Source organism: Malaclemys terrapin, chromosome 2 (assembly GCF_027887155.1).
Source record: "Malaclemys terrapin pileata isolate rMalTer1 chromosome 2, rMalTer1.hap1, whole genome shotgun sequence".
Classification (NCBI taxonomy): Eukaryota; Metazoa; Chordata; order Testudines; family Emydidae; genus Malaclemys; species Malaclemys terrapin.
The window spans coordinates 225,498,876-225,642,603 of record NC_071506.1 but is presented as its reverse complement, the minus strand read 5'-3'; the positions used below and the strand labels follow the sequence as shown (position 1 = coordinate 225,642,603).

The 143,728-nt window shown below is 43.6% G+C and overlaps 4 protein-coding genes and 1 long non-coding RNA gene across 12 annotated transcripts; 3 read left to right on the top strand and 2 right to left on the bottom strand.

Moving 5' to 3' along the window:
* Positions 1-57,422: 57,422 nt before the first annotated feature.
* Positions 57,423-64,438, bottom strand: LOC128831099 (uncharacterized). The gene is made up of 3 exons (XR_008443746.1): positions 64,420-64,438; positions 60,637-60,729; positions 57,423-57,532 (listed from the first exon to the last, which is right to left on the bottom strand). It is a non-coding gene; the product is annotated as an uncharacterized LOC128831099 (long non-coding RNA).
* Positions 64,439-66,219: 1,781 nt separating this feature from the next.
* NFE2L3 (NFE2 like bZIP transcription factor 3) lies at positions 66,220-88,757 on the top strand. Its single transcript, XM_054020980.1, has 5 exons — positions 66,220-67,712; positions 80,464-80,640; positions 81,970-82,053; positions 82,504-82,611; positions 85,478-88,757. The coding sequence occupies exons 1-5, from the start codon at positions 67,233-67,235 to the stop codon at positions 86,720-86,722; spliced, it is 2,094 nt and encodes a 697-aa protein (XP_053876955.1). The 5' UTR covers positions 66,220-67,232; the 3' UTR covers positions 86,723-88,757.
* Positions 88,758-95,025: 6,268 nt separating this feature from the next.
* Positions 95,026-112,559, bottom strand: HNRNPA2B1 (heterogeneous nuclear ribonucleoprotein A2/B1). 4 transcript variants are annotated; one of them, XR_008444016.1, is made up of 12 exons: positions 110,744-110,952; positions 104,614-104,724; positions 103,294-103,440; positions 102,090-102,300; positions 101,625-101,726; positions 101,466-101,546; positions 100,414-100,476; positions 99,301-99,420; positions 98,881-99,003; positions 97,607-97,689; positions 96,159-96,289; positions 95,026-95,389 (listed from the first exon to the last, which is right to left on the bottom strand). XR_008444016.1 is itself a non-coding variant. In XM_054020118.1 (11 exons), the coding sequence occupies exons 1-10, from the start codon at positions 112,494-112,496 to the stop codon at positions 97,628-97,630; spliced, it is 1,050 nt and encodes a 349-aa protein (XP_053876093.1). In that variant the 5' UTR covers positions 112,497-112,559; the 3' UTR covers positions 96,970-97,453; positions 97,607-97,627. The 4 variants fall into 4 exon arrangements, 3 of the variants coding, with proteins under 3 accessions (XP_053876093.1, XP_053876092.1, XP_053876094.1); XM_054020118.1 differs by lacking the exons at positions 95,026-95,389; positions 96,159-96,289; positions 110,744-110,952 and adding exons at positions 96,970-97,453; positions 112,467-112,559; XM_054020117.1 differs by lacking the exons at positions 95,026-95,389; positions 96,159-96,289 and adding an exon at positions 96,970-97,453 and having other exon boundaries at positions 110,744-110,951.
* CBX3 (chromobox 3) lies at positions 111,718-126,173 on the top strand. Of its 5 annotated transcripts, none has more exons than XM_054020121.1 (6): positions 111,718-112,015; positions 114,498-114,548; positions 118,440-118,582; positions 121,388-121,553; positions 124,171-124,265; positions 125,510-126,173. In XM_054020121.1, the coding sequence occupies exons 2-6, from the start codon at positions 114,525-114,527 to the stop codon at positions 125,634-125,636; spliced, it is 555 nt and encodes a 184-aa protein (XP_053876096.1). In that variant the 5' UTR covers positions 111,718-112,015; positions 114,498-114,524; the 3' UTR covers positions 125,637-126,173. The 5 variants fall into 5 exon arrangements, with proteins under 5 accessions (XP_053876096.1, XP_053876100.1, XP_053876095.1 ...); XM_054020120.1 differs by lacking the exon at positions 111,718-112,015 and adding an exon at positions 112,719-112,806; XM_054020126.1 differs by lacking the exons at positions 111,718-112,015; positions 114,498-114,548 and adding exons at positions 112,735-112,806; positions 116,966-117,037.
* Positions 126,174-126,299: 126 nt separating this feature from the next.
* Positions 126,300-131,801, top strand: LOC128832672 (uncharacterized). Its single transcript, XM_054020224.1, has 3 exons — positions 126,300-126,496; positions 129,992-130,526; positions 131,196-131,801. The coding sequence occupies exons 1-3, from the start codon at positions 126,461-126,463 to the stop codon at positions 131,231-131,233; spliced, it is 609 nt and encodes a 202-aa protein (XP_053876199.1). The 5' UTR covers positions 126,300-126,460; the 3' UTR covers positions 131,234-131,801.
* Positions 131,802-143,728: the final 11,927 nt, after the last annotated feature.

Genomic DNA, 143,728 nt, shown 5'->3' with positions numbered 1-143,728 from the left:
TGTCTACACCATGCAGCTTTTAGCGACAAGGCTGTGTCGACACAACCTTATCGCTAAAAGTCAGTGTGTGTAAATGCTCTTTTTTGGTACTTTGTCGGCACTTTTGCCGACAAAATGCTTCCAGCCCCGTAAGCAGCATTAGCTTTGTCGGCTGGAGAGCGCTCCTGCTGACAAAGCCGCGTTCACATTGCCACTTGAGTCGGCAAAACTTTTGTCTTTCGCGGGGGTGCTTTTTTAAGTACCCATGAAAGACAAAAGTTTTGTCGACAACTTTGCAGTGTAGACAAGCCCGCACTCAGCACATGCTTATATGCTGGCTGGGAGCGTCCAGACAGGAAGCTAGAGCAGCAGAGCATTTTAAGGCACTCAGGGCTACAGGACATTGAGGACAAGCAGTGACACAACCTCTCACTGGTCTGAATTGCACCCCAAACCGTGACAGTTTTTCACTCATCTGATCAAATGTGTATACTGAGCAATGTCCTTGAAATTAAGTGGCAGATTTTATGCATCATTAAAATAATGGTAATAATAATAATGGCCAACATTTAATAAAACCATACTAAAGCAACTAAGTGGGTGGCATGATTTTCAACGGTTTTCAGTACCCAAAGCTCTCACTGATGAGCAGATAAACTGCAGGTGCTCAGCACCTCTGAATATCTGGATTTAGGTGCCTATCCTTAGCCCCGGGTGGATTCTACAGATTAGTCCTCCATGATTAGTCCATGGAGATTAGTCCTCCATGGTAGCTGTCTCTGTGACTTTTGGGGTGAGACAGAAGGGGGAGGAATGAGATCATGACCAGTGAGTCTGCAACAACATAGAACTACTAGCTAAGCCCCCTCTCACCCCAAGAAGGCAAGTGCAGGGCCATGAACCCCGCTGTTGCCCTGACATTTCAGTAGCAGCTGTGGAGTAACTCCACAGGGGGGGGGTTACATAGACAAAATACGGACAAAGGGCGCAATATGAAAAACAAGGTGACTGAATGGTCACTTTTCCTTCCTTTTTAGCAATTTTGTTTCCTTCGTCTTACATTTTTACTCTATTTTTTATTTATTTATAATGTAAACTACAGACACTGCCATTTCCTGACTTAGTTTTAGAAAAAAAAAAAAAGTAATACATCCTCTAACACGTCTGACTAGTTTGCTTTTCCAACTGCTCTGCTCAGGCTCATTTAAATCCGTGTATGTTATCTTATACCCCCATAAAATTAGTTCAGTTTTTGCTTTCACCTATTGGGGGTGAAACTCAATACTAAAAAGTCAAAACATCCACAACACTGCTTTTCTTATCTCTATGGGCAATTAGTAGACACCTCCAGAGAAGGGTAGGTTTTATTATAGCTATCAGTGCAAACCACACAATTCAGGGGCACTTTGCTATAGAGTTTATATTCCCAAGGGACAACTATGTTGCCATAGAAAGCAAGATCCTTTGCAGTCAAGCATGCTTGACATTGTTTAAGTTAATTTTAGCCATTTGCTCTCTTCATAAATCTGTAGTTCAGATTCTAAATCAAGCAATCTGGATTAAATCGATAACTGCTTTATTTCTCAAGTTGAAATAAGACTCACCACAGTAGCAATCTCTATTGTAACTTCATAGCTGATTATCATCATTCATATTCACACTGAAGTTAGATATTCCCAGTTTGCATTTATGACCAAGCACGCTTCAGAGTAATGTATATAAATTGAGTTTTATTGATCATAGAACATCTGCTGGCACTTAAATATGTGGACATATAAGCATGAACATAAGCTTTGCAAGTTTGCATTTTCTGATGCTCATAAAATTATAATTTATAATCTAGTACACTGTTTTATGTTTTCTTTATCACCTTCATAAAGATAAAGTAATGTAAGCAGAGGTTTTGGATTACAAAACCATTACAAGATTGCAGTCTTAAGGTTTTTATGATTTATGGAAGAAAAACTTCATTATTTTTCCCTTACATCTGACACCATTTAATTGCATTTTGCCTGCTGTGGTAGAAGAGATCTGCCAAACCGTAACTATTGAAATCAGATCTGGAAATGTTATGAAAAACTATTTTCTTACAGTACATTTATTGTTAAAGTTAGTGAGCAAACCAATTTTTGAAGATTTCAGAATCTGGTCAAATAGTTTTGGCCCCAGATTTCAAACAGATTGATTAGTTGATTTTGACTACAAGCACCTAGCCAGGATTCTAGACGGAGGTGTGGACCCAGGTATAGTCACATGCACTTTGGCACTCATCTGACATGGGCAACTAACCCCTTCAGTGAAGGCGTGCAGCTCAGGGAGTTGCTCACACCTACAGCATGAGCAAAAATAGTTACCCTGACTTGCACATGCACATCAAAGGAGGCAACTTGCATAAGATGAATGCTCATAATAAGGCCTGAGCAATTATGCACCTGCTTGAAAATTTGGGTGTAAGTAACAAAAAAATGTACCTGGAGATGAAAGGCCTTGTATCTAATTACCATTCTCCAGAGCTATCAAGTTCCCTCTCATCCACCTCCAAAATTATAAAATTATCTCCCTTTCATTGCACAGTCAACACTGAGCTAAGACAATTACCCTGGCTGAATGTCAAGTTCTCTAAGGCAGTGATTTGAGCACCTCCGGGTTTAGGGGCCAGACCTTTAGCTGGTGTAAATGAGCATATCTCCATTGATTTCCACAAGTCTACTAGTGTAAACATAATAATACCTAGTTCTTTTAATCAATAGATCTCAAAGCACATTACAAAGGAGGTTGATATCATTGTTCCTGCTTTACAGATGGAGAAACTGAGGCACAGAGCTGTGAAATGACTTGCCCCGGGTCACCCAGCAGACAGAGCCAAGAATTGAACCCAGGACTCCTGAATACCAGTCTAGTGCTGGACCCACTACTTTGATTAAGCATGTGCTTAAGTGGCATGTTAAATCAGGACCACAAAGACTGCTGAAAGACAGTGACAACTTTGCAGTAAGGCCCTGAAAAACACACCAGTTGTGTGCAGCCGTGGGGGACTGGAAGTAAAGAAGGCAGAGGAGGTGTAGGGAAGGAGGCTCAGTAAATAAATGTAGGAAGCTGGAGGAGGACAGTTCACTGAAATGAAAATTAAACCTAAACACTGGGGGGAGGGCGACACACCTGATCTCCAATAGTGAGCACAATCTATCCTTGATTTGCAGACGTACAATAATTATGAAAATCTAGCCTATGCTGATGCCCCAAAGTATTAAAGAACTGAGTTTTTACTTTCAGTCAGTATCATGACTATGCTGACAAATCCCTTCCCTTGCCCTCCTCCCTTTCATCCAGAGCCTAGCTACTATTTATTGGGAATTAAAGTCTGCACCTTTATTTACAATAAAACAAGCTAGACAAGTTAAAAAGCGTACAAGTGTGGACTCATGCACCAAGGTTACAGAGTGCATCACTAAATGATCAGAGGGCAGCCTTATTGACTTCTGGGAATAATATTTCCCAAAGGAGATTGCCTCATTCCTCAATGGGGAGTGGTGGTGAGACATAGGGTATAGCCTTCTGAAATTGCTCTCAATATTTCCCCAATCCCCATTAATAATATTACCACCTAGCTTTACAAGGGAGGTCAGTATCATCATCCTCATTTTACAGCTGGGGAAACTGAGGCACAGAGCAGGGAAGTAACACTTGCCCAAGGTCAACTGGCAGCGGAGCTAGTAATTGAACCGACGTCTCCTGAGTCTTAGTCCAGTGACCTATTCACTAGGTGCTCTTGGATTACCAGGGCTTGGCTCCAAGCAAAAACTGAAGTAGTGACTGAAGCCTTTGGATCAGCTGACACTGCACATGTGTAGACCCTGAACCTATGGTGGAGTTCGAGAAATCTCAGTCTCCTCCGGAAAATGCACATGATCCTAAACAGGAGTCAGAATCAAAACTTCGCTTCCTTTGTTTCTCTTTCTGACCATATCAGAAAACATCCCAGCAATTTACAATATTTATTTCATGTACATATTTTGTTGTATTCTGAGTTATTAGCCATAAAATAACTTTTTAAATAGTTATAAGCACTCAGATGTTCCACAAATCCTTCCTTTTTTTCCCTGCAGCTCCTAAAATAAATAATAATCTCACGTGTCTTCAGGTTCTATCATCCCCAGGTTCATAAATGCCTTGCATATCCTGTTAAGCCAAAAATGTGCTAAATTTCTTACAGGGAAACAAGAGAGCAAGATCCCAAGAACTTCCAATTGAAATAAATTCCTTAAATTCCATATGCTCATCATGTAATTTTTTGTAAGGCCAAAAATATTCTTTCACCGTTTTGTAGGGCTGTGAGTTGAGATACAGTTTCTATCCACATATAAATGTCCTATTTACATGGCAGTTTATTGCACTGGCATACAAACAGGGTTTAGGCACACATTTTGAACAGACAAGTCCTATTTTTCATGTCTATCAAAACTAGTGCTTGAAAACATAAACAGGGTCAGAACCAAATACCACTTGGATGTTTGTAAAGTACATTCCTCTGACTGTGGCTGCTAAACCTTTTGGGTGATGTAAGCATTCACATGTTAAATAGTGCTGACTTTACAAGGCAACTGTATTAAGTCTGGTGTAATATCCCATGCCCAAAGCTGTATTTATGCTCTCAAAATTCCCATTGTCTTCAAAGGGAATGATGGCTATAGAAAGAATGTAGGGCTGAGCCCCTGACAGGTCAGTGTTCAGCTGAAAATCTTATTGATGAAACAGAACTATCTGTAGATGTTAATGGTGCTATTCAGTAACAGCTAATAGAATCGAGTGGGAATAATTCATCATCAATTTATTCAATGCATCAGGAGTTTTTTTATGCTTGCATAATGTCTGCATGCAGATTGTGATTTCACCAGATATATTCATTACCTATATTTACTCACTGAATGTTTGTTTTTGAGGGTTTTGTTCCTTTTTTAACTGATTTGGAAAAGTTCACTGCAAGCATGTAAGAGTATATATATTTGAAATTCAAACTGTGCTGATCACTTGTGATTGGGCAGAAAAGTAACATGGTATTATTTCTGTTCCCTGATTGTAGGAACATAACTTGTAGGCAAGAGGATGGCCTGAAGAAGCCATTAAGGCTTTGAATCTCTGAGCAAGAGGCAGGGCCGGCTCCAGCTTTTCTGCTGCCCCAAGCGGAAAAAAAAAAAAAAAAAAAAAAAAAAAATGAGCGGCGGCACTTCGGCGGCAGCTCAATCGCGCCGCTTCTTCTGCAGCAGTTTGGCGGTGGATCATCCCTCTCTTCCTCTTCGGTGGCAATTCAGCGGCAGCTCAAAGAGGAAGACAGGTAATGAGGGACCCGCTGCTGAATTTCCGCCGAAGACCCGGACATGCCACCCCTTTGAATTGGCCACCCCAAGCACCTGCTTGCTACGCTGGTGCCTGGAGCCAGCCCTGGCAAGAGGGAGCAGTTTATAGAGCAGTAACAATAAAACATGATCAGGGAGCTTTAGAAAACTATATGCTTCCCCCACACACCTTTTCTGGGTCCATAGGCCTTCTTCAAAGCATCATCCTTAGTGAAATCAGGCAACCCCAAGTTTTGTTGGCTGGAAAAAAAGACAAATTCCATTTTTACTCCTTTTTTGCAGTCACATAAAATAATTGAGAGTCTGATTCTGAGGGGTAGATTCAGACCCTTATCTGGTTCATTCAGCAATGGGTTTTGAAAACCTTGTACCTGTGCTTATGTCAAGCAGTGTTCCATCCCCAGGCCAGGTGGAGTCACAGGGGAAGGGTTAAGATTATGGAATGTACAATGTGATATTTTGCATGTGTGTATTTATGAGATTATAAAATTGAGGGCATCTGAATACTGTAATAATTAATTTTCATATTTTAAATGCTTAGGTTCTTGCTAACTGTAACATTCCTTTGGTAATACATCTATTTCAGACTTAAATTTAAATTAAATTAATGGAGGTATCCCATCTCCTAGAACTGGAAGGGACCTTGAAAAGTCATTGAGTCTAGCCCCCTGCCTTCACTAGCAGGACTAAGTACTGATTTTGCCCCAGATCCCCTCTCAAGGATTGAACTCACAACCCTGGGTTTAGCAGGCCAATGCTCAAACCACTAGAGCTATCCCTGTCCCCCCTCTTTCCCCCCTCTTTCCCCCCTCCCCTGAATGTTAACTAGAAACTGTAACTTAAAGGAAATGGAGATTTTTGTTTAATTTCCTTGGCTTTTAAGAAGATGGGGCAAACATGGAATTTAGGGCTTAGCAACGTCTCTACTCCATCTACTACCTGTAGCAGGTGTAATAGCCCATGGGGCATAAAACACACAGATTTAGGAAATCGGTAGACTCTGTATCCCCCTTCCCAGCTGCTCAACAATGTGAAGTTTAGAACTTTCATGTGGACTCTGGTAGAACTAGCTGAACTGAGTAATGGGCTTACAGATTTGGGGATTTTTTTTTTTTCAAATAATTATTTTTGTCTATATTGTTTTCATTATTTGACCAGCTTTAGTCTAACCCTAGCTCATGTTATTTTATGAGGGTTTGGATTTCTAGAGAGAATGTCAAAGATTTCTCCATGCCAAGGGAATCCCCACCTGACTGTTTACGGCATCTTCAGAGCCTCTTTATATCACTAGAGCAATGCAAAGCGGCCATTGCATGGATCAGGATAATTTTAGATTCCAGTCGAATTTCCCAAATATGTCATTTTTCAACACCCTAATTTAGAAATGATTTGCTTTTGATCTTTCAAAATAAGTATTCCAATGTACCTGGAACCTGTTCACTTTTTAACTGAAAATACTTTTCAAAGTTACAAGGGACATGAAAATAGACTTTTGTTGGAATTCTGGCTGTAAGCGCTATTCTAGGCCTGCTGATTAATTGCTTCATAATCAGGGTAATTTATTGACCTGTAACTCAAAAGCAGTTCGACCTGTTTTCTTAAAGAAGTATACATATGAGAAAAATGAAATATGGGACACAATTTTCAAAAGCACCTAAAAGACTTATGCTCCTAAATCACTTTAGTGCCAGATTATTAAGGATATTTAAGCATCTACAATCAATTACTTAGGCACCTAAATACCTTTACAAATCTGGCCTTTAGCACTAGGGCTCAATGAAGCTCAATGGAACTTAGGCTTCTAAGTCACTTTAGTGCTTTTGAAAATTTGCCCCATATGCATGTGCCCGAAGCAAGTCAGTGAAAATGAGAAACAACTCAGGAGTCTTGACCACTCCTGAGGAAAATGTTTAAGCACATTAGTGCTTTCCAGGAAAGCACTAATGTGCTTAAACATTTTCCTGAATAGGGACCTTAGCCCCATGCTTGAAGCACTAGGCAACACTACCTCCCATTCTTACTAAGAGAAAAGGAATTGTTATTATCTAAGTGTATTGCATTAGCTGAGAACAAAAGGTGGAGTTTATCTAAATCATATGGGCACATTTTATTGCATTTTATACAACTGAGGCCACTACAAATGCTTGCCATGCTTCTTTGCATATTTTAGTTTCCCGAAGCAATTTCCTCTGCGGGTGCGGGGTCTGGGCTGGGGCAGGCAGTTGGGGTGCAGAAGGGGGTGTGGCGTGCAGTGCTTACCTTGGGCCGCTCCCGAAAGTGACCTGCACCCCCCTCAGGCAGTAGCACCTAGTGGGGGCCCGGAGGGGTCTCTGTACTCCGCTGCCTGCAGGCACCACCCCCACAGCTCCCATTGGGCGCAGTTGGCAGAGTCAGCGCTGGGGGCGGGAGCAGCACGCGGAGACACTGCCCACCAGGAGCCGCAGGGACATGCCGGCCGCTTCCAGAAGCGGAACAGGCTGGCAGAAAGCCACCTTAGCCCCGCTACGCTGCCAGTGATGGCGGTGGGGGCCCTGGGCCCTTTTAAATAACCTGGGGGTGGCAGGCGGGGCCAGGGGGACGCTCCAGGGGAGGCGCGTGGGGGCAGCAGGTGGGGCCGGGGGAGAGATCTGGCCCCGAACTTTGGTGGAGCCGAGCCTCCGTGCTCTCATATTGGTGGAGCACGGACACCACGGGCCCATAAAACTCACCGCCCCTGTCTGTCACGTCAGTTCCCATTTAGGGGGCTAGATTAGAGCTGGCTGGAGATAACCTGGCCTTAAGTGGGGAAGCTGAGACAGCTGCCACCTAATTAGCCTGGGGCTGTATAAAAGCCTCAGGGGAAGGAAACCAAAGGGGGAGCAGAAAGAAAGGGAAAAGGCTGGGACTGGAAGCAGGGAGGTAGCGCTCCCGTCCCACTGACAGTGAAGGGCCAATTGTACACGCTGAAACGGTGATTGGAACAAACCTATGAATAAACTGCACCAGTGGTTACTAACCCCAGGGTCTCAGAGTGACTTTGTGGATTTAGCAGAGGCAGGAGCCAAGGAGGCCCTGCCGTGCTCTATTGCAGTACTGTATCAAGCTCAAAAGCCAAATCTTCATGCCATTGAAATCAACAGTAAATCTCCCAAGCATTAGGACCTAATCAATCTCCATGTCTATTTGCAACCAGCGCTGATTGTGGTGGGTTTTGTAATTTGGACACTCATCCATTAGGAACTGAATAGAGACTCCCAAACTAATTTCACAGAGAACACTGAACCACCATCCCATGGTAATCGTTTTAAATCAACTGCCTGCCGGAATTGGATTTGAACAGGTAACATAGAAATGAAAGGGTATACAATCTATTACCAATTCCCTGATTAGTACAATCCCCCAAACCTTATTTTGAGATGTTGAATTGTGTTGCTGCTTATATGTCTATGCTATCCTCCAGTGAGAAATTAGCTGCATGCAGTGGTACAGGTAGGAAAGTGTGAGATCATGAATAGAAGACCAGTAGTCAAATCCAGAGCCAGGAGGTGCAATGGCTTGAATCCACTGATCCCAGGTCCAGCCCCTGGGACCAGATGCACATGAAACTTTTTCTCACTCTTATAAAATATTTACCAACTCCCTTCCTTTGCTGAACAGTCATTTATCCATAAATATCAGCTTAAAAGTAAAACTAGGAAAAGAGCCTGTGATTAATGAGATAGGCTGCAATTCCTCGGTATCTCACTCAGGGCAAGCTGAAGGGAAACTCAACTGGGGAAAGCTCTAATTAGAGGATTGCAGTCCAGATTCTCCTTTACCCTGCACTGTATGGGGTCATTTACACCAGTGCACTAGAGTTCTCATCTAGCTGAGTTTTGCACTGGCACAAAAGATTACACAAAAGCCTGGGGCCAGAGAATCTGGCCCAAGAGACTTTTGAAACCTGTTTTAAAAAAAAAAAACACATGAGAATTACTCCACGACATGACTTTATTTTTCTAGCCCACTTCATTATACACCTGGCTAGAATAGAGCCACTGTCAGACGTATTTGTTACCAAATAAAAGTTAATAGCTGCCATATATTTGAAATCAATCCCCTATTATTATTATAGATTATTTATATAATGCTATAAGCATACGTGTTGCTATATTAGGGTTGCCAACCCTCCAGGATTGTCCTGGAGTCTCCAGGAATTAAAGATTAATCTTTAATTAAAGATTATGTCATGTGATGAAATCTCCAGGAATTTGTCCAACCAAAGTTAGCCTACTATATATATATATAGGGTTGCTAACAATGTCGAACAAAGTGCCAGTCCTAAAGAGCTTACAGTCTAAAAGCACAAATGGGTACACTACAACAAAGGACAAATACAAAGAGGGTGTGGTCATTATTGCTAGAATCCAGACCTGACTGGCAGATAAAGAGGCCCAGGCAACATATTTTGATGAGCCTACACAGAATCGTCCCAATCACGTTTTCTGATCACTCTTTGTCTGAACTACGAATCCAGAGCTGCCTCCTGAGTCTTAATCATCCTTTCCTCTGCCCCCAGCCCAACCTCCCTTCTTTTCAGGCACTATCTTTTGTGCCATTCGCAAAATTCTACCCAGAATCCCCTACATCTAGCAGAACATTGGGGTATAATATACAAGGGCAAAAAAAAAAAAAAGGGAAAAGTAACCCTGAAAGTGAGACATTTCAGAGACTCCATGAAGTCCATAGGGATTTCACTGTTGCTATCATGGAAGGCACTCAGGTGATGGGCAGCAGTATACACTTTAAGACAGACAATTCTACACCAATGGCAGTGGTAAACTAAGGGGAGTTATGGCAGAATGTTGTGGGCCACTCAGAAGCTTGATGTACACACGTACAAACATTTGCTATGTGCAAACGTACAAACATTTGCTTTTTTTGCAACATTTTGGCATCTGACTTTACTAAATGAGAATATCAAATCATTTTCCCCAGTATCCCTTGTTTTTCTTCCTCCTCCTTTCTCTTTTCTGTTCCTTTCCACCAGTCTTCCTTCCTTCCTACTATAAGTGGTGTTGCTTTTCCTTCACTAGTTTCCATGTTCACTCCCCTCCTGCCTCTTCATTATCCCCAGTCTCTTTCCCTGTCTCCTCCTGTACTTCTCCTTCCTGCTCAAACTCTAGCACTGTCTCACCAGTCACCCCAACCCCCACATACCGGCACGGTGAGTTCGCATTCTCAGAATCACACCCTCTGTTACCCACACACTGGTAACTCCCAAACTTCTCGCCCATACTTATGCTAGTGCCCACATACTCCACCCATCACTCACAGGCCTAGGGACCTTCTCATCCCTGGATGGTCATTTCCTCCCCCCTCAGGCCACCATATGTCAGGAAGGAGCTCTGACCTGGGCTCCACTTGTTCTGCTTGATCTGAGATCGGAGCAATCAGGGCTCAGATCAAAGCTCCCACACACTGTACCAGTGCAACTGGCCCTGTAGATCATGAATGAGTCTGGCCCATTAGGCGAATACCTGATTGCCCAGCAACCCAGGCCAGGTCTGCTGGGATGCTTCAGGAAACAAGAGTGCTTACAGACGGTTTTAGGGAGAGGATTGGCAGCTGGCACCTGTTAGCCAGGAGGTCATGGGTGGCCACCATCCGCCCGGGGGGCAGGTTGGCAGGCAGAAAGTTTTTGCTTTATTATGCTCCATGCAGGTTCCAGGGTGACTGAGGAGGCAGTATGTGCTATTCAGCTTCCTGGGTTTATCAGTAATCTCCCTGGACTCTAGAGAGATTACTGATGAACCCAGGAAGCTGAGTAACACATACCACCTCCTCAGCCACCCCAGAACATGCATAGGGCATATCAGAGGCTCAGGTTCTTTTTTGGGAAGAGACACTGTCAGACTGTGGCTTTTCCCAGGTGGCTTGGGGTCTGGGGAGGTGCAGTTCAGCTGTGGGTGGCCCAGGGCTCCTCCAGGCAGGTGCAGGGGGGTTCCTCCGGCTGAAGGGGGGCACTCGGGGCTCTGGCCTGGGGGGACACAGGCAGAAGGGGCAGAGCCAGAAGCTAGCCTCCCCGAAGGGGGGCTTCACCTGCCATCCATGCAGGAGGTGATTTCAAGCAGAAGGGTTGGTGTGAAAGAAGGCATGAAGCCAGGAGTGGGCAAAGGAAACAAAGGACACAGTCCTGGAAGATTTGGGACAGAGCACAGGGAGTGGAACGGATGAAGGCAGAGAGAGGGCAGAAACGTAGGCAGGTGATGAGGTAGAGAGAACTTGGAAAGTGACACATGCCACTTCTCTTGTTTTTCATTATAGTCTTTGTTTTGTACATTACCAACGCAGCGTGTTGAGAATGTAATTGTTACATTTCCTAAGAGGCGAGCAGAAATGTCAAACTCTGATTGCCAGTGTTGAAACACTACAAATTGCATGCATCTGGAGGCATGTCAAACCAGATTTGTTTTGTATCCACCAACTTCCCAACTCACTTCTCTCTCCTGCACTTAGTCCAGAGAGTTGTTACCAACATATCTAGTCGAGATTTTCAAAGCAGCATAGGAAGACATGTATCTATATCCCCGAGACCGCTTTGAAAAGTGTCAACCTTCTATAGATCATCTCAGGCATTTTAATGTGCCCATCACAGTATTTAGGTGCCAGCCCAGTAAAAAAGCACTAGAAGATCATGACTGGAATGAGGAAATCTGGGGTAGGAGGACACTGATTTAGCATCCCATCCCAACCCCATGACAGTCTGTACTCTGGGGGAGTTAACGCTCAGAGATGGAAGAGCCTTGTGGGTTGCAGGTATTAAATGACCAGGCCAAGCATTACACTTTCCTTATGGAATTCCTCTGTCCGTGAAGCATTCCAACAGACCTGGACTGGAGACTACTACAAAGAGCTTTTAAACCTGTAGTAGAGTTAATTTGGGCCAGAGGCCATAATCAGCTCTTATTTACATCATGGTAAATCTGGATTAATTCCAGTAAACTCAAATGAATTATTCCTTATGTACAACATGGTAACTGAGAGCAGAATTCAGGACTCAGGGGTGCAGCCATGAACAGCTGTTTCTCCCTGCTAAGGCTTATCTCCATAATAAAGCAAATTTAGTCTGAAGCACTAGAGTAGATGCATCCAGAGCTGGTACTGAGCCCAGCCAACATGTGCATTGCCTTGTCCTCTTCATGACTCCCCTTAAAGAAATTGCTCACTACTTTGCCAACAAACTGGTGACCTTTAGGCACTTTTCACAAATCCTCAGAAAAGTTGACAAACTAGCTTTGGTTGAAACTAGGTATGCAGCATAATCCCTACTCACTGCAGCACAGAGGGGGGAGGGATAGCTCAGTGGTTTGAGCATTGGCCTGCTAAACCCAGGGTTGTGAGTTCAATCCTTGAGGGGGCCACTTGGGAATCTGGGGCAAAATCAGTACTTGGTCCTGCTAGTGAAGGCAGGGGGCTGGACTCAATGACCTTTCAAGGTCCCTTCCAGTTCTAGGAGATGGGATATCTCCATTATTTATTTATTTTATTTATTTAAGTAAAAGGCTTGTGTATTTTTGGCTCACAAAGGAAACAGGAAAAAACTTTGTGTACCTGCAAACATGCCCAAACCTTGTTCCCAGAGCTCAATCACTACACTTGCTAGGATGTAGCTCTCAAGTGAAAACATGTAAATGTTTCTCAGAGCTTGAATGAAAACGGCAACATGGCTAAAACACTACATTCTGCTCATACAGACAATTGGGTACTCTTACTACCACTGAAACACCACTCCTGGAACACACAAGTGACTACAGGAAGCTGCTACTCAATGGCATCTTTTTTGTAGTTGTCGGTGCTGAGTAGGCAGGTTATTTGTCTTTCATTAGAGAATATAAACTAGATCTAATCTGTCTGATCAGTCATGATCAGCATTGGGTTCATTAACTCATCAATTTCATGTTCTGACATGATACAATGTTGTAGTGATGACAAGTTCTAAGGCTCAGAGCCTGAAAGGGATTTAGCTGCCTAATTCCCACTGATTTCAATGGACAGGAGGTACCTAAATCCTTTGAGGATTTGGGCCTAAATCACTTGCCCAAGATCACAGAATGATTCATTTGGAGACCAGGGATTAGAACTCAGAATTAGCCCCTGGGACCAGAAATTCCTGTGCACAGAGAAGCCTCATAGTCAGACGTCAAGTAATCAATATTTCCATCAGAGTCTTTATTCTGTGATTCATTCTGTGTTTATGTGACCCAAGAACCTCTTAATGCCGTCTGAAAAGGGAGTGCAGAGGGATACAGGTATTTCCTGATTCTGGTATATACGCTCTGGTTCTCCAAGGAATGTCATGTGAGGTCTCAAATGAAAGCTGGTGTCACACTGATCATCAGTATCATTGTGAAATGTATGTACATGTATTATGCAAGGAGTTACATATCTGTACCAGAAAATTATGTTCTTAAGTATGTAAGGAAAAAGCAAGTCACCAAAAGGTGACACGCCTTAGACCCATTCCTCCAAACAGGAGGTGAGAATCATATCGCTCTGTCAGGATGTAAATTAAGCATTGTACGTTAACACAATGTTAACAAACAGATGTGATGTCAACAGGGAAGGAGCACACAGGAAAAAACAAGCCACAGGGGGTTATCCTGTCTGGGAGTAAAGACAATGAATTGTGTGTGGGGGGGATATTTCTAGAAGGCAAAGACAACACCCTGTCACCTGCACTTAGGTAGTAAACAGACAGTATGACAATTCATGAAAATGGAATCTCAGGCAACCTTGGTTGAAAATGCTGAAGAGGACTTCGGGTGAGATAAAATCTTTATCCTGTTAGTTAAGCTTAGCCTCTAGAAAGCACATTATGATTTTATTTTATATGTAACCATTTGTTTCCAATATTCTTACTCACTATCTCCTGAATCTCTAGTCTTAGATAATAAACTTATTCTCGTTTTCACCATAAATATACCTCAGTGCTGTGGGATTGAGCAAAATGATAATCCTGGCTTGAGTTTTACAAGCTGCTGTGTACTGTGCCTTTGGGAACAGCAGGCCTGGCAATTCTATGAGTGTTCAGTGACTAAGGAGCTGGACACTGCAGGGAACACTCCAAGGATTCGGGGTTGGTGTGTAGCTATCCCTATCTGAACAGAGAAAGGGAGGCCTGTGCAGGCCCCGAAGGCAGCGCTTGTGCTGCCAGAGGCCTGTAGTTTCAGGGAGCTGATCACAGCAGGTACAGAGAAGACAGATTCACACTAAGGACAGGTAGTGGTGAAGTGCCTCACAACTCTGGGTACTGTCCCAGGTTAATATTTTTATTCTACTTGTCAGTATTTATTTATGTTATTTTGGAGAGATTTTCAACTAAGAACCAATTTAAACCGAAAAAATATTTTGGGTGCCTCCATTTTTCAGCATCTAAATCAATACGCTGTAAAGGGGCCTGATTTTCAAAAAGATCTGAGCACCCACCTTCTGAAAATCAGGCCCTTTAAAAACCTGAGTCACCCAAAATCACAAGTCCCTTTTGAAAATCTTGGCCTGAATTCTTAATGTAAAAAACCACCTTCTAAAAAAGCCCTTCAGGCTGTCTTTCTGATAAAAAGCCAAAAAGGGAACAAATACTTTTTTTTTCCCCTTTGGAGATCACCTGCCTGAGGGTTTTCCCCTCCTTAGCATGGTGTGCAGCAGCAGAGCTGCTAGTTTCCGAGATGTTTATTTTTGGAGCAGCAGCAGTTTCTCTGAGTTTTATTCTGCACATTTTAGTTTCATTGGCTATATAATCTGAATGAAGTAATCAACCAAAAAAAACAAAAAACAGTCAATGTTTAAAAAAAGAAAACCATAATAATGTAGAAGGTTCCTATTTTCTGGTACATTTTTACTATTAAAAGTTATTAATTTTTCACCAGCATTTTCTTCTTGCAGTCTGTTGAAAACAGTAGTGAGCTATGAACAGATTCATATACTGCTGCTCCCATGTGCAATGTTCACTGATTCCACTGCTTCAGAGGCAATCTGAGGTTGTGGAAGAGAAGCTCAAATTTATACACACATACAAACACCCCTCCTTACTAAATCACTTAGGAACAACATCTGTTCTAGTATCACCACTGTTTGTTACAAGCCATAAATAATATGTGTAAATAAAGCTAAAATCTGCTTCTTTCACCCCATTTTTACTATCTTAGCCCACCTGTTTCCTTGCACCTGTTTTTGTTTTGAATAGTTTGCACACCAGTCATCCATTACTTGAAGAAACCTCTCCCCTTTGAAGAAAAAAAAATTTAAACATTTTGATGACCTGTGTTCACAGGCTGATATCTTACATTCAATAGTGTTTTATTGGTATCTCCAGCAAAAGTTACAGAGAACATGGCAGGTACTTAAATAAGAAACAAGATGTAGTCTTTTCTCAAATGTCCCTTCACTTTAGAGGGCACAGGAGTGTTCTCTGACCTGTTGATTACTTTAACTAAACTAAAATGTCATAGTATGTCCAATGACTACAAAGTGTTTTCACACATTTTGCTTTTCTGTTAGGGATTAATATATCCCATTCCTCTCAGTGTACATATGATTGTGTTTGCAACTTGTGGCACTCTGCCAAGGCATTGGTCTGAACCTGTAATTACAGGGTTTGTTCCAGGCTAGAAGAGAAAAACAAAACTTCAAAGTATAGAGCCTACCCCAGAGTCATTCAGACTCTGTGATCCAGGCAGGTTGGGCAGGTCTGTTGCTGCCTGATAAAACAGTCCAGATCCAAGTCCAACATACAGTGCCAAGACTGAAACTGGATCTGGAGATTTGCATAAACCAGTGAAAGATCTGTCACAATTGGGAGCACAGATTCTGAACAGATCCCAGAATAGTAAAATAGGCTGGGAAGCTATTAACTATTAACAGAATCTCAACTCCAGTCGTACAATTTGGCATTACACAGATGAGAATCATTAATACATCTGCAAACAATACTAATGAAAGAATTGTACCACTGCTGAGTTTTCAGTGATAATCCTTTTCATGCAGAAACATGGCCTAACATCAGGGATAGATTGTGTTAAGAAGACTCAGGACTAGAAAAAAGGAGTAAAATTCAGGGGGAAAATGAAACAAAAATATGGGTGAGCACAAGAAACTGAATGAGACAGAATAAAAGAAAAAGGAGCGAAATGCAAAGGCTTGGATTCTCCATTACTTTACACCACGTGGACTCATTTGCAGCCATGCAAACTGAGTACCAAGTGGGCGCAAAACATTCCCATTCTGATTTAGTGGCATCTTACTCTCACTTTGAGTAGGTCTAAATGCCTACCCATGGGGAAAGGCAGAGGAGAATAGGACACAACATGTGGCACAAGAACCTAATGAAACACAGCATATGCAAAAAGCTAGGTGATACAGACAGTATGTGTGGAGAGAGTCTGGAGAACAACAAAGGGAAGAAAAAGAATGACAAACACAGGGGAAAGGGAAACTGAAGGGGAGACCAGTGAAAAACTGCAAATAACTAAGACAGGAAATCGTTGACATCAATGGAAGTTAGGAGCCTAAATATCTTTGAGGATCTGGGCCCCACTCACTGCAGAAAAATGTGTGGATGCAATTTTGTCCAGTCATAACTATAAAGGGAAGGGCAACAGCCCTCCTGTATACAATACTATAAAATCCCTCCTGGCCAGAGACTCCAAAATCCTTTTACCTGTAAAGGGTTAAGAAGCTCAGGTAACCTGGCTGACACCTGACCCAAAGGACCAATAAGGGGACAAGATACTTTCAAATCTTGGTGGGGGGAAGGCTTTTGTTTGTGCTCTTTGTTTTGATGGGAGTTTGCTCTTGGGACTAAGAGGGACCAGACATCAATCCAGGCTCTCCAAATCTTTCTGAACAAGTCTCTCATATTTCAAACTTGTAAGTACAGCCAGGCAAGGCGTGTTAGTTTTATCTTTGTTTTCTCAACTTGTAAATGTACCTTTTGCTAGGGTGTTTACCTCTGTTTGCTGTACTTTGAACCTAAGGCTAAAGGGGGGGTCCTCTGGGCTCTTTAAGTTTGATTACCCTGTAAAGTTATTTTGCATCCTGATTTTACAGAAATAATTTTTACCTTTTTCTTTAATTAAAAGCCTTCTTTTTAAGAACCTGATTGATTTTCCTTTTTTTTTTTTTAGATCCAAGGGGGTTGCATCTTGATCCACCAGGAGTTGGATGGGAGAGAGGAGGGGGGAATGGTTAATTTCTCCTATTTTTAAGATCCAAGGGGTTTGGATCTGTATTCACCAGGGAATTGGTGAAGAGTCTCTCAAGGCTACCCAGGGAAGGGAACTGGCACATTGGGAGTGGTGGCAGCGGACCAGATCTAAGCTGGTAGTTAAGCTTAGAAGTTTTCATGCAGGCCCCCACATCTGTACCGTAAAGTTCAGAGTGGGGAAGGAGCCTTGACATGCCCCGTAACAATGGAAAATTATGTCTCTTTCACTGGGTTTTAATATGTTAATTAATTGCTAATTAGAGATTATAAATTACCCAATGATCCAGTTACTGGGTCATAACAATTGTCTGCCTGTACCTCAAAAAAAAAAATCATGCAAGTTAGCTGACACCTATTTAGACATGCCCTATGTCCTAGACTAGACATATCTTAAGGTTATAGGAGAGGAGACACAGGGCCATCAGCAAAGGGAATCTGAATAACATAGCTACAAACCTGAGGTAAGGGACCAGGTGCCCAGTGGATAGTGTAGCCACAGCCATGCAGCTGCCCTGCCCCAACTCCTGGCCTACACACACATTTCATACCTACTAGTGTAATCAGTTCAGTTCCAGGTGTGTATTTTTTATCATAATAGTTATAAAGCTACAATCTCTAGCGTGGACACAGTTAATGCTGCTATAAAGGGTTGCCACAGGGTGGCTGGTCCCTGTAAATGAGGCAGCACTGGTGCCCTTGTGCCAGAACAGGAGGTCCCTATTTGGCCAGTTTAGAGGGTGAGACAACACCTGGGACTATAAAGGATTGGATAGGTGGGGGAGGGGGAGAAACTACAGAGAGAATAAAAAGAACAGGAGCACTTGTGGCACCTTAGAGACTAACAAATTTATTTGAGCATTTGTTAGTCTCTAAGGTGCCACAAGTACTCCTGTTCTTTTTGCGGATACAGACTAACACGGCTGCTACTCTGAAACCTGTCATTATACAGAGAGAGTGAGTGCAATTGATCTGAGTTAGGGCTGAGCCGGTCTCTGGGGAAAGCTGCAAAGAGCTCTCTGCAGGCTTTGCCTGGAAGGAGGGAGGAATGATGAGGAAGCCAGCGGAGGGGCTAGCCTGCTGCCTTTCCTGAGTAAAGCCAGGGAAGCTTCAAAGGGCTGAGGGAGGGCTGCAAAGCCAGGGAAAGGGCTGGTCAGCTGTCCTTTCTGAGACAGAGCTCCACAGCTGGAGAGGGCTGAAGGCTAAGAGCTGCAGAGGGAGATACTTGCTAGTTCTTGGAGCTGGAGCATGATGACCAGCACCACTGAGCTGCTCTGGAGAGCTGGGATGGGGTGAGGGAGGCTGGGGTTTTACCTGCCGTACTGTCTAGACTATGGTTGTGGGACTTCGTTGGAACTCATTCTTATGGTTTATGTGTATGAGACTTTTATAATACATAAATGAACCCCACAAGGGCTATATTTATACTCAGGGAGACTGTTTGGGCTATTTCTGGGGATTCTGAAAGGGGAACCTGGGGCAGGTGCACCTGATATGCCGTGGCCTGCTGCAGGAGGGTGCTCCAGGTGGAACTGCCTCATCACAGGTGCCTCATGCTGGTGTAGCTTATTCCCCTTCCCATATGGGAACAAGCTACACTGGTATAGCTGAGTTGGTACCACTTAACTATACTTGAATTGATAAAACAGTACAACTTGGGAGAGAGTTCTGTTCTGCCCTAATCCCAGTTATGTGTACTCAAGCTTTGCTATGGAGATGAGAATTCACCCCAAAGGCTCTGATTCAGGAAGATACTTATCCAACATGCTTTACTTTAAGCACATGAGTATGCCTATGGAGTTAACGGGAGTGCTTATGTGTGTACCTTCTTGAACATGGCCTTAATTATTATGTCTTGTAAGTGAGCTGTAGCGGAAAAGGCTAGAAGTCACTGGAAAAACTATAGTATTTCATTTTTCTTTGCACAGTTATACAATCTATTTATACAGCTCCTATATTTTCAATTGATAGATGTACTAACTTTAGAGGTGATAATAAAATAAAATTGGGATTGTGCTGAGTTTTGCTCCTTTAGAATATAGGCAGAAGGCCTGAAAGGTTTGATTTTACATTTTTCAGGAGGGGGGTTTTACGGCTTGTCTTTTACATTGAAAAATTCGAACTCGTTGAGTGCATCATAGTAAAAGGGAAGGGAAGTTTTTCTTCCCTTGGAGCATCATATATTGATTACTGCAGGAGGCAGGACACAAAATGTAGGTGTACCAAGTAGTTCGATTCCAGGTGAGGGCTGTTGGGTTTTTAATACTTAGGCTGATCTTCTAAATAAGTGAGTTCCCCCATAAGGTGAACAGTGACCACACAAGGAGAACACTCACTGGAAGAAAACAATGTTTTATTGTTATATGTGAAGGAAGCTACGAAGCTGCCTATAAAGAAATGCCTACCACATGGATATAAGATTTTTAAAAGGATGCATAATTAAAGGATTACAGTTCTTGACATGCATCTTTTTCTTAGATTTCTTGTAAATTGCATTTAGTGGCTTTAGCTGTTAAGTGAGTGTGAATTAACTATTCATTTCTGCATCTAGATAAATCTTTCTTTGCATATCACAACACATTTATGGCAGGCAATCTTCTCCCATTTACTGAATGTTTCTCTGTTTATACAGATTACATGGGTGGATTTCAAATGGTGTTATCAGTGTGTTTAGGCTAGAACTGAACTGAATCGAATCTGAAATTTGAGAAGGAACCTATTGCAGAGCTCGGGTGTGGATTATTTTCCTCCACTTCTCTTCCATTTTATATAGCACATTGCTGCAGGCAGCTATATGCTGTCCAAATTTTATATGCTAGTGTTGTTAATTATTTATATAGCACTAGAGGGGAATAAATCCCTTTCCAAAGATGTGACAAGCGAGATCCCTGCCTCAGGGAGACTATAATTTAATACAGACAAAACTGATGAAAACAAAAGGCTCAGGCACAAGGAGGAATGAAGACAGGGCCAGAGGGTAGATTAAACTATGCCGGCTACATGGAAGAAATACGTTTTTCAGGAAGGATTTGAAGACTGAGAAGGAATTAGTTCGGTGAAAAGGCAGAGGATGGCTGTTCCTACCTTTTCTCAGGGTACCGTTTGCTCTTGGAATTCAGACAGGATGCAAAACATAAGAATTGTTAATCAGATGGTACCAAGAGTGGAAGAAGGAGACAAAGAGAGCACTAAGGTGAGAGAACTGGGTGGAGTGGAAGGCCTAGTATATGCTAAGAAAGGGTTGCAGTTATGGCTTTACTGGTATGCCAGCTATATTAGATACAGCTTATACGGGCCCCCCAAAAAGTGCTTTTTCTGGCATCGTTTATACCAATTCAACAAGTGAAAAACTATATCAGCAAAGTCATTTTTATGTTAGTATAACTACAGCTACACTCGGGCTTTTGCCGGTATAGAAATGTTGCTCACGCTGTTCCAATAACACACACCACCCCATGGCTCTAACTGACCTTGCTGTACCAGAAAAATCTTCTAGTGTAGACCTGGCCTAAGTCAAGCCAGGAAAAAGATCCTCAGTTGCTGTAAACTGTCATAGCTCCACTGAAGTTAATGGAGGTATTCTACCTTACACCAGCTACGGATCTGCCCCACAGGGTAGAGATATAGGCAGGAGGAGAGCAGGGCAGAAAGGATCAGTTGTTTGAATTTAATATTGAAGAAGAGAGGAAACCAGTAAACGAGAGAATGATGTTATCAGAAGGACAATTGAAGAAGGATGGGTATGTTGTAAAGTTCATGCTCCATACTGTTTTTGTTACACTCCAGCCAGCATTAGACACACGTTTCATGATTTAACCTACTCAGAAAGGTACTTAATTCCTATAGTTCAGCACAACTTCAGGTAAGAAAGGAATGTCTGGGTGAGAGGGCAGCTTTAGGTCTCGCACTCAGTCTGATAGCCTATTAATATCCCTTTTGTTTACAAAACTAAATTACAAATTGCCATTTTTATACATTCCTTTTTGTAACACTCCTAGATAGAGTCTGCAGCTTTGTTACTATTCTCAAAAGACGTTAACTCACATTTATGTCCACACCTCAGTGATAGGGTGATAACTCTGGGTACCCTTGGGGAACATCAGGTACCGCATCACTACCTGCCCTTTGTGTGAAGCAGTCTTGTTTGCACCTGTGTGGATCAGCTCCCTGAAACACCAATCTCTGGCAGCACAACCACTGCCTTCTGGGCCTGCTGGCCTCACTCTCTCTGTATAGGTAGCAATAGGTATATACCAATCCTCAGAGTGCTCCCTGCAGTTTCCAGCTCCTTATCCTCTGAACGCTCACAGAATTACCAGGCCAGCTGTTCCCAAAGGAACAGTACACACCAGCTTGCAAGATTCAATACGGGACCATCACTTTGCTTAATCCCACAGCACTGAGATATTTATAGTGAAAACAAGAATAAGTTGATTATCAAAAAACAGAGATTCAAGTGACTGTGAGTAGGAAACAAATGATTACATATAAAACAAAATTATAACACGCTTTCTAGAAGAGACTAGACTAACCTCACAGCTTAACCTATCTAAAGTTTTCTCACCCAAAGTTTTCTTCAGCATTTTCAACCAAGCTGTGCTGAGACCCCTTTTTCCCTTTCTCAATGAGGGGGTCCCAGGTGTGTTCCCTGCCTCCCAAATATAGTCAAACAAATCTTTGAACTGCACCCACCAGATAGGGTTTCCTCCCCCTGCTGCTTCTCTTGTTCTGTTAGCTTCTTTCTGAAGCACCCACTGTCCTTCAATTGCATTCAGTTCAGAGTGGTGATGGAGACCTATTATGAACAAGACAATAATACTCAATGGACATGTAAACAAATAGATGGATATGCATTTCTCATCTGATAGAAATCTGTTTTTTCACCTTCGCTGGTGACCAAACTCCCAGACCGACTTTAATAACATTTTCAGCACGTATACACATAACTCCTTACATAGTGTCTGTACATATATTGATGCCAAGTGCATCACCAGCTTTCATTCAACAGCTCGCATAACATTCTTTGGTAACCTGGAATGTATGTATCAGACCCAAGAGATCCCAGTAGCCCCTCTGCACTCCCTTGCCAGTTGACATTAAGAGGTTTTTGGATCACCGACACTACATGTTCAGCCCTCCCCTCTGCCCATCTCCCTGTCAATAAAAACTCTTTGTGACTTTATCCAACCTTAGCAAAAAATTCAAAAATATCCAGCCCCTCGCCTCAGCTTCCTTTCCTGAGTCCCCAAATAAACTCCACTTTTTTAGGGGGGGGAGTTTCCAGTCAATCACAACAGCCCTCGTTAGGGTCCAACTCATTAACTTAAAGTTCAAAACTAAAAGTCTTTCCTCTAGTCTTCAGCTGGGCACAGCCCAGATTCCCCTAGTTTGGTCAGAGTCCTTCATGGTTTAGCAGGCTACTCCCAGCCCTTCCTAACTGAAGCAATTCCCCTGGTCTCAGGGTCTTCCCTGCAGGAACCTCACTCACTCACTGCTGTTTTACTACAACTTCCTGCACACCACCACACCTTACTGCAGCTGCCTTCTGTTCTTTGTAGGAAACTACCTGATTCCCCTCAGTGGGGCTCATTCTTTAACCAGGGTTGGCTTATCCCCAGGCTCTCTAGCCCAAGGGCAAGCCACCCTGTTACATACCCTCTTACTTTAGCAAAGGAAGCATCTGATTTGGAAACATATCTAGAAAATAAGTCAACAGCAGTGCTTTTCATACCATAAAGTTTTCAGACCATCTGGTGCATTTATGATATGCCTGTATTTTAATCTGCTGGATCTAAGGATTTAATATAATAATCTCATAATATTTATTAATTATTAGTAGTGTTTGTATTGCTTTACCCCCCTAGGGACATCAATCAAGATACTACACAGTTTAGAATCTGAATAGAATAAAATCAAGGGTCAGGGCCACACTGCGTGAGGCACCACACACAGACGTTCAGTCAAAAGATAGTCCTTGTCTCAAACAGCTCATAATCTAGATTGTGCATTTAATAGTAGTCATGTATTGTAGATTATGATGGATGTGCAGGAAACCACTTCACAAGTGAGTCTTCCTGCAAGCTATCATCAGATATCAGCATTATCATTTATTTATACAGGTCTCAAAAGTATGTTAGGCATTTGAGTGCACAATGTGCAGAAACAGACAGGATACAAAAGAGATTTAAAATCTGACATTACCAGGAGCCATCCGTTAATTCTATCATGAGCCACAATTCCTCTTTGTCTCTTGGCTGTGAAAACTGCAAGATCTTGCCAGATACTACTTTGAAGGTAGTGAGTAAGAAAAAATAAGTCAATTCAAAAGCATTCGCCACCTCTTCTATAGGGGCTTTCCCAGTTTTTCAACTGAGACAAACATGAATGAGTCCAAAAGATTCCATTTGCTGTAGAAAAATTAGAAATGGTTGCGTTCATAGATCATCGTTCTGCAAACCCATCCACCAAGGCTGCATTTTTCTGCCACAACATTAAGATATTTTATCAAGGTTTTTGGTTGGTTGTAAAACAAGCGAGGGCAACAGAAGTCTTTCATCTTTAAGCCAAGGCATCCCGCTGATACTGTAACTGATTGTATTTGTTCACTCACCTATATCATTTGTTTTTATTCATATAGCAGCACACCACAGCTTACAGAAAGTTTATTACTGACACTAAGACATATCAGCTGGTTTAAAAGATTTTATTTGTTACAGTGTGTCACTTCACTACTTTTGCTGAATTTGAATTACTGTGTTATAAAAAACTTGACTGACCCACCAATAACCGCCCACACACAAACATACCCCGGGATAAATTAAAACTTAATTGGCTAAAATATTTTGTGATGTGATTCAGCTGCCATCAGTAGAGTTAAACCAGAGATGATTTATTTCAATTTTATACAGGTGTATCATGATCAGTGAAATCAAAGTCAGAGGGCCAATGTTTCCTGGTGGGGGGGGGGGGACAGCAGTGGAACGGGGAGCTAGGCTGGAAGTAGCTCAGTAGCTTGGACAGAGCAGTCCACAGGGCCAGGCAGGGTTGCCAGGTGTCCGGTTTTCAACCAGAGTGCCCAGTCAAAAAGGGACCCTGGCAGCTCTCATCAGCACCACTGACTGGGCCATTAAAAGTACAGTCGGCAGCGCAGCAGGGCTTAAGCAGGCTCCCTGCCTGCCTTGGCTCTGTGCGGCACCCGGAAGCGGCCGGCATGTCCCTGCAGCCCCTAGGGATTGTCTGGAGCCCCTAGGGTTCTGGAGAAATTAAACAGAATTCTATATGCTTGACTTTAAAAGGGCTATACAACTTAATACAGAATTGTCTCCATGCTATAAAATATTATAGTCTGGTTTAAATATTCTATAGGAAGCTTCATTCTTTATTACATTCTATAGGGCTTTTCCATAAAGGATAACCCACCAAACCATAATCATTTAAGAATTCTGAGATTACAAGTAACAGGAGCAAGAGGCTGTGTGGCAAGTCAAACAGACAAAGGGCTAGACCCTTGGAATTTTGGAAGATGGAGAAAAAAAAGCTACGTTTTTATCTCAGCCACATTGACAGTGTTGGCCATATACTGTTCTTTGAGGTGAAGAAAAACACTTCTCCATGGATCAGCCAGCAAAGAGCTCTTGTGTAGCGAGAAGCAATCTGATTGGCTCAGTCCCTTGCCAAAAGGGTTTGCCTCAAAGTAAATACAAAAAAAAAAAAGTGAGCTGTTTACTCAAACTCTGGAGACACCCCTTAACACAACTGGCTCCTTCCAAGTCTCTCCCCAGTCTTTTGGGAAGGCTCCATATACATCCACCCCAATTTTCTCGCAGACCTTGCCAGAAACCCATGCTATCGGCCCAGCTACCATGGGAACTGCAATTCCCAGTAGCCTCTGAGATAATTTTCATCCTCACTGCTAAGGGGTAGGGCCCTACCAAATTCACAGCCCTGAAAAACACATCATGGACCGTGAAATCTGGTCTCCCCCTATGAAATTTGGTCTTTTGTGTGCATTTATCCTATACTACACAGATTTCATGGGGGAGACCAGTGTTTCTCAAATTGGGAGTCCTGACCTAAAAGGGAGTTGCAGGGAGGTTGCAAGGTTGTTTTAGGGGATCACAGTATTGCCACCCTTACTTCTGTGCTGCCTTCAGAGCTGGGCAGCTGGAGAGTGGCAGCTGTTGGCCAGGTGCCCAGGTCTACAGGCAGCACCCAGCCAGCAGCAACACAGAAGGGTGGCAATATCATACCATGCCTTACTTTTGTGCTGCTGCCTTCAGAGCTGGGCAGCCAGAGAGTGGTGGCTGCTGACTGAGGGCCCAGCTCCGCAGGCAGCAGCGCAGAAGTAAGGGTCGCAATACTGTACCGTGCCATCCTTACTTCTGCGCTGCTGCTGGCGGCAGCTCTGCCTTCAGAGCTGGGCTCCCAGCCAGCAACCACCACTCTCCAGCTGCTCACCTCTGAAGGCAGGGCCTCTGCCAGCACCAGCGCAGAAGTAAGGGTAGCAGTACTGCAACCCCCCCTACAATAACCTTGTGACCCCCCACAACTCCTTTTTGGGTCAGGACCCCTATAATTACAAAACCTGTGAAATTTCAGATTTAAATAGCTGAAATTGTGAAATTAACAATTTTTAAAATCCTATGACCAGGAAATTGACCAAAATGGACCATGAATTTGGTAGGGCCCTATTGAGGGGAAAGGGAAGTTCAGCCACCCTGCTCATGCAGTTCCAGTTTCAGGGCCTTAAAGTAGTTAGGAACATGGGGCTTTCCCAGATTGCCTTCCCAACATCACTTCCTCTCCCTGGAGACCTCATCCTCTATTTTAGAGGTATTATTCCTGTAAGTGGGTGGCACTGGTCCAGGAGAGTTCTCCTAATCTTCAAAGGGTCAGAACCCCTTGCTACAGAGGCCAATTTTTTTTATTTGACTCTTTGAAAAATTGCCCTATAGAAAGTGGGTCTGTCCTATAACAAGTAGCAGTCATGGACTCATGACATCCCAGTACGGTGATCAGGCAAATACGCAGAGGGCATAATGGGGGTGAGGAAGATTTCTTGGGCTCCATTCCCTCCTTTGAGCACCAGGCCCACTGTTGGTAAGTCACCTCCAGATCTGTTGGGATGAAAGGCACTAAATAACATGTTGGTTATTTATTTTCTCTCTGTGTTGGCATTTTCAAAGACCTAGAGAATGCCAGTGTCGCAGAAGAAATAATGAAAACAGAAAAGCAAGTAAGATTTTTCTCAGGGTCAACATGACCTGCTTACAAAACAAGCATCATCCCATCCAGTGTAGATTAGCAAGGTATTTATACCCATATCTCATTTGGCTATACTGCTAGCATGCTTGTGTGATAAATGGAAGATATAAGAAGTACTTCATGCTCTCCAGAAGGGCCCAGGGTTTCCCCACAGTGACTTCATGCAAAGTGTCTTCATGTCCTTGTTTTATGTTGTGCAGGAGAAGTTTTCTTAACGTTTGACAGACTGTAGTTCTAACAATCTGGCCAAAATGAACTGAAGGAAGGCAGAGCTTGGTGCTTTGCTATAGTGTAGGGTTATCAGAACATCTTCATTTACATAACAGAAATGTAGCTATTCTTATGCATATTTTTCCACCTATTGTGGAATGTTATGCTCTTATCTAACTAATAAAACAGAGCAGAACTTCATTAATCCATACTCCAATGAACTGCATATTTTGTAACCTGCACAAAAATGTGGTGGTTCCTCCCTCTCTCTCTAGAAAGATTTAATAGCAGACACTATTCTAAAGTTTCATCACTAAAATTTAATTATTTTACAAAATATATTATGTGATACCATATTTACCAGTATATAGTGGTCACCACTAAAATGTTGACACTCATCGTCTGAAAGTAATGAGAACTCCTGCAGTGTTACAGGAATTCCCTATACCAGTGTGCAAAGGCTACTTACTTTACATTTGCAACCACAGTGTACTATATAGTTTTATGACTAATTAAATCCAAAGTACAGCTGGCAAAATAAATGGACAAATAATGTTTTGTGATGCATTATCCTTATGGGTTTTTTGTGTTTCTTTTTTAAAATCCTGTTTGTTCATTTCTGGCTAATTCACAAAATTCAGTAATTTGTAATAGGTTGTCATTAGTGTAAATTAGTAAAATTGTGCCAGAGTCATTAATCTGAGAAAAAGATGCATAAATGCAAGCTAAACTGACTCTTTTTGATTTGGCTCTTACAAACTGCACTGAATTGGGGAACTATATGTTCAAAGTTCTTGGAAGTCTGAAGACACTTAGGGTAGGTCTACACTTACCTCCAGGTCCGGCGATAAGCAATCGATCTTCTGGGATCGATTTATCGCGTCTTGTCTAGACGCGATAAATCGATCCCGGAAGTGCTCGCTGTCGATGCTGGTACTCCAGCTCGGCAAGAGGAGTACGCAGCATCGACGGGGGAGCCTGCCTGCCGCATGTGGACCCGCGGTAAGTTCGAACTAAGGTGCTTCGAATTCAGCTACGTTATTAACGTAGCTGAATTTCCGTAACTTAGTTCAAAATGGGGGGTTAGTGTGGACCAGGCCTTAGATACCATGGAGGTGGATGCTGTGTAATAGTCAAGATTGGGGGACCTGCAGTGTTAAGTGCAATTGCTGACCCAGTTTACAATCTAATCTAAAACAAGGCTCAACAAGTGGCTGTAACAGAAAAAAAGGGGAACAGTGATACTAACTAGATAGATACGCAACAAAGGAATATAGAACCTCACATCTAAATTGTAGCTTCAAATCCATCTCAGATCAGTAAAGTCCAAAAGCTCTGATCAACCGATTATCATTAACTAGCCTATCTGATGTGACTCACATGCTCCCACTGCTGCTGTAGTTTTAGTTCTTTCCTCCTGATCCACAGGATATAGGTTGACAACATTCAGTTTGCTAAACACAAGAGTCCAAATTGTGCTCTATTACGCTGATACAATCCACTGAAATAGAAGGGGTTACAGCAAAAGAATTTGGCCATGGTATTGCCAAACAATCCTCAGAAATGTTTATCTATCATAGTGTGTTTTATCATAGCGTTATTTCAGAGGCACACTAGTTTGGGCTCCAAAATGTTTGCAAGTGTTATTTATCCCATCGCAGAATGTTGAGTGTACAAACTGCTTGAGTGGCACCAAAAATTTAATGCAAATTGAGGAGCTGGGGTGAGCAAATCAGGGAGACCTGCTCACAGTTCATTAGAAATGAAGGTTAGGATAGTCACGGTTCAGATGGCTAGGATTCTACTGTATTTTGGGCTATGGAATTACTCAATTCTCCATTTCTGCAACAAAAACTTCTGTGCTTTCTCCCAAGCTGCCCTTCATGTTCACAAGTTGGAAAAGCTCTGTCAAAATCTGTAAGTCACCATCCTATCTTCCTTCAAGTCTTTCTTCAAAACTCACCTCTTCTGGAATGCATGGAATGGAGTACAACCTGATAGTGGTCATTACTACTGGACAGTTGAGACTTGTGTACATCCAATTATTTGTCACCTCATCTCTCCCACCCCCGCTTCTTGTGTCTTCTGTTATGTTTTGTCTCTTAGACTGTACTTTGTTTGGGGAAAGGACTGTCATTATTATATGTTTGTACAGTGCCTAGCATAATGGGTCCAAATGTGGTTGAGGCCTTAAGGCGCTATTCCAACACAAATGTTAATAATAAATAATAATACTAATTATTAATAATATATCATTAATTATTAATAGGTGAATGCCCATCTTGAAAGAGTGCACATTTAAAATAGCAGAAAGTAAGTGAATTAAAGTGGACATGACTCATTTTGTCAGGGATCTAGATTGTCTTTTTTGGGAGAACCTACTTCAACAAATTTTCATCCACGTATTACAGATGTGGTGTCAAGGCTAGAACGGGGCAGAAGTTTTTGAACAAAAAATTTTTTCACTGAAAAATGCACAGTTGGGTCAACTGAAACATTTTGCTAATTCCTGTAGAATCCGCTCAATTCTTTTAGCTGAAAAAAAAATTCAGAACATGGCAAGCATTTCATTTTGACACTGTTGAAATTAAATGTTTAGTTTTCCGTTCAAAATGACTTTTCATTTCAAATTGTGCTTCACTTTTATTTTTTTTAAAGGTTAAAAAAAAAAAAACCCACCTTAAATGAAACCAAATATTTTGTTTTGGGTCAAATGAAACATTGTTTTTAGACCAAAACAAATTTTCTTTGACTTTTTCGTTTTGCTGAAATATTTTGAAAAAAAAAATGTAATTTGAACCAGAAAATTGGCTATTAAACACAGCTCTTCTCGAAGAACTTGCCAGCTATTTTCAGGATGCATGCAATCAGTCATTGATTGTTGTTCGTATTATTATACTGCCTAGGAGCCCCAAACAGAGACCAGGACCCCTTTGTGGTAGGCAGCATACCAACACAGAACAGAAAGATCAATCCTGTCCCAAAGAGTTTACAATCTAAGTATAAGACTAGAGACAATGGATGGGTATAGGCAGACCAGGGAGAAAAAGAAAACAATGAGATAATATTGGTCAGCATGATGAGAGGCAGTGATCTCGACACTCCAGCAGCCTAACCATTGTCAAGTTTTTTGTAGGCATCATGTCAATGGAAAGTTTTGAGGCCGGGATTTGATAGTGGCTAATGGGTAAATTAGTGGATGTTTTTAGGGAGTAACTCCCAAGCATTAGGAGCAGTATGGGAGAATGCAAAAAGGTGTTTGTTTGAAAATGTAACAAGTAGGCAATGGAGGCTGACTTCATGGACCAAACAGAGGTCAGTGTCAATAGCAAATGAAAGTGGGGATCAACCGTGAAGGACCTTGGAAGTAAAGACAAGCAAATTATATTTGATGTAATAAAGGGGGAGTCAGTGACGGGATGCAAATAGGGTGACCAGATCACCACACTAAAAAAAAAAAAAAAATCGGGACACATTGGGGTGCCATAAGCCCCGCCCACAATCCACCAGGGGAGGTGGAGCGGGGATGCAGCGTGCTGGGGGGGGGGGGGGGGAAGAGAAGGCGGCGAGGAGGGGGGAGCTTGGCTTCAATTTTTCCCGTGGGTGCTCCAACCCTGGAGCACCCATGGAGTCGGCACCTCCCTCCCAATCGCCTCCTTACCTGAATATTGGGACAAATGGCATCCTGATCATACCTTGATCGGGATGTGGGACAAAGGGTTAAATATCGGGACATCTGGTCACCCTAGATGCAAAGAAAGGACTGACATGGTCAAAACAACAGGCTAGGAAAGTGACCTTGGCAGAGCATTCTGAAGGGATATGAGTGGGACAAGACTGCATTTGTCAAGTCCAGCAAAAAGGATGTTGCAGTAAGTGAGACATAAAATGATGACAGTTTGGGTCACTGAAGAAAATAAAGACTTTCTTAAAGTCTCTAAAGCAGGGATCAGCAACCTTTGGTACGTGGCCTGCCAGGGTAAGCCCCCTGGCGGGCAGGCTGGTTTGTTTACATGCCGCGTCCACAGGTTCGGCCAGTTGCAGCTCCCACTGGCCACGGTTCACCACTCCAGGCCAATGGGGGCTGCTCAAAAGCAACGTGTAATTTTTTTTCTAGCGAAGAGATCTCTTGACGTTCTTTTTATATCTGAATATTTTAGATAAATAACCTGTTGCTCATAAGATAGCTCTTGATCACTTTTAAATAAAGTGTAAAAAGGATAACTTATCGTTATATTTTGCATTTCAATGGGACTTGCCACTTTAGGGGGCCAGTTCTGCCAGTGAGACTATTTATAGAGTAAAATACTACTTAATGCACCAGTTTTAACGGGACCATGTGATGGGGTTTACAGACCCCAGGCTCAGATAAAAGGAGTGATGGAACAGTATTGGGCCAAGAAGGCTCCAATCTTCAGCAGCTGCCGGGCATGCTCTCTATGGAGGACCTGCTTAAAAGGGAGTTCTGGCAGTCCAGCATGGGGGAGCATGAAGGAGAGACTGGCTTCAAGAAAGCAGACAGGCTGTAGCCACTGAGGCAAAGCAATTTACAGGGGAAGGACTGGGACTGTGAGTAAGAGTAGGCTGGGATCCCCTTCCCCCTGACTAAGTGGGGGTCAACTGGACTTGGAGAGTGAGCGAAGAAGCATCCCCACCATCCCCTTCAGCTGAAGCCCTGAACTACTGAGACAGTAAGCAGAAGGCTGGACCATGCCCCAAACTGAAGGGAAACAGGGAAGGTAGGAAGCGGCTTAGGGGAGGCTTAGAGAGGCAGCCAGAAGGAACTGAGCCACCCCTCACCTCTCTTCCCTTGGGCCCTGGACAGTAGCGTAGGTAGCGGGGTGCAGGGGAAGTAGCCGCTTCCCCCGCCTTTCCAAAAGCAGCTGGGGGGAGGAGGGGACACAGCATGCGGCCCGCAGCGTGGCCCGGCAGCCGCGGCCGGAGAAGCGAGGGGGAGCGCAGGCTGGCGGCCCGCAGCGCAGCCGGCAGCCATGGGAGGGGCGGCGGGCACAGCCGGAGGAGCAGGGGGGCACGGCCAGAGGAGCAGGGGGGCACGGCCAGCTTTAGCCCCGCGCCAAGAGGGCCCCGCAGCAGCTGTCCTCCCCGCCCCCAGCTCACTTCCCCCTCCTCCCCTCCCCTGAATGCTCCCCCCCCCGTTCCTCCGCCTCCTCCCCTGCCTGAAACAGGCAGGCAGGCAGCAGGTAAGCTGGGGGGGGGGGGGAGAGGCGGCGGCGGGGGGAGAGGAGGCACGGTCCAGTCCGGCCCCCCCGGCCGAGCGGCTCCCTCCGGCGGCCGGCCCCGGCCAAGAGGCTCTGGCCCTGGTGGCCTGGCTCGGCTCAGGCCCTGGGGTGCCGGCCCCGGTTCCGGCCGAGCACGCCAGCCCCGGCCAAGCACCCCCTGGCCCCGGCAGCTCTGGCTCCGGCCCGGACCCAAGCCCCACGACCCCGGCCAGAGCTCCGGCCGGAGCACAGCCCAATTCCTGGGGGCGGGGCTTCCCGGAATCAGGCCCCGCTCTTGCTAAAGCTGGCCCTGCGAGGGGGGGCGCAGGCTGGCGGCCCGCAGTGCGGCCGGCAGCCATGGGGGGCGCAGCATGGCAGCCAGCAGCTGCGGCCAGAGGAGCGAGGGGGGGGGGGGGCCCACGGGGGTGGCATGGCAGGGCCGGAGGAGCCATGCGGGGGGAGTGGCGGTGCAGCCGGAGGAGGAGCCAAGGGGGCGTGACCAGAGGAGGAGCCAAGGGGGGGCGCCTTTTTTATGTTTGCTCCCCCTCCTCTTAGAAGCTGGCTACGCCACTGGCCCTGGGCCAGGCCCGGTTGAGAGGGAGGGCCTGGGTCCCCCTACCCTTCCCTCTTCCCCCTACTTTCTGAGAGATCCTGGACCAGGAGGACTCTGGGGAGGTGGGAGTGATGAACTGTGGGGTGGCTGCCAGGCCACCAGACTGCCTGGAAGAGCCACCTCAAGGCTCAGAGAGACTGTTTGGCTGCAGCCTGACCAGCAGGCCTGCTGGCCCATAAGCAAAGCCTGCTACAAAGTGGTGATGAATGTGGGCACTGTATAAAAGATGAGTAAAAGATGGATTTGGATAAGCCATTGAAATGGGTTATGGAACAGCAGCAGCAGCAGATCCAGTTACAGTTGCCGTGCAACGCCAGCAGCAACAACTCATCAAGGAATTAACAGCCCAGCAAAGAGACCAACAGCAAGGTCTTGTGCAGCAGATGGCCACACTGTTTCACTTGCAGGGTGTGCTGGGGAGTTCGGCAGCAGGCAGCTCTGGCCCAGGCCTGGAGCTGAGTCCTCCACTGAAGCTAACAAAAATGGCACCAGGGAACAACCTGGAGGGGTTCTTGGTAACCTTTGAAAGTGTGGCCACACTGGCTTGCTTGCCTGCAGAGAGCTGGGCCGCTCTGCTAGTGCCCTGCTTGACAGAAGTGGCCCAGGCTGCGTACTGGGGTCGTGATGTGACAGCTGCACCCTCAACTGAAGGCGGCCATCCTAGACATGTTTTGATATTTCCAAGATGTACCACAAGCGATTGGGGGGAGGTTCACACCCAGGACATGACCACAGGTTGTGGCCCAGTGCCTAAGAGAACATTGCTTGCGGTGGCTCCAGCCTAGCAAAAGCTGGGAGCCCAAGTAGTCAAAAGAATTGTCCTAGAACAGTTCGGAGATTCTCTCTGCTGGAGGATGGGAATGGGTGACATGCCACTGTCTTGAAATCCTCTCTGATAACCTGGAGAATTACCAGTTCCTCACAAGGCCCAGAGCAGAAACCTCTTGGGCCAGTCCAGTCCTGCCTCAACTGATCCAGGCAATAGAAAGGACAGCAAGAAAAGGGTGGGCCAGAAGGACCAGGCTATCTCAGCCTAGCAAGGATGGGAGGGAGGTAGATCAAGAATGGCAGGTGGGCATGTGCAGTTCCAGGTGGCACCCCATCAACGGGCCCCCCTCAGCACAGGGGTTTGTTTCACATGTGGGGAGCCTGGACATTTCCATTGCAACTGCCCATACATGTACTGCCTCTATGGCCAGGTATGAGGCCGAATCCAAGGCCCGTAAGAGGAGGCCAAGGCCAACAAAACTAGTAGTGACCATACAGGCCAATGGCATGGATGTGCAAGGACTAATTGACTCAGGGTGCTGCCAGACTCTGGTGAGAGAAAGTCTAGCAGGGCCTGAAACAGTTCCCACAGGCACTGTCTATTTGCAATGCATTCATGCGGATGTGTTGTGCTCCCTTACTCCACGGAGAAGGTGCCTCTGAGCATGCAGAACCATCAGATCTGTGAGCCAGTAGCCCTGAACCTGGCATATCTGGTAATAATCGGGCGAGACTGGAGGTTTCTTTAGAGACCTGATGCAGTCTGAGAATGGGGAGCCCCTGCGTGGGACTGACAGTGACACTGGAGACAAGGAAACAGCAGAGCCACAAGCCTTAGCAGGCGAAAGCAAGGAGGAAGACCCAGGACAAGGAACATGGGCCCCTGCAGATGGCATCTTGGCTGGAGTGGGATCGACTTTCCCCAATGGGGACAAAGAGAAGAAATTAAGTGAGCCAGCAGTGACCAACGTATTTTTGGACAAAATGGATTTTGTGGAAGAACAAAAACGACTCAACATTGGGATGAACCTATGAACAGCTCACCTGGGTCAATGGTGAGGTGGTAGAACGTCGATTCCAGAAACAATGGCCTAACTTCAAGCTAGAGAAAATATAGAGAACAGAGAAGGACCACCAGATAGGAAATGTTAAAATGCAATTGCTTGTCCCAAAGAAGTACCTCAGGGAACTACTATATCTGCCACATGCCACACCCTGTGGGGGGCACCTTTGTCAGGGGAAAACTCTCAACCAGGTGACATTTTGTCCACCAGGAGGTACAAGAGTACTGTGCCTCCTGCCCAGAATGCCAGTGGGCAAGTCAAGGGAAGGTAACCTGGACCCCACTGATACCCCTCCCTGTGGTAAGGGACCACATCTGAGGGGATCAGCCTGAACCTAGTGGGCCCATTGGAAGAGAGTGCAGCTGGATTCTAGCACAGACTAGTCCTATTAGTCTATGCCACACGGTACCCCTAGGTGATTCCACTACACTCCACAAAGGCGAAAACCCTTGCCCTGGAGCCCCTGAAAGTGTTCGCCCAGGTGGGGATCCCTTGGGAAATAATCATAGAGCAGGGCACCAACTTTATGTCCCAACTTATGAGGGAACTGTGTAGCTTGTTGATGCTTAAAGCAGTAAGAACATCAGTGTACCACTCCCAATTCTATGGTCTGGTAGAGAGATTAAAGTAGGCTGCAGAATTTTGTAGCCTTGGAACCCTGCCCCTGGGACCAATTACTTCCACCACTCCTGTTCCCCATCCATGAAGTCTGTCAGGAATCGACAGGGTTCTCCCTATTCAAATTACTATACAGGAGACAGCTGAGGGGAGTACTAGATCTCCTTTGGGAGACATGGAGTGAACTAAGTTCCACAGCTACGAATTCAGTACACTATGTGCTATAACTAAGAGAGAAGTCAAAGGCAATAGGAGAGTTTGTGAGAGAAAAAATCTACCCAAGGCACAATGGGGCAAGTGCAAGTGTACAATAAGGGAACCCATGTCCGGGAGTTCCAACCGAGGGATTGGATGTTACTCCTGCTCCCCACCTTGGAATCCAAATTTTGGCTAGATGGCAAGGCCCCTTTGAAGTGATCAGATGAATTGGGGCAGTAAATTATGAGGTTCATCAACCCAGAAAAAGGAAAGACATTAAGATGTACCATGTCAACCTGCTAAAGGCCTAGAAATATTGAGATGGGCTCCTAGTAATGCCATATCCTCCAGAACTCAGGCCCCAGGCTCCCATAGCCCCCAGCTCTAACTAAGTCCTGGTCAGAGAAGACCTGCAGATGTAGCATAAGTGGCAGATCCAAAAACTTGCCCAGTCCTTCTTGGCAGTCTTTTCCACAGTTGCAGAACAAACTCATCTAGTGTACCATCACAGAAAGACAAACAGGGAACAACATAAGCGAGAACTTTGGGCCATTGCCGAAATGGTATAGAATGAACTGCAAGCTATATTAGAACTTAGGGTAGTTAAAGAGTCACATGGTGCGTGGTGAAGCCCTATTGTGTTGGTATCTAAAAAGGACAGGTTGACCAGATTCTTCAGAGACGTCCGGAAGGTCAATGGGGTATCCAGATTGGAGGCCTACCTGATGCTGAGGGTTGACAAATTGTTAGAGAGGTTAGGGGCCGCCAAGTATATCTCCACCCTCGACCTAACCAGGGGTCATTGGCAGATCCCTTGATTCTGGAGTCCTGAGAAAAGACAGGCTTCCACACGCTGTTTGGCCTGTACCAATTTCAAACAATACTGTTTGCCCTTCATGGAGCAACAGCCACCTTCCAAAGGTGTGTGCATCGATGATATCGTCATCTACAGCAAGTCCTGGAATGAGCATTTAAAACATATTGCAAGAGTCTTGCAGGCCGTCCAGAACTGCTGGATTTACAGCTAATCCTGCCAAGTGCTGCATGGCTAATTGAGAAGTGATGTACCTGGGGTATGCAGTGAGGAGAGGGGGCCTGTGCCCCTTGGTGGTAGGACAGGTCCAAGCTCTGGTGGAATGTCCTGCACCCACCACAAAGAGGTAGGTATGATGCTTCCTGGAACTGGTGGGCTATTATAGGCAGTTTATCCTGGATTTCACTACAATTGTGGCCCTGCTAATGGACCTGGTGAAAAACACAGCCCCCAGGACAATCCAGTGGTCTCTGGATTGCACCACGGCCTTCAAAAAATTGAACGATCAACTGACTTGGGAGCCTATCCTGTTCCACCCTGATTTTCTAAACCTTTCATCCTGCAGAAAGATGCCTCCGATATCAGTCTGGGAGCCATGTTGTCCCAAGAGGTGGCAGGAGAAGACCACCCAATCCTTTACCTCAGCTGGAAATTGTTCCCCTGGGAAGTGGCATACTCAGTGATAGAGAAGGATTCCTTGGCAGTAAAATGAGCCATTGAAGGACTCTGCTCTTACTTATGGGGCCAGCCATTCCATCTCATGACAGATCATGCAGCTCTCCAGTAGCAGAACACCACAAAAGACCATAACTTGAGGATTATGCGCTGGTACCTCTCACTGTACCTGAACAAGTTTGAGGTACTGCATTGAGTGGCATGTGACCACAAGAACGTGGACTTCTTTTTGCAGGACAGAGGAGACCTATCTCTACAGATCGACCCTGCAGCACTCAGCCTGAGGGGATGGGTGTGTGATGGGGCGTACAGACCCCACACTATGGAAAAAAGAAGTGGTGGAACAGTATAGGGACAAAAAGGCCCTATCTCTGAGCTGGGCATGCTCCCTATGGAGGGCCTGCTTAAAAGGGAGCTCTGGTAGTCTGGCAGGGGGAGCATGGAGGAGAGAGTGGCTGCAAGTAAGCAGACAGGCTGCAGCCACTGAGGCAGAGCAATCTATAGGGGACGTTCTGTAATTGTGAGTAAGACTTGGCTGGGATTCCCCCTTCCCTCTGACTAAGGAGTGAGGGGGGACAACTAGACTCTGAGGGTGAGCTGGGAAACAGCCCCACCATCACCTGCATCTGAAGCCCTGAACTTTCTAGGCTGTAAGTAGAAGGCTGGGGGCCAGGCCCCAAACTGAAAGGAAACAGGGGAGGTAGGAAGAGGCTCAGGGGGAGGTTGATCTACTGTGGCAGCCTACAAGGGCTGAGACACCCCGCACCTTTCTCCCTTTGGGCCCTTGGCCAGGACTCACTGGAGAGGGAAGGCCCGGGTCCCCCTATCCTTCCCTCTTCCCCCAGACTCCTGAGAGATCCTGGAGGATTCCAAGGGGGTATGACGAACTGTGGCTTGGCCACTGGAGCCACAGACTGTCCGGAAGAGCCATCTCAAGGTTTGGGGAGATTATTTGGCTGTGGCCTCACCAGAAGGCCTGCTGGCCCCCAACCAAAGCCTACTACAGGACACTTGTGGAGGAAGGTGCTACCTGTGGTGAGTGAAGACATCCAAATCGGCCCAATATGAGCAAGGGTGGCAAAATCTGGCCCTGGGTGTGCAAACTGGTTTAGAATTCCCAATAAGTATTTTCCTCCACACCTTAAAATGGGCTTGCTCTGAGTGTTATGATTTTTAACACCATGTCTGTTCAGACTTTAGGTGTTGCATTAAAGCCTCTACAGAATTACATACAAATGCAGTTCATAAATAGAAATGTTTAGGGAAGTGGCTTGATTCTTCAGTTAAGGTAGGGCATATGCACTAGTGTGGTGATAAATTCAGTACATGCACATTCAGGCTCTCTGGTTAGGCCTAATGTTTGCCTGATTCAGCATAGCATGCTTTAATAATGTAATTCAATTCTTCCTCATTTTTAATATTATTTGAGCCCTTTAATAGAATTTGGTGAGCTATTACAGTTGTTACCGCTGCTAGTTTTTCCCTTAATACTGATTTCACTTATGACCTCAGTCAGAACAAGATTTAAAGTTTGGGATGATGTAAGTGAATAAGGATTATTAGATTTATTCATATGGCAATTTAAATAAGAAACTGCCTGGCTTAAAATAAACGATAAATGAAAAATGCATGTGATTTATAGACCCATCCATTCTAAAGATTTATAAGTGGAGGGGGATGATTAAGTAAGAGACAGACCTGATTACATGAAATATGTAATTTGTATAATGCAATATTGGAAGCAAGCTGCTAAACAGCACCAGCATAACAATGATTGGCTAAACAGTTTATTACAATATTACTGTACAGCTGGTATGCAGTCATATAAGCAGTGGACATGCAGACCGCTGAGCATTTTTATTCCTGTTACCTCACAACTGGGGGATAATATGTTTGATGAAAAGGCTCTTCCTTTCAGTCACTGCAATGGAGTCTCTCTTAGAGCATGTTATGAAATGTGTCCCTTTTAAGCTTTGTTTATTCTACCCCCATTTCAGAGCCCCGATGAATCTTCTCTTTTTCCACTTTCCTACGAACAGACATGCAGGCACCCTCAAGGCCACACGCCATGATTCCTGTCCTCTGCAGCACACCAACTTTCCAGAATCAGCCACAGAAGGGGATTACTGCAGGGCCCTGTATGGCATTCACTCCTTCACAGGGGTGGAGCATGCTCACATGCACTGTCGCAAAAACTAGAGGACCAAAAATAATTGTTCCGCTTTTCTACTAGTTATCAGATAAGAGCAAACTAAGTTGTTCCCTGCATTAAGCTTATATTATATTGCATGTCACTTTAAGGACAGAAAGGACCTTTATGATCATTTAGTCCAGGGGTCGGCAACCGTTCAGCAGTGGTGTGCCAAGTCTTTTATTTATTCACTCTAATTTAAAGTTTCGTGTGCCAGTAATACATTAACATTTTTAAAAGGTCTCTTTCTATAAGTCTATATTATATAACTAAACTATTGTTGTATGTAAAGTAAATAAGGTTTTTAAAATGTTTAAGAGGCTTCATTTAAAGTTAAAATGCAGAGCCCCCCAGACCAGTGGACTCAGACAGTGTGAGTGCCACTGAAAATCAGCTCACGTGCCACCTTTGGTACACGTGCCACAAGTTGCCTACCCCTGAACTAGTCTGACTTTCTGCATAACACAGGCCACAGAATTTTACTGAGTGCTTCCTGAATTTTATCTTTATTTTAGCACTGAATAGGTGCCACTGAAGGACAAAATGTACTATAAGGCCTCATGGATTACATAGATTAATAGTACTTTGACATCTCTAAACCCTAGAGCCCTATTGTGAACTGCAGCTTGAAGTGTGTGCAATCTGATCACAAACAAATAAAAAATAATGTAGTGTCTGAGTGTGACTAGGCAATGCATACTCACCTGCAGCTTTGGTTAAGGGTACCAGCCTATGCCATGGTAGAGGAATTAATAAACTTTTTATGAGGAAAAGTAACATGCATTCAAAATGAGGGGGTCTTCAATAACAATGTGCATGAAACAGAGTTGACCCAGAAAATTCTAATCTAAATCCCAACCTGATTTGTATAGAGTAATTTAATTTCCTCCCTACTAGTTATATGGATTTTATCAATTATACCAATTAAATTGTCAAGCAGATTTATTGACCAGTCATCCTTATGACACTGTCTTTGATGTACTATTCTGGTATCATCAACTGGTCATGCATGTCTAATTTCAGGTTTTGGTGTCATTATGTGCATTTGAAAAGCAATCAGAATTCTCAAAAGGAAGGCTTGTAATAAATTACTGCTATGAGCCAAATTTTCAAAAGGGGTCGCTACATTTTTCACCTACAATTTTGTGCCTGCAACTAATGGAAGGTGCAATCAATTTAGATGCCTGACGATCTGATTGGTGGGATATATGACAATTCTGACTATAAATCAGGCAGTTAGAGATCTGTATGTTAACAGCAACATTCCAAAATAGATTGCTTTTGCAAGAATGCACATGCAATTTATTGTGGATGCAAAATTTCAGGTACAAAATTAAATTTGCCAACCTCTGCTTCTCTTTACAATGAATCCTTTCTATTCCTTGGTGTGCTGGTCAGTTGATAATGTTTTCTGAAATAACCTTGTTATCCACTGTGATTAATTTGACTATTAAAATACATTTGAATTTGACCGAATGAATTAGTAGAATCAGACACCTCATTTCCATGAAATTAGTTGCAAAAAATATATTTTTATGTGTTGCAACTCTGGATTTCTTTTTAACCTATTCTAAAACATTACACAAGACAAGAGAAAAATGCCAGGAAAGTCAGCCACTATCTGCTAGTTGCAGTCAAAGAGAAATAAAGGTGCAAAATGGAGACCATCACCCTGGAGAAGATTCACTAGTCAAACAGAAAAGAGCAAATCTAAGTAACATGTAATCCATTCATCAGAATGTGTTTCCCCTCTCCCACTAGATGGGTTGCCCTAGTCAGAGTAAGAGCAAAGCTGACAGTCAGTGGAAAGTGAAAGTAAAAGTATTCTGGGGTGTGGTGCAGCCATTAGACAGTTCTAGGGCAGACCACCACTTTAGAAAGTTGGCATCCCTAACTTTAGAATCACACAAAACTGAACACCCTAGTCCTGCCCCTTCCCCAAGGCCATGCCCCCCACTCACTACATTCCCCCTCCCTTGGTGGTTCACTCTCCCCCACCCTCGCTCACTGTCACTGGGCTGGGGCAGGGGGTTGGGATGTGGGAGGAGGGTGAGGGCTCTAAATGGGGGTGCAGGCTCCAGTGTGGGGCCTGAAATGAGGGGTTCAGAGTGCAGGAGGGGGCTGTGGGTTGAGGCAGTGGGGTGGGGTGCAGGAGGGGGTACAGGCTCTGGAATGGAGGTGTGGGCTCTGGGGTGGAGCTGGGGATGAGGATGAGGATGAAGGGCTTGGGGTGGAGGGGCGGGCTCTGCGCTGGGGCACTGGCTTACCTCAGCAGCTCCCGGTCAGCCCCACACTGTGCCCTGGAAGCAGCCAGCAGGTCTGGTTCCTAGGTGGCGGGGCCAGGAGGCTCCGTATGTTGCTCTCACCCACAGTTCCTGGCCAATGGGCGTGTGGAACTGGTGCTTGGGGTGGGAGCAGCATGTGGAGCCCCATGTCTCCCCCCCCTCCCCCCCCGCCTAGGAGCTGGACCTGGCCACTTCCAAGGCACAGCACAGTGTCATGACAGATAGGGACTAGCCTGCCTTAGCCCTGCAGCACTGCCGACCGGACTTTTACCTGCCCGGTTGGCAGTGCTGTCTGGAGCTGCCAGGGTCCCTTTTCCACCGGGCGTTCCTGTCAAAAACCAAACACCTGGCAACCCTAAGTTGTATTAAAGGATTGTTCGTGTTGAAGACAAGGTGGACTCATCCTGTTCCTTTGGAGATCCCTGGTCCTATAGTATCATCATGGCACATTTCAGAGCTGGTCTCTGTATTTCCCACCCCAAGCATTCAAAAATCATGAGTCAGGTCCCCCACCCCAAATCATGAGATTTGCTTTAAAGGAGCTTTTTAAAAAACACATTGGGGTGGGAAGGGTGTATTTGCCTTCTAGTTACTGAGCCTTTAAGGTACACTCTGATCACATTGTCAAGCTTTTCTTTCCAACCATGAGGACTAGAAACTGTTTTTTTTCAATGGAAGATGAGTTTCTCACCTACTCACATGCTTCCACAAGCTAGAATTTAAGAAAAACACCCCCAAAAAATCATGACACTTGGCAACACTATTGGGATTAACTCCTAAATAGTACATAAGCAGATAAAACTGCAAAGTACTTTTAAACCAGATTACAAAGAAGTCAGTTTTTAGACAGTTTTACATGCCACTTGCCATTAATGTGTGTTATAAAATAAATAAATCAGGAGCAGGCCAGTTGACAGACAGTGGGGTGACAATGATAGTTAGCACTCTTATTGAACCCCTATGACAGGGATCGGCAACCTTTGGCATGCAACCTGCCAGGGTAAGCTGAGGTTCACTGCTCCAGGCCAATGGAGGTGGTGGGAAGCGGTGGCCAGCACATCCCTCAACCCGTGCCGCTTCCCGCAGCCCCCATTGGCCTGGAGCAGCAAACCGCAGCCAGTGGGAGCCGCGATCGGCCGAACCTGCAGACGGATGCGGCAGGTAAACAAACTGGCCCGGCCTGCCAGGGTGCTTACCCTGGCAGACCGCATGCCAAAGGTTGCCGATCCCTGCCCTATGATTAGTGTAAAGGTCTGATGGTCTCTCCAAAATTAACTCATGTCATCCAGATGGGCCATTTCATCTTCAGTCACTGAAAGTCAAAGTTCCATAAGTGCTAAACCTACCGGGAGCCAGAATCCCACTATCGACTGGCTTTAGCATTGCAATATTTATTCTGACGGGACATGCTAGTACAGAACTATCATCAGCTAAAGTTCTTTATGGAACAGATTAGCCACAGCTGCAATGAAAATTAGCCACCTGGTCTATGGTCAATCAGCATGTTATGATGAAAAGTGCCCAGTGAAATAAAGATGCTAAGCTGAAATGACTTGTTAGCAGAATTTACTTTTGAACAATCCTTACAACACTGGCATTTTCCAGGCAAATGCATGCAGGTGAGCATGAGTATGTATTTGCAGCACCCAGAAAGTACAGAGCCAAACACTTGCTTCCATGCCAATGTCCTTTCCCAGAATTCCCATGCATGAGGCAGCTACAGCTAGCAAGCACATGCTGAGCATGAGCAGTAGGGTGCTGCTAGTGTTGCCAACAGCACAAAACGCTACAGAAGAAATTGTTTTACTGGGTGTGTGGCATGGCCATGGAACTGTCTCCCCTGTTCACTAAAAGTCACCAGGAGCCCTCTACTGGAGGCAGCATAGGGCTACATCCTTTCTAAAGCGGTTACCTTCAGCACCTCCCGAGACATTCTGCCCAGCTCCTCTCCCATCCACTGCCACACCATTGCTGTGCCTCCACTCCAAAATATAGCTCTGGTTGTTAGGACCCTTACATGTGCCCCAAAATCCCCTTCCTCCTGAAGCTGTGCAAGAATATAAGACTAAGAACCTTGATCCAAGGACGCTTGTGCAAGAAACAAGCAGATACACCTCAACAGACCAAGAGGTAGAACAGGAATGCTTTTAAAACAGCAAAGGAAAGGGGTTTTTCAAAATGTTTGAAGAAATTTGTGAAATGGTTTTATTTCTTCATGCACAATAACCTCAAGCTAACAGATATTTAGTAACAGAGACAGATTGCATTGGACAATGGTCCTAACACTAATACGATCATGAGATGCATAAATAGGGGAATTTCAAGTAGGAGTAGAGAGGTTATTTCTCCTCTGTATTTGGCACTGGTGTGATTGCTGCTGTGACTGTGTCCTATCCTGGTGCCCACAATTCAAGAAGGATGTTGATAAATTGGAAGGAGTTCAGAGAAGAGCCATGAAAATGAGTAAAGGTTTAGAAAACATGCCTTTTAGTGATTGAGGTCTTTGAGCCTATTTAGTTGATTAAAGAGGTTAGAGGGTGACTTGATTGCAGTCTATAAGTATCTAAACAGGGAACAAATATTTAATAATGGGCTCTTCAATCGAGCAGAAAAAGGTGTAACATGATCCAATGGCTGGAAGATGAAGCTAGACCAATTCAGACTGGAAATAAGGTGTAAATTTTGGACTGTGTGGATAATTAACCATTGAAACAATTTGCCAAGGGTCGTGGTGGATTCTCCATCACTGCCAATTTTTAAAACAAGATGGAAAGTTTTTTTAAAAGCTCTGCTCTAGGAAGAATTTTGGGGAAGTTCTATGGACTGTGTTATACAGAATTTCAGAAGAGGTAATCACACTAGATCAGGGGTCGGCAACCTTTCAGAAGTGGTGTGCCGAGTCTTCATTTATTCACTCTAATTTATGGTTTCACGTGCCAGTAATACATTTTAACCTTTTTAGAAGGTCTTTCTATAAGTTATATTATAAATTAAACTATTGTTGTATGTAAAGTAAATAAGGTTTCAAAATGTTTAAGAAGCTTAGTTTAAAATTAAATTAAAATGCAGAGCCTCCCAGACCGGTGGCCAAGACCTGGGCAGTGTGAGTGCCACTGAAAATCAGCTTGCGTGCCGCCTTTGGCACGCACGCCATAGGTTGCCTACCCCTGCACTAGATGATTCTGGCCTTGGAATCTAGGACTATGAATTAAATATATTACCTGTAAAAATATTTAAAAAAATTAGGAAACTATGTAGACATCAATAATCATTTACTCTATTTAAAGGGCTTAACAGAGAGACGTTAATGGTCCTGAAATATTAATATGGACATCCTAAATGAAACTAAAAACTAGTGTTCCTGGCACAATCGCTAAAGGGAAATCTCCAGGCCACAAAGGCAAAGCAAATTAAGAATTACGGGAACTAAAAACAAGCCTAGTACCAGAGCTACTGTACAAGGACTGGAAAAAATTAAAGAAAAGTTTCATCTTGCACACAAGTTAAGAATAGCCATACATCATTCTAGGTTACATCAAGAATGAGACAATAACATTTTGCTTAACATATTGGAAAAGTAATTTCTTCCAGTTCGCTATCATAGTACAGATAAGTCATCTCCATGCAAAAATGCTTCTATGCATTTTTTCTCCATTTCACAGAAGCAGGGCCCATGTCATGGGGGGGGGGGAAATCACCTTACAAGCAGGCTTAAATTTACATATTTGTACTGATTTGTAATATATATTTATACATGTGAAACTGCATTGACCCCAGGTGTTACAGAATGGAGAATATGCTCCTTCATTCCCATTTAAAGTCATTTGATAATTGTGGGCCTGATTTTTCCACCACACTAGTTTTACACTGACTTCAGTGAAGTTACTCCTGATTAACCCCAGTGTCGGAGCAAAATCGATCTCTATAGGACAAATGCTGATCTGTTGACACCTCTAAACCTGGAGTAATTCCACTGAAGCCAGTGGAGTTCCTCCTTGGCCTTCCAGCCACCTTTGACACACCTGACTGCTGTTCTTGAAATTCTTTCCTCCCTTGGCTTCTGTGTCCCTGCCCTTTCTTGGCTCTACTCCTACCTCTCTAAATGCTCCTGGGTGTCCTTTGGAGGCTCCTCCTCATCCACCCCCCCAATTTTCTGTGAGAGACCCATAGGGCCCTGTGCTTGGTCCCCTTCTCTTCCCCGATACATCATCTTGCTAGGTAATCTCATCTGCGAACACTAATTCAACTATCATATCTGTGCTGACAACTCACAGATCTACCTTTCTACTCCAAACTTATCTCCTGTCCAAAACTAAAAGCTTGACCTGTCTCTGCCACTTCAAGCGGAATATGGCTAGACAGAGCTCTAAATCTCCTCCCCCCCACCCCCCCAAAGTCCTCCCTCTTTTCAAGACCACCATGGACACTGCCACCATCCTGCCTGACCTGTCACTCAGACCATAATCTGAGTGTCTTCTTGGACTCTGACCTCTCTCTAAGTCCTCATAGCCAGGCTATGTCTAAATTTTGCTGATCATTTCTGCACACCATCTTTTTCCTACTCATCCACACAGCTAAAAAACTCTTGTCCAGACTCTCATCATCTCTCATCTTGATTACTGCATCATCCCTCTCTCTGACCTTGAGAAATGCAATCTTATCCCACTCATCAATTTAAAATGCTGTGCAAAGCTCGTTTTCATAGCTCATCACTTTGACCACATCAGCCCTCTCTTTGCATCCTTCCACTGGCTTCCTCTTCTTTATTGTATCAAACAAACTGATGGTATTCATTTTCAAGGCCCTTCATAGTACATCTCTACCCTAGCTATCTTTTCTTATTGGTAACAAGCTGTCGATTCTCAACTCCAATCATCCCGGGATGTCAGCGTCCACTGCCCATTTGTTAAACTCTCAAATACACACCTTCATGCTCTCATGTTGCCCCAGGCTCTTCGGAAGCACATCCCACAAACATCCACAAAGCCATCCGAAATCCTTCCACAAACTTCTCCTTTGCCATGATGCCTGCAAAAAAACTTGACAAGTTAGTCTACTGGTATGTCTCATTGTTTCCTTGTCCTCCATCTGTTTGTAGTCATCTGTTATTTCTCATTTCTGCTTAGATTGTCAACCCCTTTGGGCAGGGTCTTTGTTCTGTGTTTGTACATCACCTTGTACGATGGCCTAAGTCATAGACTTGGATCCCTCGAGGACAGTGGTGGGCAACCTGCGGGCCTGGCTGCTGCTTTCCGCAGCTCCCATTGGCCAGGAATAGCAAATCACGGCCACTGAGAGCTGCAGGCGGCCGTGCAAATGTAAACAAACGGTCTGGCAGCCCACCAGTGGATTCCCCTGATGGGCCACAGGTTGCCCACCACTGCTCCAGGCACTATGGTAATACAAATTATTAATAAATAATAATAAAACTAGAATGCGATCAGAATCTGGCTCTACAGTACTGGTCTGTCTTTTAGAGATGCTAAGCACCTGCAATCAACGTCAACTGGAGATGCAAATATCCAGCCCCTCTAATATTAGGCCATATGGGCTTAGCTATTGGGCCCCAGAATCTGGTGTTCAGCCTGGTTATAACAGAACACAGTTGAGGCACAGACGACTTATCTGTCGTCTTTGACGCAAGTTTTGTTTCATGTCATAATTTTAAAATTGTTTTTAAAATGCTTCAGGACATTTGTCAAAAGCATAAATGGCATTGTATTGTAAACATGGGCTGACAAAAATTAATTAGGTAGAGCTTTCTGCATGGCAAAGATACCAGGACAGCAATTAAACAATTTTCAAAGGAATCAGCTATGAATAGTTCATAGGCCGCTGCCAAAAATCAGCAGAAGACTATTTAAAATATAGAATTAAAATATAAGTTAAGTGATCATTAAGAAGTGAGAAAGCTTCATGAATTATTTGCAAATTGTCATATTGTGAATGAGACAACAATGAATTGTTTCGCTTTGCCAATAAGTACTATGAATTACTACTCTTTTGAGGATTACTGAATAAGTTATAGTGCTATAAATTTCAGGGACCAAATTCTGTTCTCTGGCATAAATTGGTGGCAACATACTGAAGGCAATGGAGTTATTTTGGATTTATCCTGGTATGACCAATAGCAGAATAAGGCCACAAATGAATTAGATGAAGTAGTTACACATTAAAGACCCAAGTCCTTTTGGAAAGAAAATTACTTTTCAAAGCACTGAAAAAAGTCATTTGAAAACTTAAGGAAAAACCTAAAGTTTCCCAATATTACTAGTAGCTGGGTATGTGTATTAGGGAATATTCAGGTTCGCAAACAGCTATTGTAAACTGCAATGTTACTGTCATTATGAAATATCACTAAAATACAAATCATTATCAACTGTTCCAGTGCTGCCTTACATACACCTCTACCCTGATCTAACATGAATTCGGATATAACGCAGTAAAGCAGCGCTCCGGCGGATCAAAGCAAGTTCAATATAACGCGGTTTCACCTACAACATGGTAAGATTTTTTGGCTCCCGAGGACAGTGTTATATCAGGGTAGAGGTGTACCTGATAGTATATGTGGGCAAAATGTACCCACATCCCTGTCCCCTGTAATGGGTGCCGTACTTCAGGTTTAAGTTCAGATGGAAGTTTGCCATGTTCTACCCTCACACACAGGCTTCTCTGGTTTAATGTTGCCCCCTTGTTCAATAGCAGTTTAAAACCTAAGGCAAGTCAGACAACCTCTAATTAAAGGGGTTAGGAAGAAACTTTCCCTTTGAGCAGGTCCTTCCATAATTGCTAATTTCAGGGCTTCTTGCTCCTTCCTATCGGCCATTGTCAGAGTCAGGATCTTAGATTAGAATGATTGACCATAGATTCAGTAAAGCAATTCCAATGTGCTTGCATAAATGCGCTGAAGCCCAGATCTTAGGCAGCATCCAAGCTATGCTCAGCACAGCTCAGGAAGTGGGGGACATTAAGCAACCTTTACACCAAATGGCCACCAGTTTGGTCCCCAGCATGAAGTAGAGTAGCTACTCTATTTTTCACCAGGTGCCCATGTCTTCTGAAGGCCATTGTGGCAGCTAGGGATACCTGGAGTATAGTGAAGCTCTAGCTATCTCTCCTCCCACCGGAGCCATTAGGGCAGACCTACTCCATCTGAGGATTCCCCTGTCTATATAGGGAGGGCTGGTTTTCTAGCTGTGTTGCACTGCTGAAGGAAGCAGTGTGGTGAGCTTCAGGGGATACAGAATACCTGGCATTATTCAAATGACACAAGGAGTGGCAATGACTGACTAGAAGGAATGAGAAGCAGGTGACCTCTTCCAGAGGACAGTCACTACAGTGCAGAGTCTGACATAATGAGAAAGTAGAAACGAGGGGGAGAACAAGGGTCTCCTGTTGGAGTACAGGATCCCACAAAAGACTGCTGTGTCTTGTTCCATTTATGACAGAGCAACAGACAGGCTGAATGCCATTAGTTGACAGCAACTCCCACCTCATCCTCTTCCAGCTCCTTTCTGTAATAAATGCTGATGGTTTCATATTAAAAAAAATATTCACACTGCCTTATGGATATAAACAGTGCAACATAGACCATGCAATATCAAAAGAACAAAGATATGTGCATCAGCTAAAGGAGTAACTCCACAAGTCGGCCAGCAGATGTCTCTGTATTTCTTGTATGTACCATGTAAAAGAATCGTTTTTAATTGCTTTCTGTGAAGAACGGTAAAATTCAGACATTTAAATGCACATTAGAGTGGGGGGGACTAGGCAAAGCTCCAGACTCAAAATGGTGTCCATTTCTTTTATTTAAAATTTCTCTTTGGATTAATCTTGAAAGCCTTTGTGGAAGAAGTGGGTGGGGCTAAGGACAGGGGTTGAGCAAGATATGGGCTACTACATTAGGATAGTAAATTTTTCATTTACATTTAAAAATTAAGAATAGATTTGAGACTCAGCAGTAAACTTTACTATATTCTTACTAAGGCTTAAATCACACAACCAGAGAGGCATGACATGGAAAAACACCTTTATTCACATGAAATCAGATTTTAAATGTTATAAATTTGCAATCTATACACAGGAAGACACCAATTAAATAAAACAAAGTCTCTCTGAAGTGAGCATAAAGCATGGATCACTAAACCACCACCAAGTTCAGACTATTGTTAATACACCAAGTTGACCGAAAAGTGTCCAAATTCCAAGTCAATTTATAGGCGGTGTAATCAATCTGAAGACTGGCCATAATCAGTGCCTGGAACAGCCCTAACACATCACACCCCTCTACTGAGACCCCTCTGTTCTCATGAGATTTCAAAATGCCTAGTTTTGTCTGACCTAGTAACCAGTTAGCCAGGTAGGAAACCAGCTGAATGCAAGCACTGCATCTCGCTCCCAGAACAAGCAGAGGCTTGGAGAAAGCCGATCCCAGATTGCTGAAAAGCTGCTGCAGAAAATAAAAGAGGCTTAAGATGGGGGAGATAAAGGAAAAAATTAAACATGTCTGAGGACTAACAGAAAGGGCATTGTGCAGACACCTCAGGGGGGCTATGGTTCACAAAATGACTGGCTGCTGTGCAGGACCCTCCTCTGAAAATAATGAAGGGCTTGGAAGAGGAGGTTTGAACAGCATCCTCCAAGCCAGGGACATGTAGAGTCACCCAGGGACAGAGCCATGCTCCAGGTTGTATAAGGAGATCAGAGATGGTGGGATAATGCTGCACCTTGACACACATACTGTAGAGCTCCTTCTTGGTCCTGGCTACAAAAGGAACATTTACCAGGACAATAATCTGCCTGGGAGCTTAAGGATCTCATCTGTGGAAGGGGAGACCAACAGTGAGGGGAACACAGAATTCCACCCTGCAAGCACAGTCCCTGCAAAAATTTTCTGCAGCCCACTGAGGGAGCACCACCTGGAATTCAGCGAGAATCTTATCGAAAAAATGTAAGAGCTGCCACTATTTCCAATGTGACTAACAATGAACAATCAGGTGGGACAATCCAGGCTGAGTAAAGGCAGAAAACAGGCTCCTGCAGAAAAGAGCTTCATAGGGGGAAAAGTGGGTTAAAAAAACAGTGGCTCTTCCAAGAGTCAGTCTAAAAAAGCTGGGTCAGGCTGTGTGCTGTATAGAAGCTGTTAAAAAGGCCACTATAGAATGGAGGCAAATCTAAACTCTAATCGACCAGGTGCAAGTCAAGGCCCATCCACACAACACAATAGAGGACAGGCCAGACAGAAGTCTGAGTACAGCAACCACTGAACAAAGTTGAGGTGAAAAGCTGCCATCCTACTGACCAAGCCAATGAGCCCCTGGCCACCCTCAATTAGTGGCTGGAGCAGTAAGGCATGGGGCAACCAGTGGTAACCATCCAAAAAAAATGGTTAATGTTCTTCTGAATCTGGTCCAGGAGGCCTAGGGGAGAATCCAGCCACACCAGTTGGTGCCACAACATTGAGGTCACAAGGTTGTTAGTGATCAAAACCCATCCTCAAAAAGAAAATCCAGGAAGGAGTCAGCACCATCTCTGAAGGCAGTTCTGCACCTTCTCCTCAGCCCCCTCCCAGTTCCTTAACATGTGTTGTTCAGATCCAAAAAAGAAAAAACTAGCACCTAAATCCCAGAGGTACATTACTTCTTGGGGCAACAATAGGGGAGCACTGCAGAGCCAAGAGCCTAATAAGATCCAATTACTCTTTGCCCAGTTAATTCAGGTAGGGGACACTTATTCATATACTTGTCAACAGGCACAAGCTGCCTGCACGTCACCTTGAGATGTCATGAAACAGATGTCATCCCCATAGGCTGACAGATAAAATGGGAAAGCATCTAGCAACCCTGGCACAAACAGGCCAATCAAATGGCTTCTTGGGAGATGCATGAATGGCTCCAGACTCAGGGCATACAACGTCCCAGACAGAGAGGGCAGCCTGATGTATGCAGACTGAGAAGGAGCAGCTAAGACTCCATTAATCTTTAAGACACTAAAAATGTTATGGTTAAGAAATATATGAAGTGAACAATGCCCCAATCCCAAAAGCTTCTAACATTTTGAAAAGATAGCTATGGTTTAACTCGATCAAAGGCCTTCTTTTGATCCACTGAAATAAGCCACACAGCCAGATTAAAAAGTTTGCTGACAGTATAAATGTCACAAATTAAGAACAAGTATACAGCAGCTAGGAATGCATTATGTTTGGTCAGGATGTAGCAAAGAGTCCAGACAGTCCTTCAGCTGGCCTGAATATAAGACCCTGGATATAATCTTATAATTAGAGCAGAGAAGGGAAAATAGGTCTCTGCAATTTAAGGAATTGGAGAGGTCTCCTTTTCTGTGAAAAAGGGTGATCTCTACCCTACAGCCGCTGAGGGGTAGCTCTTTCTCCTGGCTCCACTCCAACACCACTAGAAAAAAGTCAGGACCAATAAGATACCAGAAAGATTTGTTGAATTCAGGTACAGAAGCCTTGCTTGTAGAGAGCTGCTGGTCTGCAACAGAGAGCTCCTGTAATGGCAGCAGCATGTCCGGTAAGCAGGCCACTCATCTGGTTTTAAACCAGATGAGCTTGTCTAATGTGTGTCCCTCATCCGGCACCGAGACAAAAACCAGACATGGTTTTATCCAGTTCCAGACATGGGACGCCACAATGGGGAGCGTGCTGCTCCACCCCTGCTGGTATGACTTCACACACACTATGTATGCGAAGTCATGCCGGGGCAGGGCAGCATGTTCTACAAAATGGTACCCCCTCCACCCTCATGCAGCACGCTGGAGTGGGTGGGGTCACGTCGATGGAGGCAGGCCCAAGCTGTTCCCAGAATGTCCAGTGTTCTAGGATTGTGCAAGTGGCCACCCTAGCATCCAAGCACTGCTGCGCCTCACTGATAAGACGGGGTAACCCCTGGTGCAGCTCTGCCATTGCCAGGACTTCACAGGCTCTGGGTGATTACAGGGTACTGTAAAAGGAAAGAGCTGCTGTCTGGATCTCAGCAGGGTCAGGTGTCAAACGACCAATCGGCACCAGAGACAAGAGACCTGCCAATGGTCCGTAGTCTCTCCAACCCAGAAAGAAAGAAAGAGAAAAACCTCCTGGAAGCATCTATGTCATGTAGCTGGATAGGATAGCTCAAACCAGAGCTCCTTGCACTTCCTTTTCCAACAAGCATCTCAGGAGTCAGTGTTTCTTGGTTAGAGTTTGATGAATGTGCACTGAATTCCTCACATCAAGGTTGCCATGAAGGTCCAAGATATATCTCAATCCAGGGTGCTCATGGCCTGATGCAAGGCCTGCATGGCAACCTGGGTGTACTACTGACAGACCAGTTGGACCTGGACTTTCCTACATCCCACCACTGTCTCAGGGATTCGTACAGTGGCTTTTGCAGCCACCAATGCTCCCAAGCCACAGGGAATATTTGGGTGAAATTTGAGTCCTGTAATAATTTGGTATTAAAGTACCAGTTAGAAGCACTGGCAGGAAGAGAGACAGACACCCTGACAGAGCCATAATGATGATCAGACAAGTCAAAGGGAGACAGAGAAGACAGAAAATATATTCACACTGGCCTTGGGGTATAAAAGTGAGCTAATCTACACCCCCCCCCCCAAGACCTGGATGGGAGTAACCTTCAAGAGTACTGCCTAACAGCAGGTGAGAGAACCTCCAACATCTACTAGCCCAAAGGTGTGCAGGAGACAGTTCCCTGGCTGACTGAGGGTGTGGCTCATCATGGGTCCTGTCTAAAACAGTCTACAGTGCAATTGAAATCCCCTTCCAGGACAATAACAGTATCAGAGTCACATCCAAGTATGGCACATGAGACAAGGTCTCGCCCTAGCATGGGGGCATACACACTGAAAAGATTAAAAACCAATAGTGCCAATACCTTGAGGAGCCAGCCCAATCTCCTTCACAGACAGGATCTGTGCCCCTGCACCCTGGGGAAAAGAAAACAATGTGGTGGGGGGGTCCTCAACTCCTGGCTCTACCTCCACTCCACCCCCTCCCCCAAGCGCACCACATCCTCCCCAGCACCTCCAGCACGCCATGAAACAACTGATCCTGGCAGACATGAGGAGGGAGGGGGAGATGCTGATTGGCAGGGCCACTGGTGGGCAGGAGGCATTGGGGGAGAACTGATGGGGGGCTGCTGGTGGGTCGCCATGTGTGCTCCAACCCCAAAGTACCCACAGGGTTAACGTCTATGACATTGGCGCCATGGCTCAAGAAAGGTTTTCCCCTTCCTTTTCTTTCAACCAGTTCCCCGATTATCAGGGTCTGAGTTAGTCTCTTGCAAAAGGACAACATCAGCCTGTATTTGAGAAATTCAGAAAATGCCCAAATAAATCTGTTAGTCTTTAAGGTGCCACCAGACTCTTTGTTGTTTTTGTAGATACAGACTAACACGGCTACCCCCTGATATCAGAAAATGATGCGTTTTTATGACCATCTCGATCTAAAAGTCCTTTCTGTCCTGAAAGTCTATGAAATGCAATATACTATAAGCTATGCTTAGAGAGCCAGAGTTGAGCAGCACCATGGAGACTAGAAGGGGAGAGCCAAGAAGTAGAGAGAAATGAAGGAAAGTGGAAGTTCTTTGAACAAAAATGAGCCATGGGGAGGCCTATGTATCTTGTACAGTCCCCGCACATGCCCTGACCTTGCTCAACAACTTTGAGACAGAAATGTTTTACAATCAACCGAGGTCTCTCTCAACAGGAGGGCAGCTGAGTGATCAAAGCACTGTAAATCAGAGAAATAGGCCTCAAACTCAACTCCCCACTTCCCTTTAGTGCTGTCCAAAAAGCCACTAATTTCTTGCACACTGTACCCACCCTTCCTGGCTAGCTGACTGGCTGAGAAATCAGGAACTAGTGAAGAGTCAGACAGCTCATCATTGTGCTCTTCATCTCCTTCAAGCCACCAGCTCAGAAAAAACATTGAGGGCTATTACAGTCTCATTAGTCATGAAGGTAAGAGATTCAGTGGGAGCAGCTGGCATATCTATTTTTCCAGAGTGGCAGGCAATGCAGGCCCAGGCTGGGACCTAGCATCATCACTGCAGTATGCAGGGTCAGGGACATGAAGGCTCACCATGCCGGGGGAAAACAGCAACCCACTGGGACAGGGATGGGCAAACTTTTTGGCCTGAGAGCCACATCGGGTTTCAGAAATTGTATGGAGGGCCGATTAGGGGAGGGGGTCGTGGCCCAGCCCCCACCTCCTATCTGCCCCCCCGCCAGGACTCCTGCCCCATCCACACACACCCGCTCCCTGTCCCCTGACTGCCCCCAGACCCTCACCACCCCATCCAACCCCTCCTCTCATTCCTGACAGCCCCCCTGGCACCCCACCCCCATTCAACCCCCTATTCCCCTCCGATCGCCCTGACCCCCATCCACCCCTGACCACCACCCCGATCTCCCCTGCCCTCTATCCAACTCCCCCTGCTCTGTGCCCCCTTACCGCGCTGCCTGGAGCACCGGTGGCTGGCAGCGCTACAGCTACGCCGCCCGGCTGGAGCTGGGCCACGCCACCGCCGCCACCACGCGGCACAGACACCGGGTCAGGCCGGGCTCTGCAGCTGCACTGCCCCAGGAGCTCACAGCCCCGCCGCCTAGAGCATTGTGCCGGAGTGAGCGAGCTGAGGCTGTGGGGGAGAGGGGACAGCAAGGGAGGGGCTGGGGGTTAGCCTCCCAGGCCAGGAGCCAGGCAGGATGGGCCCGGACATAGTTTGCTCATTCCTGCACTGAGAGCACCAGTCATGGAGCTAATATCCAGTGCAACACTCCATCACAGAGCATAGAGCTGCACCCTCAGCTACTGCATTTCAGCTTAAGACTTTCTCAAGTCTTAGCCCTTTATGACTAGACCTGCATAAATCGGTCTCATCAATCTGTTCTTCACCCCCTTGTCTAGAACCTCTCTTTGTAAGTAGGTGCTCCTCAACTTCCAGGACTCACTTCTGTCCAAGCACAAGTGATGGGGTCACAATAGATGGTTCCTCGGGGGGGGGGGGGGGGGGGGAGCACATAAGGCCAGGGGAGGGATGAAAGCTAGCAGTGCAGATGCAGGCTGTCTTCTGTTGGTCCCCTGATGTCCCAGCCCTCTTGGGCAATCCTGAGGTCCCACCTTGTTACCAGGGACACCAGAGTCAGCAGTGCATGGGCAGGAACCCCTCAATGACCAGGGTCACCACACAGGAAACATTTCATATTTTCAGAGGGAGCAAACACTATATATCTTCCCCATCTATGTGGTCCTTTAAAACCAGGCTTAAGGGCTGTTCAGGGTTATTTGAAAACCACATAAACCTGGTGCCCAAATGACATAACATGCCCCACACTTGGGTTCTTGCAGCCCAATGGACTCATCCTAATAGCAGAAACCACATTCCCATAATGGGAGAGAACAGACACTAGGGTCTCATTATGAGCAAGGGGTAACACTAGAAAAATTTACTTTAGTAGCAGGAGTAAACAAAGGAAAAACTGGAACAAAAGACTCCTTGACCCAAAGTCCCTCCTGTACTAACCAATTCACAAACTGCTTTTGGGCCAGAAAAATCACTACGGATTTACTTATTTGACAGGCAGATTTTATATTAGCACAGCCAATAACCTTACCTACATTCAGCAACACCTCCCCCACAGTGCATGAGACGGTAGGCACACACCAAACTCCATGCTTGTGGGTCAAATCACTAAACCCATCTGCAGTGGACCCCATGGAGAAACTTCCCACCCCACAAGGAGAAAGGGAAGTGTAATGGGGTCCACTGACCACTATGACACCTCCTCATGACCGATACAGGTATTAGCTCTGGTAGCCAGTGCACCCTGCTCTGGGTGTGTTCTGCCCATTACCTCTGTCTGCTCCTGGACCCATGAAGCTTCAAGGACCACAGCATCCTCTTCAGTGACAGAGCCTTCCAGCTGTGCCACACACTGTGCGCCCCACATCCCTGCAATCCCTGTCCAGCCACTGCTCTCAGTGGCAACTGCAGTCTGTCTAGCCACTTCCCCAGGGACAAGGGAGGCGGGGGAGAGACCCTGTGGAAGGCCGCTGCTTGCTGCACCCCTTCTGACTCCTCAGTAGATTTCTCTGGGCCACTTCCCCAGCACCCTCTTTGCCCTTGCCTCAGGGCCTTAGCCTGCAGAACGCTACAACCCACCAGGAGCTCCCTGGGTCTCTGTCTGTGGTACTGCTTTGTCCAGGGTGCCAGCTTTCTTCAGTCTGCAAGACAGGCAGCCAGTCCTTCTCCCTCCCCAAGCTCCCAGGAGTGACTGAAACTGCTCTGCCCTCCAGCTCTTCTTATAGGGGTCTGCCAGGACCTGATTAGCAGCTCCCCTCAGCCCTCCTCTGATTGGCTGGCTCCTGTGCAGCCTCCCTAAAGTTCTATTAACCCCTTAGAGCCCAGTCTGGGGCAGGCGCCACATCACAGGGAGAACAACAACAGCCCCAAAACAAAGAGCAAGTAACAAAACAAGAAGACACACAGACTAACAGAAATCCAGCTAGTGCCCACAGCATGTACCAAACACAGCCTCACACCCAGGAACTCCCACAATCCCGAGAGAGAGAGAGAGAGCAGCATTCACACATACAGTTAGCAACTTCGGTCACAAGTCACTCCATCAGCACTTCTTCATTATTATAATCATTGCTTATTACTTTATAGCACCACACCCAGGCTAAGGACTTCACAGAAACACAAAGAAGACAGGTCCCTACCCTGAGGCGCTTACAGTCTTTTAAGTGATGTATTTGGCAGTCCAGCGAGGATATAACATCCACTAAGACAGGTGGCATGCAGAAGGATGTGGGCTACAGAAATATGATTCTGTGGTTACTCATTTTAGGCACACATACATTTTGGTGGTTGAACTATCATGTTTGTTTTTTAACATACTCACTGTTTGCAGGCAGTCTGCAGAAGAGAGTTTTTAGGAGTGGTTTGAATTAGGCAAAGGCGGAGACTTGGCGAACAGATCTGGAAAGGGCATTCCAATCATCAGGGATGGCATGGAAGAAACAGGGAAGGCACAGAGATATCTGCAAGAGACAAAGGGGGTTCTGAGACTGGCATTGCATTGTCAGAGCAGACGATGGAGACCATGCAAGAGGAGGCCAGGCCAGAAATATAGGTAGAAGCTGCCTTTCTCTGCAAACTGCCTTTTAGGAACCCAGATATTACGATGATGTGAGCCCTATAGGTACGTACATAAAAACATAGCACCAGTTTCCACACACACTCGTGGACATATAGAGTCCATTTCTCCTCTCATGGCAAGGCAGTCAGATACTAAGGTGATAGGTGTGATTAAGAACCTAGATTGATAAGACAAACATTGATGTCATCATACTCTACACTCTCTTTGCTAAAGTGTGTTGGTGGGTCATAGGGCCATACAAATAATTAGGATACTTTGACCCCCCGCCCCGGCACACAGCAATCTGACATGGGTGAACTGTGAGTCATGGACTCAGATACCAATAAGGGGAAAGAGACAGAAACGAATATTAAAAATATAGGGAGGAAATACACTTTTTTAAAAAATGTATGTTCTATAAGAAATCAAATAAATTACAAACATTAGCATAGTAGCTTCAGAACAATATAGCTCCCAGCTAAAATAAATAACCTCAGAGCTAAAATAAGCCTTTGTCTAGGACTCTAGACTAAACAAAATCTTTTCTGATTAGTTTAGCTCTCTGCCAGGCTACCAAGGCCCTCAGGAGCAGGACAAATGGCCTCCCAATGAAGGAGGAATAGTAAGATGGGTCCTGTCCAGGCAGACCATAAAAGAGACAGTGTGTGAGGTCAGAGGTCACACTACTGTCGAGACTCATGTAAAGTAGGAAATCAAACATCTTCCTGATTTTGAAAGGAATCTACTAGCTCTTTCTTTTCTTTTCCCCAGATGGCAGAGAGAAATCTGAGTTGGGTCACCAGAGAGGAAAATCTCAGGCTGTTCAGTTTCCTTTGGCAGCAGCTGTGTATGAGAGCATGTATGGAGCACCAGAAGGAAGAAGGGAGTTTTGAGGAGGGATTTGCAGACAGAGAGTAAGTTGATAGCTAGTCTGTCATTTGAGGATAAACTCAAGGATTGGCTTGCATAGTGTAGGAGCATAGCAGCTTTTTACTATTCTATAAACTGGCTCCACACATGGCCCATTGATCCTGTGGACAGTTGGCCTGGTGTGCAAGTGAGAGGCCTCTTTATTTTTGAAGGAACTTCATCTGCTGTAAGGGCAGCAAGCATGGCAAAGCAATTGCCTTCCCAATCCCTTAGTAGCCCTCTATGGCTATATATATCCCAGTTGATTACCTCCCTCCTGCTGGGGCAACAGGAATTACCATAACCCTAGGGGTCCACCCACCATAAAGGCCAGTCAGTCTTAGCAGGGTAACAGATAGGGGTAAGGATGGGAGGGTGAGTGGTCATATAAGCATCACATGGCTGCCTATGGGTAACCTAACGCCCCACTCCCTCATGATTTGCCTCCACCTCTATAGTTATGGAGCCCAGCAGCACTGTGCAGCAATTTCAAGTTCCACCGACATAGGGGTAATTAGGGACTCTCTCCATCCAGGACTTATGAGGATCTAATCACTGAAATATCTGATACCTGACATATAGGAGGGCTGGGCCCAGTCACATGATAAGGGTCAAGATCCTAAACACACCATGACAGAAGTCAGCATCCTCCGACTCCAGTAACTGCAGTTACATCCTCCCTTTAAAAAATCAAATTAAAATAAAGGGTAGGGCCAGATTTTGACAATACATTACTGAAGGAGATTATTATATTTTTGCATGTAGGAGTTTTGTTTTGATAACTGGCTGTGGCAGGATTGGGAAGTACTACAAGAACTTACATGGGAATGACTTACAAACGGTAGATGCAGTAAGATCTCTTATGCTGGAAGAAGCTTAGGATCAATGAAAAGTAAGACAGTGGTGCCACAAGCACCAGGGGAGAGGATTCTAAAAAGTGTGCCAGTTGGTCAGAGTCAGATTGACAAGTTAATCAGTGGGACAGAAGTCAGTCAGCCAATAGACTAGCAAACCTAAGAGGCTAGCAAAGCATTGGAGACAAATTCTTGACCTCTATAATCTTGTGAGTGTGAACACCTCTTTCCCAAACTGCTCTGAAATAAGTCCACACACTGTATAGAATCAAACACTTGCTCCCTTACTGGGGTTTGGCTTCACTAACCTTGGCTGCTGCAAAGGTTCCTACTTCAGGACTACTTATCTCACACCATAAATCTGCTTTCTCTAAAGAGCCACTCCCCGCCTCCTTTATATCTGGGTGAGGTAAAGTTGCATCTGAACGAGTCAGTAGAACCCACTGAACCCTTTATCAGCAGGATCAACAACTGATAACAGAGTGGGATGTTTGTTAACACTTCTCTGGGGGAGCATTAGGCGTTACTGAACATCTTGATAGAAAAAGTGTGTTTGTGTATATACAGAGGAATAATGGACCGGATAATGGAGGTGTAAAGCATAGGGAGTAGCATGGAAGAAGGTATGCTGATAAGGTATTACAGAAAGTAAATGATGATCTGAATTTAGCAGCAGAAGAAATAGCAAAACTCTTTATGATAATGATATGCATCAGATAAAACTAGACTGAAACTGTCAGCAAGTTTCTCTGAAAAAAAAAAAAAAGCTGGCTTCGAAGAACTTAGATGTCTAGAGTCCATTTCTCCTTTGACTTGCACTGATGTAAATCAAGGGAAACTCCACTAAACTCAATGGAGTTACAAAATCAAAGAGGTGAATAAAATCCAAAGTATCTGCCTCCTATGTTTACCTCATAAATGTTCACCAAGTAACTAAACCATTGACTCATTGGAACAATAATCTTCAAGCTCCCAAGAGAACAAGCCTTCAGTCAGAATTATCAAAGACAGATGTGCTCCCTGTGACAAATGAGCTACTACTGGGAGCAGACAAACTGATATAAACTATCACTGTTATGCAGTCCCTGCTTAAGAGGCAATGAAACTGATTTATGGTAACAGAATCTCATATTAAGGGCTCTGCGGTGCCCTGGCAATGACCACACTTGCAGTTAACTTCCCCAGATAGACAAATAAAAGTGACACTTAGGTAATGGGCTCAATAACTGCTGAAATAACAAACCTTGGTGAGGATGACAGAGTTTTTTAACAACTTGGGAGTCTTTCATGAGAACGTCACCTCTGTACCGGTCTTGGACTAATTCACGAATCATATCTGTGCACAAACAAGAAAAAAATTGCTCAGTTGCCTAGTAGATAATAATGAAGGGGGTAGGACCTACTTTTGTAATAAGAGGTAGTAACAGACACCCACCATAGCTGCTGCACTGTTGGTTTAAGACAGAATACCCAAACTTGTTGACACCAAAGCCTATCTTGTATGTGATGCTGGCAGACCAGGTGCCAGCTCATGCCAAGGCCCCCAGGCCTCACTGAACACTGACAAATACATAGCTGGAAACCAGTCTGGCTCGCCTTTGTGAGAGTATTGTTAAAATAGTTATTAGATTTATAAAAATATACTCAGTGGTTAGGCTTCCTAAAATGCTTGTGAGTTACTGCATGCATTCATCTCACTTATACTATCTGTATCCCATTTTATAAGACAGTATTTAAGTGCTTCCCCTGAAACTGTAAACCCCCACTGTCAGGAGAGAAGCATCACCAAGTGTGAAACACTAGTTTTCCACAAGAGGTGTCATCCCCTGCCCAACAAAAGAAGGCCCATAGACACCAGACAAGCCATTGTGGAACATCAGAGGACAAAACACTTTGTTGATTGCTTCCCCCCCCATGCCCAAGAAGAGGAGCTGTGCAGGTACACTCATCCCATCATCTTGAACTGTGGAGGAAAGGAATAAAAATCCCTGACAAGAAGGAACAGTATCTCTTTATGCTGCTTGGATTCTAAGGGGCAAAGATTTACAAGCATAAGCAAGGGGTCCCCAACTGCTTAGCCTGGGTTAGTCCTAAAGGACACACAGAGCATGCATATCACAGCAGCTTCTATCACCTTTTGAAACCTAAGACTGTAACTCATTTGAGTGTGTATGTTTGTCCTTTAGCCTTGTAAATGACTCATTTCTTTTTCTTACTTAATAAATCTTTAGTTAATTTATTATTGGATTGGTTACAAGCGTTGTCTTTGGTGGAGGATCTAAGGTGCAATTGACCTGGGGTAAGTGGCTGGTCCTTTGGGACTGGGAGTAACCTGAATATTGTTGTGGTTTTTGGTGTAAGGAACCATTTATCATAGAGGCAAGCTTACCTGGGCATCCAAGAGGACTGTCTGTGAATCCATGTTAAAGATGTTATATTGCTTGAGGAGTTTACACTTGGTGACATCTAAGTATAGGACTCATAACCAGCTTGGGGTTTGTGCCCTGCTTCTTCACAATTTGCCCTGAGGTTGGTAGTCACGCTGGTGAACCACTCCAGACAGCTTGACAGAGGGATAGGACCTACCTTTGTAATATGAGGAAGTAACAGAGACACCCACCATAGCTGCACTATTGGTTTAAAACAGGATGCCCAAACTTGTTGGCACCAGAGCCTATCTTGTGTCACTCCGAAATAAGCATTTCCTGGTTTTCCAACAGTTAGGTTTAAGGGTCTGAAGTCCCACATTCTGGAGGAATTTAGGGAGCATAAGGCATTTGTGACAGCAACTTTAACTCCACTTTAATGAGTGGCTGGCAGGGGGTTCCAATTTCTCTCTCCACAATCTCAGTAGATTTACTCTTTCATGGCTAGGCCATTGCTTTGAGCCTCAGGGAGTTGAATTCAAGGGTCATCCTTGACAACAGTGCTCCATAAACAGCAGCCACAGGAGAGTTTCTGCACAAAGAGACTCTCTAAAGAGCCACCGTCTTGTCAAAGGAAAGAGATTAATCACTACTGAGAATTTAAAATATGCTACAGTAAGCACTGCATTGACCCACATTTTCCCCAAACACATATTATTTCCTCTGGGGTGTGCAGTGATAAGATAACTATGGTGAGCAACACAGAGAATGCTCAGGCACAGAAAATGCCACAAACCCTGCTGAGATTATGGTCCACGTATTTCTGGAGCTGCACTCACTATTGGCGATAAAAGAAAAAGTTACACAAAGCCTAACACTGGTTCCTCGTCCTGAAAGGTGTCCAAAACATCATCCCTACTGATGTTTCCCTAGGATGTACCAACCAGGACCTCCAGTGTGCCTACCCTTTTCCCTCTGCCCCTCACAAGGCAGGGTTACTTGTGAATGTGGGCGTCTTTGGAAGCCTCACAAGACTTCAAAGATCCAAAATAGCCTATTGGGGCTCATCGGGGAGGTCAGGGGTGTGCAATGAATGAGGCAAGGGCACCCTGATCACTGACATTGCTGCAGTCTGGAGAAGGTTGCAGGCATAGGTGCCGATTCTATGGGTGCTCTGGGGCTGGAGCACCCATGGGAAAAAACAGTGGGTGCTCAGCACCCACCGGCAGCCCCCCCGATCAGCTTCTCCTCCTCCCTCCCAGCACCTCCTATCCGCCAAGATCAGCTGTTCAGCGGTGTGCAGGAGGCACTGGGGGGAGAGGGGAAGGAGCGAGGTGGAGTGCACTCGGGGGAGGGGGTGGAGCAGGGGCAAGAAGAGGCGGGGTGGGTGGGGTCTTGGGGGAAGGAGTGGAGTGGGGGCAGGGACTAGAGTGGAGGTCCCCAGCAACTCAGAAAGATGGCGCATCTGGTTGTAGGCCCAGTACAGGTTAGGGGATGCCAACCTTCCAGGATTGTCCTGGAGTGTCCAGGAATTAAAGACTATTCTTTAATTAAAGATTATGTCATGTGACAAAACCTCCAGGAATACGTCCAACCGGAACTGTCAACCCTAAGTTGAGGTTGAGGTACACTTTCTGTTGGGGGATAGTGAGCACCTGGGTGACAATCACTGGGCTAACAAGCCATTTGGGGAGAATATAAGGGGAAGAAACAGGAAGCAAGGACAGCTCAGGAGGGGTTCAGAAGGTGAACCTGGGCTGGGGAGTGAGGGCTGCAGGCAAGCCTACCCTTGTTGTAAGCCTGTATTGCATGGTATTACTATGTAAGAGAGGAATAAGCACTCACCTGCTTGAGAGATAAACAGCCCAGTGTGTGTTTGGGAACTAGCCAGGTAGCACCAGAGGTGACATGGTCACATAATTAAAGACTGTGTCATAATACAAACACATCTCCTAACTTTTGAGGGCTGTTTGTAATGCAAAAAAGTTAACAGCAAATACTAATGTACAACATAAGGAGCCATCATTTTCAATGTTCTATCTTTTCTGTGTTTACAGTCTGAACATAATGATAAAGTTCTTGCTTTTGTCTTAATACTCTTGTACGTTTTAGTTTACATGAGGAGTACAGGGCATATAACTACTGTGAAGGAAAGCTATAAAGGTAGTTAAATGTGAATGCAGCCAATGACACTGAAGACTTTAGAGGAGTGGTGGGCAACCTGCGGCTTGTCAGGGTAATCCGCTGGCAGGCCGCAAGACAGTTTGTTTACATTGACCATCATCAGGCATGCCCCCCTGCAACTCCCAATGGCCATGGTTCGCCATTCCCGGCCAATGGGAACAACAAACTGCGGCCAATGGGAACTGCGGGCGGCCGTGCCTGTGGACAGTCAATGTAAACAAACTGTCTTGCGGCCCGCCAGCAGATTACCCTGACGGGCCCCGTGCGACCTGCGGGCCGCAGGTTGCACACCACTGCTCTAGTGACAATAAACTGGTTAAATGTATTCTTTAGACAGCAACAACACATTATGCTCTCAAGAATGAGGACAGATTGCATTGCAATGAAGCTGGTTCTTTTAGCTTTGTACAGATCTTTCCATAATTTATTTCTTTGCAGCAACAATGTGAACCGTAGATGAACTTAAATGAACCTACTTGGGAATGAAGTCATCAGTCTCATCATACCTAGAAAAATGTAATAGATAGTAAGTACATGGTTCTACTAGATCAGGGGTTCTCAAACTGGGGGTTGTGGCCCCTCAGGGGGTCACAAGGTTATTACTTGGGGGTCATGAGCTGTCAGCCTCAACCCCAAATCCTGCTTCGCCTCCTGCATTTATAATAGTGTTAAATATAAAACAATGTGGTTTTAATTTATAAGAGGGGTCGCACTCATAGGCTTGCTGTGTGAAAGGGGTCACCAACACAAAAGTTTGAGAACCACTGAATTAGATGGACTTTTTCTTTGGATTACTGAAAAAAGTCAATGACAACAGGGTATCAATAGTTATAGTGAGGATATTTTTAGATGCTTGTGTTGAGTAACAGCATATAATTAGCAGAACTGAAAAAGGGAAATATCACCACTGCCAAAAGAAAAATGAGAAATATTACCCATTACCAGCAGAAATTTCTGTTTAGGAAATGTCACTTTCAGTGTCTGTCCAGCAGGGTATTATCCCTCTTAGTGTCAAAACAGCTGTTTGAGACACTTAGCTGATTTGGGGTGAGGAGAGATTCTGCAGAACAGGAGCAGGAAAGGACCTGTTCAGAAGACACAGAGAGTAGAAAGAAAGTAATTAGAAGGAAAAAGCAAAAATAGCAAATTACTCTAAGATATATAAATCCCAAAGTGAGTTAAAATAGTGCAAAGTAGATAGTTATTGAAATTATAGTCACACTGGGGGAAAAAATTAAATAATTGAGGATATTTAGGTACCAAATTAATTTTATTTAAAATCTATGTCTATCTACCATTAAGTCTTATTATTTTATTGGGGTCATTAATAATTGCCCTATAATCAGTAGAACAATGCAGCTCAGAGTCAAGCTGAGAATGTCTTTGTGTTTTTCCTGGTTAGAATAGGATTATAATTTATCTGCTGTGGTTTGAATGACTGAAAACTGTTAACCCTGGGTGAAGGAAAGTAACTGTGTGCTGGGATGGGAGAAGTGCTTAGCTGGAGAGCCAAAGAAGAGTGACACACTATAGGATTCTTCAGAATTTCCCCTTGGGGATATACATGGAGTCCAGCTTTCAGGTCTAGCATTAAGAACAAAGTATTAGCATGAAAATGTAGCATAAGTAGGTGTTTCTTTAGTAATAAAAATCTTTAGTAAAATCCAAGGACTTGATCCACCAAGCTGCTGTACACAGGCAGAGCCTTACAACTGCACAAAAGTCCAAGTGAATTAAGTGGGGCCTGGCATGGGCACAGGGGACTACCACATAGAGCAGATTCTAGGCCTAACATGTTAACATTATTAAGCACAGTCTCATTATTTTGTCCCTTGCTTTTAAAAACGGAAATGCAATGCATAAAAGCCTTTAGTGCACTCTTAAGCGTGCAATCCTAACATCTGTCAGAAAATGAAAGTGTTAGGCAACAAGAGTGGTCATTCTATTTCATTAAATTCACATGGTATTTTCTATTCTTGGTTAAATCAGTATGTATACAACCAGGGCCGGTTCCAGGCACCAGCTTGTCAAGCGAGTGCTTGGGGCAGCCACTCTGAAGAGGGGCCCCACGTCCAGCTATTCAGCGGCAATTCGGCAGACGGTCCCTCACTCCAGCTCAGAGCCAAGGACCTCCCGCCAAATTGCCATCACAGATCGCAATCGTGATCGCAGGGGGGGTTTTTTTGGCTGCTTGGGGCAGCCAAAACCCTGGAGCCGGCCCTGTATACAGCGCTATGGGTGTGGGTCTGAATTCAACATGTAATATACAGAGTCTGCAATATGGCTGAACCAATTAGCACTACTGATGGGAATTGGAAAAGTGACTTATTAGACACGCCTCCTTAAGCTAGCTCCTCTGTCTCCGTCCGAGAATATAGCAAGTAGAAGGACGGGGGTGGTGACAGTAGCCAGTGAAGATCGGTACAGTACACTAACAACCCCCACTGGGTTGCTGTGGACGGCGCGATGCAGAGTAAAAATGGGAGGGGGGACTTCAATCCCCAGAAAGCTTTGCGTCTTTCCCCGATCGCCGACGCGTTCCGGCTCCTCCTTTCATTGGGATACACAGACAGGAGGCACGTTTATTCCCCGCTGCGCAGCTCCTCCAGCGCCTCACCCAGCCCCAGTTGCTAACTTGCTCCTGGAGCCGTGCCAGCAAGGCAGAGTTAAAGTGACAGGAGAACAACAAAGCGTCCGACTGCGGAATATCCTCCCCCGCGAAGTTGTGGAGCCCGGCCTGGAAAATGACTCGGAGCGGCCGAGGGCCGCCCGGCTCTTGGGAGCGCGCTGCGGGGGGCAGAATGACTGCGTGTCTAATGCACGTGCCGCTGCTGCGGGGCTGGCTGTGCGGTGGGAGGGGCAAGTCCCGTCCCCCCTTCTGAGCACATGCTCCCAGGCGCCAAGGGCTGTGGCCCGGCTGAAGCCGGGAGGCTCCACCCCACACTCCGGCTGCCTCTCTCCGCGGCCAGGGCTGGAGGGTGCGATCCAGGGGCAGGTGGCCCAGCCCAGCTGCCGGTGGCGGCGGGTTGGAGGGTGGCAACATCCCAGCAGCGGGTGCCCCCGGCCCGCCCCGTCGCACTCGCCGCCCTAGAGAAGGGCCGGTCGCTTCGTGGCTCACTGTGGGAGCCGGAGCGGCAACAGCGCGCTTGGCTCCTTTGTCTGGTTTCTCTTTCCCTTCCCGGCACAGACACACACACGTGCTGCCCCGGCCTCCCCTGGGGGCGCGTCCCGGGCAGCGGGAGCCAGAGCCCGGCTGCTGGCGAGCCGCTGGGGAGCTGCCGGAGCGGAGATGAAGCCCCTGACTAGGCGCTGCTGCTCCGAGGAGGGGCTGCTGCTGCAGGTCACCCTCCTGCTCAGCCTGGCGGGGCTGCGGCTGGACCTGGATCTCCTCCGGCGCCGGGCCCCGGACACTTCCCACGCGGGGAGCAGCCCTCCGCACCCTAAGTGCCCAGAGCGGGACTGGGACCGGCTGCTGCTGCTCCGGGAGGTGCGGGCGCTGGGGGGCCCTTACATCCCCAGCACCCGCCTGGACGCCTGGCTGGTGCACGCCGTGGCCGGCGAGGAGAATGGGGCGCTCCCCTCCTCGCCTGTCAGTGGCGCCGGCGGAGATGGCCCCAGCGAAAGCGGTGCCCAGGAGGGCCCCGGCCACTCCCACTCCGTCCGGGGGAGCAGCCTGCAGCAGCAGGCCCAGGAGGAAGGGGATGGAGGAGTTGCAGCGGCCCCCGGAGCCGAGCCCAGCCCTGGGGGAAGTGACTGCCCTACCCTAGAGGTAAGGGGCAGGGGAGGACAGCATCGCTCCCCGCCTGGGGTTTTTAGTCCGGAGATAGCTTGGGGACCCATAGAGCCGGCAGCCGGGGAGGTGGGGCGAAGACCTGCCTCCACTTCGCGCATCTTCTGCGGGTGAAAGCGGGTATCTGCAGATCGGAGAGGAGGAGGAGTCTCGCATGCCATGGGGACATCCCAAGCGTGGGGGGGGGGCGCGAGACACACATCCCCACCATACCTCGAGGATGCATCCAGGGCGAGATGCTCCTCACACTTTCCCCTTTTCTGGTTATGAAATAACTGGGTGTTACATCGTGTTGCAAAACTACTGGGGAGGGGCCTGGAATGCTGGGACCAGCTGGCCTCCCTGCCCCCTTCCACAAAACAAAGCTTGGCAGAAGGAGGTTCAGGTTTGGATCTGAATGCCCCAACTTGCACCTGTCCCTATAATAAGATAAATCCTAAATGTTGAGCGGCCAACACACCGACGCGAACTTCCAGGAAGCTTGGATCTCAAAATGCTTCTTTCTTTCATGATTCCCCAGCTGAGGAGGATGCAAATGCTGCCCTCACTCCTTGGAGACAGAGGTTTAATCTGAACATATTACTGTGTATCCTGTAACAAAAGGAGGAATGGGAAGGAAAAGGAGGCAGCTTCTTAAACTGTCATTGACATATTTTGAAATCTAAAGTAAAATAATACTTGGATGACCATACTTTTGCATACTAGATTATAAACTCTGAGGGCTAAGATTTTTTCAATAACTTGAGTTCAGTGATCAGCTGCAACTGATGCTGTCTAATTATTAACAATCCTTACATTGTAAAAAACCTCTTTTAATTTTTCTCAACATTAGGATTTTGCACAAGGATTAGCTTGGTTATGATTCTGGACTGTATTGATATTATTTGTGTAGGTAGTTGCAGAACTAGTTTCTCCACCCTAACCTAAAGGGATCACTGTACTGGAGTGAGGAATGATTCATTTTCTGTTCTAATGTAGCTCTGGACCTCTCTGGAGCCCTACTTCCCTAAAGTATAGAATGGTTGAGAGAGAGACTAATAAACTGAATCCCAAATCTCAATACTCTTGAGTTGAAACATAAATGGATTCCTAGAATGAAAAATCCAGTGTCTTCTCCACCAAATTATCTAGCTTCCTAATAAATTAACAGACACAAAATGTATTGTAATTTGACCTCACCCTCCCTGAATGACCTAACCTCGTTATCTCCATACTGATTCTTGCCAGCATATTTATACCTGCCCCTGGAAATTTCCATTACATGCATCCGACAAAGTGGGCATTCACCCACGAAAGCTTATGCTCCAATACTTCTGTTAATCTTAAAGGTGCCACAGGACTCTCTGTTGCTTTTTAATGAAAAGTACAGTGGCTGATGTGTCCTATCTGGGCATGCAATCATTTACAACATAGTTTGACCTGTTTTTCTCTTTAGTCCTCTGAGAGAAGACGTAGTATTATGAAAGCTTGTCAGTCTTTAAGAACAAGTAGAGCTGTATAGGTGTTCCTGCATTAGGTTGTTACACAACAAACTGAGATCAGCGTAGCCTTGGTATTTACTGTGATGGAACCAGACTGTCATTAAATGGATTTTTGTAATAAAATATAGGCTTCACAATAATGTTTTGTTGCCTTACTAATCAATCCAATCAAATATTAGCACTCATAAAAATATGGCTTGTAAAGTAAAAAATTGAATAAATAACTAATAGTTCCATTAATTTTACGAGGCTATCTTTAGCATGTTAAAAGTGACATTATTTATGTGAATAAGCTATTCACTGCACAATACTACTCACATGAGTAAAGTTAAACATGTGTACATCTTTTTTTCCTGGATCACACACATAAGATTATATTATATAAACAGAAGACTTCAAATTGTAGCAATGCAAAAATTATAAATTGATGTCCCATGGATTCTTACTGAAAAATTTGCTCAAGAAATAAGTAAGGAGGAGTTTGAATGCAGAGAGGGAGAAAAGTCAATGTTGGAAAAGGGACCAAGACAAGGGTAGAAAAAGAATATAATATTTTGGGTTGTGCTAGAATTTTATATAGTGAACGAGTGGGACCCATTTTCTAAAAACACCTTAAAAGGTGTGAATATGGAGTTTTAAAGATCTCAGCATTGTAACCGTGCCTTCGTGGGTCACAATTGAGAATACCAAATTCAGGACAAACTGCTGATAAATACACCCCAAAACTGGTGGTTATTCCCCCATAATGTATACCAACCAGCAACAAAAGTAAACTTCTGTTTCGGCACACTGGCTAACAAGAAATCAGAAAAGCAGTTTCCCTAGGCATTCCAGTCCTTGAATTACCACCAAAAAAACTGGATTTAAAGATGAGTGGTTCTTAAAAATCAATCTCATCAAATAAAAGGTTCTTCTGATCCCAAAGGACCAGCCACACACCCAGCTCAATATATAACTCAGATCTTACCCCAAAATTACGCTGATGCCAATCCTTTAATATCTAAGATCTAAAGGTTTATTTATAAAAAAGAAAGAAAGGTGAGAGTTAAATTGGTTAAAGGAATAAAATACATAAAATAAATGCAAAGTTCTTGCATGAGGCTTGTAGCAATGATGGAATAAACTGCTGACTTAATAAGTCTCTGGTTGCTTCCAAATCATTGGAAAGACCTCAGTCCTTAGCCGTACGTCTGCACTTACCGGAGGGTCCGGCGGCAGGCAATCGATGTTCTGGGATCGATCCCGGAAGTGCTCGCCGTCGACGCCGGTACTCCAGCTCGGCGAGAGGAGTGCGCGGCATCAACGGGGGAGCCTCCCTGCCGCGTCTGGACCCATGGTAAGTTCGGACTAAGGTACTTCGAATTCAGCTACGTTATTAACGTAGCTGAATTTGCGTACCTGAGTCCGAAGTGGGGGGTTAGTGGGGACCAGGCCTTGGTTAGAATGCTCCCATTTGTACAAGTCCATAGTTCAGAGGTTTGAGCAGGAAAGGGACAAAACGGAGGTGTTTGCTGGGCCTTTTATAGCTTCTGCTATGTGGAGGGATACCCATTGTTTCAAAGAAAGCCCTCAGCAGTTAGTGGAAAATTACAGGTAAAAGAGGGGGTTTGGAGTCATATGGGCAAGTCACATGTCCATGCATAATTTTGCTTAGTTTTTGCAGGAAACCATTACCTATACTTCAAATGGAAAGTTCACAGAAAAGTCCATTCAGTGTAGATCGGTGCCTCCCTGGTCCATTGTGATTTGTGTCCTTTTGATGGGCCACCTAATTTACATAGTCTCTCCAAGATGTGCTGGCTAACTACCTTGTGGGTGTTACCCCAGGAGCAAACATTTGAAATCCAGGTATAGAGCCAATACTCATAACTGCAAATACAAAAAAAATACATGCATACAGATAGCATGATAATAACCAGCAAATCATAACCTTTTTATAGACATCTTACATGCCACATTTTGCACAAGATTTGTTGCAAATATATAACAGTGGTTGCAACAATGTTCTATATGGTCATATTTTAATCAGATAACATCACAGACCCATTTTCCAAAAACACCTTAAAAGGTGTGAATATGGAGTTTTAAAGATCTTAGCACAGCACGTTATGATGTCATTCTTATTATCCATGTTGCAAGAACATCTATCCTCAAACACACAGGAAGACACAATCCTTGCCTCAAGGAGCTTTCAGTACAAGAAAAAAGTTCACAATCTAAGGCCCTGTTCTGCAAAGACTTATGCATGAGAGTTGTCCCATTGAATTCAACGGGACTGTGTACATACATAAGGTACTCACGTGTAAGTGTTTTAAGGAGTGGGATGTAAGAATTGGAGTAGAACTTTCCTTTCAGAGGCATTGGGGTTTGCTGCTTTTCATTCAAGAGAAACAGGTAGGGACTGCTTGGGTCAGAAGACTGGTAATGGGATATGGAGCCTTGTGATGGCTGTATTACTTGCCTATGTGGTCAACATCACAGCAACCAGTATTACAGCTGACACTAATCAGCACCTGGCTGGCAGTCTTGGCAGAGATTCCCAAGACCCAAGTGAGCATTGAAGCTGAACTCCTGACTCACTCCTGTATGGGACTCTGTCCAACTCAGGAGTGAGACACATTGCCAGTGCTGGGGAAAGCTATGTCCCCCACCCAAGCTGGATTTGCTGTGTAGCTTAGCCCCATTTTCCAGGGCTGTGTTTGTCTGGTACCTTGTGCAAGTACTGAATTCACACACACACAATTAAAAAATGCCTGCTTTAATTATTAATTTAATTACATTGTTTATAAATTATGAAAGTAAGGGAAGCAAGAGCTAATTCAATAATGTTATTGTTTGTTTTCATAACTGTCTACAAGTCCATGTTTGGGGATCTTATTTTAGGGGAGTTATATATGGCCTGTTAATAGTGCCCAATAAATTCTGCCATCTTTTTTTAAGGCAAGAGCAGTTGAGGGAGCTAAGATTCTATAAGGATATAACCTGACCCCTAATTTTAAACTTATTGAAAGTCTTTACATGGCATTAGAGCTATTTGAATTGTACAGTATAATTGCTTTTTCCAATGAGTGTTGTCGTTTCAGTGAAGTAATGCAGATTTAGTTTTTGTAATGCAATTCTTAAATTCATATTGCTGGTAACAATATATGATCATAGAAATGTAGGGCTGGAAGGGACCTCGAGAGGTCATCAAGTCCAGCCCACTGCACTGAGGCAGGACCAAGTAAACCTAGACCATCCCTGACAGGTATTTGTCCAGCCGGTTCTTGAAAACCTCCAATGATGGGGATTTCACAACCTCCCTTGCAAGCCAATTCCAGAGTTTAACTACCCTTATAGTTAGAACATTTTTCCTAATATCTAACTTAAATCTCCCTTGATGCAGATTAAGCTCGTTACTTTTTGTCCTACCTTCAGTGGACATGGAGAACAATTGATTATCATCTTCTTTATAGCAGCCATTAACATATTTGAAGACTGTTTTCGCCCTCCCCCCCACCCCCGCCCAGTCCTCCTTTCTCAAGTCTAATATACCATTCTTTAATCTTTCCTCATAGGTCAGATTTTTCTGAACCTTTTATCATTTTCATTGCTGTCCTCTGGACTCTCTCCAGTTTGTCCACATCTTTCCTGAAGTGTGGCATCCAGAATTGGACACAGTACTTCACCTATGCTGAGTGGAGCAGGAGTTACCTCCCCTGTCTTACATATAACACTCCTGTTAATACACCTCAGAATATTAGCTGTTTTACAACTGCATCACATTGTTGGCTCATATTCAATTTGTGATCTACTATAACCCCTAGATCCTTTTCAGCAGAACTATGGCCTAGCTAGTTATTCCCCATTTTGTAGCTGTGCATTTGATTTTTCCTTCCTGAGTGAAGTACTTTGCATTTGTCTTTATTGAATTTCATCTTGTCGAATTCAGACCAATTCTTCAGTTTGTCAAAGTCCTTTTGAATTCTAATCCTGTTCTCCAAAGTGCTTGCAACCCACTGTTAACTTCGTATCATCTGCAAATTTTATAAGCATGCTCTCCATGCCATGAATGAAAATATTGACTAATGCCGGACCCAACACTCAGTGGTGGTGTGTTCTGATTGTGCGTCTTACAGCATGCTGCAATGTGCCTAGTGTTTGAAAGAGCCACATGAAGCAAGAGGGCCAGAACAGTGGAGTGTGGGTCAGAATTGGAGGGCTAAACCTTGAGAAGTGTCTTGACGTGTGCAATGCAATCTCAAACATGTGGGAGGGCACTCTGGATGTAGGATGTGCATAAGAGGCATTTATGGGAGAGAGTGAAGGGCATGCTGAGGCATGCCAGGGAGGCAGAGGCTAGGGGGCGAATTGCAGGAAATGAAATGCAGACAGGAGCAAAGGTGAGGACAAAGAAGTCTGAATTTGATGTAGAAGCAGATCAGCAGTCAGGACCAGTGATTCAAAGAGAAGGTGACCCTGTCAGGGAAGAGGACTTTTCTACAGCAAGTAACAGACTTGGGAGGATACACTGCTAATTGTGAAGGATCAAAAGAAAGAGACTTCAGTAGTGGACATGAGAAATGACCAGGGTTTGAGCAGTAAGGATGGTAAGGAAAGGACGGATGTTTTTCTTATAGAGGAAGAACTGGCAGGATTTAGTGACGGGATGGGAGTAGTGGAAGAGGAGAAAGAGGAGTCAAATATAGCACCAAGGTTGTGTGATTTACCAACTGTGAGAACAGGGACATTGTTGACCATGATAAAGAGGGGAGTGGTGAGATGGGTATTTTTGGGGAGGAGGACAGGTGAAGGAGAAAAGGAGTACCTTGTTCACTATGGTCAGCCTGAGGGAGGGACTATATTTCTTCCTGGAAGTCTAGAGACACTTGCAGATGTAGGACTGAACAGAGAGGGAGAGGATAGGGAACAGAGGTCGATTTGGGAGTTGTCAGCATAGAGACTTTAATTAACACCATGAGAATAGATGAGGTTGCTCAGGTGTATGGTGTTGTAGGAGAAGAGGAGGAGGAGGGAGCCCTGAGAGACTCTATTAGAGAGGAGAAGCTACCAAGGGGAAGAGAGTAGGAGAATCCTGTCAAGCACAAAATTACAAAAGCCCAAGGAGGAGGGAGTAACTGATAGTCAAAGGCAGCAGACAGCTTGAGCAGGATGAGGCTAGAGAAAAGGCCCCTGAACTTGGCAGAGAACCTAGTGAGAATGGCCCTAGATGAGTCAACAGGCTGGAAGTCAAAGTGCAGATCGATGAGAAAGACGGAGGAGAGGAAACTGAGGAAATGGGAGAAGAAGACTCCACAGAAGGAGTGTGGAGGTGGAGAGAGGAGGGCGATGGGGCTGTAGGTGGGAAAGTGAGGGTTAACTGTCTACACTAGAAATGTAGACACAGCTTATGCTGGCAAAAAAGTGCATGTAGAAGCCTGTATAACTTAAACCAGTTTGGTGAACAAAATAGGCTATAGCCGCAAAAGCACTCTTATGCTGGTATAACTGCAACTACATGAGGGCTTTTGTTAGTATAGAAATGTTGTCAAAAATCAACCCCCTAACTGGCATTGCTATACTGGCAAAAGTTTCTATTGTAGATTTGGTCATAGGAAGTGGATGAAGAGAACTCAGGAGGGAATAAAGGTCGAAGGGATGCATCAGTGGGTTAAAAGAGAATAGTAAATAAACAAACAAGCTGCTGTGTTATACAGTTCACAAGTTTAGTATTTAGTATTTGTATTACTGCAGCACCTGGCTTCCTGGCCCATGACTCCTATTGGGCTAGGCACTGCACAAACACAGAACAAAATCCATTTTACAAATCACTTTGTCCTTTCTATTAATAGTTCTTCCTTCAGGCTGAAATTAACTCCTGGTGTAGAGGGCCAATGCAAGGCCAAACGCTTTGACTGAAAACCTAAAGGTCTATTCAATATTTTCTAGAAATGCTTTAAAAGACTAATTTTTGAGTGTTTTAAAGGGATCTCAGTGATTTTTCAAGTTATGAACTATACAGTAACTGAATCTGTGTAGTTTCCACATCTGTAGTAAGTTAATAAAAATACCATAGCGCTATGTATTTTGCTTCTAATTCTGTCCATCACTACTTGCATTCTGGAGGAGGAGTCATATATATAAATGTGTGTGATATATTGCATACACACATTTAACAGCGTGTTTTCAAGTAAACATGATGGTTGACATAGTAGACCCAGTGCTGTGTAAATACTTCCCCCCCCCCCACCCCGTGTCTGTTTGATCCAATAGAATAGACTGTCATGATTCTTCTGAAGCCAACAAGGGTATCTTCAGTAGCGTGTGCCTATTTGCAGCCCAGAGTAAATTTTTGGGATTGAGATATTGAAAATAATAATAGATGTTAGATGGGTGCAGCATTTGAAGCCAGGGATGCAATATTCAGTTAGCCTAAATAACTAACTTGACTAATTTTAGCAATCTTAATAAAATGCCTAGGCATGGTATTACATAAAATATGTAATCCAAGGCAGCCTGATTGTCATAATCCTGATATTTCCAGTGCTATGGTTTTATCTTCCAAACTTTTTAAACTGTGATTATATTTCAAAGGATAATGTCCCTTTCAGAGGACTTTAAATGTCTGTGTCTGAGGAAAAAAAAGATGTTTTGTTTCATTATGACTGTAGAGGACTGACTTGATACATGTTCTTTTTTAGTCCAGATTAAGCAGATGTCAAACAATTTGTAGAATTAATTATATGTAGCTTATTTAAAGTACACAGACGAATAGCAGCAGCAGTAATCAGATAGCAAGCAGCTGTATAAGAACGAGATATTTTTATTACTTAATCAAAACATAGTAAAATAGACACTGCTGGTTGTGTAACCAGTATCTGTAGTTCTTTTGCACAGGTCTGTCTTGTACTGTGTGGTGTAAACTTGTGTAAAGTGCCATTTGACTTTGTTTAAAGTGTAGAGAACTTGGTGAAAAAAAATCACAAAAATGTTCAACCAGTGATGCTTCTTGCCAATTTAGCGGGACAAAGAATGCACTTTAGTTTAAGAGCAAGCTGTAGCTTGAGAAATCTTTTAACATCTATTTTTATCTTTGATAAAGTTATCTATAGTTTTACAAAGGAAATGGGACAAAACAAAACAAAAAAAAACCACATAGCAAAGCAACACACAGATTAACAACAACAATGGAGTGAGTATTTCCAGTCCAGGCTTAAAACTAAATATAATGGAAAGTGAATAACCAGCAATAAAAACAATGTCCACAAATAATCGAGGGTCAAGTTTGGAACGTCTGCCTCACTGTGAAATGCATGATCTAAAGCAATGATGGGTAGAACGGCAGCGAATGCTGGTTTGTACTGTCTGCTCCTACTAGAGACCTCTTTCCCATCTGTGTCTTAATACTTTGCACTCTTTAAACATTAGTTATGAACTTAGTCCATATTGTTACTTCAATGTTAAAGATTGGTAAACTGAAGCTGAGAGGTTAAGTGATTTGTCCTAGATTGCACACCAAGCAAATGCCACAACCAGGATTAAGAACCCAGGCCTCCTAGATGCAAGGCTGATGCCTAATCCACTAACCAGATTTACTCCCAAATTCTATTCTCTAGTGTAATTAAAATCAACAAGTGTCAGAGGTGAGAATAGAATTTGGGATTCCCTGGCTCTCAGCATTGCGCTTAGTGCACTAATCCAGAGGTGTCAAACACTCAGCCTGTTCAACATGTTGCAGTATTTTCAGAACCTACAGATCTGAAGGTTTTTGTTTGTTTGTTTGTTTTGTTTTTTAGAGTAAGTCTCTACATAACAATGGCCACTCTGGGTCAGACCAATGGTCCATCTAGCCCAGTGGTTCTCAACCTGCAAGCTGCTTACAGCCCCAATCAGCACACAGCTGTGGCCCATGTGACATTCTCAGGGCTATACAGATAGTATATATATTGTGTGGATGCAGCCTACATAATACATAGAGAGCTGCATATGTGGCCCGCAATGGTAAATAGGATCAGAACCACTGATCTTGCCAAGTATCCTATCTTTTGACAGTGGCCAATGCCAGGTGCTTCAGAGGAAATTAACACACCAGGTAATGATCTCCTAGAACTGGAAGGGACCTTGAAAGGTCATCAAGTCCAGCCCTCTGCCTTCACTAGCAGGACCAAGTACTGATTTTGCCCCAGATCCCTAAGTGGCCCCCTCAAGGACTGAACTCACAATCCTGGGTTTAGCAGGCCAATGCTTAAACCACTGAGCTATCCCTCCCCCCATATCAAGTGATCCATCCCCTGTTGCCCATTCCCAGATTCTGGCAAACACAGGCTAAGGACACTTCAGGTTTTGCATCTTTGCCCATCCTGGCTAATAGCCACTGATGGCCCTATCCTCCATGAACTTTAGTTCTTTTTTGAACCCTGTTATAGTCTGGGCCTTCACAACATCCTCTGGCAAAGAATTCCACAGGTTGACTGTGAGTAGTGTAAAGAAATACTTCCTTTTGAGTGTTTTAAACCTGCTGCCTATTAATTTCATTTGGTGACCCCTAGTTCTTGTGTTATGAGAAGGAGTAACTAATACTTCTTTATTTACTTTCTCCACACCAGTCATGATTTTATAGACCTTAATCATATCCCCCCTTATTCGTCTCTTTTCCAAGCTGAAAAGTCCCAGTTTTATTAATTTCTCCACATGTGGAAGATGTTCCATACCCTAAATCATTTTTGTTGCCCTTTTCTGAACCTTTTCCATTCCAATATATCTTATATGAGATGGGGCGGTCACATCTGCACGCAGTATTCAAGATTTGGGCGTACCACGAATTTATATAGAGGCAATATGATATGGCTCTAGCCCTTATGGGTTATATAGAAAATCTTCCAAATATGACTTCTGCGGAGTTGTCTTCCTGAGTCTGCAGACAATCTGGAACAATGGCTCTGAGAAGTGTGAACTTCCCCACCCCATTGATCTCATTGGATGTGAACGCTAAAGCCTATGCAGGTCCTGGCCTCCTGAAGTGATAGGAAAGGATCTGAAAGCTATCTCTGAATTGGTGGTGGCAGTAAAGGCATGAAAACCACTGACTTTTGTAGATTGTAGAAATATTTGACCACTGTTTTTGCCCTTATAAAGGAACTAACCATTCTGAAGCATCAGAAAAGAGTTGTCTTCCTGATGATGGAACAGCTGTTAAAGGCTAGCCTAACTACACAATAGGCTTATAGCAGGCTATCAGCTGTTGTATATGTCCATTCTAGGCTAATGCAATTTCAAAAGCTTTGCATTATCTACACTGCAAACACGTGTCCATTACTGTTCACAAAGCTGCTGCAGCCCAATCCCCTCTCCCCCAGAGGTGGGATGAGGTTGTGCCCTTTACGTTTCTGCTATGAATCCTGAGGATGCTGTCTATGTTGCCTCCCCATTCATAATTTTCTATTTATCCTTACCCTTTGGGACACCACATTGCGGCTGTTATCCTGCAAGCTAAAGATTCCTTCATGCCACTCCTCAGTCATCGAGAAAGGTTGCTTTTGAGGGGTGGATTTGCTCTTTTATGCTGGGCTGAACACTCTGTATTGCTTTCAGCATGCTGTACACCTGCTAGCCAGGGGGAGCAGCTGCAGGTTTTTATACCTATTTATCCATGCCTATATCTCAGTTTTTGATTGAGATAGTAATGAATTATATTAATTTTTGTCAAATATAGGCCAGTTCTTTCTAGATTTAAAGACTTATCTCTGATTGTACAAACACTTGTGTGGGTGAATAACTGTTTGCACAGATGTAGCCCTACTGAACTCATGTAAGCATGTGCAGGAACACGACCTTAGTTATTGCAGACTGAAAATCTCACATCCTAAACTGCCTTCCACTGGCATTCTACTACAGGGGTGGGGGGGGGAGGAATATATTTAAAACATTTGCAAACAAATTGCTTCCTGATCTTTGTTCATAACAAGCAAGTTCTCTGATCAGTTCCACATATCTGACTATTTTCTCAGTTGCAGTTATATTGAAGTCTCCTTATTAGTATCTGGAAATTGTATATATATATATATACTGGGTAAAGACCCCTTGCATCAGAGGGATTGATTAATGCATTTGATGCCTGTTTACCATTGGAAAAGACTATATTTAAAATTAAGGGTTCCCTTATGACTTTTGAAAAAGTGATATAATAAAATTAAGGTCCTAAGTTACTTTGTTTCCCAAGAACATTTAGTACATTTTAAAATACTTTGTCTTTCTATGTTTTTAGCTTTATTGACAATTCAAATAATTTTGAGTCTGTTTTGTATCAAGTTGTACTTAAAAAAAACAGACACTTTTTGAAGTTCAGAAAAAGCTTTATATAGGAGAGAAACTGATACAAGCTGGAGAATGTATACAGTTCATGTCTGGGGATCAACAAAGCCTTAAACCTAAATTAATGGTGCTCCAACATGATTTTGGAACAGAGAAGGTAACACTTGGTATTCAATTGGAACCTACCTTTTCTGCTGTTGCAGAACATTCCATTCTAGAGAATGGAGTTAGCCATTGTAGACATTGTCTTTTTAGTTCTCGATTGAAAGTTCCAGTATGTATGCTTCTGCTTCGCGTTCTTCTCAAACACCAGAAACAACATTATTCTGATTTCAGAATATTGAAAAGTTTTTGCTTTCAGTGTCTTCTGGATGTCATTCCAGAATAATGCACTGTATTGGAATATAGTCACAATGTATCCACCATGCAATGGAGTTTTAAGTTATATGCAGACAATTACAAAAATAACTTTTCTGACCCCCTCCTCCGTGACTGCCTACATAGAAACAAAATAGTTACTGTAATAGCAGTTGCAAACCCCTTCCTGCCATATCACCATGAGCACAATTTCTTGTAAGTTCTGTGTCACTGCTTAGCATGTTTGTATATTAAAAAACTTACGGTAGTGTCTGCTTTTATGTCCAACGCAATTGTGGGTCATCCTTTGCAGCTCTATACAATTCAGCTACCCCCTGCTGGTGAGTGAAGCAGAAGAATGTCTAGGTATACCATAAGGAGGGTCAGTATCCCCCTATAAAACTGGAGATAGAGCATACATTAGTGTATTACACATGCAGGATTCTGTCCTACTTCAGTCCTAGTCTCAGCTTGTCATGTTATGACATTTATATATGATCATATATATGTTTCACTGGAAATTATATACTATGGCTGAATTAAGCAGGGGTGTCTTTTTAAAGATTACTTTTGGCATTAGTATACTTTTTCTGACTCTTCAGGATGTAGACTTGGAAACTGGTCAGGAAGCTTTGGATTACTATTATCCGCATAAAGGAAGTGAACAATCAGAATCACAAGAGGGGGAGGAGAAGATAAAGCAGGTGAATGAAGAAGAAAATGAAAAAAAGGCTAAACCTGAGGGGGAAGAGAGAGAAAATACAGATTCTAGCACTGAGGTAAGTGTAATGATACAAAAAAGCCACACAGCCTCTGGGTAAATGGTTTATCATTCGTTCTGTGAGTGCTATTAGGAAAATTAGTAAAGAGGCAATGTCTGGATGGTATTCTGTAAATATGACATTCCCAATCTCCTTCTCAAAAGTTAAGCTCCCTTTACAAATATGGTTTCACCTTGAAACATTCTAATCCTTCCAAAATCAGTCATCTTAAAATTAGTTTTTATTTTCTGTTCATTCTAGTTCTGAAGACAGCAGACCTTCCCTCTTCAAGCTTTCAAAGTTAGCCACATAAATATTTGAGACAAGGATGCTAAATTATGCTGATTTCATATAGATGGTGCTTTATGCTCACAGGATTCAGTGTTAAGTAGGATTGGTCCCTAGGGGATTAAATTTTGGATGACTTGGTTGCCAATATCTAAGTGTTGTTGTATATTGAAGGGGGGGGGGAATTACACTAAGGATGGTTGCCACATTTTACAGTTACACTAAAGCATGGACTTAAAATCAAATAGGCACTTTTGGTCTATGTTTCTTTGCAATCTGCAATAAAGGGATTGCTCCTTCTTTTCCACATGAGAGCTGAGAATTTAATTTCCAGTCATTTCGCCAGCAGCCCTGCCTGTCACTACCAAATTTGTTTTCAACCTTTACTGGACTTAGAGGCTTCAAACGTGTTTCTACTGTTTGTCAGGATAGCGGGTGCAGCTTCATCGAGGAGGAAAGCACAAGCACTTTGTTTGTGGGGCAGGTGTGATGCTTTTAGTTGTAGGATCATTCTGCTTCTCCTAACAGCATAGCATTTCCTCTTCCAGATGAAGGCTCTATGCATGGTCAACAGCTCCAGTGCATCTCACTATATTGCACTGTTCCAAAGCAGCAGGAAGTTAAGGAGAGCACCTGGGCTCTTTTGTACTTCTGGCAGCTCCATCAGGGGCTTGAGGGACACCTTAAATTTTAATGGGATTACAGTGTTCCACCTAAAACTTCAACCTAAAGATGCTACTGACTGGTAGTGTGGCATCTGTGTGATGGTGGAGATGTGATAGAAAGCCACGATTTGCTTAGGTTTTTGTATATTTCAGACCCTTGCTCAAAATTACAAACCATTGAATCTGCATTAGCTGATTTGCACTCATTTGTGTCTGATGGTTAGAGCCAACTGGACTGAAACCAGAGTGGGAGGAGCAAGGGAGGAGAGGGAGCTCTCCCTCTATTTTTAGCAAAGAAGGGACTGTGCTCCCTTCCCCCACAACCCTTACTTTACCCCTTGTTTGTCTCTAAGAATTGTGCTTTTAAAAGTATTTTTTGTTTCCTCCACTACAGAGCAACAGAAATTCCATAAATTCCTTTCCCTTCTTGGAGGACTATTTGCTGCTGCAGTCATCACAGACAGAAAATGCACTAGAGGTAAATGTGAAATCTCAAAGCTGTATTAGGCAATGGATTACAACTGGTATATTTGGATAATTGGGATAGTCCATTTAATTTAATTAAAGTGTAAGCAGAGAGTATGTCACCAAGTCAGTTCAGTAATTTATCTGAAAACTCTGTTGTAAAAAGCTATTCTGGTCATTACCTTTTAGCATAGTCATTACTTACCAGCTTCCTGAATCTGTAAAATTACATAACTTATTATTTGAAAACTGTTTAAAAATTCCAGTTCTTCCCAGTGCCCCTCGATAATATTCAACAAGACAGTTTATCTATGTAAAATAGATAAACACATGCTTTTTCCAATTTATTACCAAATGTTGACAGTATTTTCACACTCTGTGTTTAGCAACCATGGGCCTTTTAATTGCTAACAGTTTAAAAAAACAACAACAGATCTTGAAAAACTTCCGTGTTTCTTTTAAGAGCATAATTGAAAACACCAGCTCTACCTCCCAGTCTACAGCAGGGCTAGTACGTGATAACTCCATAGAAGAAATATGGCAAGACTTTCTTCTGTCACCTGAGCTACAGGTAAGTGTAGTAGAGAACTTTAGGTATATATATTGTTCTTCTAAAAGTATACACACATCTGACTTGTGCAAGTGCATCTGAGGCTAGGTCTATACTACCCGCCTGAATCGGCGGGTAGAAATCGATCTCTCAGGGATCGAATTATCGCGTCTTGTTGGGACGCGACAATCGATCTCTCGGGGATCGAATTATCGCGTCTTGTTGGGACGCGACAATCGATCCCCGAATCGATGCTCTTACTCCACCAGTGGAGGTGGGAGTAAGCGCCGTCGACGGGGAGCCGCGGAGGTCGATTTTGCCGCCGTCCTCTCAGTGGGGTAAGTCGGCTCCGATAGGTCGAATTTGCGTATCTTAAATCGACCCCCCCCCGTAGTGAAGACCTGCCCTGAGATTATTTGCTTAATGAGCTACAGTCTGATAAGCCCATTTGGATGTGAAAATATGTAGGCTTTAACTGTGTGGACACCTTGCCATACACTTCACAGTTGGTGAGGTGGAGAACATCGTTGGCCCCGTCTAGATGATGGAGCCAAGTATCATCTATGTCATCAATGTCATCTGACTTTAAACAAATCCTTTCTACCATCCCCTTAAATAACCATTAGACAGAACTTCATAACCTAACATTTTTCTGTTCTGGAAGAGATGACATGTTATATGCTCGTTGGTTTATTCATAATACTTTTCTGTTTCAAATCCAGCTTCTGGCTTTAGACTTGGTTCTGTAACTGGACCGGTCGGTAGGTCTAATTTTGCTCTGTTATGTGTTTGTAAATCCCACTGTTTGCAAAGGGGGTTGCAGTTGCATAACTGAAAGCAGAAATAGGCCCTCACAATATGCAAAATATTGGGACAAGCATAGCTTGAGAATGTAAACAGATAAATCTGAATATCAGATTACATAAGTCTGCAAAATATTAGAACCTCATTTGATAAAGGGTCTCTCCCCACTTCTCAGCTAATTTTTAATGCTTTAGAAATCCTATGTTACTAAAGTGTTATCTTTATGTACTGTGATATATTCACAATGAAGCACTGTAAATAAACTAAGCTGTAAAGGAATCAGAGTTTATCTAAATTCTCAAACCTTACTTTATATTTCAAAGTATGTTTTGTGTCTAACTTTCCATAAATGTTACTAACATTTGGTACATAACAGAGATTAAAGGGGGAAAATATTTCTTAATTTTTTTTTTAATTTGTGCATTTGATAGTATTTTGTGTGCAGTGAGGTCTTTCCTCTGTTTGCCCTATTCTTTTGCACAATGAGTTTTTTTTTCTTTCCAAAAGTAAGAAAATGTGGCTTAAAATGACATTTGCCAGATTTTGTCAGGGGCACATATAATACCTGAAACTACTTAATTAAAAAAAAAAAAAAAAAAAAAGACCAGCTTTTAGTTAGTCTTCAGACTATTTTTTGAACATTGGACTTGATAAGAATCAGAGCAGCTACGTTGAGTTCTAGAGACTGAGTCAACAATTGACATAATTATTTTGTACTGTTAGGAGCTACAAAATATAACCAAGGTCTGTGTACTCTGCAACAGTGTGGATCTAAATGCCATGACAAGGTCCCTGGATTCTTTGGCACTCTAGCATTTGGAAATTAGAGGTTATGCAGCAGTTTCATGTATATTGAAAGATAAAATAATAATGAATTCAATATGATAATGAATAATACAATCTTGCTTCCCCCTATTTTGCGTTAGCTGGAAATGCTAGAAGTTTTATATATAAATGTTGAAGGTGTTGATGGCGATAGTAACCTGGAGGTTTTGACAGCAGGAGAGAGAACAGTTGGTGGTTTTAGTGGATGAGAAGGAAGGCAGTTTAAAGGTGTGTGTTTACTGTACAGTTAACCCATACTGTTACTCAGGTGTTGCCCCTAACACCTTTCTAATCCACACACACAAATATCTGACCTGAGTGCAATGGTGCTTTCAAACCGGGCTAGCTGTCCATCCTTCGGTATAGGCTAAAGTCCAAGTGATGCTTTCACTCAGGCTGGCCCCCTGCCCCTTTTGCAGGGAGGACTCAGGCTAAACCACTAGAATGCTGGTAGTCCTTCACTGCCTTCTCACAACTCCTCCCCATCTGCCCAGAATAGCAGATATGTTTTCCCACCATTCACTGGGAAAGACTCAGAGTAGCTCAGCTTGGTAAAGCACAAAGAACTATGGGACATGTCCCCAGAAGTCCTAGCAACACACATGAGTGAGTGCAGCACCAGTAAGGACACAGTAATTTGACTAAAGCTTTGCAGTGTGGCTGCTCTTGCCTGGGCTAGGCTATTTGGGTACTAATCACCTGAGTTATCTCTGCAGTGAGGACATACCCTGAGAGTGAGAGAGAAGCACATTGACTGGATAGGTCTTCCAGAATGATCAGTAAAATAGCTAATGTTGACATCTTAAAACTAAACAGGACAATTTATCCAGCCATTACGCTGAATGTGGCAGTTCATAACTCGCATAGCTTGTTTCAAGCTGTCGGCAGATTTGGGAAGACAGCACTGTAGGGGTTGGACTCTGCTCATGTTTTTAAATGGTTAGTTTCACAATGATGAGGGCTAAAACCATTTGTTTTTAATCTCTTAAATTTTAGAGGATAATTCTGTGTTAAGGGATGAAGGCTGTGGGAAATTCTACAGTCGTAGACTAGATAGACCCCATGTGTAAGTAGAAAATAGTTCTTCCAGACTACATAATAGAAAAGTTTAGTGGTACGGTGGCTTCTAATAGTAGGGAGAATACTGAAAGAAAAAAGAAGAAATAAAAAAAGTGTGTGTATGTATAGGTAAGGAATTTAGAAGTATTTAATTAGAAAAGTTGCTGATTCTGTGTATTTTTTTTCCATTTCCTTTTAGGAGATTTCACTGGGAGATTCTCAACCTGTTGCTAGTAGTAGTAGAGGCATGAATTCATTATCCTCTCACTACACTGTAAATTTGACCCAGGCTATTAGCCATGACGTTAGCCTCCGTGAAGCTATGTTACTGAGATCAAACCACAGCACTAGGGTAAATCCAGAAATAAGGAGTGTACAGAGACAAGAGTCATTTCTGCAGTTAAATTCTAGCATCACAAACCCCGAATCATTACTTAATGGGACTAATTTGGGGTTATTTCCATCTGTTGACATTAGGAACTTAACAAACCAGGATCTTCTTTCAGACCTTGATGAGAACATATTTGATGAGATAAATCTAATGGCATTAGTATTGGAAGAAGGTTTTGATCCTATACAAGTCTCTCAGCTTTTTGAAGAACCTGACTCAGATTCTGGACTTTCTTTAAATTCAAGCCAGAGCACAACCTCTTCAAACAATTCTGATTCATCATCTGTTCCAACCTGCAATGAAGGTGCCGTTGGATACAGTAGCAATATAGAATATATTTCCCACAATGGCTTAGGAGCTGTAGGGGGTCGTTACCTAGAGCATAGTAAACATTGCCATATGGACTATCAAAGCGATTCAGACTATTGTGGGGAATCCACACTTCAACATATTCTTCATAACCACACTTACAATCAGTTGCCAAATGAATTAGGATCCACTTCTAAGAATCATTCTTCATCATCTGGGAAATCAAACGAAGTAAAGGGCAGGTGCCTCACAGATAATCTTAGCCATGATGAATGCTATGTGAAAGCCTTGAGAATTCCATTTTCTGTAGATGAAATTGTGAGCATGCCTACTGATGTGTTCAACAACATGTTATCCAAGTTCTATCTGACAGATACTCAAATATCACTTATACGTGACATAAGGCGAAGAGGAAAAAACAAGGTTGCTGCTCAGAACTGCCGCAAACGTAAACTAGATGTGATCCTGAACTTGGAAGATGATGTGTGTAAGCTTCAAGCCCAAAAAGAAAGCCTTAAGAAGCAGAAATCTCAGTGCAATAAATCAATTAGCCTTATGAAGCAAAAACTAAATGACCTTTATTATGTAATTTTTAGTAGGTTAAGGGATGACCAGGGCAGACCTGTTAATCCAAGCCAGTATGCTCTTCATTGCAGTAGTAATGGCAGGGTTTTGATAATACCTAAGAGACTGGTCACATCAGAACAGAAACAAGATAACCAAAAAGAACGGAAACAAAAATAAGTAATATTAAGATCACTACATTATTTAGAACTCATTGTGCTGACAGTGTGGTGAAGATAGTGGCATAAATGCTGGAGGCCAAGAATGCTTATGAACATGTTAAAAAAGAAAAGAGACCCCAACTGTAATATTTTGAGACTTGTGCATGTGGCCTGCATCTTTAATTATTGGGATGGTTTTTATATATAAATATAGTAAATTGTCAACACTTAGAAGCTACAGCAGTAAAAATGTGCTAGTTTGACTGAGCTGGTGAAATGTAATTAGTCACTGGAGGATGCTAGGCCACCAGCAGAAATAGAATTTCTACTTAGTGTGGATTTATTGCCTTTAAATGAGTTTGCACACAGTATTTGCAAATAAATATTTCACTGACATAATTGTATGGAAAAAGGGTTGGAGGGAGCAGACAGGTATATAAAAGTTGTCACACTTGGAACTAGGAGACTTCTCCCTATTTTGTAGAGAAATTGAAGGATCAATGCAAAAACAAACAAAAAAAACCCCACAAAATTGAGATCAGTTGCAGATGGAGGGAAAAAACATTTTCTTCTTAACTACAAAACTCTTGGAAGGTAAAGTGGCCTTAGATTTTGATTTAGTCTATTAAAACTGGCATAGTTTTTTAAAAGCAGAAGACTTAGATTTACAAAGGTTTGACTTAAATTCCAGCTGGTTTTATGTCTTTATCATTTTTAACTTTTTAGGGGTGTAAATTATTCTTTTTGTACTAGTTTTCTGAAGAGGTCTTGGAGTAGGGTGACCAGATGTCCCGATTTTATAGGGACAGTCCTGATTTTTGGGTCTATTTCATATATAGGCTCCTATTACCTCCCACCCCGTCCTGATTTTTTTGCACTTGCTGGCTGTCTGGTCACCCTATCCTGGAGACTATTCAGACTTTTCCTCTCTCCCACAAAATAAAGACAGACAGACACACACCCAAACACACACACACACACAGTTGTAGTCTCAAGCAAACTGGCATTGCTCATTAATTTTATACTTCTTTTGACATTTTTCCCTCTAAATACATATTGAAGTAAATTGTATCTGCTTCAACACTGTTACACTATAGTCTTATGCCAGGATAACACCATTGACTTTTCTATGTAAACATGAAAGAATGCAGTGGTGAATCAGACACTTCCTCTGATTTGTGTGTTTTCAAATACATGAAGTACTATCTACTGTCTTTTTTCAGTCTGGATAACTTAATTTTTCTCTTTTATCCAAAGCAAAATTACTCGTTTTTCTTACATTTTTAGGTTGTTTTAAAATTAATCTTTTGTAAGCACCTTTAAAAATTCTGTTTAAAAACAAATTAAAGTCAGATTTGCCAAGAGTTCTCAAATGTGCCAGGTAAAATCAACTGCATTATATTACTTGCCTTATGATTGCTTAGAGTGAAGACATACTAGCCTTAGCTTAGGATGTGGATTTATCTGTGCCATGAAATCTGCAAAGGCATTTACATCCTTATTCACAATAGATCATTTTCTCTCTTTTATACATATCCTAAAATAGGTCTGAAAAGGTATTATAAGAAATAAGTATGTAGCGATGAGATAAGAACTTACACCAAAAATGTTACCTTTTAAGTATCATAAACATCAGACACAGAATGTAGTTATGTGGATATCTGGGATCCTAACACAAAAATTGGGACATGGTTTAAAAAACAAAACAAAAAAAACCACAGCTTTAGTATAAGCATACCACAGCAGCACTGTCCAGTAACTCAGAAAAGTGCTATACAAAACATGTAAGTTGCTGTACACACAAAGGAAATATCAAGATTACCTGTATTTCAAAGAAAAATTGGATGAAGTATGCCATTTATCATGGCATGAATCTAGTGTTAAATTTGCTGCACCTATGTTTACAGTAATTAGAGCAGCAGATGCAAGACTATATTTTGTATAACCAAGTACCTACTTTCCTCATAATGCAAAACTTACCCGACAGAGTAATAGTCTGCTCCTATACAATACTCCATTCACACTGTATTTGTACATTAAAAGATTCCTTTCTATATATGTCCAAGTTCTTTTAGTAGTCACATCTACTAGAACAGTGGTTTTCAAACTTTTTTCCTGGGGACCCAATTGAAGAAAATTGTTGATACCTGCGACCCAATGGAGCTGTGGATGAGGTGTTTGGGGTGTGGGAAGGGCTCTGGGGTGGTGCCAGGAATGAGGGGTTCAGGGTGTGATAGGGGGCTCTGGGCTGGGGCTATGGATGTGGGGTTTGGGGTCCAGGAGGGTGCTCTGGATTTGGGGGGGTTGAGGCAGGGGATTGGGGCTTGGCCTTACCTCCGGCAGCTCCCAGTCAGCAATGAAGCCAGGGTGCAGAGGCAGGCTTCCCGCCTGTCCTGGCACCGTGGACCGCGCTGCACCCCGGAAGCGGCCAGCAGCAGGTTCGACTCCTAGGCAAGATCTAACATTAAGGACAAAACAGGCCTCTTCCTTCTGTGTAAGTATTTTCCATTTCTCAAAAGGTGAAATATTAGCTGAGTCCCATTCTGCATCTCTGAAGGAATGAATAAGATTTGATCCAGTCTTGAAGACAAAACTTTGGAGGATTGGAATACGTTAGGAAGATTAAATCTTAGTCTCTGCTAATCACTGGCATTGATCAAGGCAATAGGCACTTAATTGGCACACCGTACAATTTTAAAATAGCTGTATGCAGACTCACAACTTTTACATCTTTAAAAGTCTGCCATTCTAGTCTGGAACCCATATTAACATTTAAGAGGATGACTGAAGTCTCTCAAGGCTTTTTATTTCATACCACCTATATGAAACTCTCTGGGCTTCAACTACTTTCACTGAGAACTACCTTTTCCCTAATATAATTCAATAGCATACCATGAAAAAAGCTAACGCCAAGCTCGCTACAGAATAGAAACATTAGTAACCCTGTGACAATGACTGCCAAGTTCACAGTTTATTACTTGGTTTCTCTTTTTAAAGAGTTATCAGTACAATATAGTTGTAAAAACTTACAATATAGTAATTTTTATCTGACTGGCCCTTTAGAAAACACTTATTACTGGAGGAGGGAGGGAGGGAAGGCAGGCAAAGGATGAGTAAGAGAAGGTAAGGCAGTTTACAAGTTACTCAGGTGGTGAAGCCTGTACTGAAATAAGTAAGGGTGGGTGGGTGGGAAGAATCACTCATTTCAGATGAAAATCAAAGCAGGAGTGTACAGATCAGTTTCTCCATGGTTACTGGTGGTAACATATAGATGAAATCACTGTAGGACTAATTCCTTTTAATGGCTGTTCAAAAAGTACCCGTTAAAGACTACTGCTAGTTCAGAAAATAGTTTATTGACAACAGACATCAGTGTGTAAGGAACAATAGTGTGTATAAAAGATGAACTTTAACATTATGGGTTTCACTACAATTGCATAAGGCTCCATTTTGTTAACAATGGCATCTCATTGTATGATCACATAATACATATGCAGTTCTAATCAATGTAGCAAACAGTGCTTTAATATTGTGCTATTTGAAGAGTGTTTGTATAGAACAGGTTTATAGGTCCCACAAGTTTACAGAACAAACCAAAAGGTCCTGCCCCAAAGAGCTTACAATCTAGTTTTAGAGCAGATGTAGAAAATAAGAGTAATAAACATCAAAGGGAACACAACAACTTCAGGAGGATCAAGCAGTTAATTGAGTTTAGGCATTTTCATAACTTGGTGGCTCCATTACCTTTTAAAATAAAGTTAAATTCACTTGTAGACACACAAAAGAAAGGAATCTTAATAAAGGGAGAATTTAGTTGCTTGCCAAAATCAGACTGGCAGCTATTCTATACCTAGGAGTTTTATGGAAAATGGCAAGGCCATTAGGTTCTAAAATAGCTTATTTGACCCGACCCAATGCTGTTTAAGTAAAAGTGCAAGCAAGCTTCTGTAAGAGTTTGCCCTTGCACCTCAAATCTAACTAACCTGCTTCTCCCTACCCCTTAAATCTTTAACCCCTTCTTGACCAGGTAGTGACATCTCTTGTGGTAGATAACTGATGCATTTGGTAGCTATGAATTAATCTCGATTAGTATGGTTATTTGAAATCATCTGTTTTTACAAGTATACTACATTGTGATCATAGATTCCATGTCCTCACCTTTCCCACTGTTTCTAGCGTATTCTCTTATAGCGCCTCTCCCTCTAGTGCCCATCTTGGATGCCTCATTTGTTCACTTCTGCAACAAAGGAGTATTGAGTTGAAGAGGTCATACAGATATTTGAAATAAAGTGCTGACTACCTATATCACTTTTAGAAGAGGTTAATCTTAGGGTATGTCTTCACTAACAGCCGGATCAGTGGGCAGTGATCGATCCATCGGGGAATTGATTTATCGCATCTAGTCTAGATGTGATAAATCAATCCTCGAGCACTCTCCTGATGACTCCTGTACTCCAGCTCAGCGAGAGGGGCAGGCAGAGTCAACAAGGGAGTGGCAGCAATCAACTCACCATAGTGAAGACACCATGGTAAGTCGATCCAAGTATGTCGACTTCAGTACGATAGATTCCCCCTCCCCAGTGTAGACCAGGCCTTAGCCTCTTTCTTAAATTTCAACTCTAGTAATTTCTTTTCCCTACTTTGTACCTTCAGGTTCAGTTTATAGTAATAGTCACTGCTTTGGCAAAATGAAGGTATGTTGAGCCAACATGTATCCTCTATGGGGAACAACGTTTCAAATATCAGTGTGATAATTTTATAGTGAAGTACATGACCGAGTTCCAATGCACTTTGGGATGGAAGTGCCTCTACTTGCAGACACTTTGCTTCACACTTTAAGAACAGTTTACAGAGCACCTACTGCCTCACCGCATTCCTATCCAATATCTGCCTCTCCTAATCAATCAGGTTGCCAGAATATTAGCCTAGATAGAAATGTACTGCACCTAAAAATGAAGATGTGAAATCTGAATTGTCACTAACATTCCAATGTGCATATGCCAGACATAGCACAATAGACTTGAATTATGCAGCAAACTCCCTATGCAAACCCACCATTTACAGGCAAAAATTCACCCCCCCTGGACTGGAACAACCACAGAACCTTCACCACAGGGGCCAGTGGGATGCACACAAAAGCAGACCCATGGGCTGAGCAGAATTCCCAGCTGACCTTCCCCAGAGGCCCAGACCAACTCCACAACACCCTCTTTGTGCTGCTGCTGAACCAACCAGCTTATGTGGTGCGGAGGGTCCTGGGTCTGGTCTCCCCATTGTAAATTTCATCCTTTAAGAGTAGGGTAGTTGAGAAACTGAAGAATCCCACTCATATCTTAGGAGGTACACAGAAAAGGAGGCTGGAAAGAGAGGGGCCAACTGGTCAGGAATTCCTGCCTCACTGCCTACACACCAGGCTCTGCACCAATTGTAATTTTGATCACTCTGCTATGCCACACTCCTGTACAAGTTAGGAGTTTGCTTGCCTTTGGTCCATTGCTGGCCTCCAGCCATCCAAAGTAATGCACTTATTCATCTCGACCCTGAAGAATAAGGGGGGTGGGGGAAAGGCTTACTCGACCATTTTAAGATTAAAATGCCTCCTGTTCTCCGGGGTAACCTAGTCCCAAGATCTACAGCCAGGTCCTCAGTTGTCTGCAGCATATTGGAAGTTCCTTGGCAGACACGTAATTTCAGAAATTGATGTTCAAGTGAAAGAACATGATCTTGCCTTATTCTTTATTGCACAATTTTATGAAAGCTAAGTACCAGCTGTAATACTCACTTTTACTGACACATATCATGTATCTTGAATGGCAAAATAACTTTAAATGAAGATTTACTCTGCAAAAGTGGCTTCATATTAGTTTGAAGGAAAAAAAGGAAGACAAGACAGAGGAGCAATAACCACACATTGCAGGACTTATTGAGAATTACAAGAATCAGTATTATGTTGACTAAAACCCACAACTTTCCACTAAGTTCACCACTGACCAACAAGAATGATGCTTGTCCAGATTCTTAAGAATGTGTTCCTAAATAAATGAACAAGAAGTATGCTACAGTGAGACACCTTAAAATCTATTAAAATGTTGCAGCTTCCCACAGCTTTAGCATCCTGTTTCCCCATTTATGTCGCTGCCCCTTCCCCCCCTTACAGGGAGGGAAGGTGGTGTAGCCTCACAGAGAAAAAACAGATTAAAAAAAAAATAGCAAAGGTGAAAGCATAATGTCAAATAGAAAATAGGAGTCATACAAACACAAAAGGCACAAGAATTCCTCCCCAACTGTTTTTCTTCCAATTTGCACCTTAACCCACCAAGTGAGTTGGGATGTGAATACAGAATTGCTAAACATAAAAGTTTTTGTAAACTGGACCTGACTCAAATCATGTTACATGTTCAAGCAGGGGAAGGAAGCCTCCTGAGTAATTAGAAAACATACCAAGAGACTACAGGTCTGGCTTTAGGTCAATCATGATTAGCTGTTGTCTCCTGTGCGACCCCCACATTAACTAAGCAATTCAAGGTTTGCTACATTGTTTTACCAGAGGAATTTTATACTAAAGCCTCAAAAACATTTTAATTATTTTCAAGAATGGATAAAGACATGAGTGTCTATTACTATGCAAAAGCTAAGCATAATAGCTTCCAGCTTTGTTTTAAACTCAGTGTAGTGGGCAGTGAAACAATACAATGCTTTGGCTTTCCAAGTAACTTCTAAGCTGGAATGTATCTCAACCTCCTATGTGTAATTCAGAGGATACACAGTGTATTCATGGGGGAATTCTATGCACAATATTTTAAAACTGCATATTTTGTCAATAAACATGGAAGCTCCAGCGTGACAATGGAAAGCACAGACCACTGGCTGCAGAGGTGAGAGATCACCCTGCAGCTCCGCCATGGTAACTCTGAGGCTGCACCCGAGCCCGATACAGTGCAATGGCTGGCCCTGCCCCAGAAATACCACAGGGCCCTGCCCCTCCACACCAAGCACACCAGGATAGCAAGGGAGAGGGAGTCTCTTGCATGCATGCCCAGCCCTGACCCAATCCAGGGGTAGGGCAAATAGGCTCAGCCTGGCAGGATCCACGTGTGGAGGAATCCAGGGCTAGGGCAATCTGGGTGCAGGCAATCTGGATGCACAAAAGGCTCATTAGGGATTCTGGGTGCAGGGGGCCCAGGTGAAGATGGTTGGAGATCAGCAGAGAGTCTCAGCAGGACGGTGTGGGTGATAGGGATTGGTGGGATAGGGGGGTCCAAGCACCGGGGGTGGGGGGGGAGGAGGAGGGAAACTCAACAGAAGCCCAGATGCAGGGGGTGGAGCCAGATGGGGTAGTACAGGTGCAAGGGGACTCTGGATACAGAAGGTGAGGCTCAGCAGAGGGTGGGGGTCCTGGATGTACAAGGGTTGCACCTCCCCATATAGACTCCTCCCCCTGCAGCTGAGGAACAACAGGGACAGGAATTGGGATGGGGGTGGGAAGAAGAGGGTGTGTGTGCGCAGAGCTTTATGACGCTGAGGGAGGTTTCCGGGGCTGGGGCTGACCTGGCCCCAGCCCCTCCTTGCAAGGGAAGAGGAAGTCCCATCCAGGACTAACAGCTGAGCCCAGGACAGGGGAGGAGCCACCAGTTGGGGAATCCCCAGCCCCACAGTGCTCTCTCTCTCCACTGGCTGCTCCGGACACCTGAAACAATATGCCCTGGTTGCTGGGGAGGGGTCATGTGACAGTTCTTGCAGCTTCCTTTTGCTTCCCCATCAGAAAGTAATTTTTCCTGCAGGGAAGCAGAGAGATCTACAGGGGACATGAATTCTGCGTGCACACAGTGGCACAGAATTCCCCCAGATGTAATATTAGACACAGAAAGCAAAAAAAGAGAGTCATCTTGGGTTTTGGTAGATAACAGTTTTGCATTGCATCTTACATGCTAAATACAAAGCTGTTTCTAAATAGGACAGCTATTGTTTAACAAGTTTTGTCTCATCTGAATTGTCTTAAGCAATTAGTTTTCAAAGACAATTAGAAGAAACTCTCTCATACAGGGTGATAAAAATTGCAGGCAATAAACTACTTATTTAGAAAAATAAAGTTTGTCCAAAAATCAAAGCAGCTTCTTGAATGTGTCATGCTGTTTCTCCCAGCAGAGAAAAAGTACATGTGGGTGAATGATTACTTAGATATGCAAATTATATCAATATGGTTGTCAAGTTGTTTTCATCTCCCTCAAAATGAAATGTATGTTTTCAAAAGGCTTAACTTAGCTGTATATAAACAGTGTTGTTATCAACACACATTAAGTTTATTAATCATTACACTAGAACTACTTTGGTATAAAATATTTTTATTTTAAAGCTATGAAAATTATTTTAAAAATATATATATTTAATGTTTCTATTCACAGAACATTTGCTATTTCATAACATTAGTGGTCTGCTTTTCCTAGCCCGCCTGAATTTTATTCAAGAGATTTACAGACAGTTACTATCATTTTATATTTTTAAAAACCCCAGCATTACAGGATGCTGTACTAACGGAGATGTTTTATTTTCAGGATTCATTTAACCTATAGATTTTTAATGAAGCCAGAAAAAGCAATTATTTTCTGATGATTCAAAATTTCTTATTTCTTGAAGCATGTCTGTGGTTGACCACTTCTTCATTTGTTACCTGCAGCATGGCACCTTCCTGCCAAAGGAAAACAAAAATAAAGTGTATCTGAAGAGGTTTATCATGTATGTCTATCCATATTACCTATGGAAGAACTTCAGCAGTTTCAAAAATTATAAACAATTCATTAGTGTGCAGAACACAAAAGGAATACACCTTTGATCAGTTGTATACCTGTTCTTTAGGTGTGCAGCCTGTTTCAAGCAAGGAAACCAACACAAAAAATAAACTAAGGGCTAGATTCTACCAATTTACACATGCTGAGTAGCATGATATCTTGTAAAATCTTTCTGATTTCAATGAGAAGAGTGTAAGGGTGACAGAATCTGGCACTAAGATTTATTAGCTGTAAGAACTAGAAGAGACAGTGGAAACCTCAGTATCCTAGCCAAATTCCAATTTAGGTAATAACATTCTACATATATCTAAAATTCCACCTGTAGTTACAATTGAAGAAGTTTTCACTTGTCCTCCTAAAGAAATACTATGCAGCATTAAAGAAGAATGGATGTCATATTCCTTACTAGAGGTAGATGCATTTCAGTAGTGACGAAAATTCTCTATTATATAAACAATCTAAAGTTACTTGGGATCCTTCAGGGTGCAATGTGCTACATAAAATACTGAAGCCAGAATAGACAGATGCAGTACATTTCACTTCCAACAGCATAACACTATTGTACAGCTACTCTATCTTCACTGCACTTGTAACCATCAAAATCCCAAGAAAAATAAAAGGTTGCAAAGTGTAAAGAAAGTTTTATAATTTAATTAACTTGTGACCTACCATTTTAACTACCAACACCAGGTATGGAACCCTTGCAAAACTTTACTAATGGACACTTGCAGGTCTCATTTGTTCAACTGTAGCAGTGTACAGTAGCAGCAGTCTATGCTTGTCGATGGCTCATATCAAAGCTAGATTCCAGTAGGAAAAAAATATGTTAAGTAGCTGAAATTTAAAAAAACATGTCAAAATTTAATACAAGAAAAAAAGATGGGATTCACAACATTCTCTTCAGTTGGTAATGGTTAACTCAATTCATTGCTATGTTAAACTACATATGATAACCACTATACTGAAAGAGACTGTCATAGTATTAGTTTCTTGTTTTTGGAACATTAAGAAAGGAAAAGTAAATAAGATCTTACCTAAAGAAGTTTAACTGAAGCTTAGAACTATTTTGCTCTACACCCTCAGCCTTCGTTGGCATCCTTATAAAACTACGGTAGTTAAAGCTTTGCAGAAATACAGCGCAGCTTTTTAAGACTGGCTGAACTTAGTGCCGTTTTCAAGAGTTCTCTTGTACTAGACCTGTGTCCCTGGAAGAGTACCTCGCTGGGGATATTTCCTTTCCTTGCCATTGAAGAAGCAGCATCTAAAAGATCTAAAAAGGTGTTTCTCCTTGCAGAGATATCCCTTAAGTTATCTAGATATTTTAAACCTGATAATTTACAGACAACATACTTTTTCTGACCAGCATTTAATTTTACATGTACAACAACAGCTTTGTATTATTTGTGGGACCTTATACTACCCACTCCTTGCCTTATTTTACAATATTTTTTTTAAAAAAAAAATCTATAATTACACAGTATTTCCTTTAGAATTATTTTATTAAATCAAATGTACAACAGCTTCTTAACTCTACACACGCACTTAAATTTTTTAAAAGGAAAACGTTATGTCTTATTACACCATGATCCTGGCTAATAGTTTTTCAAAACTTTGAGAAAAATCTTAAAAAAGGTTTCACATGTCACCTGAAACTTACAAATTTAACATTATCAAAGGAATGCTTCTACACTCTTACAAAGACCACTAGAAAGAAACAACAATTAAAAAGCTAAGAAACTGTCTCAAAGGCATTTTTACAATCCTTCCTCCACAGTAAGGTAATGTTATTAAATAATCCAATCCATTCACAAAATGGCTCTCTGCATCTGCTCTGGTGTCTTCTGCCATATCACTGCATATTTATGCATGACTGAGTAAGTGTTTCCTTAACATTGTTATTTCGATAACCTGAAGCTGTTCTGTTACCTCTGGGCTCTCATCCTCTCCTATTTATACAGTGAAGCCTGTTTCAACAGAAGTAAAGAGTAAAAAATAGGTTATGAAATTATCCATCTAATGAATTTTTAAAGGAAAGATAATATGATCCTAAAAAGCTTTTACTCCTGCAGCTAAGTCTCAAGAAACACTGCAATTTTAGCACATATAAAGATACTTACCCATGGCAAGTTTGTAGAAGCTCAGTAACGGCTCCTCCCTCCATATCCACCACTTCCTCCACTGCCTCCTGGACCATAGTTTCCTGCATTTTTGGAACAGGATAGACGACATTTACATCTTTATTTTTTGAAACCCAGGCACATTTACTGTATATTTACAAGAAGATTATATTCAGTTTAATTCAAGAGGACAATGTGCACATCACCTTGATTATAAAGCTAACATGTAATTGTCCTCTATGAGAGATTATCCCCCAAGAACTGTCTTGATAATCACATTTTGAAAACAGAACAAGATTCTTGCAGCAAGAGAAATTCCAATGGTTTAAACATATAATCAAATAAGGAAATTCATGCCGCACACTCTTGGGGCCTGATTCTGCAACATGTATTATGTGGGTACATCAGTCTACCCACACACTACACCTTAAAGAAAACTGGTCTGAAGTAAATTTCCCTTTGCGTGCTTTGCACATGTAAAGCATTACTGCTTAGAAGCTGCTGACCAAAAAGAAAAGGCAGAAATATTATAATGAGCCTAATATGGGAGAGAGAAAGAACAAAAAGTTTAGCGGAGAGTAGTGAGTCGGTGGTAATTACTACTATAGTAAATAATTTGTTCACATTGCTCTGACTAATGCTAAGGGATGTAAGGAGGAGACTTATTTGGGGGGGGGGGGGGGGGGGGGGGGGGGGAGAGAAACACACATTGCCAAAACTAATTATTGTCTGACTGATATCCCTATGACATTTACCAACACTAAAATTTGGAAGGAGCATGGAAGAAGTGATATTACATCATATAATCATATTTTACAAACAAACAGACTTAATGGGCATGAAGTTAGTATCCCAAAACAAACTCTAGATTGACCAGACCACTGAGAGTTCATACCTGACCCAAGTACAATCTGGTAAACAAAACTATTAGTAAACATACATACATATTTAAAAAACAACACACAAAAAAACCCCTAACTGTTCCTGCTTTGAGAAAACTTGTCGTCACACCAAATAGTGATCTTGCTGTTTGAAATCATCATACTGTTTTAATGCTGATAATTTATTTTTCTTTTGGGCGCACTCACAGATAACCACTACCACTCTTTGCACTATTGTTTACTAGCTCTAAAATTCTGCTGGCAAGTGGGATTTACAAAAGACTATGCAGCAATTCTCTACACAGGTTAACTGGTTCGTGTCCCCTGTCTCTACAAAGGATCAAAGGCCACTGAAAAATTTGGTCCCAATTCAACCCATGACATATACAATACCTCCACCATATGGTCCCCCCATGTTCCTGCTACCACCAAAATTTCCACTCTTCATTGGACCATAGTTTGAGGGCTGTTGGTTATAGTTTCCAAAATCATTGTAGTTTCCACTTCCATAATTGCCTGTATTATTGACACAAAAAGAGCTAAATGTAAGAATTATTTCTCTGTGTTATTACAAACCTAACAAATCAAGACTAAAAAACAAATAAAAAAAAAACCAAAAAAACAAACAAAAAAAAAAGGTAATAAGAAGAGGAATGTCTTTCACTAAAGTCAATTATTTTTCCTCACTGACCATAGAAAATGGCATACTGGTTTTGACAACACTTATGAAGTAAAATGTTCTCAAGTCAATAATCTTGCTCAGGCTAGTCCAAAACTAAACTTTCAGTTAAATGTTTTAAGCAAATGTATTACCTCCTCCATAGTTGTCATAACCACCTCCGTAGCCCCCACCCTGGTTGCCATATCCAGGTCCTCCACCACCATATCCTCCTCTTCCTCCTCCATAACCAGGACTACCTCCAAAATTGCCACCTATTATGAAATAAGCCTTTAAATAGTAACTTTACATTATAAATGTCAGTTGTACTATTCCTCAGATCACACAGTGTTCTGCTAAGACTAAGATTTTAGTTTTCTTCAGCATCAGTCTACTGAAGGACAAAAAAGGCCAACAGGAAGCTTTGAAGGGCGATTTCTACAAATAGAAATTTTTAAAGCTATATACTCCCCCTTAACTGTTTAGTCTGACTGCAGTTTTTGCCTAAGGATTAAAACAAAAATGATACCAATGCATGATATTTAGATCTAAAGAGACAGGTTTTTCTTTACATAAATCCTGAATTTTTCAGAAAGCTGATTAGTTTAGGAAAGCACTGCTGAGCAACAGTGAGCTGCAGTTAATACTACATTTTCGAGTCTCTAAAAAGTTACTTTCTTTACCAGTTCTTTTGACAGACTTTCTGCACAAAGTCATAACGGAACACAAAACGTTAGTATAAAAAGGAAAACTCAGTGCAAGACATGATTTTTTTTACTAGGGTGAATGCTTTGAGTGTGTGGTTCAGGCATGGGGGAGGAAATTGTACATAAGCATGAGCCATCAGGATGAACTAATTACTTTGAGTAGTGTGGCAAAAGTATTATATACTTCCAAATGAGAAACATGGATTTGAATGCAAGAAGGCCTTAGGGGAAACAACCAGACTGGTTATGCTTGCATACATTTATCAGCAAGTGCAGGTCTTTAGGTGTAGCATAATCTAGCACTGGAGTGAGATAGCCAAAAATAGGGCTGAAAAAGAAAATGAGAAAAACTGCAGATAGAAATCAGGTTTTCAGGGGCAGGAGACGAGGGACATATGGCAAACCACACAGTTAAAGACCAAGGATTAAAACTAGTCAGCAGTTATTTATTGTTCTTGAACCAGATCAATATGGCTCTACCGCTTAAGATGATTAGTAACAGAAAATACAGAACCTTTTCAAAGTATGAGAAGTTACAAAAACCCACTAGTCTACACTAACCTCCTGGTCCTCCACCATATCCATTGTATCCATCACCAAATCCACGACCACTTCCATATCCATCTGTTGGAAATAAGTATTTGTTTTAGTTCATCTGTACGGAACTAGAAAAAAGTTTACTCTTAATAGTGAGCTGGAATTTTTAAAATACAGAAAGATGCTTTAAATGTTTTAAATTGAGATGACAAATTTAGTTATTTAAAAAAAAACAGTTTATTTTTAAACCTACAAAATACAAGCAGATGCTGTGTGTATGACCCTTTCAAAAACTGGTGTCACAAATACCATATTTGAGATCAACTCTTGCAGGAGAAACATAATACCTTAAACACAGATCATGAAATTTCAACCATTATAAACTGCTGTATTCATCTGATATACAAATTTCAAAATGTTACAGTAGTTTTCAAACTGTGACTAACCTTCTCTAAGGATAAATAAAATCACTTTGGGGACTCGTATTTCTCCTACTTATTTTCAGTGCCCCCCCCCCGAGAAGAAAAAAGACCCACAGCCATTTCTAGGGGGTATATATGAGGAGTATAATGGACTTGAATAATTTGAATTTAAAACTTCAGACATATGCACCCTAAACCAAGAAATACACATCTGTCAGAAACAAGGCATACAACCATCACCTTAAATAATCATCTTCTCTTAAAGAAGAGTTGCATTTCTGGACTTGAACTGAAGATTGGCAACCAGGAAGCTGCTACCTTGACAATTATTTATACTTAAAAGCCCACTCTAAAATTGTAATAATTTACTCTAGCAATCTGTTCTATTACTTTGTATACAGTCTCTAAAATGGACCAGGTCACAGTGCTTCTTTATATTATGTGAACTAACATCTCAAAAGCACTGACTTCATACATTTATACTGATTCGTTTCCATTTTGTTATTTCTAATCAGAAAGGTTAGTATTGTCATATTAAGAGGTTTGTTATTAGTCTTTTCTAAAACGATTTTGTTGCCAATACTGCAGTAGATGGTAGTAACCTACAGAGCAAACTGAAATCCAAAAAACACATGATAAACCTGATAGTCTTACCAGATCCACCTCTGAAGTTGCTTCCTGGTCCTGGACCAAAGTTGCCACCACCTCCACGTGAATCCCCAAAGCCGAAGTTACCTAGGATGATTTTAGATTCCTGTTAAGTATGTATTATATGAAAACTAAACCTAAGACCATAAAGTGAAACTCAAATACCTCCTCTTCCACTCCTAGAGCTTTGAACTTCTTGCATTTCTTGTCTAGATAAAGCTTTTCTTACTTCTGCATTATGGCCGTTGATGGTGTGGTATTTCTGCACTGTAAATCATAAAAATTTAAGAAATTACATACAGTAAAAGTTGCTTCTAGAGTTTAACTCAGGAATGGCTAAATTGCCAAAGAAAATAATTTTTCCTCCTCACATTTTTGCAATACCAATTCCAATCATCCAGAAGTCTAAATTATAAAGATGACAGGATAATTTCAGGTAGTATTATTGCATGCTCCATCAAATTTATTAATGGAAGATTCAAAAAACTAAGGCCTTGTTCCTACAAACATTTATGCATGTAAGTAATCCAATTAAATTTAAAAACTTACTCACATGCTTAAGTGTTATCTATATCAGGTCCTTAAAGTAGCAATATTGTAAGATGAAATTGTGGAATGAAGTTTACTTACATACAATTTTATCCACAGGATCATGGTCATCAAACGTAACAAAGCCAAAACCTCTCTTTTTACCAGATTGTCTATCTGTAATTATTTCAATAGTGTCAATTTTCCCATATTCCTCAAAGTAGTCTCGAAGGTGGTGTTCCTCAGTATCTTCCTTAATTCCACCAACAAACAGCTTTTTCACAGTAACATGAGCACCAGGTTTTCCAGATTCCTTGAAAGAATTAAATATTTTTTTCAAAACTACTAAGGTAGTGGAAGAGAGAGTTTTGCATATGGACTCTATCATGATCTTAAAGACAGTTAACTTGAAATCTAATCAATTTTAAGAAGTGAATTTACAGTGTTTTCAAGTAAACCATATTATCTGGAATGCCTGTGCCTTTTTTAAATTTTACAATCATTTTGCTATTTTTTAAAGCAACTACCTCTGGTTGCTATGTGAAAAGCTCTAAACAAGCAAGAGGGGAACAGACTATGCTGCAGAAAGAATGAAAATGATTATACATGAAGTGTAATCAAAAGTACAAAGTTATATTTAGACAGATAAAACTGAAATATTAGGAGAAATCTCACATTTACTTGAAAGAATAGTAAGTAACAAATTTTCAGGCAGAACTGTGATCTATGAACTGACTGGGTCCTTTTCATTTTAACCAACTGTATTCAAATTCCAGACAACTTCATTTAATTTGTCTGCCTATCTTTTAAATGCCAGATAACTTTAGGTGAAATCCTGGCCCCACTGAAGTCACTAGCAAAAAACTCCCATTGTCTTCAATGGTGCCAGAATCTCATCCTTGATCTCCAGTCCCAAAAAGAACAGCTCCCCAAATGCTGCTTCTTTGACTAGAATATCCAACCTAAAACAGTAGGGATTAAACGGTAGGGACTTTTGATATTTACGGCCCCACCAATGGAGTAGTCACTCAACCTAAAAAGCTGAAATGGTTTCTGTCAATCAAGTCCTAAATTCAAACTGGCAGAAGTCAACCTCTGCATGTGTACTGCTGTAAAGCGTCTAAAAATGGTAAGATAAAGAAGAAAGGAAAAGGAAAAAGGCATGTGCCCATAACCAGAGCCTCTTCGTTATAAGAAAAAGTAAGCACTGAAATGTCTATCGGTAAGAATAAGCTAGTTTCTCACCAAATCAGAGACAATCTTTCATAACGTAAAAAGCCTCTTTGTTTTTCAGTACTTTGCTCACCTCTCTGGCTACTGCTCGTTTTGGCTCAACTACCCTTCCATCAATTGAGTGAGGTCTTGCAGCCATGGCTGCATCAACTTCGGCCATGGAGGAGAATGTTACAAAACCAAATCCTCTCGATCGTTTGCTTGCAGGATCCCTCATCACCTGCAAACAAGTCAGGAAGTTTTATTATTCCACTATTAAGTTTTCATACTACCGCTACAGCTAAGTATAAGTAAGGGCCTTAATTTTCTATTTGTTTTTTAATCAATTTTCACCTAAATTTTGGACCACTCAAGTACATGAAAATACTGATTATGTTAAGAAAATGCAATACATTACATTAGGGAGATGTGTTACTAATAAGTTAGTCTAAGGGTAGGTCTACTCTTCAGGGGCACTGCTATGGTGCTATAGCTATGCCACTATAGCAGTGCCTTAGTGCAGATACTTCCTACATCAACCAAAGGGTTTTTCCATCTATGTTGTTAATACACCTCTCCGAAAAGGGGTAGCTAGGCTGATGAAAGAATTCTTCCATTGACCTACCTTCATCTACAGTGGAGGTTAGGTCAATGTTTCACAGGGTGCAAAATTTCACATACCCTAAGCGATGTAGTTAAGTCATCTAATTTTTAGATGTAGACCAGGCCTACGTGTAAATGTGAAGCTGTCTGTTAAAGTAAGGCAACGTAGTGGAAGATTAACACATGCATGTGCGCGCGTGCACGTGCGTTTTTTCAAGTCCTTAAAAAAAAAGCCAGAACCTTCCGGCTCCGGCAACCTGCTCCAAATGGAAACTAAACCTGTGTTTACTTTAAATACTCGTATGTGTCTGTATTTGTTCCTTTTTTTCCCTCTTGTCCTCCTATCCTGCAAAGTTAACCCAAAAACCTGAAGTTAGGGGGTAAAAATTGGTGCACAAAGCTTATTTTTGTAATGAACATCACCAGATTTCTGGGAAATTTAAAACAAAATAAAAACCAAAAGTAATGGGCCGTGAGCATAAGTCTTCATATCTTTAATTTAGATTTTCTTTGCTTTCTACGCAAAAGCAGGTGTTTGAACCCAATTACCCATACTGATTAAATTAAATATTTGCATGGTATAATTCTGCATTACAGAAGTGAAAAACTTGGCTTTACCCTCCATCATCCATATTGTTCATGAAATTGTTGACTTCAACTGCAATTTATACATAAAGCTTTTTAAAGATTTCACATACAGGAATCAACTAGATGCTTCCATTTGCCGCCTTATACTTCAGAAAATGGCAAGCAATTTTTTACAAAGTTGTAAAGTCCACATTATCAGCATACATTAGCACATGCAACTTACCACACAGTCTGTAAGTTTCCCCCATTGCTCATAGTAGTTTCTCAAACTTTCTTCTGTTGTTTCAAAGCTCAAGCCACCAATGAACAGTTTGCGAAACTGCTCCTTTTCTCTCTAATTTAGAGAATATAGTATTAATGTCATTTGCAATTCTCCCATAGTACTGCAGTCTGACATTAGACATGTTCACAAATGTCAATGAATATTCATTTTCAACAAAAGATTATGATTATTTGAAGTTGTATTATTGCCATCCAGTACAGACCCATATATTATAAAGGTAGCGCTTGACAATTTCACAGGTTTTTTTAAATTACCTTCCTTCGCCTCAGAAATATATTAAAAATGAAAATTAGGTTTTAAGTACTTAGAACTGGAGAAGTGCCCTCTGAAACGCCATCAAGTTTTCCTTCCTGCAATAGCATCGTCTTTAAAAAACCCATAGATTATAATTGATGAGCTGTGCTCTCTTTACAGTAACTCCTCACTTAACAGTTATGTTCCTGAAAAACGCAACTTTAAGCGAAACAATGTTAAGCAAATCCAATTTCCCCATAAGAATTAATGTAAATGAGGGGGTTTAGGTTCCAGGGAATTTTTTTTCCCCACCAGACAAAAGATTATATATACACATACATACACACATACAATAAGTTTTAAACAAACAATTTAATACTGGTACACGGTGATGATTGTCAAGCTTGGTTGAGGTGGAGGAGTCAGGGGTGGGATATTTCCCAGGGAATGCCTTACTGCTAAACGATGAACTAACAATTGGCTGAGCCCTCAAGGGTTAACTCTCACATTCTACAAGGCAGCAGGAATGGAGGGAGGGGAGACAGCATCACAGACAGATTCACACACACACACGGTGGGGGGGTGGGTGTCCGTCCTTTAAGTATGCTGATCCTACTCTTAAGTACACTGCCTTGTGAATTAGATCAGCTTGCTGAGACCACAGCTGCTGCCAGCAAGCTCTCTCCCTCCTGAGCCCTGTTGTGTGTCCTCCCTACTCTATGAAGATGGGGTAAGCAGGGTGCAGGAGCAGGGGGACACACTGACATTAGCCCCTCTCTTCCTCCCCTCCCTCATGCACAGCAAGCAGGAGTCTTGGGGAGAAGCTCCAAGGCGGAGGACAGGAGCAGCACATGGCAATGGGGGGAGGGACAGCTGAACTGGTGGCAATTGATAGCCTGCTGGGCAGCTGCTGCACATGGAACCTAGGGGAGCTGATAGGGGACTGCCGGTCCACCCTGGTTCCAAGCCCCCACTAGCTAGTTGCAACAGGCTGCTCTTCCCTAAGCAGTGGGCAAAGCAGGCAGCTGCCAAAGGACGTTAGAGGGGAGCACTGCACAACTTTAAAAGGAGCATGTTCCCTAAATGATCAGCAACGTAACCTGGATGACTTTAAATTAGGAGTTACTTTGCTAGATCAGAAGATACCAATTTATGTTGTTCATTCCAAAACGCAGGCTATTTTATTTTTAAATATAAAATAAAGTGTTTGTGCTCAAATTGATGTTCACCAATACAAACCAGAAAAGGAGAAACAAGCTTCTATGTGAAGCACACAAAAAAGGGGAGTGGTAGTGCTTCTTTTTTAATAAAATAAAAACGTATAGGCTCATACACCAAAAACCTTAAGCTATTAAATAAATATTTCATCAATTCATTCACATGTGGACAATTAAAGCTCTCATGAGGTGCACATTAAGGAGCTATGGGAGTTTTGCCATTGACTTCAATACGAGTAGGATCAGGCCCCAACTGGGAAGCAGCTTACCATTTCTTTCCTCATTTTATCTGAAGTGTGGCTATTTTCGAGTAAGATATGGGGGCTGTTTTCTAGGGAAATTATGTGAAGGCAAACAGATTTTATGTTTTGCAGTTCTAAGCAGCAGTAAGCGGTCATACAATATACTTTTAAAAAAACTAAACTATTGGAAAGCAGGTAAAATAAAGATCTAGCTTTTAGAAAGGCAAATTTATCTTTTGCTAGTCAGGTGATTAAGGCCATCAGAAAACTAAGGTATGTACCAGGGGTGGCCAAACCAAGGGTTGCAAGCTGCATGCAGGCTCCTTTGCACTAAGGGCAGCTCGCTCAGCCCCGCCCATCCTCCACCTACCAGACTAGGGCTTCAGCCCTGCAGGAAACACATGCTGAGGCTCAGGGCTTCAGTAGGAGTGGGGTTCAGGCAGGTGCCCCTGGCTCTCGAACTTCTGAAAATTATAGTATGTGGCTTGGAGGGTACGTAAGTTTGGCCATCCCTGGTATATAGTATATTAAATATTTTATGATACTGAAGCAGCAATATATAAAGAGGAGGAATAAAAGCAATTTATCTTAAAATGGCCAAGAGCTGAAGTGTATTGAATCAGGGACAATATTCACTGTGTGTACTATGTCTAGCATGATGGTACCATGATCCTGACTGAGGTGTTAAAATGCTACCATAATACATAAATACATAATAGCCAAAGTTATGAAGAACTCAATTAACAGCTGAAGAGTTTATTATGAAACTGGAAAAGAATCACTATCTTGGAAAGGAAGAAGCTATTAGAAATTTCAAGATCAATAAAAGTTTCCAGAGCAGTTTACACCATCAAAAAGATGGAATGAATGCCTTGTTGCATTTGTTTGCCCCGATAGTGGATACCTAATTATTCCCTCGCAAAATTCTGCTTACCCACTCACTTGGGTAAGTAATTTTGAAAGGCTAGATCCTTTTTCCTTTAGAATCATCATGTTTTGGATGAAGAGACACTTACTAATGATAAATTTTGGGAATACCAATAAATTTTAATGGGTTTCTTTTCAAGTCTTCAAAAACATGTCTCTCTCTCTCTTTTTTTTTTTTTTTTAAAGTATTGGCTTGGTCAAATTTGCTCCAATACAGAATTTGTAAAAACTGAGGTTTCACACACACACACACACACACACACACTTCAATTTTTGGTTTATTTTAATGGAAATAACTTCAAAAAAATTCCTGCATATTTTATACTGCCAACACTGGAGCATTGGACTAGGGTACAAGAACCTAATAATACTGACCAGAACCAGACTATTAACAAAAGTGTAGCTGGCTAATCTGTTTCACTATTCATGTTGAGAGAAAGAAAAGGTAGTCTAACAGATAATCAAAAACTAACATTGAGCATTTGAAAAAATACTTCAGGCATTACACAAGATTTTTTTTTTTAAATAGTTTTAAAAGCAGTATCCCCTTCAATTTATTTTCCAGTTGAATTTTCTCATTGACCAATAAATGCTTCTTGATCTTGCCTAGACTTCCATAGTGTGCCCCAATAGCTGAAAGAAATTATTGGAGAAAGAATACAGAATCTGCTTTTGATATACCTGCATATCCTGCTGCCTCTCTCAGGCTCTGCAGTCAGTAGGTAGGTTTGCAACAATGATGTAAAAAGTTTTACTATTCAATTTTATCATTCTAGTTACTTTACTGCACTGCTGCAAAACAATCTGCAAAGCCTGAAGAAAGCAGCAGGCACACAGAGGCCTGGTCCACACTAACCCCCCACTTCGAACTAAGGTACTTCGAATTCAGCTACGTTATTAACGTCAAGCTGAATTTAAGTACCTTAGTTCGAACTTACTGCGGGTCCAGACGCAGCAGGCAGACTCCCCCGTCGATGCCACGTACTCCTCTCACCGAACTGGAGTACCGGCGTGGACCACTTCTGGGATTGATCCGGGATTGATTTATCGCGTCTAGACAAGACACAATAAATCGATCCCAGAAGATCGATTGCTTACTGCCGGACCCGGAGGTAAGTGTAGACCTACCCAGAGAGTCTTATCAAAAGCGGAGTCAGTACTAACCCATATACAGACCCCAAAAATCCCGATTTTTTTTTTTAAAAAACACAATATTCTTCAAGCTGCTAACAAATGAAAGAGAAGGAATGGGAAGATAAAGGACCTGAATCTACCATTAGTCAATGGGAATATTTGGCCACTGCATGATGATATGAGATATTTGCATAAACATTTTATTTTTCACAAAGCACACTCTCACCTCAAACTCTTAACTGGAGTGGGGGAAAGCAGAGTCAGTGTTTGGCAGAAATGGACTGCTAATGAAACTTACATCAAATCGCTATCATTTGGCATGCAAGCAGAGTACCAAAGCAAGTATTTTTAAATTACATATACTGGCAACAGATGATCTTCAGAAAGTATTTCAAGCCCTGTAAATAATTATTACTATAATAAGCAGCATTGTTGTAGCCATTTTGGTCCTAGGATATTAGGGAGACAAGACAATGGAAGTTGGTCCAATAAAACACAGTACCTCCCCACCTGGTCTACCTAGACTCTATGATATGAAACTTCTGGTGATCTGCAGAACACTTGGTAACTAGTTTCTTGAAAGACAGCTAAAAATGTATGTAATTGTGTAATATTTTCACAACACAAGCAAAATGCTACTGAGACAAGAGGCAGCCAGCATGACCAGGAAGGAAAAAGGGGTAGCCCAGTAAACAGCCTAGTCCCCCTGTTAAATTGATGTTTGCACTAAGAAAGTTTGAGAACATTATATGCAAAGAACTGTTTCAGGGGGGTGGGGGAGAGGGTGGAGCAGCATGCTGTGACCTAAAATAAAGTAAGTTTCAGTGCTAAAGTTTTCATACTGTGACCACACACTTCAGTTAAGGATTAGCTAAAGAAATAATATTCTGAAGTTTGCCATTGGAGTCTCAACTTTTAATTACCATGTGGTACATCAAAAATAGCATGTCCCAAAGTACAGTACTGACTTGCTCAAGTACGTAACCCCATGCCATGCTCTGCCTTGGATGGCACATGGACTCTGAGTTTTGAGACTTCTAGGGAGTGAAGGGCACACAGATTACTCTGCTGACAGAAACACCACTTTCCACTAGGGAGCTCTGTCAGCATAGCTACACTGATCTAATGTTTGCAGTGAAAAGCAAGGCCTAAGTGTCTCATATGGCAACTTAAAAGAAACCCTTCAGGTAAAATGAAATACCATCAATTAATTCCAGAGTTAACATTAATTGGTATAAAATACATATGACACAAACCATCTGATGGTTTTCCTACGTTCTATTATAATCTTGGTGAAAACTCATTTTTGTACAAAATTATAAATAAAAGAATAGGGTATAACCGGTCTTTAGATCTTCCCATAATGCATCTTCCCCGCACTCAGACGACGGGTAAGATTTTTATGAGTAACTAGGAGTCTGCCTATTCTAAGAGATATTATGTCCCACGACATGAGCGAATCTCCAAAGGGTGGGGAAATGTGGAACCTCTTTTTGAGAGGACAGCGTCCAATCACAAGGAATGTGTTTTATAGAACACCACCTACAGAGGCAGGGAACGAATGGCTCTAAACTGTTGCAAACTCGAGCAGGTTAAGATCATAATCAACAAAAATGGCGGCCAGAGATAGAAGAGCGGGAGCTTCAGATCAGCATCCGAGAACTGCGTGCCCGCCAAAAAAAGGAGCGCCATGGGATGAGGCCCCTAAGGGATGGGGGGGGGGGGGGAGAGGCAGATTCCCCGGTCCCCCAAAACTGCGCAGCCTCTACTCAAAAGGAGCTAGTCCTATTGACTCCACGAGTCCTCCTCAGCGTCCCCACCCAACGCGGCAGCAGGACTGGCGCCGCAAAGGCCTGAGCGCATCAAGCGCCGCGCCCGCCATGTGGCGGTGCCGGGAGACTGGGGCCGCCCCGAGGGGCCAGAGCAGGAAAATGGTTGCTGCGTTGGAGCGCGCGTCCACTCTGGGCAGAGCGATGCCGCGGAGGAGGGGAAAATCTTCTCTGGCCGGCCGCTAAGGGTCGGCTACGGCCGCTCCACCAGCCCCCCGCCCTCGGGAAGAGGGCCCCGGCTACCCCAGCCCCTCTCCCTCGGACCGGAACAGAACTAGTTACCGCCCTTCTCAGCCAACCCACCTGCTCCCAGACACCCCCCACCCCTCCCGCCACGGAGAGATGCTGCGCCTCTCCCTACCCGCCACTCCTCTCAGGCGTCTCATGGCGGAGGTTCCCCGCCGCCTCCCCCCCTAGGCCCGGGACCATTCACCCTCCCCCCTCGTCCCGCTGCCATTTTACCCCTCCCCCTCGTTACCGCCATTACCATCTGTGCCTCCCCGGCCTGATCCCGGCGTTTCGCAGGGCCGGAGAGAGACCCGGTTCGCTTACTGCCCTCCATGGTCACCCCTAGGGCGCACGCGGCTCGCTAGCGTAACGGGAGTTCGGTTAAACGGTCTGTCAGGCGGCTCTAGGACTTCCCTCCGCTTGCGCTGTTGCCGCAGCGTGTACCCCCGCCTCCCTGTGCTGCGCACCAGCCCAACGGCCGCCGGCGCTTCCAGAACCTTCCTCCCCTCTAACGTCTCTGCTACGGAAAACCACCAAGTCTCGCCCACTGCGCCACCATGCGCATCAACTAACGGGAAAGTTCCAACTACTAGACCTGCGCTAAAAGCGTACAGTTTTACGAATAAGCCTTTCCTTACGTAAATATACTAACTACTGCAAACCAAAACGCACCTTTCGCAGCTGTACGAGCCAAATTTGCACTATTTGCGTATCATACACCTCGTGGTCTACGTAACCCTGTTCGAGAATAGGACTCAACCCTTCTAGTAATGGCTGCCTTAACTGTTACGTATTTTTAAATGCATCGCCACGCAGTGGTCGGTCCCTCGCTCCCCTTCCCACTCATAACTGTATTCGGCTGTTTTGATCGCGAGTGGAATTAAACACCCCCCGAGACGGCCCACAGTTCTGCGGAACGCTTCTTTGTGTTTCAATAGCGTAGTAAAAATTCAGCAACTCCTTTAGCAATGGCTCTCTCCGGAAAGAGCCGAAACAGGCGTCGTCGTGGACCTACTCCACTTCGGCACTGCCCGGGAAAAAACGAACTAGCACGGACTGTGATTCGATTCACTTCGACCGTTTCCGGAAAGAGCCGAAACAGGAATCATCGCCTAAAATGGCCTCTTCGGCAATTTCCGGCAAAAAAGCCGGAAAGCCTCTCGTGTCCGAGCAGAGCCGAAGCTGCTCGGCTCGGACTCTGCTCCCGCTTCGGGTTTTTTCCGGAAATTGCCGAAGCTGCCCGGAGACTGCTCCTCGCAGCAAAAGAGATATAATTAGCCAAAGGCCCCCTTTTCCCCACCTGTGGTGCAGGCAGGGACCAGTGGGGCAAACCCGGAGCGCGGTGAGTGCGCGCCCCCGAGATCTCCTTTGTTGGCGGGCTGGTCCCTTTGCCTTGGGCCGCCAGGGAGGAAGTGATAAGTGGCCGAATTTTGGCGCCAGCATCGAGACGCCGCCAGCCGGGCCCAAGATCGAGCGAGAAGGGCAGACCCCCCGGTAGCCAGCTCCGCGCACAGCGGCCCCGCAACAAAGGGTGAGTGCTGCCTCCGGCTCGCCGGGGAAATGGCGCTTCGGCGGCTCCCCTCCCCCTCGCCGAGCTCAGTGGGGAAATGGCCGCGGGCTCCCGCCGCCCGCCCTCGGGAAAGAGGCCGCGTGGCCCCATCCCCCCCTCCGAGCAAAGGAGTGAAGCGCCCCGAGCTCCTCTACTGCCCCCCCCCCAAAATCCCCTCCTCACGCACCCCCTCCTCCTCCCCGCGCGGGAGCCGCCTCGCCCCGACCAGCCCCCACGTTCTCCTCCCTAACCGAGCTGCGAGCCCCCAACCCGCCTCTAACGTCCCCTCGGCCGACGCGGGGACTCTCCCCCGCCGGCCGGCTCTGCGCTCGGGCGCTGGGCCCGTCCCGGCTCGGAGCCGCGCCCAGGCAGAGGCTGGCAGTGGCCATTCGCCAGGCGGCCATAGCGCGCGCTCATGGGCCCCGGGACTCACCCAGTCGCTCTCTCTGTCTCCGCGAGGCATCTTGCTTCGCCCAGGCGCTCGCTGAGGCCGCGTCCCCGTGTTTCAAACTGCCCTCTCGGAGAGAAGCCCTGGCTGGCCCCCCTCTCGCTCCCGCACTGGCGACACGGCAGCAGCAGTGGCAGGAGGCTGCAGCTCGCGTGTAGGCGGCGTTGTGCGCTGTGCCCCGCCGCCAGCTAGCGCGCAGCTCAGCGCTCACACCCCGCAGTAGCCGCCCCAGCCTCTGCCCCCACCCCCTCAGATGTCGCTGCTGCTCAGTGCGCGCAGGGAGCAAGGAGGAGACGGGAAACCCGAGCCGCCGGGCACCATTGAAGTCTGTATCCTTCTCTCTTTCTCTCGCTTCCAATTTAACCTCGCCGTGAATGGGGCAGCGCCCCAAATCCCTTGCAGCTGGGCTCGTGTTTGGTGTAACTGCAGAGGTCCTGCCCCCCCGCCCCCCAACGCCGCCACCGCTGCCCGCCTTTAGCAGCCACCCCAGCTGAAGGGAAGTGGCGGCGTTGGGCGGGAGAAAGGGGAGCTGAGCCCCGGGATCTCTAGTGGGTGCCTGTCCCCAGAGGTAGGCGGAAGGTTCCTGGGCCTCAGCCTGGTGCAATGCGAGGAGAGTGGTTAGACACTGGAGCTGGGGGGCAGCCTGGGGAGATGCGGCAGCACCCAGCGCGGAGGCTCAGTGGGCGCGTACCGTTCACTGGACAAAGCGAAGCCACCCGCACGGGGGGTGGCTTTTTCCCGCGGTCCGCCTGGCTTAGCCTTGGAGCGCAATGGTCGTGCTTGGCGAGGGGGCAACGTGGCGCTGGGAAGGGGCCGTCGCTCTCTTCTTAGAGCGGCTGTGTGAAATGGTGGAGGGCGGCTTTGGGTAACGCACATGACTTGCCGGGGCTGGCTGTCGTGTGGCCGCAGCTGTTCCCACCCCCCACAAGGGGAAGGGGACGCAGGGCTTCCTCCTCTATGTTGGGCTGCGGCTTAGCCCTACTCCGTGTTCGCCTAGTCCCGTTAGGACACCCAGGCCTTTTATGTGCACCCACCACAGGCCTGTCGCGCAGCCTTACCCTTCGTCCCTCTACCACGGGCCTTTGTTTCCCTCCCCTCATCTCCTCTCAATGGAGACAAGACGAGATGCCCAGCAGCAGGGCCCAACCCTCGCCCTCTGCCCCACCCTCCCCCCGGACTTGGCTACAATACCACCGCTCTGGCTGCCCGGGGATGAGAATTGGGCGGGATTGCTGAGTCAAAGGCCTCTTTTGGCCTTTAATAAAGGTTTCCCTTTGCCTTGCTCATTTTGTAGTTTGCAGGGGTGGGTGGTGAAATCTGTGCCCAGAGGTGATTAGTGTGAGAAACTGTGTGGGGAAGGGGATGAGTTTGCTTCATCCAGATCATATGTTTATATAATCTATTTAGGTTAATGAAATGTATATTTCTTAATTAAGTATTTTAGTCTTCAGTATACCATGTGTGCAATTTGGCAGAGTTAATGTCTGTATTAGCCTTAACTCTTGCCTTCTGATCCTTGTTTGCAACATTACAGTTGCTTTAACATAATCTGCAGTTTATATGTATTTTCTGCTGTGTCAGGGTTACTGGTAACTTACTACTATATTACACTACAGATACTTAGCTGTTGCTAATTAAAATCTAACTTTTGCATCTTGAAAATGCTTTTAAATATCTCTTGGTTAACTGCTAGAATCAGAACACTTTTCCCATTGGGTTTAAGGAAATATACATCCTAATGGTTCTCCCCATCTCTCTGAAACATCTCTGCCTTATGCTGGTGGAAGGACATTCTTGTAACTCTTCATACACAATCAGTAGCAAGAGTGATGGCTAGCATAATGGTGTGTTTGTGGGTTGACAAGGAAACTAGTAATATACTTCTCTGGATTTAATCCACACTTGAAATGTTATGTGCAGTGAACACATTGGGGTTGGAACAAGGACCATGATTGTATTGGGATGCCTTTCTCTGAGTAATGTAAACTTCCTTTTAATTGTCATGCATTTTTCTAGTAAAAGCTCTGCAAGTCTGCAATAAAAATGGCCTCCAATAAAACTACATTGGTAAGTTCATGAGCACCTAAAATATATAAGGATTTAACCGAAGTATTTTTCTTCAAAATTATAACTTGGCATCTCCATGTAGAAGATACATCCACATCTCTCCTCCCCAGCATTATTCTGACTAAATTCTCAGATCCAGAAAGTAAGGCTAATAGAAAGGACATTAACTTTGGCTTAAATAAAACTGCTATCTTACAAACAAAACAAAAAACCTATCTTTTTAATGGAGGCCTGTGCTCCATTTCAGCTCTCTGATTTAAAGTGAAAATTGTTTAATAACCTTTAACAGAAAACACTTTGAATTTTTTAGCCTCCTTTCAGCACCCCATGTAATTCATTGTGTATTTAAAAAGGGCAAAAACATATTCATTTTAACTTCTCCCTAGCCGTTCAGGGAAAAATGATTGCAACTGCAGGCACAGTACAAGATGCGACAGGGCATAGTTAATATTGCTGTTGGAACTATTACTAGTAAATAACAATTCGCTTTGATTTCATAGGAGCGGAGATTATTAAATGTCTCCCCCACCTGGACCATTGTAACAGGGCTTTGACAGATATCAAGTTACTGTGAAACTTCTTGATATTAAATTATGAGCCAAAAAACTCTGAAATTAAGGACAAATGGATGTCACAGTAGTTGCTCTAATATTCATTTAACTAATGGCAGTACATGTTGGTAAAGGACAGAAGTGCAGAAGCCTGGTGCTAGGTTTACTTAGTGGGAAAATAATAGGCAAACAGATTTTTATATAGCCTAAATGTGGGGAAGGAGGGGAAATTTTGTGCTTTTGTGACATTTACTTAAAAAAAAGCCTGCTATTAAACTTATTACTAGTCAGTAAGTACTAATTTATCCCATATCCTGACAAATTAAATACCAATATCACCTCCTGTCCCTTAGCTGCCTCATTATTTTTCACTGGACTCCAACAGTGTAAGCAATAACATTGCAAACACTTTATCAAGCTTCAGACCTTCCATTAGACGTTAGTGCCCCAACTCTCTAACATAAGTGAGGGTAATATCAGGCCCGAAATGCTCAGAGGAGGGGAAGAGAACCTATTAATGCAGTCAATATTTTTTTAGGAACTTAGCTGCACAGGTCAGGAAAATCAGTTAATGGTTCCCATAGGAACCATGCTTCTCCCAGTGTATGAAGATGACAGTTAGGGTTTCTCTTTAAACTGTAACTTTGATGTTTCTGACTTGTGTATATCTGAACCATCTACCATAATGCTACATTAATGTAATAATCTTTCACTTGTATAAAATTAAAAAGGTGAGTGATCATACACTGAAGGTAATATGTGTGTGCATACTTCTTATGTGAATTTTGAATGTGGGAAAGAGAAGCGAAGTACACTTTATTTGAACATGCAACATTAAAATGCCCAGGATATGGTGTTCTCCGATATGGGACTCAGAAAAAGGGGTCAAATGGGTCTAGTGACTCTTCTTCCCATTAACAGCTTCAAATACTGTGTGTTTCTGTTGGGTGAAGTGCATGTAGAAGCATACATACACGGAGCATCCAAAATTTGAGCTGAATGCGCAATTTTTCTTCAGGCTGTGTGGTCAAATAAGCATAATAGAATGTAGTGAGGGGCAAGAAGAAAAGTTTGAACATCTGTCCTTGTGTACATATGAGGCATGCTTAAATCAGTAATGTCCAATAAATTTCAAGTGCTCATGATGGTTTTTCAAGCAAGCTTTTTAAACAAAGCTCATATTCTTCCATGGAAGGCTTTATACATGCCAAACTTAAGTTTTTTTTAATTGACTTAGAAGTCTAAAAAGCATTTATACTTAAATTATGAGAATAAGAGGGTGAATTATTTTTTTCACTTTCTCAAAATAATTCACTGTGGTACTGAGTCAAAGCCCAAAGGAGAATCTTTCAGAAAGTTATATTAATTTGAATACATGTTTACTCATCAACTATAACTATAGTGTTGCTACTATTGTGCTATGAGCATTATGTCACTTGTTCTTCATTTTTTGCTATTTTTCCATCTCTACCTATTTCTCTCTTCTGTCCTTCACTCCTTCTTTTTCTTTCCTTTAAAGGAAGCTACCTTCAGAGGATAGCTTGACATCTTCATATATTTCCTTTATCTGTGTCTTTATCTTACATCCTTGTTCTCTTTTAGAATTCTCTCTCTCTCTCGAGGCCAAAAAATACCTGTGATTAAGTTAGCACTGTTCAGACATTGGTGCTTTGCTCAAAATATCTCTGGGACATACAAATAAAGATTTAAATAAGATTGTAAATGCTTGCGCTACTTTAAATCACCCTGTCCCCCAAACAAACACCACATTTGGTATCTTTATATGTATAAGCTCACTGTTTAGAATAGAAATCTTGAAACCTATTTCCTTTTTTGTATTTTGCTGTATGAACCTTCAATTTGTAGGTTTCTAACCAGGAGTCTGAAGTTGGTGGCATTTGTGAAGGACTAATTAGGAAAAGGATCCTCAAGGATTATGTATGTTTTTGAAAAGAAGTACCAAAAACTTGAAAATCTTAAATTACAGAAAGTGGAAAGAACTAACTTTGAGCCTGACAGACTTGATGATATCCCCTTTAAAAAACAGAACACCCACCCTTTCCCAAACTCATCTAAAACTTATGTAGAGTTTCAAAATAAATGCTTCATTGCTTTCTCAAAATGTCAGTGTTAATTGCAGATAGTACTCATGACAAACGTTATAATAGCAGGCCTGTGCTCAGTAGGAAAATAGTTTGGTAAGGGAAATGTGACAGCACTACTTTATTTAATGCTCCCATAGGACTATAGTACATTGGGGGGGTTTCAAAGTCCTGCTGCCATTTTGAATGCTTTCCGTAAGGAGCACATCCAAAATGGCAACCAGAACTCTCCACTTAGACCCATAGAGCTCCAAACACTCAATGTGACAGTACTAGACTTGTTTCAAGCCTTTTAGGATTACGAACAAGGAAATTTTGAAAAATACCTTGTCCTTCTAATGCATTTAACTGTGCCTTATTAAACTTGGAATGCCTTGAGGATGATGTGGATGTAATTAATTTTATTTTAAGCATTTAAAGGATGTTATACAACAATGTATCTAATGTACACTTAAATACAACATCTCTGTAAAGTTTTAATTAGAGAAATTTTATACATTAAGTGCTGTTCTTTAAGCGTAGCTATCTTAGGTTTTTGAACCTCTGTAACATCTGTTTGAGTGAAAGTTCCATCTTTACCCATACACCAATGTGGGAGAATGGCAGCTATGGAATGTTACAAGTAACACATCCTGCTGGCAGCTGTTATCAGTTATTGTTGGGCATCCAGCTTGGTATAGCAATATGACTTTAGCTCTTCTCCCCTCCACACTTTTACTTTTTTGGAGGGAGTGGGAGGAAAGTAGTAATTAATTGCCTTTAGTTTTCTCTCTTAGTAGCCAGAATATCATCCCCTTTCTGTTTTGTCCGCCTCCCCCACAATTCCTTTAATGCTTTGTTTTTTTGTATATGCCTTTATGCTGTTCCTAATACACTGCCTTTTTTGTGGGTGTTCAGTCACATTTATTCTAGAAGTTCTTGTAAATTTTGAGGCTTTGGCACTAGAGGAAGGAGTGGAATGACAGTTAAGGGAAAGGAGGCATTGATTGCATGGGCAAAAACATTTTGCCTTTAAAAAAGACTGTTTCTCGGTGTTGGGTATTTTATTAAGCAACTTACAAAAAATGGCACTCAGATTACCTGCACTAACCTAATAGGAATTTGAGCCCTGGACCCAGTATGAATAAGTTGCCATTTCTCTGCTATGTAGTGAGTAAAGGTTGTGCTTGGCCATTGAAGTAGCTACATAAAGCAATATAAAATATTATTATAAATATAATTTTTAACTTCTTTTATAGCACAAAATGGGAAAGAAACAGAATGGCAAAGGTAAAAAAGTTGAAGAAGCAGAGCCTGAAGAATTTGTTGTGGAGAAAGTCCTGGACAGACGTGTAGTGAATGGGAAGGTTGAATACTTCTTGAAATGGAAAGGATTTACAGAGTAAGGAATTCCAAATGTATTTTTTTTCTGATAGCACCTAAAATCCATTATATACATTCCACTGTATTGCCTGTCGAAGTAAAGGCTTTTCTACATGTCAAACACTGCAGTGGTGCAACTGCACTGCTTCAGTGAAGACTGTCTATGCCGATGGAAAAACACCACCTCACAGAGAGATGGTCGCTAGGTTGATGGGGGAAAAACCTTGCACTGTGTATGCTGGGAATTAGGTCAGTTTAACTGCATCGTTTGGGGTCTGGATTTTTCACAACCCTGAGCAACATAGTTATACCAACATAAGTTGGTAGTGTAGACCATGCCTAAGAGTGAATAGCCTTTCATTTAGAATTACTTGATATTTTAAACTTGTAAAAGGCAAAGGGATGTTGTATACTGGAGCTTCTGTTGGTTGCTCATCAGACTTCAGTAGCCCATAGCACTTCAAAACAAGCAGATCTATTTTAAGTATGTATTCATTCTTCTGACTAACCTCTTAAGGATTTTTTGAGACCATGGTGGAAGAAAATCTGAAGTAACTGTAGTATATTCAATAAGGCCTCAGTAATAGTTGTACTTTGTCACTGTTTCTCAGTATAGATGTACACGTAAACACCTTTTATTGATATAAGTGTATCCACATTAGATGTTGCACCGATTTAACTTTTTTTTTAATTGATAGCTAAATTAGTGCTAAAGCAGTGTAGACAAACCCTGACCCCATATAGTTAAGATATGGATAGCTTAAGCTCAATTCACTCAAGAGGAACTTGGGGCTTGCTTGACTAGTGAATCACTCTGCTGAATGTTAATTGTGGGAGATTACACTTCATCAGCTGCAAATAAATAAATAAAATCCCTTAAACATATCTCCTACCTACTGTTAGAACACATCCACAGTCTTGCACACATTACTCCTAGGGAAATTCTGCGCCACTGCACGCACACAGAATTCATGTCCCTTTGTAGATTTCTTTGCTTCCCTGCAGAAAATGATGGGGAAGCTGGGGCAAGGTGGGCGCCTGGGGATGTCCATGGGCATAGCTCACTGAGGCATTGCCCCCCAAACAGAGGTGGTGGTGGGGGGTCATGTGCCACTGCCCCACCCCCCCATTTCTGCGAGCACAGAACTGGCTGGGTGAAGGAGGGTGCCGCTTGGCTCCGCTGACTCTGCAGCTGGACACTGCCTCCTGGGTTTTAGTGCTAGTCGTGCTCCCCTTCTGTGTGCTGGGAGCCATCCTGTTTTCTGCACAACAGTGAGTGCCCATGGGGGGAAGGGAGGATGGGGTGGGAGGAAGGAGCAGGGGGAGAGGCATGAGGGAAGGGGAGGGGATGGGGGAAAAAGTAGGGGAATGGGGGAGGAAGCGGGAGCCCTGCATGGGGTGTCCCCTTGGCAGCAGCTAGGGCTCCCCTGTTAAGCAGGTCTGTTGAACCCCCACTCCTCCGTGCACCTGGACCACCCCAAAAAGCCCCCAGACTCCTATCCCACTGAGCCCCAACTAGCTGCACCTGAACCATTCCTGCTGAGCATCTCACACCCAGCCCCCACCTGCCAGGCCCCATCCCCACACATCCGGACTGCCCCTGCTGAGCCCCAGCGACCTTCACCTGGACCATCCTGCAGAGTCCCATTGCCCCTCTGCCTGGAACTCCCCAACGAGCCTCTGCACCCAGATCCCTCCCTCCCCTGCACTTGAGTCCTCTGCTGAGCTACTTGCTCCCAGATTGCCCCACACACAATCCTCTCACCCCACATCTGGATCCCCCCATACTAAGCCCCTCTATACTTGGATCCTGCTGGGCTGAGCCTGCCTGCCCACACCTATTGCACCTGGCGCAGAGGGGCAGGGTCCCAGGGTGTTTTGGGGGCAGGCCTGGCCCTTGTGCTGTGTGAGGGTTGAGTGCAGCCTCATGGCTGAGTCTCTGTCCCCGGGGGGGGAGGGAGGGTGCTCCAGGGTTATATACGTCTGTGCAGCCAGTGGCCTGTGCTCCCCACTGCCATGCTGGAGCCTCCACATTTATTTATTGACTAATACAAATTTGCAAAATTTTAAAATGTGCACAGAATTTTCTCAGGAGTAACACATTTATGTTATAATTGCATATTGCTCCAAATAGTCACACTATGGTTGCCCATGTATTATCTCCTAAAGTGCATATTCTGCTCAGATGTATGTAGCAGTAACTTGTTTAGTCTGGATGTTTACGGGACTTGCCTCCAGATACCCAATTATATTTCTTGGGGATTCCCTGTTCATGCAGTGTTTGGTACTGGTGCATATGATGGACTGAGAAGGCACTTATCCCTTTTGTAGGGACACAGTTAAAAGATTTGACATTAAGTAGCAAATAAAACTAAGCACACTTGGATAGTTTTCAGACTTAGTTAGCTTTTCCTCATGCCCACAGACCGTTTATTTATATGGTTCCCTATCTGTATTTGAAGGTCTTTAAATCGGAAGGGAGTAGATCTTCAAGGGCCAGTCAGCTTCTACAGTGTGGTTGGGTAGGGTTTAAAAAAAAGAAAAAGTTGTGGATAGGGATGTCTGTACTGTATCTTCTATCAGCAGTTGTTCTGCAGCAATAACAGAACAGAGCATAACTCTAAGTGCATATCTGATGATTGCAAGGTAATTTAAGAAAATAAAGTAGATTCACCTCCGGTATAAGAAGCCTGTTTTACTTACTGTGAGCTACGTGGCCAAATGACTGTGTTACTTAATGTTTTGCTTACTGTGAGCTATGTGGCCAAATTAGGTTTCTGGGCTTTTGATAGCCTTTCATGAGCTAGCTGTATGTGTGTTTCAGTGCTGACAACACATGGGAGCCCGAAGAAAACTTAGATTGTCCAGAGTTAATCGAAGCCTTTCTGAACTCCCAGAAAGCTGGTAAAGAAAAAACAGATGGTGGGAAAAGAAAATCTTTATCAGATAGTGAATCTGATGACAGTAAATCAAAGAAAAAGAGGGATTCTGTAAGTATGTTAAAGTTGTTGCTATACAAATGCTTTTTCTTATGTTGAATGTTTGTACCTATATTTAAAAAAATTCTAGGGGTGATCAAGGGAATTATAGACAAGCCATACATCTATATCTAGAAAATTGGTTTAGAACAATAATTTCAAAACAGAATAACAAAACACCTGGAAGCTCATGATATGATAGGGTCTAACCAGCCTGGCTTCTGCAAAAGAAAGTTGTCTCACTATATATTTGAACATGACAAAGTAGTGAATAAATATAGTCAATCAGTTCTTCCTTAGACTTCCAAAAAGCCTTTGACAAGGTTCCACTAAAGAAGCTAAGTATTCCTGGGTGAGAATATACTTAGTGGTCTAGTAGATACTGAAGCAGAGAATAGGATTAAATGGTCAATTTTCATCATGGGTTACGGTGTCTCAAGGTTTTGTCTTCGGTCCAATGTTTTAATATATTAATGATTTGGAAAGGGGGGTGAGTGTTGCTACTAACATTTGCAAATGAAAAAGATGTTTAGGTTAGTCATGACCAGAGGGGCTGAAGAATTTCAGAAAGACCTAAACAAACTAGATGAATAGGCAACATGATGGTGAATGATTTCATTGTTGACAAGTGCAAAATAATGCATATTGGAGGGGAAAAACTTGAATGTCTTGCAGGATTCTAAAGTAATTATTCATTCAAGCAAGGGACCTGGGTGTCATTGTAGACAGCTCACTGAAAAAATTTTGTTCAGCTGTGGTATTTATCTAAAAAAAAAAAAAGTTAGGATGCATAGGGCAGTGATTTTCAAACTGCGGGTCGTGACCTGCCTCTGCACCCCAGCCGTGACGCTGCCTGGGAGTTGACAGAGGTTAGCCTGTGCCCCAATCCCTTGCCCCAGCCCTGAGCCCCCCCAAACCCTGAGCCCCCTCCTACACCACAAACCCCTCATCCCCAGCTCAACCCTAGAGCGTTTACCTAGAGCCCAGCCCTGAGCCCCCCCAAACCTGGAGTACCCTCCTGAACCCCAACCCCTGCAGCCCTCACCCCAACCCTCTGCTCCAGCCATAAGCCCCTCCCACACTCCCAACCTCTCATCCCCAGCTCCATTGGGTTGTGGGCATCAACAATTTTCTTCAACTGCGTCGCCAGAAAAAAAAGTTTGAGAACCACTGGCATAGGAGATAGGATGGTGAATAATACAAATATTGTAATTCCTTTATATAAATCAGTGTATAGCCTCATATGGAATACTGTATATAGTATTGATCACCCCATTGCAAAAAGGATATTGTACAACTGGGGGGAGATCAGACAGTAAGACCAATCAAAGGCATAGATAAACTCATGTGAAGAGAAATTGAAAGATAAAACAAAATTATTTGACATGTGACACTTAAGTTGGTAGAACTGTCTACATTGTAGATCTTATAAATAAGACTGCGAGTCTTTCATGGAGGTCTTGGAAGTCACGGATTCTGTGACTTTCTGGGACCTCCGTGTCTTCTGCAGCAGCCGGTGCGGCTGACCCTATGGCTGCCTGAGCAGCTGGGGCAGCCCTGAGGCGAACCGCACCAGCTGCTGCTCTGGGAGCAGTGAAATCATGGATCGGTCATGGGTGGTGACTTCTTTACTGCCTGTGACCTGTCCATGACTTTTAATAAAAATACCTGTGACTAAATTGTACCTTACTTATAAGAGGGATTTTTTTATTTAGTCTTAAGGGTATGGTCCTGTAAACAATGACTGCATACTCTTAGTTATTCCAGCATGGTACCATTGACATCACTGTGATTTTTCAAGAGGAAGTAACTGTTTGCAGGCTTGGGTTTTAATTTCTCTGCAGAAATCACTTCTAACTCGGAGCTATTGCTGGCTCCTAAACTCGAGAAATTGGCTGCAGTTTGCATGTCACTGATACAATCATACAGGTGAACTAAAGGATGCTATGACGTTCCCTGACCTTTACACTAAGCTTCCACTAGAAAGATGCTTCCTGCCTTATCTAGTTTTCTGAAATAAATGTGTATATTAATGATATAAATTCATCTTTTTTGCTAAATTTAACTAATTCATTCTAAAGCAGTGGTTCTTAACCTGGGGTCCCCTGACCCCAGCTTCTCTCCCCTCCCCTCCCCTCCCCCCCAAAATTCCCCACTAGTTGCTGTCCCGGCCCATCAGGGTAAGCAGCTGGCACGCCGGGACACTTTGTTTACTTAGGTTTACCTACGTCACCTGCGGACGCTCAAGGTAAACAAACAATCTTGGCCCGCCAGCGGCTTATCCTGATGGCCCGGGAGTCAAAGTTTGCTGATCCCTGAGTTATAGAGTCGGCTTATGAATGGGTCATAAAATTTTTCCATTTTTACTTATCCTTCGGAGCGGGGATGTGTCGGCTTATAAACGAACCGGCTTATGATTATGTGTATAATGAGTTTTGATAAGGGGTGCGAGAACATATTTTTGAGAACCAAAGGGGTGCAGGCTGCAGTAAAGGTTAAGAACCACTGTTCTAAAGCGTAAAATGACAAAATAAGTCTTGACTTGATGTAAGCTATAACTTGTCTGAAACTTGCCTTAAAATGATGTAAAATTAATGTTAAAAGATATGACGTTCAACCTTTTTAATAGGTTGATAAACCAAGGGGGTTTGCAAGAGGTCTTGATCCTGAGCGGATAATTGGAGCCACAGATAGCAGCGGAGAACTTATGTTTCTCATGAAATGGTAAGTGATGTACAGACATCTCTGATCCAAAGTGTTTAAACTGGTGAGAAACTATTTCCTTTTTGGAGTGAGACAGGAAAGATGACAATTTACTTGTTTCTGTGTTTGGGAATACCTGTCCTGAGCAAATAGTAAGTAGAGTAAGATTGGAATCTCATTTCTAATATTCATGGTCAAACTAATGAGACTGAATTCATGCTTTTGAGCACAGGTGTGTGGACAGTGCAATAGTCGCTTCCACCCCTTTATTTAAATGTCTAATTTTGCTCCCAATGAAGTCCAACTGAGTTGCCCCAAAAATATCAATCTCACTTGTTTGCCATATTGAGACACTTAAAGATTTGCACTTTAGAAGACTCTGTTACTCATCCTCTTAAAAACCTCAGGTAGTGGATATGTGACGTTTGGGATGTATATAAAATGCAGGTTGTTGCAATTCGGAATTTCTGTAGGGTTATTAAATGAAGAAATGAAACACCAGAGAAAAATACAACAAAAATGAGAGAACTTGTTCTTTCTTATTTCCTGTCTTTGTGGCTAGCTTACACTTTGTTATATGCAACAAGCCTACTTCTAATATGCAGGTGTGCAGCAGGCATGTGAAATCAGTAAAAGTTTTTTAAAATACAGGGGTATCAACTGTCTTGCATTTTCTTTCACTCTGACACAGGTTCAGAAGTTGCAATCTGATAACTTTTTTTATTGCATTTATTCTAATTGGATGTAATAGTTTGTGAGTGTCAGATTGACCCAGGGTGACACTGTCAATTAACTGTCTGTGACACCTGTCTGAAAAGTTTTACATGAGATTAGAAGCAATATGTAATACTAGACAGGTTATCCTTTATGTTACTGTGTAGTCAGTGTTTTCTTTGTGCAGGGTTTCCCTTTTTGTCTGTGTGGATTTCTCAAACAAAGGAAAGAGAAACATTTTTTTTAATTGAGGAAAAATGTGACTGTAAAACACAAATTGGCAGGGAAAACTGGGGACTGCTATATTGAAACTGCTGTTAACTAGAAATTGTGATCTTTAATTGATGTCCTTTTAAGAGGACCTTCTCCAAGTGATGACCTCTGGAAAGTTGCTAATGGTGATTAACAAGGATAGATTTTTCTAGAATTTAAACTCCTACCTCTGCTCTTTGATCATGAAATATATTCTAATATCAATTTCAAACCCATCTGGTTTAGTAATAGCTCTTAAACTCAAGACTTGTTTGTTTTTTTAAACCCTCCCCTCTTAGGAAAGACTCGGATGAGGCAGACTTGGTGCTGGCCAAAGAAGCTAACATGAAATGTCCTCAGATTGTAATTGCTTTTTATGAAGAGCGACTAACTTGGCATTCGTGTCCGGAAGATGAAGCACAATAATCATTTGCATTGCTTTTTTTATATATATATGAATATGAAAACCTGGATTTTGATTTTATTCTTTGATTTATTAGCAATGTGAGGAAAACCTCTACATTCTAATGAGAATTGAGTTTGATATGTTTGTTTTTTGAAGTAGTGTGTTTTGCATCAACAGCAAGTAAATAAAGGCTTTCTGCAACTTGCTTCATTAATGACAGGACAGCATTTGATACTATTTCCTCCATATTAGGTAAAGGCTTTTATAAACCTTCATGATCCTCCATAGTTATTACTGAATCATAACAAATGTTTAAACAAACTCACAGATGTTTTATAGTCTTCTATGCTATTGATGTGCATGTATCTTCTTTACCCCAACCTAGCCCCATAACATGTAGAACCATTCTTTTTAGTATTTGAGGTAATGTAGTCCCAAAGAGGCCAGGTAAGAACTAACTTTGTAGTAATTTGAATGTTATCATACTGTATATTGTTTACTTTATTGTAAATACTGGTGAACAGTGGTCAATAAAATAGTTTTATATTCTTCCTTTATATTGATACTCCGATTTATTTATTTATTTTTTAAACTGTGGTACATAATATGAAGTAGTGTTATTGAGCTTTGAGTTAGTCTTCAGTTGATCAAAATACTTCACTGGAAGTTGTCCCAGTAGGTTGGTGTCTAATGTTTGCAGTTTCCCTTTTAGAGAGAGACCTGATTTTTGACTTCTCTTCTGACTTGGTAAACAAGGGCTGAGTATTGTGCAGGAAGGATTATTATTGTGGAGGCATGGTGTTCCCTACATGGATGAAAATCACTTTGAGCAGACTGAAGAAAGATGCCAGATCCAGCATGTGATCATCACATATTTCAGGTTTAATTTTAAATTAAACAAATTATGAGACCTTCTATTGGCTGCCTGGAGGGGGTTCCCCTAACAGCTACAATGGTTATGCTGGCATCTTTCCTCTTGTTTCATCCTTTCCCCTACCACCCTCTCCCACCATGCTCTCAGTTGTCTGTATTCAGTGGACTGTCTCCAGATCCACCCTGCATGTATGTCCATGTTTCCCTTTCTGCCCTCCACAGTCTTTGCACATGCACACCCCCAGTTTCCCATCTTGTCCCCCACTCATTCGCCTGCTCCTCACGCTAACCTGCTCCTCATGCTATCTCTTGAAAGCATAAGCAGTTGTCAACTTCCCTGAGGGAAACTTGATTTCACTCCCTTTGGCCTTTCTTTGCTAGGGGGAGTCTGAGCCTCCTGCACAGATTGAAGGGAGATGGTCATACTCTTAACTAAGGGTAGCCTGTGGCCTCAGTCCCATGGAGAAAATGGGAGATAGTGGCCATTTTGGAAGTGCCATTCTTTGATTTTTCTCTGAAAGAAGAATTGTCTTGAAAGGATTATCCTCTAGCCCAGGGGTAGGCAACCTATGGCACACGTGCCAAAGGCGGCACGCGAGCTGATTTTCAGTGGCACTCACACTGCCTGAGTTCTGGCCGCCGATCTGGGGGGCTCTGCATTTTAATTTAATTTTAAATGAAGCTTCTTAAACATTTTAAAAACCTTATTTACTTTACATACAACAATAGTTTAGTTCTATATTATAGACTTATAGGAAGAGACCTTCTAAAAAGGTTAAAATGTGTTACTGGCACGTGAAACCTTAAATTAGAGTGAATAAATGAAGACTCGGCACACCACTTCTGAAAGGTTGCCGACCCCTGCTCTAGCCTCTGCTGAAAGATAATCTTTCAGTTATGAGAATAGTTAGTAAAATAAAAAAATTGTAGTTTTAAAAATTCTCAGTCCAATCTACCTGTTTTACCAGATATTTTCACTTTCTCTAATATACTTTCCCTTTTTACTAACTTGTGTAGATAGTAGTCTATTGCAGACAAGTTTCAGTCAGACCAATTTCAGACACTCATTAAATTTATGAAAAGAGAAACTATTTACTTAATGCCCTATTTCAAACCTGTTTCAGATTCCAGTTCTAGCTGTGAGTTGCTGCCAATACTTCTGTAATATTAAGCTTCTATAAAATAGTAATACAGAACACTCAAATTAGACCCATAGATCATAAAAAGAATAGAGATCATCTACAATATCTTCCCAACCATTTTCTTTTGGAGATGCCTGGGGAAAAACAGGTCTTCCAGGATGTTCTGGAGGTCACCAAATCCAGGCTCTGGTGAAACAAGGAGAGACCTTTATGCTTGGGAATGGGAGAATTAGAAAATAGGAGTTCCCTTGATGACATCTATTAAAATACAAACTCACATGGGCATTTGAATTCTAATTGTGGGAGTTGGAAGACCACGTAGGTCAGTCTACCAAAACTGAAAATTGCCAGTTTAATGTTGGTGTGATTGTATTCATTCTTAAAGCTGCCTCTTCCCTCTTCCCCCGCCCCCACGTACTGTCTCTAATATACTTCCATCTGCCATTTTATTTCTTAACCACTTTCTTTTGTCTTCTGCATCCTCTCCTGTACTTCATTTTCTGTCCCCTGAATGCAGTTTATTTTGGAGGAGCTGTGGAGTGCAGAAATATTTAGGCCTCTAGATACAGGGCTGATAAACAATTCCTGTCTGTTATGATGGAGAACATTTAGAGGGAGTACTAGATTTTTCACGCTACCTTAACTTCACCACAAAAATTAAATTAAGTAGCTTTGTCACCTGGTCCTGTTAGTGTCAGCTGTTATCACAACAATTTTGTTGTTGAGCTCTGGAATTTGAAACACTACAAATTCACAGTGAGCTACAACAGAAGTAGAGGCATCAATGCAGTGACATGCACAGCACAACTGGGCCTGGGATTCTCCATTAAAATGGAGGAGGGGCTGCAGGAGCTTTTGAATCCACACTTTGACATGGGTAAGAGCTAGCTATCTCACTATCACTGGCTGCTCTAAAGTAGGAAACCCAAGCTCCCAAAATGCCTTTCAGGGTCCTGCAAAACATTTTGGGTTGGGTAGTTCCACACTAGAAGTAGTAGTTGGTTGGGTGTTTTTGAAGTTGACTTTACACAAAGCAGACTAATGGTACATACTTAATTTCAAATGTCTAGGCCAGATACTTCAAAATCCATAAGTTCACTGAAATCTTCAGCCTCTTTGTTTTTCCTACTGGCTAGCGTTACCTACATTTTGCCTTTTGGGGTATGTCCATTTCAGATTCTGATTTTTTTTTTTTTTTTTTTTTTCCCTTTCTTCTCCCCCCACCCCTCCAACTTGGCCTCAGCACTTCACCAAAAGCTTAGTGTTAATTATAGCCACCCTCCCTCAAAAGGGGAGTTGTATTTACCCTTACCTCAAGGACATCTGATCCTTTTCCTGAGAGCATCAGGGATAACCTATGAAAGTACCTTTAGAGACTATGTATTCTTAATAAAATTGGATGCATTCAGACATTTTTCACTGAAGTTCATCCACTTGTCTGTGCCTGGACAGGGAGGGAGTGAGACCTTCATTTTGGAAGACTTCTTGCTCTGTAGCATTTCCTTGCTCTGGTGTTGAAATTCACTCTGTGCCTAACGAGGACTGTCCTTCATTGTCTTGGCCACTTTGCAACCTGTTTGGAGTTGCTAATGTGTCTCAGTCCTATTTTTAAAAGTGGTTTAGGCATCTAGGAGCCTAAATCTCATAGAAAATCACTTGGGATTAAGGATCTTTAGGCACTCTTGAACATTTTACCTTTAATCTTCTTTACAGTCCTGCACTTCTGTCCCCTAGGGCTTTCTTATTGGAAGGTCATATTTTAGCCTGCTTTGAAGATACTTTCTGTAATAATCTCCTCCTGTGTAATGCTATCCACTGAATGGCACAGCACATCCTGAATGTTCTTGCACATCCCAGTCACTCACAATTTACTTATTCCTTGAGGCAGAATCAGTTTTGAGGACCTGCCTACCTTAAGGGTTTTTGCACCACTACATTGACATAGTTATGTTGGTGCAAATCCCTGCATAGATGTACTGTGATTTGCACTGTCTACACGTGCAGAAACTTGCCAAGTAACTCCTGAGGTGTACACACTGCCAAGCCACTTAGTGCGCAGAAACTGCCGTTGTAGCACTCTTAAAAAAAACTACCCTGATGAGAGGCATAGAGCTTTCTGCGCCGGGGCTACAGCACTGTGGTGCCAGTGTAGACACCATGGCAATTACAGCGCTGCAATTGGCCTCCGGGAGGTGTCCCACAACGCCTGTACTCACCTCTCTGGTCATCGGTTTGAACTCTACTGCCCTGCCCTCACGTGACCAACCATCATCCCCACCCCATACATTCCTTTGCAAATTTGAAAGTCCCCTTCCTGTTTGCTCAGTGATGCGTACAATGGTCTCCATGCATCTTTCCAGGTGGCCATGCCTGCCCCACACACCAGGCAATCCCCCGCTTTGAGCAGTGCTGAGCTGGACCTCATCAGCATTTGGGGAGAGGAGGCTGTCCAGTCCCAGCTACGTTCCAGCCGTAGGAATTATGATACCAACGGACAGATTTCACGATGCATGACAGGAAGGGGCCATGACCAGGACACGTTGCAGTGTAGGGTAAAAGTGAAGGAACTGCGGAACGCCTACCCCAAGGTGCAGGAGGCAAACTGCTGCTCCAGTGCTGTGCCCATGAGCTGCCAGTTCTACAAAGAACTGGATGCAATACTCGGTGACGACCCCACAGGCACCTGTGGATACTTGGTTGGCTCGCATGCCAGTCGAGAGTGGACTGAGCCAGGAGGAGGAAATCTTGGACAAAGAGGGGGAGGGAACCCAGAGGCAGAGAATGACTCAGAGGCCAGAGATGCATGCAGCCCGGAGCTCTTTTCTACCCCGGAGGAACCTAGCCAGTCACAGCAGTCAGATCTTGGCGAAGCACAAACAGGAGAGGAGGTCCCTGGTAAGTGGATTTGATTTTGGGAATTGCTGAAGCAAGTTGTTGGAGGCAGGAGGGTTGCAGAAAGCAGGCTTGTCTCCCACCACTTGCCTAGTCTGAGTGGTGGAACAGGCTGTTGATTGATTCTCTCACTTCTCGGGAATCTGCCTCAGATCTCCACAAAACTCCCGTGGAGATACTGGGCAATCCGCTGCTGCAGGTTCCTCGGCAGAGCTGGTTTGTTTCTTGCCCATTAATGGTAACTTTCCCGCGCCACTTTGCTGTTATGGGAAGAGGGGCATTGCTGCACACAGGCAAGCTGCATAGGGGCCAGGGCGGAAGCCACAGGCTTGGAGAAAACCCTCCCCTGATTCCCTGCTCACCCTCAATGGTGAGATATATTCCATAATGATCACCTTCTGAGGAAACTGTGGGGACAGGAATGATTATCAGGCCCCCCCACAGTGCTGGCTCTCCCCAAGAGCCACGTACCCAGTGTACAACAGGGTCCAAGAAGCCTGTCCCTGTGGCTACTCACAATTTGGGGGGTCTTGTGGCTCATGTGTGCTTGCCTGCGGTCAGCCAGTTAGAGACAGGTGTGTGAGTACTGGCTGTGTTTTAAAGACCTGAATCAGTGTTGTCTGTGTTGCAAACAATACTGCTTCTGTAAAATGTTGCATTTAAACTTCACAGAGATGACCTTGGGAGCCCAGCCTCCCTCTTTGTTATAGGCAGCAGAACGGCTGCGCAGAATTAGAAAACGGCCAAGAAGAACTAAGGAGGACTTTTTGTATGAGGTTATGATGCACTCCACCGCCTAGAAACGGGACTTGAAAGAGTGGTGGGACAGTGAGAAGAGGGACTAAAAGGAGAACGCAGCACACTAAGAGCCGCTCCATGGCTTCTTTCTAAACATTATGGAGCACCAATTGGGCATGCTCCATGCGATACTAGCTCTTCAAACCGAGCAGCTCCGTGCCTGCCCTGCACTGCAGGAGCTGTCACAAAACTTTTTCCCATGTGCCCCCACGCACCGCCAACATATTATCAACTTCCTGGCTCCACTCTCTACCCACAGCATTCCGCTCCTCGCAGTCCAGCACTGAGGACTCCCACTGCACTCAACACCCATCCTTCTGCAGTTTGGGCCTGCTGAAATACAGCACCTGCTGCATTGTACTCCAAAGGAGAAGGTTGAGTATGATCCTTGGACATACACAAATCTGTAGCTGTCCTGGGACCATCCTCTTCTTGAGACCTTCCCTTTTCTATCCCCCTCCCTGCTGATGAATTTTTTCGTTTGAGTCTCTCTGGTTGTCTTTTTAATAAAAGAATTGTTTGTTTGAAAGCAATCTCTATTCTATTAAGTGAAAGCAAAAAGAGCATGCAAAGCGACGTACAATTAGGTTAAGGCCCCTTCTTGCATCATATGCACCAATCATCTCCTAGCATTACAAGCACTGCAATCCCGAACATAGCAACAAATATTAGTGGCTTTCAGCTTCAAGTTGCTGCCTCAAGGCATCCCTGATCCTTATGGCCCCCACTGTGCCTCTCTAATAGCCCTGGTCTCTCGCTGTTCAAACTCAGCCTCTGTAGTTCAGCCCTGCGTGAAGCTTTCACCCTTCCCATCACAAATATTAGAGTGTACAGCATTCAGCTATAAGCATAGGAATATTGTCATTGGCCATGTCTAGCTTCCCAGACAGACATCACCAGCAGGCTTTTAAATAGCCATATGCACGCTCAACAGTCATTCTGCATTTGTTCAGCCTGTTGTTGAACCTCTCCTTGCTGCTGTCAAGTTGCCCCATGTGTGGTTTCATAAGTCATGGCATTAAGGGGTAGGCGGGGTCTCCCAGGATCACAATGGGCATTTTGACTTCCCTTACGGTGATCTTCTGGTCCAGGAAGAAAGTCCCTGCTTGCAACTTCTTGAACAGACCAGTGTTCTGAAAGATGCATGCATCATGCACCTTTCTGGACCAGCCTGCTTTAATGTCTGTGAAATGCCCACGGTGCTCCACAAGTGCCTGGAGAACCATTGAGAAATACCCCTTGCGATTAACGTACTCGGGGGTGGGGCTAGGTGATCTAGTGCCAGCCGTGGAATATGCGCCCCTCTGCAGTTAGGGAAGCCCATTTGTGCAAAGCCTTCCACAATGTCACCCACGTTGCCCAGAGTCACGGTCTTTCGGAGCAGGATGCAATTAATGGCCCTGCATGTTTCTATCAACACAAGTCTAACGGTTGACTTTCTCACTTTGAACTGGTTAGCGACAGATCGGTAGTAGTCTGGAGTAGCCAGTTTCCACAGTGGAGTTGGCACATGCTTCTCCAGTGACAGGGCAGCTCTCATTCTCGTGTCCTTGCGCTGCAGGGCTGAGGCGAGCTTATCACACAGTCCCATGAATGTGGCTTTCCTCATGCGAAAGTTCTGCAGCCTCTGTTCGTCTTCCAAGATGGGCATCATGATCCTATCCCACCACTCAGTGCTTGTTTCCTGAGCCCAAAAGCAGCCTTCCACTGTGATCAGTATCTCCTTGAATGCCACAAGCAATCTTGTGTCGTAACTACTATGTGTGGTGAGATCAATGTCACACTCCTCTTGCCTTTGTATTTAAAGGAATAATTCCACTGCCACTTGCGACATGTTGGTCAGAGTGAGCAGCATACTGGTCAGCAGTTCAGGATCCATTCCTGCAGCCTGAAAGAGGCAGGGTGCGCAGTACACAAATCATTAAAAGATGGCGCCAAATGCAGATGGAAGCACAGGGATTGCTGGGATGCGAAGCAATGCATCATGGGGCATTGGGACAGGACCAAGGATGCCTCGTGACCCCCTTCGCCTTCCCACAAGTATTAGTGGAAAAAGAGAAAGAGGTGCTCTGTGGGATAGCTGTCCAGAGTGTGCTGCTCCGAATAGCGCAAGTGCTGCAAGTGTGAACACGCTATTGCGCAGGCAGCTATCAGTGTGAACAACCAACAGCGGTTTTCCTTCTGTGCTCTCTGAGTGGCGCTGTAACGGACAGCGCTGTAACTTTGCCAGTGTAGATGTGTCCTTACTCTGGGTATTAACACTGGAGTTGTAAGATTATTTATAACTGGAAAAATCATGTGTTCAGTGGATTAGGGGAGATGCTCTGGGCACCCTGCTGGCTCATGTGCCTGGCTACTGCTTTCTTCAGAAAGTTTTCCTTATTGGAGCTTCCAGTGAGGTACAGTGTTCCCATCTGCTCCTGCGACTTGTTGCCTGATTCTCTTTCTCACAAGCTGAAAGCTCTCGCTAACTTCCTTTCCCAGTTATACAACACCAAACTTATTTTCAAAGTGACTTAGAGGAGGAGGAGAACATGGTACTTATTTTTCCTTCTGTGTAACATATAAGGAATGCCTGAAATTCCCATGCCTTTATATTAAAAAGGAATGGTGGTGGATGGTAGCTTTGTTTGGTTTTCCTTACAAATATCAAATCTTGTCTCCCTTATGTTTGCTTAAAGATTAGAGAACTTAAGCCTGGAGCTCTGTCAACTCTCAATTTAGGGGAATAGCAGGCGCCATGCTGAAATAGACTATTACCTGGATGCTTCCACTATTGCAGTCAGCTGAGAAATATTTAAATGTCATTATTTTAATAGTAATAGGCTTCAGTATTAGCATTCAGGTGAGATGGGTGTGCTTAGTACTGTTGTTCAGTTTGCTTACTTGAAAGGATTACATTGGTAAACCTGTTACAATTTCACAGAAAACTTCAGGGAGATCCCAAATTCTCAGAATTTATGGATTTTTCTTTTCCTGTGAATTTTTCTTTTTATCATCATATATCTTAAGATACCATCCATGTGGATTAATCTGCCACAGGAGCCTGCTGGGAGCACATACACTATCTCAATATAAAAGAAAATCTAAACCAATACTTATGATTGTTTATTTGCAGACCTCTTTCCCTCTCTCTCCTCTTTACTCCCCTGAAGAACGTTGACATTCATGGATAGTTTGAAATACAGTAGTTGCTGGTTTGGGGCATTTAAGCAAGTAGGATAATGTGTCTCTGGTACAGCTGTTTTTGATACAAATGCTATCAGATTACAAAGTCTAACCAAAACGTTTCAGGCAAGGGTGGGGAGTATGCAGTAGATGGCTCTCTTTTACGGGAGTCATGTACTTGCCTGCTCCCAGTCCCAGACTTCAGTTGTTTCAGTCGCCAGTAGGTGGAGTATCAGTGCCCTTACTGGACTGAACAAAAGAGAAAATGGACTAGGCCACACAGAATTTCTAAGCATACACTGGATATGCATCTGCTTCTGTTGCACAAGAGACCAACAGCCTGCACTTGCTTTGTGTCAGCCCTCACAGAACTGCAACAAGGGTTCAAAAAAGAACTAGTTAAACTCATGGAGGATAGGTTCATCAATGGCTATTAGCCAGAATGGGCAGAGGTGGTGTCCCTAGCCTCTGTTTGCCAGAAGCTGGGAATGGGTGATAGGATGGATCACTTGATGTTTATCTTTCTGTTCATTCCCTCTGCAGCATCTGGCATTGGCCACTATTGGAAGACGGGATACTGGCCTAGATGGACCTTTGGTCTGACCCAGTATGGCCATTCTTATGTAACATGAGTGGCTCTTCCAGGAGCTCCAAAGCTAGGAAGCACCCATGCTGCCAGACTTCCACAGAAAGCAGCCCCCCAGTGTGGTTTTCCTCCTCTGGGTGGGGTGTGTGTGTGTGTGTGTGTGTGTGTAAAAAGGAATGGAAGTGTCTGTTACAGCTGTCCCCGTGCTGGATTCCTTTTTCCCCCTTCCTTTCTGTTTGTGCTGAGTGGCCGCCCCCCCTCCCCCCCCGGCCATGGAACTGACCAAACTCACAGCCTGGCCCTGCTCATGGAAATGGCTTCTGCAGACTGACTGGAGCCATTGCTCTGCTCAGGGAGGTGGGGGCTTTTTTGCTCCTTTGTCTAGCTTCTTTGTTCGGACCCGGCTCGGTGTAGGGTGCTCTGCCCAGGTATGCAAGACCTAAAGTGGCCACATAGCTGAGCGTATGAGTCATACCTGTGACTCAGAACTTGCCCAGACATGTCCTGTGCCTACCTGCAGTTTTCCCTGCCTTCTCTCCTCCCCTGGATTAAGGGGAACCAATCAAAGTTACTGGCGGGAAACTGCCTGAGTTTGCCCTTAAAACAGGGCCGGCTCCAGGCACCAGCCCACCAAGCTTGTGCTTGGGGCGGCACCTGGAGGGGGGCGGCGTGGTGCGGTGCTCCGGCTCTGGCCGCCGGGGAGAGCGGGGCCACGGCCAGGCTCGCCACCCTCCTCCTGGCGCTCTGGCCGCCGGGAAGAGCGGAGCCCTGGCTGGGCACTCCGCCCTCCACCTGGGGCTCCTGCCGCGCTGGGGGGTGTGTGCGGCCGGAGGCTTTTTTGCCTGGGGCGGCAAAAAAGCCAGAGCCAGCCCTGCCTTAAAACCAGACATTTTCTGATCAGACCCCTGGAGAAGGTCCTTGCTTTGCCACCTGGTCTGATCAGCTAGGGGCCTTTGGGGGGCCCTCTCCCTGCTCTTGTTTGTTTTTGAGCGTACCCCCGTTTTTAAACTCCCCTCCCATGAACAACGAATTTGTGCCTGGAGACCTCCTGATTATTGTAAACGAATCGAGTCCTCTCTGCGTCCTCTGATGCTGAAACTGCTGTTCCTGCTGCTGCTTTGGGGATTGGTAAGGAAAAACCTCTTGCACACTCCCCTTGTTCTAGCTGCTGGCTTTCTTTCCCCAGCAGGCAGACCCAAGCTAACTCCTTTGTCTGTATCTGTAATCTTCTTCTAGCTCCGCAGGGCCTTTGCTGCTAGAAATAAGCCTGCTTGCAGCCACCACTAGTTAAACACGCCCCCTCCCCCCCCCCTTGAAGCTGTATCCTGGGCCACACCACTCTGGCCTCTGGAACTACCCTAGTATAAGGTGCACCCATTAGGTTAGATTTAGCCTTTAGTCTAGATAAATTGTAATTTCATTTTGCATAGTTGTGGTTAAGTTAGGTTTAGAAAATTGCTTGCATTGTACTCTGTAAGTTAGGCTTAAAGAATTGTTGCATTGTGTTTTATTACTTGCTAATTTGTGTAGTCTTGGTTAAGTTAAATCATAGATAAGATTTTGCTGTGTTCTGTATAATTGTCTCTCTGCTGTTTAAACTTGCAGCCTGTCTGCTCTCTCTCTCTCTCTCTATCCCTTCCCCCACGTGCTCACCCTGCTCCTCCTGCTGCCAGACCTCAATTGTATTACTGAAGTCTAGCATAAAACCCCATTGATTATCCTTTTTCTCTCTAACACCACTCACATTTTACATTTACACCACTGTGACACATTTTTACCTACAGTTGTTGGTTATTTAACACATTTTACCCATAACTGTTAGTTGGTTATATGCTGCTGTGACACACCCTTTACATAGAAACTGTTAGCTACCTGTTACATTTATACTTCAGTGTTAATTGGTTACCAACTGTATTGTACCCCACTATTGAAACCCCCTATCCTATTTACTAAAAGAAACCCTTCCCCAATTGTCTACCTTAACAAACCCCATACCCCTCACTATTAAATGTTCCCTGTTTTTGCATTTTCTTAATAAAGTTTATTTTACACCCCACCAGTGCAGTAGTTGTCCCCCAAGATCTCCTACCTGCTGGCAGGGTCAGGAAGGTATTTATTTAAATAACACACACACACACACACACACACACACACACACACACACACACACACACACACACACACACACACACACACACACACACACACACACGTCTAAGCATTATATGTTTTGCTAGGAGAGTAGAGAGCTTCAAGCCCTGCCTGTGAAGAACTACACCTGATCTTTTTTCCAAGGTAAGGCCATTGTTAGAATGGTGCTATGCTTTATATGGAAGGTAACATCATCCTTTCACCTAAACCAGAATATAGTATGGCTATCTGATTCTTACAAGAGTGCTATGAATCTCCTGAAAGGGCTGTAGGACTGCACAGAGTCCAGATCCATTCTCTACAACTGGATAAAGCTCCTTGTCAAGGAAACTACTTTTCAGCTCAAGCAAACAAGTCCTGATGCTTTCAAAGTCCAAGTGTGTGAAAGTTGGCTCTGTCTGGGTGGCAACGTTGTGTGCATCATTACTGGAGAGATGCGAGGCAGCCACCACGAATAATTGTTTATAAACACCATGGGTTAATATTCATGCATCAATCCATGCATTTTTTTAAAAATAAAGTGCTTCTCTCAAATTTATGGCACTGCACTGTTTTGGGAGGTCAGAAGTGTCTAGGTTTGCCGAAACAACTGAAGAGAGGGAAATTTGCCTTTCTGTTAATTTTTTTCCCAAGAAGTCTATGCTAGTGTAGACTGTGTTTATTAAATTTCTGTTTGTTTTTGAGATTTCAAGTCAGAGTTTCAAGGTCTCAAAGCTGTACAATACATTTTGCTTTGTGAACAACACTTTGAACTATGGGAGTCAGTAACCCCCTTCTATACAGGGATTGACATCACCAAAAGGTCTCAATGGACTATCTCCACCTTCTATCAGGGAGGAGCTATATTCAAGCATGCGGACTAGCACAGAAGATCTGGAAAAAAGAAAATGGGAAAAGAAAACATTCCTCTTTTTGCCCAATACAATTGGGTTAATTGTGTTGCATAATCTGTACATTGCACCAAACAATCTCAGACTCCTCCTTGGTATGCCTTCTCAAATGCAAAAAGAAGAACAGGAGTACTTGTGGCACCTTAGAGACTAACAAATTTATTAGAGCATAAGCTTTCGTGGACTACAGCCCACTTCTTCGGATGCATATAGAATGGAACATATAATGAGGAGATATATATACACACATACAGAGAGCATAAACAGGTGGGAGTTGTCTTACCAACTCTGAGAGGCCAATTAATTAAGAGAAAAAAAACTTTTGAAGTGATAATCAAGCTAGCCGAGTACAGACAGTGTGATAAGAAGTGTGAGAGTACTTACAAGGGGAGATAGAGTAAACGTTTGTAATGGCTCAGCCATTCCCAGTCCTTATTCAAACCGGAGTTGATTGTGTCTAGTTTGCATATCAATTCTAGCTCTGCAGTCTCTCTTTGGAGTCTGTTTTTGAAGTTTTTCTGTTGTAATATAGCCACCCGCAGGTCTGTCACTGAATGACCAGACAGGTTAAAGTGTTCTCCCACTGGTTTTTGAGTATTTTGATTCCTGATGTCAGATTTGTGTCCATTAATTCTTTTGCGTAGAGACTGTCCGGTTTGACCAATGTACATGGCAGAGGGGCATTGCTGGCACATGATGGCATATATCACATTGGTAGATGTGCAGGTGAACGAGCCCCTGATGGTATGGCTGATGTGATTAGGTCCTATGATGATGTCACTTGAATAGATATGTGGACAGAGTTGGCATCGGGGTTTGTTACAAGGATAGGTTCCTGGGTTAGTGGTTTTGTTCAGTGATGTGTGGTTGCTGGTGAGTATTTGCTTTAGGTTGGGGGGTTGTCTGTAAGCGAGGACAGGTCTGTCTCCCAAGATCTGTGAGAGTAAAGGATCATCTTTCAGGATAGGTTGTAGATCTGTACATTGGCCAAACCAGACAGTCTCTACGCAAAAGAATTAATGGACACAAATCTGACATCAGGAATCAAAATACTCAAAAACCAGTGGGAGAACACTTTAACCTGTCTGGTCATTCAGTGACAGACCTGCGGGTGGCTATATTACAACAGAAAAACTTCAAAAACAGACTCCAAAGAGAGACTGCAGAGCTAGAATTGATATGCAAACTAGACACAATCAACTCCGGTTTGAATAAGGACTGGGAATGGCTGAGCCATTACAAACGTTGACTCTATCTCCCCTTGTAAGTACTCTCACACTTCTTATCACACTGTCTGTACTCGGCTAGCTTGATTATCACTTCAAAAGTTTTTTTTCTCTTAATTAATTGGCCTCTCAGAGTTGGTAAGACAACTCCCACCTGTTTATGCTCTCTGTATGTGTGTATATGTATCTCCTCACTATATGTTCCATTCTATATGCATCCGAAGAAGTGGGCTGTAGTCCACGAAAGCTTATGCTCTAATAAATTTGTTAGTCTCTAAGGTGCCACAAGTACTCCTGTTCTTTTTGCGGATACAGACTAACACGGCTGTTACTCTGAAACTTCTCAAATGCACTTTCTCCACCTGCCATCCTATCCTTTAATTGTCTGCAAAGTGTCAATGTTTCTGAACTAATAGTAATGGCTTGTCTACACTTACAACGCTACACCATCAACCTAGCACTGTTTACAGCAGGGGTTAGGTCGGCTTAACTACATCACTCAGGGACAGGGGTGAAAGAGGGCCGGTTTTCTGTACTAGTAAGAACCCGCACCAGCCCATACCCAGCCTCCATTAAAGCGCTGCTGTGCTTTAATGTACCTCTCCCTTTTGCCTCCCCTGTCGGCGGCCCTGGTGGAAGGGATGGTCCTTTGCCACGGCTGCCGACGGGGGGGAGTGCAGCAACGTTAAAGCGCTGCTGCGGCAAAGGACCCTGCGGTGCTTTAACGTCCCTGCCCCTTTTGCCCCCCCAGCCACTGACGGGCAGGGCAAAGGGAGCAGCTGCCCTGGGGCCGGCGATTTAGAATGGCCCTGAGCTCTGAACGCTGCTACCACAGCAGTGGCGTCCGGAGCTCCGGGCCCTTTAAATCCACACGGGAGCCCCGGGCAGCGCGGGCCAAGGGCTGGCTGGGGGATGCTGACCTCCAGCCCCGCCCCTTCCGCCCGAGGCCCCGTCCCTTCCAGGGGCCAGAGCCACCCACCTGTACCGGTAAGTGTCCTCCGTTACTTTCACCCCTACTCAGGGATGTGGATTTTTCACACCCCTGGGTGATGTAGCTGGGTGCAACTAATTATTGAGTGTAGACCAGGCTTTAGTCATGGTTGCTGTGGTCAAAGTTCAAATTAATCTAGGTGCCAGTTGGCTATGCTCAACATTTGCTCTAAAGCAGTGATACTCGTACTTCAGGGGCTCAGGAGCCAACTTAGCCATCAACATTACCCAAAAGAGCCACAGTAGTGTGAATTCATTGTTTCATTTACTATATTTTTTCTCACAGCAAAATAACTGACCAGGTATTATTATGATCAACTACAATTGGTTAATAACATAGTAAAAGCATCCTGATTGGTTAATAACTTAGATTAGTTAATAATCGCAGTGTTTTAATATCATGTGCTGCAAAGAGCTGCAGGAGACACATTAAAGAGACACTTGCAGCTCCCAAGCCTCAGTTTGAGTATCGCTGCTCTAAAGTATCCTTCAGCAAGCACATAGCAGACGATCAAACTCACCTGTGGCCACAATACTTGCTAATGGGTTATCTGGGCCTTTTAGAAGAGTTCAGGTGCTGTCTGTGAGTAACTGTGACTAGTCCTTGATCAGTGGACTACCACAGGGCTTGCTGAGAGAGGAAGTGGGAATAAGCCAAACCACATTCTCCGTGTGAGACATTTTTTTTCTGTCTTCTCACAAGTGCCAACTTTTATAAGAACCAGTCTGAGAAATCTGGATGATAAGAGCTATGCTACGAAGCAGCTGTGAATACAAATTAAGTTGCATATAATTTTGAGATGGAGAAGATCTCTCAGAGACTGTCTTTGTATGGATTTGTGCATTAGCTAGCACAGTGGGATCCTAGTCTTGACTGGGGCCTCTCAGAGCTACTGTGATGTAAATATTAAGTAGAAATAATAAGTAATCTGAAATGCTCACAGCCACCAGTGAAGAATTGTTCTCTACAGTCAGGGCGGGTGTAAGGATGTTTCACACCCTAGGCGAAACTTCCACCTTGCACCCCCCCCCCCGCCCAAGCCCTGTGGCAGCTCTCTGCCCCCCCTCCCGCCTTAAGGTGTCCCCCTGTGGCAGCTCCCCACCTCCCCTGCCCTGAGGCACTCCCCGCCCCCCCTGCAGCAGCACCCCCCTTCCCCGCGGCAGCTCCCCCCGGCCCAGGGAGCCGTGCGGCAGCTCCCCAGCTCACCTCTGCTCTGCCTCCTCCCCGAACACGCTGTCGCTGCTCCACTTCTCCTGCCTCCCAGGGTTGCAGCGCCAATCAGCTGTTTGGCGCCGCAAGCCTGGGAGGGAGAGAAGCAGAGCGGGGTGGCGTGCTCAGGGGAGGAGGCGGAGCAGAGCTGAGCTGGGGCGGGGAGTTCCCCTGCGTGCTGCCCCCACACACACACACTTGCTGCAGGCGGCCCTCCCCACGCCCCCCTGCCCCAGCTCCCTCTGCCTAAATGCCGATGACCCGAAATGCCGCCCCCCAAATGCTAGCGCCCTAGGTGACCTAAGTTGCACCAGCTCTGCCTACAGTATCTTTTCTAGTGCTTCAAACAAACCTAGGACTAGGAGTAACCTGAATGTTGCTGCGACTCTTGGTTTTAAGCAGGGCCGGCCTTGTGTTATAGCTGCTTGCTATGTTTTCCACAACATCTGTGAGAGTAGGGGGGACAGAGGTGGGCTTGTGGTTGTTCTCCTTGTCTTGGGGGATGAAATAGCATGGAAGGACCTGCCCTTTGTAGCTGGAGGATTTAAAGAGGGCTCTCAACCGGCTGCAGAACACGGCTAGGTTGCAATGAGCAAAGTGCAACAGTGTTCTCTAGTAAATTGGTCTGCTTCTGCAGCATGCCGCCCAGCATCTTTTCCTGAATGACCCTTTTTCTGTCCATATATTTCCTTGATGGCGCCCTACTCTTATTCCAGAGCATGAAACCTTCCCTCCACTCTTCTGTCTTTTTGGCCCTCTGCTAGGATGCTGTCACAAGGTCAGCAAACACGTCCTTCATCCTCTTTCTCTTTGCCAGATGTTCAGCAACTGATAATGCCTCTCTCTGTGAGGTCTGTGGCACATCAGATGCCAGGAGAAGAGAGAAACCTTACATTATTAGCTATTGTCCCAATATTAGTGTTCGTGGCAAGAATGAAAATATGTTGCTTTTTTCTCCGTGCTGGAATTCCTTTTCCTTCTGCTCTTCCTAGGCCATGTCTGTACCACAGCAGCTACAGAGGCATAGCTTCGGACCTGCAGCTATACTGATACATTGACGGAAGGGGCTTTTCCATTGCTGTAGTTAATCCACCTCTCTGAGAGGTGGTAGCTAGGTCAACAGAAGAATTCATTGTTTTTTGCAAGCTGCTCCTATCTCAGGCCTGACAAACTCACTACAACTAATACACTGCTTTTATGGTATTTATCTATAAAGGATAGTATGTGAGGTCTCTACTGAAAGCTTGTAACTTAAAGATATTCATAATCATTGTGAGATGTGTTTATGGGTAATATTTAAGGAATTATGCAATTATATTAAGAATTATGCTCTTATCTTGGAGTGAAAGTGCGTCAGTGGGAAATAATATGTCTTGGTAATGGGCCCATTCAAGCAGAAAGGAGTTGTCGGCCCTCCTTGGCTAGCTGATTATATAATGTATTGTCCAATTGTCTACCTTTGCACCAACCCAGAGAAGTCAATAGAAAACCATCAAACACAAACTATAAACATTAAAACCATTTGGAAAAGAACAGGAAAGCTAGGACAGGGAGGGGATCTGTGAAAAAAGACAAAAGACTGATTCAGTATATCACAGAGTGGAGAAATTCACTCTGTTCTGAATCTGTTCTCTGAGCAGGTACCCTGATGAATGGGGGTGCTCCATGAAAAACAGGGTCCTCCTAGTTCCTTGGGGCTTGCAAGTGCTGCAAAAGACTGAACTTTGGAGTGAGACGCCATTAGATAGGAAAGGTAGCTATTAATAAGTAAAGGTCCTAGTTTGTGTTTTATGATTTTGTTGTATCATTGTTTTCCCATCACTCAGAGTTGTTTCTATCTGAATGTCTACTCTTTCTTAAATTTCATTTTGTTTTACTATAATTGAACTCAAGTGTTGTGTGCGATACAGGAGTTGGGGGCTAAGATGAAACTTTAAACTGGAGGATACTATTCCTTTGGGAACAGAGGATCTGGGACTTCTAAGGGGTATCCAGTGATCAGGGGCTTGATACCACGGGGGGATACTTTGAAGGGATTAGGGGGCCAGGGTGCATCTGTTGTCACCCTGCAGGGCAAAGACTAGGGTGACCAGACAGCAAATGTGAAAAACCGGGTCAGTGGGTGGGGGGTAATAGGAACCTATATAAGAAAAAGACCCAAAAATCAGGACTGTCCCTATAAAATC

Excerpts from the sequence above, each read along its gene's own strand:
- NFE2L3 (XM_054020980.1), top strand. The coding sequence starts at position 67,233 with ATGAAGCCCCTGACTAGGCGCTGCTGCTCCGAGGAGGGGCTGCTGCTG. Across the intron at positions 67,713-80,463 it reads GTGACTGCCCTACCCTAGAG|GATGTAGACTTGGAAACTGG; the intron begins GTAAGGGGCAGG and ends CTGACTCTTCAG. Across the intron at positions 82,054-82,503 it reads AGACAGAAAATGCACTAGAG|AGCATAATTGAAAACACCAG; the intron begins GTAAATGTGAAA and ends GTTTCTTTTAAG.
- HNRNPA2B1 (XM_054020117.1), bottom strand. The coding sequence starts at position 110,818 with ATGGAGGGCAGTAAGCGAACCGGGTCTCTCTCCGGCCCTGCGAAACGC. Across the intron at positions 101,727-102,089 it reads TCCTGTGGATAAAATTGTAT|TGCAGAAATACCACACCATC; the intron begins GTAAGTAAACTT and ends TATGATTTACAG. Across the intron at positions 97,690-98,880 it reads GGGGGGACCATATGGTGGAG|GAAACTATGGTCCAGGAGGC; the intron begins GTATTGTATATG and ends CCAAAAATGCAG.
- CBX3 (XM_054020126.1), top strand. The coding sequence starts at position 112,735 with ATGTCGCTGCTGCTCAGTGCGCGCAGGGAGCAAGGAGGAGACGGGAAA. Across the intron at positions 121,554-124,170 it reads CAAAGAAAAAGAGGGATTCT|GTTGATAAACCAAGGGGGTT; the intron begins GTAAGTATGTTA and ends CCTTTTTAATAG. Across the intron at positions 124,266-125,509 it reads CTTATGTTTCTCATGAAATG|GAAAGACTCGGATGAGGCAG; the intron begins GTAAGTGATGTA and ends CTCCCCTCTTAG.
- LOC128832672 (XM_054020224.1), top strand. The coding sequence starts at position 126,461 with ATGCCAGATCCAGCATGTGATCATCACATATTTCAG. Across the intron at positions 126,497-129,991 it reads GTGATCATCACATATTTCAG|GTGGCCATGCCTGCCCCACA; the intron begins GTTTAATTTTAA and ends GCATCTTTCCAG. Across the intron at positions 130,527-131,195 it reads AACAGGAGAGGAGGTCCCTG|AGATGACCTTGGGAGCCCAG; the intron begins GTAAGTGGATTT and ends TAAACTTCACAG.